Here is a 136,131-nt window from a genome sequence, read left to right as displayed (position 1 = left end):
AATATTTTTGGTTTTGATCTGATGATGGAATCCGTGAGGAATTAAGGGAACTCCTGAATTTTTAAAGGCACGTGTATGGTAATTTCGGTGTTTTCTAAAGTAACTCGAGCATTTCCTCCCCAAAACCACCAATTTGATGTAGTGCAACTGTAGCCTAATCACGAGTTTGACACTAAATATTCTTCGTAACTTACTTTGTACACTAATATGCCAGTACGAGCGAGATGCATAAACAGTAAGTTACGCACACGATAGCGAATATATCAATGTCAAACTCGTGGTAAGGCTACTGATAACTTCCCTCCTCCTCCTCCTCCTTCCTGATGTGTATTATGATTTTTGATGTAGGTAGTGTTGAAAACAACCAAAGAGACTGAGAGGTGAAGGTAGAGGGTATTAGTGTTTGGGGGGTTGAGGGGAGGTGAGTTGATGGGTCGGGGACTGAGGGGTTGGGGGTTAGGAGTTAAGGGGTCGGGGAATGGTGGTTTAGGGTCCAGGGGTTGATGTGCTGTGCGGGACGGAGAATGGATTTAGTGACAGGAATGATTTCGCAGACGGACTCGAGGAAAATTCTGATTTATTTAATAAAGTTTACGAATAATAAATACCAAATTTATCTTTATTTAATAATTTTATGTCATAAACCTTAAAATTCCATAAGAAACGTTAGATTTTTTATAATGATGTTAAATATAATTCTGAACGCACAAGTTGAGTCGATGCAATTTCAAAACGCATCGTTGACATTTCATACGTCAGAACAGAAATGTCTACATTGTCAACAAAATTTTTACTGTTCTTCTCACCGGCTCACGTAAAAATCAGAATTTCTAGTGTTTTCTGTTATAATATCGTAAAAAAATTAGTGATTCCAGTGATGAAGATGATCTAACGCCTGTGGATGTTGCACTTTCCTCGCTATAGTGAGGGGAAAAGTTTTGTGTTACACACGGGTGCAAATGTATTTTACTTCTCGTGTGTTGAAACACTCGCTACGCTCAGGATTCTATTTTAGAACCACTCGCTTCGCTCATGGTTCAACTATAAAATCCTTTCGCTTGCTCGTGTTTCAATTCCACACTCGCGGTTAAAATACAACTTTGCACCAATAACTGCACTATAACAAATAACTATTGTAGGTACATGACACCCTGTTAGGGCACTGCAACATTCTTAAATCTAGGTACATTTTTACATTTCTAGTACTTATCTTAACATGTACGTAATTAAAATAATATCATTAATACATAAATTGAATAAAAATCGAATTATTAAATAAGCGTTAAAATATTGGCTTACAATCTTTATTGTTCATAAAGGATTCAAATTAATTAGAATTATACTTTAAAATTATGGTGTTTTTGTTGTGTAGGCTGCATCCTACACCGCCGCATGTACACACCATTTTTTTTGTCCATCTGGATCTGGACAGGCTAAAATGCTCAACTACTGCCTTCATTGGTCCTGTGCTCCTGTGTGGACGGTTGAGCGTTCGTTGGCGACCGCCAATGGAACGTGGCGGCAACATAGGGATCATATTATATTTTTTGATAGGGATGCTATCATTCTGACAGTTTGCCGAAAGCACGGAATAAAAAAACCGGCCAAGTGCGAGTCGGACTCGCCCACGAAGGGTTCCGTACCATTACGGAAAAAAACAGCAAAAAAATCACGTTTGTTGTATGGGAGCCCCATTTAAATATTTATATTATTCTGTTTTTAGTATTTGTTGTTATAGCGGCAACAGAAATACATCATCTGTGAAAATTTCAACTGTCTAGCTATCACGGTTCATGAGATACAGCCTGGTGACATACAGACAGACAGACGGACAGCGGAGTCTTAGTAATAGGGTCCCGTTTTTACCCTTTGGGTACGGAACCCTAAAAAGAGCGCGCCGCGTGGCCAAAAGCCAAAGAAAAAAACTCAGTTTTGTAAAAATAGATAATTATGATTATCCACCATCTTTGCTTTCGTTTAAATTTTATTTTCCTTGCTAATGCTAACTCTTATGGTGTATCAAAACTAGCAAATAGCAATAATAATAGGGTTGGCAACTGTCAAAAGTTTTTATAGATGGCGCCAGTATAGGTTTTACCTGTCTCTAGTTTTGTTCTAAGAGATTTGGCTTAAACGGCATCCAAGTAAGTAAAATGAAATTCTAAGAAAAATCAAGAATTTAACACTTAGTAGGTTGTTATTTTAGCTCGTGGTACATTCGGTCGGCGGTGGAATTTCTACGCGCTGATGCATAATAGTACATTATGATACAAGTGTGCTAAGTCATCATACACGAGGCGATATTGTGCGTGCGAGCTGTAAGCGAGCGCGCAATAAGAAAGCCGATGTGTGTAATAATGACCAATGCACACGCGTTTCATACGACGTTTTTCAACACACTTGCAAAAAAAAAGAAACTCATATTAATCAAATTTTAATAGTTAAAACAGTTAGTATTGTGTGTTGCATCTGTCATACTGCCGGCCGCCCCTCGCCGTGGCCGCGGGCGGCGCGGCGGGCGGGCCGGCCGGGCCGCGCACCGCGCAGGCCAGTCTGACCAATTAAAGAAGGCTCCCATTCCATGCATATTATTAGCAATCAGTTACCGTCTTAACTCAGTCGGATAATATAATGAAAAAGCACGAGTGGAATAATACACTGAAAGAGCACGCGTGTTTAATATCTAGGATTATGAGCCAAAAATCGGTGGAATAAAAACGTCGTTTTGAGCAAGTGTGTTGAAAAATAATTAACATATTGATATGAATTTGTAAATAGCGCCATCTGCCAGCGACTAGAATAACTAGGAACCATAAACAATATCATTTTTACATGATTTTTACGTTCCTTTTTTTTAAAGTGTTTACGGCACAGGACCGCGACCTTAGTCCGGTGAGGCCATAGACCTAGCATTACATAGACCAGCTATACGCGTGCGCCCGTAAGGGATAGACATAGATGACGTCATAAACGTGGGGATACCATATTGGTAAAAATTACCCCAATATTTGATATCACGTTGGGGCGATTACCCTGGAGGCAAAGTTAGCTTGTTTGACGGTATTAAAAAATTGTTAAATAAAATGTCAATGGGCCGTTCTTTTTAGGCGTATAAACAATGAAATACCTCCTATAATTCGCGCAGGTGGTACAAAACTAAACATGTTTAGTAAATAAAACGTAAAATAAAATGTATTATGGGTTTTAATTTAAAGAAATCACAAATCGCAATCACACCAATTAATGTACACCACATTTAATCTTCACAACATTGTTTATTTATTTATTGGAATTAGAAGTAAGAAAAAACTTCGAGGTCAAAATTACCCATAAAATTATGATATTTTCATCTGGTATCCCTAACATGATTGTTATGCAGCTAAATTAAGAAGAAGTTTAAAAATGGCTGACCTCAGACTCTTACCTACCTACGTAATTTGGGCGGATAATTTTACAAATAATGTTTTGTTAATTTGCGTAAATAATTGTGATATTTTTATTGAAATCGTTTGATTCTACATTGCTTTGAGTGTAACGTAATTTTACGATGTTATTCTCACATATTGCGTTAAGGGAAAGGTGTAAAATACCGTACTTACGTGTGAAAGGTTATGATCTCATATTTTTGCTCATAGCGGCTATTACAGCCATATTTTATCAAAGTTCAAGCATTCAAAACGCTAACCATCACTATATTTCATAAGAGAAAGCACAATTTCATACAAAACAACGATAATTAAACAAGCAACGAACAAACATGACATGTCACGTACTTATTTGTTTGCCACAACCTCGGTTGTGGCAGCGGTGGAAAAGTGAAACTATGACAAGGACAAACAATAACAGCGCTTTCTCTGCTACTCCTACTGAAAGATACATAAGACTATCCCGTTCGGTCATTTTCCCCCACTCCTCATGACCGATCCAGTTATACTAGATTCATGGGTGAGGCGCACGTTCTATAATGAGATTAATGGGTAATAGTGTCTTCAAACGGCCGCACGCACCGGGCCTTGGAGTGGTCCGGCGCACGTTCGATCGTAATGAGGGCTACTGCGGTTAATTTCGCCGCTAGGGGCGCTAGTGTAGATGGGGTCTTTCAAAATGTCAAATGCATAGAAGTTTGGGGGGTTTCAAGCATTTTTATCGGGATTTTTCACTCCTTATTCATAATTGTGGTAATTATTTGTCCAACTTCTATTAATCATGGTAAACAATAGATATAGCTCAATAAATGTTAGTGGTTTAAAAAAAGTGCCAACTAAAGTATATGCAAAATTAAACAGGTTGAAAAATGACACATTTAGACGTTAAAATACATTTGTGTATATTAGAACGTAATATACAGTGGCGCCAACTGGTGAGCACAAAAACGGTAGCTCTCATAATTATTATTATCGTCGTGTTCCTTCATCATTACATTTACATTACTCTGTTACTCATGTGTTTATTTTAAAGAATATCTGAAGCGAACTGTCTACGGAGCTACTGAGCGAGGCGAGAAATTACCGATCACTGTACCTCTGGAAATTCTTGAAATTAAGTCCAGTTGGATGTTAAGGTCAAAAAAGGAACGCTCAATTGAGAAACTTGAGAATCAGGCAAGGCAGCATAACTGACTTGCACATGAAAGAGTTCTAGGTCAGACTGAGACACAAGTTACAAAAGACGGGTCAAATGCAGCATGCAGCTTTGTATACAAAGATGAACAAAGTTAAAAAGAAGAACAATTCCAAAGAGAATCAGAAGCTGCAAGTTTTTACACCTAGTCTTTTACTATTTTGTATACCTACTAAATTGAAAACAATAAACATACTTGCTTTACTATAAAGTACAGTGTATTAAGCTTAATAGCATCGATCGCAGACGTTTCTGCTTGTTAAAAATTAATTAAGTACAGTGTATGTTTATTTATTTATTTAGATTTCATTTTTTTAAATTTTTTCTACACAATATTAGGTCTACTTGTGTACTTTTGTACGTCGTAATTGTGTAATTTCGTTATACATAATAATATTAGGTCTATTTGGGCGGCTTACAAGTCAATATTTTTTTTGATATCTTGTAAACAAAACACTATACTCATATAATAAGTAAGTTACAAGACATCAAACAAAAAATTACTTGTTAACCGCCCAAGTAGACCTAATATTTTGTAGGTCGAAAGTACACTTACTTGTGCATGTATAGATGTGACAAACACACATACATAGTTAGATCGGATGCAAATCAGAGATGACGCTTTCAAATGAGTTTCTATAAAATGCTTCAAGAGGGCTCTCTTTTCCTGATAGGCTGATATACTTTCTTTGCTCCAAGGGTAGTGAGATATCACTCATATCTTAATCTGACACGCTCGAGTAACTACAAAAAGCCCATGTGGAGCTCCCCTACCTTGAGATTGGTGCCAATTAATTTCGGACCAAATTGTCAATTTGATTGTCCCGCCTGTACGCTCCCTAACCATGAATCTAGTATAACTGGATCGGTCATGAGGAGTGGGGGAAAATGACCGAACGGTATAGTCTTATGTATCTTTCAGTAGGAGTAGCAGAGAAAGCGCTGTTATTGTTTGTCCTTGTCATAGTTTCACTTTTCCACCGCTGCCACAACCGAGGTTGTGGCAAACAAATAAGTACGTGACATGTCATGTTTGTTCGTTGCTTGTTTAATTATCGTTGTTTTGTATGAAATTGTGCTTTCTCTTATGAAATATAGTGATGGTTAGCGTTTTGAATGCTTGAACTTTGATAAAATACTGGTGAATTGTTCTGTAATCGGCTGTAATAGCCGCTCTGAGCAAAAATATGAGATCATAACCTTTCACACGTAAGTACGGTATTTTACACCTTCCTCTTAACGCAATATGTGAGAATAACATCGTAAAATTACGTTACACTCAAAGCAATGTAGAATCAAACGATTTCAATAAAAATATCACAATTATTTACGCAAATTAACAAAACATTATTTGTAAAATTATCCGCCCAAATTACGTAGGTAGGTAGGAGTCTGTGGTCAGCCATTTTTAAACTTCTTCTTAATTTAGCTGCATAACAATCATGTTAGGGATACCAGATGAAAATATCATAATTTTATGGGTAATATTGACCTCGAAGTTTTTTCGTACTTCTAATTCCAAAAAATAAATAAACAAATGTTGTGAAGATTAAATGTGGTGTACATTAATTGGTGTGATTGCGATTTGTGATTTCTTTAAATTAAAACCCATAATACATTTTATTTTACGTTTTATTTACTAAACATGTTTAGTTTTGCACCACCTGCGCGAATTATAGGAGGTATTTCATTGTTTATACGCCTAAAAAGAACGGCCCATTGACATTTTATTTAACAATTATTTAATACCGTCAAACAAGCTAACTTTGCCTCCAGGGTAATCGCCCCAACGTGATATCAAATATTGGGGTAATTTTTACCAATATGGTATCCCCACGTTTATGACGTCATCTATGTCTATCCCTTACGGGCGCACGCGTATAGTAGAGATGGGCGAAATGTGTCAGTAAAAAGAAAAGAGTGATATATATCTTTCTCTCACTGGGATATATATCACTCTTTTATATCTTTATATCCGTATGCGTCACTGCTCCCGCTCGCAACTGTATCGGGCCGATACAGTTACTATCGATACTATCGGCACTTGCTCACTTTACGTCATGTTATGAGTGAGAGAGAGGACACTAGAGTAGTTATTATACCGTGGCGAGATTGTTTCTTTCATTTTGTATATTGGATGTCTTGGATGATTGTATCATGATGGATATTGGATATAGATTGATTCATTCACGAAGGCGCTTGCTTTGGTTCGTATTGTCATGCTCATGCTATTACTTTAGGTTTGACAAATCTGCGCGTCGTAAATTGCGCTATTTATAACCTTGACCTTGCATTTAAAAATGAATGTATTGACGTTATTGAATTTTAATATTTTTGCGTAATAAAATACCTTATTGCGGTTTGTTTACATTTTATTAAATACCTAAAGGAATACACTCAAGTCCGGTCGAAACGAACGAGGTCAAAGCAAAGCGAACGATTTGCAAAATTTTGGAAATCGCAAATACGTTTGGTGTAAATCCTTAAACTTATCAAAATATGACCTAAATTAGTTTGCATATGCATAGTTCAATTCTAACTTTGTAGGAACAAAACGCAGCTAGTGTATAATAACAACGAAAAAATTCATGCTACAAACAAACAACTTTAAGCTTTAAAACTTTAAGCAATAGAACTCAATTTGACTCATCACATCATAGCATTGTACTTCGGTTGACCGACGGCGTCGACGCGCGGCCGAGACAAAGAGACAATAGACATCGCTTATCTTATCTATCTATTCACTTTAGTAAATCCTTGCCGGGGGTGCGACGGTGCGAGTGTACGGATATATTGGGATATACTGATATATTCGGATTCGTAAAGACAAGAAGAGTGATTCATGAAAAGAGAAAGATATATATCCTTTATATCTATATCCCCTGAGCTACCCATCTCTAGCGTATAGCTGGTCTATCTCAGAATAATGACCATTATTCTGAGATCGAGTTGTACTGACCACAGATACTTAACGACTAAACTACAAGTAGGCCAGACGTTTGTCTGATACGTAGATATTCTTTGATACGTAGTATCTTCTTAGTAGTTTGTGGTCTTAGCATGAATCTAGTATAACTGGATCGGTCATGAGGAGTGGGGGATAATGACCGAACGGGATAGTCTTATGTATCTTTCAGTAGGAGTAGCAGAGAAAGCGCTGTTATTGTTTGTCCTTGTCATAGTTTCACTTTTCCACCGCTGCCACAACCGAGGTTGTGGCAAACAAATTAGTACGTGACATGTCATGTTTGTTCGTTGCTTGTTTAATTATCGTTGTTTTGTATGAAATTGTGCTTTCTCTTATGAAATATAGTGATGGTTAGCGTTTTGAATGCTTGAACTTTGATAAAATACTGGTGAATTGTTCTGTAATCGGCTGTAATAGCCGCTCTGAGCAAAAATATGAGATCATAACCTTTCACACGTAAGTACGGTATTTTACACCTTCCTCTTAACGCAATATGTGAGAATAACATCGTAAAATTACGTTACACTCAAAGCAATGTAGAATCAAACGATTTCAATAAAAATATCACAATTATTTACGCAAATTAACAAAACATTATTTGTAAAATTATCCGCCCAAATTACGTAGGTAGGTAAGAGTCTGAGGTCAGCCATTTTTAAAACTTCTTCTTAATTTAGCTGCATAACAATCATGTTAGGGATACCAGATGAAAATATCATAATTTTATGGGTAATTTTGACCTCGAAGTTTTTTCGTACTTCTAATTCCAAAAAATAAATATACAAATGTTGTGAAGATTAAATGTGGTGTACATTAATTGGTGTGATTGCGATTTGTGATTTCTTTAAATTAAAACCCATAATACATTTTATTTTACGTTTTATTTACTAAACATGTTTAGTTTTGTACCACCTGCGCGAATTATAGGAGGTATTTCATTGTTTATACGCCTAAAAAGAACGGCCCATTGACATTTTATTTAACAATTTTTTAATACCGTCAAACAAGCTAACTTTGCCTCCAGGGTAATCGCCCCAACGTGATATCAAATATTGTGGTAATTTTTACCAATATGGTATCCCCACGTTTATGACGTCATCTATGTCTATCCCTTACGGGCGCACGCGTATAGCTGGTCTATGTAATGCTAGGTCTATGGGTCTTAGCCTATCTAGAAGGATGAATACAAAAAAAAATGTCTATGGATAGCTGCACTTTGCGCCTGACAACACAAACATGTCCGACTTGTGCATAATACAGAAGGTATAAATTAAATACAAAACACAAACGATATGATATCGTTTTTTTCCAAACTCTCTTTAAATAACACACAGAAACCACCAGTGGAGCTTGCTAAACCAGCTTATATGGACAAAAGTGCAAGTTTACAAGAGCTCGGATACAATGACGAGAATGACTTGAGAGAGACAATTTATGGTTTGTTTTTATGAAGTATATGAGGATATTAGATTGTTTGTTATTCCACGTCATATTTTAACTGACCTGTGGTGTTTTAGACTTTTTGCGGACCATACGAGACCCCGAGAAGCCAAATACGCTTGAAGACTTGAAGGTTGTTTACGAAGAAGGGATTTTTGTGAAGGACCCAACGGAAGACAAAGTGCCTGTTATTCGCGTTGAATACAATCCGACAGTGCCTCATTGTTCTTTGGCGACCCTCATAGGATTGTGTATAAGGATTAAAATCCAGCGGTCGCTGCACCATCCTGTGAAACTGGATATTTATATCAAAAAAGGCGCACATACAACTGAAGATGAAAGTAAGTAAGATCTTCGTGTTAAATCGCTCATTGCAATATATTTATTCCCTGTGGCACTTTTAAAACTAATTTTTAGACTAGATTTTCATTCATATCTCGCAATCCAAACATTCTAATATCTAATATTAATCAAAATAATGTCTGAACAGATTTTACAAACCATAAAATTTTATATAACTATTTTTGTTGCCATTACCTGTATGTTGATATTATTAAGTGCTATACTCCACTAAGTAAATGATGAAAGTTATCACTATTTTGCAATGTTTTCTTAAATTGTGTTTATCAGCAGTAAATGTTTGATATACAGGTCAAGTCATGATAATTAACAAGATAACATAAGATGTTATTTATAGTCTTCTAACATTTTAAAGTAACAACATTGTATACTGTATAGGTCTATGCCAATTTTGGCACCTTTATAATTACAAAACTATAAGATGTAGAAAAAGACCCACAAGATGATCCAACAATCTGGTTAAGGTCCGGGAAGCCGATGGATGAGAGCGGCGCAAGACCGGTCGTTGTGGAGAGTCCTGGGAGAGGCCTATGTCCAGCAGTGGATGTCTTTCGGCTGATATGATGAAGTTGTAGAAACATAAAGTAGTGCTTTTACATATAGACAGCTTGCTGTTATACTAACTCACACATGTTAGCTTGAGAATAAGTGTAATTGAACATGATCATCTTCATATCAGCTGGAAAACGTATTCTGCTTGACAAAGGCTAAGGCAGATTAGAGATTGATTTTTACTTAAAGTTTTTTGCACATAAAAATGAAATGTCTTATAATATTGTGTGACATAGATTTTAAACTGTCTAAAATACAAGTTTTACCACCATGACCTTCAAACCTCTAACAATGATAACAATATCTGCTTCAATATCTTGCTGCGGAGCTGCCATTCTGCTGCCAACTGTAGGATTTTTTTCAGCAATAGAAACTAGTTTATTATAATGATCAAACATTTTAAAATCTTTGTTTTTCTTACTATTGCAGGTTCTTGCAGCTCTAGATTTATCTATTTTCTTTGTTATTTAAACTTTATTTCACAAAAGAAAATCTGTTTTATGTATAGGTATCAAAGCATATAGATGCCCTAGTTGTAGAAAGTTTTAAATAATTTTGAAAAATTCTCAAAAATGTCAAGAAGTGAAGGAAACTTTAATTTTGGATATGAAAAGTTTTGATTCCCATACAAATATATGAGAAGTATTAAAATATCTATGATATCTTAACTTTGGTAAATTTCCGATGGCACATCAGCATCCTAGGTACTGAAATGACCCAGGTGACGAATGTGTTCCAATAGCGTGATGTGCTCAATCAAACTCATTTTCGTATGTGGGTATATTGGGTATCAAAACAGAGTTTACAAAGGCAGACTTAATGCCAATTGCCATGGCATGGCATGACATACAAAACAGGTTTGGTTAAGGAGGTTGTAACATTGCAAACAGAGTAATACATTGATTTTGCTTTTGTCTGTAAGAAGGGCAGTGTCATCATTGGCTGACTTTCTCTGTTATGTTATTCATTTATTACTCTTACCACTTAGATACCACTGATTATAAGACTTCCTAAGATTAAACCATCTTAGGATTTTCCGAGTATTAATCCAAATGTGCCCAAGGTCCTTTGGCAACTTAGTTCCTAGAATTGGTGCGGGCACTAGTCTTTTGCGAAAATAACTACCATCTGACTCAAAGAAGAAACTAGGCTTTATTGGGATTGTACCCTTAATTAACAAGAAAAAATATCTTTGTTTCAGTCAATAAACAGATCAACGATAAGGAGCGTATTGCGGCTGCAATGGAGAATCCTAATTTAAGGAACCTTGTTGAGAACTGTATTGCAGACGAAGAATAGAAGTTGACTAGAAAAACTTTAGAGTAGTTACCATGGCACCGGATGCAGCATTCTCGAACCTCAGTGACAAGAACGAATTTACTAAGTTCACTAGATTCCTCGCCTATAAAGGCGTTCAGGTCATAGTAGAATCTAGGAAAGGAGTAAAAATTGAGCTGAGCTGTAAGCCACTAACTTCTGACTCTGATTGGTTCAATCTCCAAATACCAGACTCGCCGGAAGTCAACCAAGCTACCAAAAACGCTCTGCCATCAGACAGAGTACTGGAAACTATACGATCACAGTTGCATGTTGAAATATCAGTGCAAACTGAAGATGGTGATGAAATGGTACTGGAACTGTGGACTTTGGGACTTGATGAGACACAATTTGATACTTCTCTCAAAGCAATGAACACTGTTTATTTCCGAATGGGCATACTTTTAAAGTCCTTGATAACTATCACAAGGATAACGCCAGCATATCATTTATCACGAAAACAACAAATGGAATCTTTCACTATATTCTACAGGGTATATAATGGAGAACCTAAAGTTAAATCATTAGGAGATTCTGTCAAAAACATCCAAGCTGGAACTCTTAAAACTCCTCTAGGAGGCCTATGTTTTTCCGTTGCTTACAGAACCAACTTCTCAATATCACCTAATCGAACAGATAAGAGTAAGACCTTACTTTTAAAGAGTGATCACTTTGAATTGAGTCCTAAGCACGTAATATTTGAGTGCAAAAAGAAAAAAGAACAGAAAGACAAAGAATACAAACCATTAAAACAAGTGGATCTGAATAAACCATTACGGCTAGCTGCTTTTGTTGATGAAGAAGTCATTCAGAGAGCTATAGAGGAATTCTTTAAAAAGATACCTATCCCCAGGTGTAGGCAGAGGGAGATGCCCAGAGTCAAAACGCCCCTTAAAGAATACCCCGTAGAATCAAAGAGCACACAGGATTTGGACACAACTATTCTCTCAAAGAGTCCAACATCTTTTGAGATGCCTCCTAGAAAATTTGCCGGTTTTAGAAGCGAAACTGAACCCCCATTGAAATTGCTTCAATTTCCTTTCGCTGACAACCACCCTATTAGAGATTTAGCGGAATTTTACAAAGATTTCTTTAATGCTCCTCACTTGAAGTTAGCTGACGAATTGGCCTTTATTAAGAGCTCTGAGTCAGTTAAGGAAAATATTGAAAACAATGATGATTTATCTAAAGACTTGGAACTGTATGAGAGTTCCGTGCAAGAGTTTGACGATCTTTTAGCTGAGATGTGTCGTTCGGCAGAATGGAGTGGAAACTAGGGAACATTGGTGATGGGACTGACGGGAAAAGACTGATAAAGAATGGTTACTATAAAGGTTTTAATGTTAAGCCATGTATAACTTACTTGTTGTGAATAACAAGGTAGCAAAAATAATGAGTGTGTAACAGTTGCAGGCTGCTGTAAAAGTTTTATTAAAAGTAATTTCAATTCAAGAACTGCATTTGTTTGTTACGACATGAAATAGAAAAAAGTTCGAATATGTCTAGTGTTTTTAGGGTTCCGTACCCAAAGAGTAAAAACGGGACCCTATTACTAAGACTGCTGTCCATCTGTCTGTCACCAGGCTGTATAGCTGTCTGTCACCAGGTGATAGCTAGACAGTTGAAATTTTCACAGATGAAGTATTTCTGTTGCCGCTATAACAACAAATACTAAAAAGTACGGAACCCTCGGTGGGAGAGGTTTTTTTTGCTAATTTTAATTCACTTAATAAATATGGGCAAACTGACCGGCTGTTACACTCTTATGTTTTAGACACCTTCGAATTTCATATAATGTAGTATACTGGTAACTTTTTATGTAAATAATGAATTATATACTGGTTTACTGCTACAGTTAAAAGTTATTATTATATCAATATGTAAATTAGATTGCAGTCATTTTGTAGTAAATACTTGTTGTCCTATTTTAATTGCTGGCCATTGTAATTCCAACAAATGTTATTTTTATACCTAGCACTTTTTCTAGCAAAAACAAGGGATTGACAACGGAAGATAAATAAATATAAGAAAATGATAATGAGTTACCCAAGTTATACCTAAGTACCTAACACACAAAAAGGTTTTGATATTTCATTTTATCAATTGCTCTTTGTTTGCTAGAAAAAGTTCTATAAGTATAGTTATTTTATAATGAAACCATTTTTATAATACTTAGTCGTCCGCTATATACCATTTGCTTCGTGTACAGTACATAAATGAGGGCTACCGTTTTTGTGCTCACCAGTTGGCGCCACTGTAGATTTAGGTTCAGAAAAACATCTCAAAATTCTTCTATGCTTATTTTTATAAAATCAATACGTTCTAATATACACAAATGTATTTTAACGTCTAAATATGTTATTTTTCAACCTGTTTAATTTTGCATATATTTTAGTTGACACTTTTTTTAAACCACTAACATTTATTGAACCATATCTATTGTTTACTATAATTAATCAAAGATGGACAAAGATTTACCACTATTATGAATAAGGAGTGAAAATTCCCGATAAAAAAGTTTGAAACCCCCCAAACTTCTATGCATTTGGCATTTTGAAAGACCTCCATCTACACTAGCGCCCCTAGCGGCGATATTAAACGCGGTAGCCCTCATTAGAGAAATTTTGACCTTGAAAATCGCACCATTTAATCGTGGTGAACCTTAAGTAAAATGTATGCGGTTTTTAGTAATAAAAAATGCTTTTACCGGTGTTATTACAACTTATTTTTCTTTACTTAAAACTTACCATGTAAGATATTCATAAGTTTTGCAACACAAACCTACTTGGATAGTTGCCCAATCATTCATAAGCTTTTTTGTGATCCACCTTGAGCTTTGGTGACCAACAATAGAATCACATAACAAAAATTGCGGTAAGGTGGATCTTTCCTGATCTTTATAAATATACAATATCAATTAAAAATGAGATGTGGGTCTGTAATGTAATTCTATTACTTGACTTTCTTTCGTTTTGGTGTAATTTTTAATACATGTACCTACAGTGAGCTGCGAAATTGCATGCAGAAATTATGAATGAATTAATTGATGTCGCCAAGCACTTTTGCGGCTGATTGTACATACCATACATGAAATAAACCAATGCTATGTGAAATGTAATTAGTTTTGCAAGTACAAATAGTTGATTACAATATTAACAGGTAAGTTATTTTAATTTTGATTTCGTTCATAGAAAATATAAACATTTGGCTCTTATGCCTTAATAATAAAATTCTATTGAAATTATCATCTCTATTTGATTTTAATTGTAAAAGGACTGTCTCTGAGACAGTGTCTCATTTCAAACACAAAAAGTATGGATGGTATAGAAAGGATCGCAATCTCTTATGGCAGAATTGTTGTAAAAGTGACCGCGTTAAGCTTTAAATAATAGTTCCTAATCTCTCCGGTGGCGCTAGTTAGGCTCTGGGACATGAGTATAACATGAACCATATAAGGCAACAAATAACCCGACCAAATTACGTAGGTTGTTTTTGGTAGTATTTCGGTGTATGGTGGCGCCGCCTAATTACTGTTTTTTGATGGACACTTTTCATACATAGAGATTTGGCTCCTTTATACAGTCTCCATGCATATAAGGCAACAAATAACCCGACCAAATTACGTAGGTTGTTTTTGGTAGTATTTCGGTGTATGGTGGCGCCGCCTAATTACTGTTTTTTGATGGACACTTTTCATACATAGAGATTTGGCTCCTTTATACAGTCTCCATGACAAAAAGAATCATACTCCGGCTCCGCTCAGTGATGCGCGACTTTGAATGATACTAATTCGATTATTATAATCATTCGACTAATTTGAAAATCATTGGAATATTATATTAGTATATACTAATCGAGTCGACGCCCGCGCGAGTCGAGTTGACGTTAGTTGAATGACTACTAAAATTCAACTAACGTCAACTGTACTCACGCGGGCGTCGACTCGATTAGTATATACTAATATACTAACTCCCGGCCGAGTCGAATAACCCAAAGCCGAAGTCGACACGACGAATCGCGAGCGAACTATGAGCGAAACTCTTCCTTCTTAGTAAATTATACGGCGACACAGTCACGCTTACGATAGTCATTCGTTCGTGCTTCGTTGACGTTTTCCCGCATTCGGAGCTAAGGAACGAATGACCAGCATTAGCATAACTCTCTTGACCATATACTTGTCTATGACAGGGGAGCTCAGCTTCTAGTAATTTATTTAATGAATGACCACTGTAAATAAGACTTAGTCGTCTTACAATTTACTATGATGAGATTGTTATGATTACACTGGTTAGTGCAATAGATATAATATTTTAATTTAAAAAGCAGTTATAATTTTGTGTATTTAATTTAGAGGTCGGTCTTTTGGGTCTGACAAGCGGTTTTAGCTTTATGCAAGTTTTTATTTGATTTTATTTCGTATTGAGTCAAATCATGCAGCTCATTTTTTGATCAACTTCCCGAAAGTCCAGTCGAGTCGAAATTCTCTACACTGTGTAGGTAAGTCGAATGACAATGCAATATTATGGTACCATAGAGCTAGTCTGATGGAGACGGAAGGCGGCCGTAGGAACTCCTTAATTCGGTCGTCGAAAAAAAGCTTCTAGGTACCTACAGACTTTTTGTCAGAAACTTATACGAGCTTTATATTAACTTGCACTGCTCATCAAAGTTAAACTACATATAACAAAAGTTTCATTGAAAAATAGTTATTTGTTATTATACAAGAGTGCAAAGTTGTATTTTAACCGCGAGTGTGGAATTAGACCGCGGGCCAGGAACAGATTTCCACGACCAATCGCCTCCCGGGTGAAAACTCGTATAGAAATACAATATAAATAACACGAATTGGCAGGAAATCGTATGTACAGTCGGCAAAACTATTAGTTAACTATGAAAAAATATGTAGAGTATGCAAGGGAGCTAAACCACAGAAACGGCGGAGTCGGCGGATTCGGAACAACCGCCGGTACGGGTACTTGCACAATGTGGGTGTCGCGACAGACGCGAATTTATAACGCCCAAGACGAATTTCCTTGCGGCAACACCTAACAGCGCCCTCTAGGTGGAATTGTGGTAAGTTAATCCGATGTGAAGGTTAAAGCAGTAAAAGACAATATGGCGCGTGTGAATGAGCAAGGCGCGCGAGTTCTCGAAAGTGATATAAAGTGAGGAAGTCTACAGCTGTCCAGAATCATCTAAAGCTAAGTATTTTATCTGCTTAGTGGCTCGCAGTGGTGGTATGGTTTCTCTATACGATTATCTCCTTATTTGTTTCGGCTTGCCACGGTCTCCGCCGTGGAAGCAATAAGTTTGTGTGAGTACAACTTGCTACGGTCTCCGCCGTGGAAGTTGTGTGGAGCCCATCTTAGGTAAGGCGGACTAGGTAATTTATAGATTATGTAGGAGAGGGGTGATGATGTGTCTCCCCCTACAGGAGAGGAAGTAGTGAAGGCCATCCGATCACTGAAGAACGGGAAAGCCCCAGGAGTCGACTTCATCACAGCGGAAATGCTGAAAGCTGACGTCTCTACCGCTGCGAACGCGCTGACGCCCCTACTACGGAACATCTGGTCAGCCGAGGAGTTACCCGACGACTGGAACAAAGGGCTTCTTATCACCGTGCCCAAAAAGGGAGACCTCAGTGAATGTGGCAATTGGAGAGGCATCACTTTGCTCTCGATTCCTTCTAAGGTGCTCTGCAAGATCATCCTGGACAGGTTGTCGAGGGCCGTCGAACCTCTTCTTCGCAAAGAGCAGGCTGGATTCCGACCCAACCGATCGTGTACGGACCAGATCAACACCTTGCGCATAATACTCGAACAAGCATCAGAATGGCAGAGGGAAATGTACTTGACCTTTGTGGATTTCGAAAAAGCCTTCGACACGCTGCGATGGAGCTGTATCTGGGACCGGCTGCGTGAAATTGGAGTCCCCGAGAAGATCACGAACATGATTAAGGCCATCTACAGGAAGTATTCTTGTAGGGTGACTCACGACGGCCTCGTCTCGGAGGACATACCGGTCCATGCGGGTGTTCGTCAGGGGTGTCTCCTTTCACCTCTCCTATTCCTTGTCGTCCTCGATGGCATCATGAATAACACCACCAACAGCAAGCGCCGCGGCATAGAGTGGGGACTGTCCAACGTCTTGGAAGATTTGGACTATGCCGATGACCTATGCCTATTGAGCCACACGCGCGCCGACATGCAAGCCAAACTGGACGACCTACGGCGAGACGCTTTGGAGGTGGGACTAAAGATTAACATCCGGAAGACCCAGGAAATGAGGTGCGGAGCGACAAGCTCGTTGCCGTTGCTCATCGGCACAGAGGGAGTGGAGAAGGTCCACAAGTTTACGTACCTCGGTAGTGTAGTGTCGGAAACAGGAGGGACCGAAGAGGACATCGCTTCGAGAATCGCCAAGGGGAAAGCAACCTTCGCACAGCTCCGTCCGGTATGGCAATCGCGGAAACTGACTAGGAGAGTTAAGCTCAAGATATTCCGGTCCAACGTGAGAACCGTATTGCTGTACGGATGTGAGACGTGGAAGGTCACTAACAACATCTCGCGTCAGCTCCAAGTCTTCATCAACCGCTGTCTTCGCCGTATCCTCGGTGTATACTGGCCCGAGAGAATATCCAACGTAGATCTGTGGGAACGTTGCGGTGAGACTCCGATCGACCAGCAGATCAAACGCCGCAAGTGGAACTGGATCGGCCACACGCTCCGAAGGGACCCGGATCACATCCCGAGGCAAGCCCTAGACTGGAATCCCCAAGGAAAGCGGAAACGTGGTCGCCCTAAGCAATCCTGGCGGCGGACGATCATCGCAGAGGCGGCGACCATTGGCAAGACGTGGAGCGAAATGAAGCGCGAAGCTCAAGACCGAACGGGATGGCGGAGCACTGTGGATGCCCTCTGCCCCATCTAGGGGATATAGGACCATAAGTCAAGTAAGTCAAGGAGAGGGGTGGCTTCGGCTGCTGACGTCTCCTTTATCAATATGTAAGAGTGACCACAACGGTGGCCGACTCTAGGAGTTCTGTGGCCTTGGCTGCTAGGTTCTCCTTTATCCTGTGCAGGAGTGCAGAGATAACTACGGTCGCTTGGTATTCCATTATCAGCACGTATTATGCATGTACTGAGCACACACTTTGCGAAGGGCGGCTACATTGGTAGCTGATATATCCTACATCCGGCCGGGTAAGATGTGGCTCGCTAGTAAAGATGTTATATTTATGTGTGGGGTTAATTGTTAGGAGAATACCATGTTCATAGAGCAATTTCACCCACAGATCTCGGTGCGATAATACAGCCGCCATAAATTAAGCGAAGCAGAGACTGAGGCTCCTCTGGCCCTGGAGTAGAGCAGAGGTCCAGAGAGAGCGAGGATGAAGAAACCTTCATAGTATATGAAAGTATGTATGCTAAGCATTCTATAACTTTTACACCCATAGTAACATTATATTTGTTGCCGCCTTTCCCCTTTTTACGGTCTCATTTATATACCGTAGGCGGCTAGGGGAGAGGCGGCCACAGTGGGTGCAAGTATAATATGCGGGCAGTAGCCTTCAGGTATCTGATAAATAGGATACCTGAAGATTCCTTAGAGGAATTTTGGGAAGATGTGGTTTAGGTTGTAAATAAATATAACTAAACTATGGACTTACATTTTATTAATTACCACTTAATTTTCATTCCTTTCATAATAGCCATTTTTATTTTTATACACAAATTCTTAGGTACTCAAGTAGTTTTAGTTCATAATAGATGCAGATGATTGTGCCCATAGTTCTTACTTATGAATACATATATTCATTCTAGAAATCTATAATATCAAATCATACATGTGTAAGGACCATTTTTACTAAGAATAGCAGAGAACACAAAGCAAGTCGGCACAATGATGTTTAATTCGTTACGAACGCGAACCAGTGTAACTGGAACTAACCATTCATACCTGAAAAGTATGTAGAGAGAGTCAGACTTACGCTGGTTAATGCTCGGTACTCGTAGAGGAGATTAGTTACTACTAATTAGTAGTCATTTCTAATTCGAATACAGAGATTAGTAATCGCCACAAACTACTAAGAAGATACTACGTATGTAATCGCTAATCATTCGAATAGACAAATCATTCGATGTCGCGCATCACTAGCTCCGCTCTTGGCTCGCACGCGAATGTAAACCGGACTTATGCTTTTGCATTAGTCTCAGAGTAAAGTAATGGCGTACCACATCATCGCACCGCACCAAGGTCATTGTGCGACGCACCCATAAGTAAGAGCGAGAAAGAGATATCGCTTTCTCGCTCTTACTTATGGATGCGTCGCACAATGACCTTGGTGCGGTGCGACGGTGTGTTACAGCCTTAAGTATAGTTTGTCAAACTAGTACCAAAAAAAGGATGAGTATGGTTTTTTTGGTTCTTATTTACTGCCAATTTGGTTTGAACAAATATAGTTGGTCAAGCAAATCTTGTCAGTAAATAAAAACACAAAAAAACTATACACATCCTTTCCTTTCGGGTGCTACTACTAGTGTAAGACAAAGATAGTATGATTATCTTTGTCTATGGTTGAAACGATATATAAGATATAATAGATCAGTCTGGTAAAAATATGTTGCTTTTTTTTCTGGCAACATTTATATGTAACTGTCATGCCATCAAAGGTGTTGCCAGGCGTACGATAATTATTGTACATGTACGATAATCTGGGGCCCGGTACGATGCACGTTCCAAAGAGCATTATCGTACGCAAAAGTACGATAATTGCAGCAGCAGACAATGTCACCCAAAACGTCTGGTATTTAAAGCAAAATATGATACTTTCCCTCAGAAATAGGCTACAATTAGCACCTTTTGGGGGTTCGGCGGCTCCTTAGTGTAAGTCAAAAATGTCGAAATCTCCTGTAAACCGTTTGGATCTATTACAAATTTAACACAAATACAAAACTGATTATACATTGGACATGTAAGCTTATTTTGCAAGAAATTTTTATATTCTTTGGGTTAGACGTACTAGAATTTTTGACAGGCGTACGATATTTTTTACATCGGTACGATAATTTTAACACTCAAATACGATAATTCTCTTCCGCTCACCTGGCAACACTGATAAATGGAAGAAGGACGAAGTGTAGTGTAGAGCCAAGTGATTATATGCTCTTTGGTGTAGGGCTAGAGAGCGTCTACACTACAAATAGTACAAATTCAAAACAAAATGCAGTGCTAGTTCTTTACGTATAAGTTAATAAATATTATGTGGAGTATAAAGTGTCTATCAGATATTAAAGTAGCTTTTATCCGTTAATTGAAATGTTTATTTAAGTGCACACAGTGATATTTTCCAAACATAACCTATAACGAGACTACAGCAAAAATGTTTTCCATTTGCCGACAAACACATCCTGCCACAGGGATAGAACATGCCGTCAGCTGTTGTTTCTTCAACAATGACGAGACCTGCTTGGTTACGGCGGGCGCTAACATTATCAAAGTCTTCAGGTTGCTACCAGAAGGACCTAGTAGGGAGGTTAACGCCGGTAATTTTTTTACGTTTCGTGGTATTTTTTTTACGAATATTGCATTTTGTGCTCGATATTTAATTAAGTATCATCGTCGCTTAGGTCTGCTAGCGTTAATTCAGATTCAAGCAAACCTCTGCTTTTCTACTAGAGCTTGCTAATCGAACACCTAGAAGAGTGTACTCTATACCAGGGATCACCAATTCGGTTTTTAGGGGTCCGGCTTTTAAAATAAAATGACCATCGCGGTCCGTTTCTACTTGAGTTTATTAAATAAGAAAATGGAATGTATAGATTGGTGGTCCGGATCCGGACCGCGGTCCACCCCTGTGGTGACCCAGTGCTCTATACAGTTATACTATCTTAGGCTTTTTTTACATTCAGCAAATTGTTTGTTTTCGTCAATCTGAGATTGGTTTAATAAACTGGTTAAGTACTTCTTAATTTGCAAACTTCTATATCTATAGTGTCTAGTCATTGTTACATCCAGAACATTTTCGTAATTTAGTTTTAAAAAAAAGTTAACTTTTAGTTGGTGCTGTATCACATATCTTAGATTATAGATGCAGGCTAATAGTTCATCAATGGTTCTTGAAGATCTGATACCTCTAAACCGGACCTAAAAACCGGACAAGTGCGAGACGGAGTCGCCCACCGAGGATTCCGTACTTTTTAGTATTTGTTGTTATAGCGGCAACAGAAATACGTCATCTGTGAAAATTTCGACTTCCTAGCTGTCACGGTTCATGAGATACAGTGATTGGTGACGGACAGTGAAGTCTTAGTAATAGGGTCCCATTTTTACCCTTTGGGTATGGAACCGTAATAAAATGTCCAGCCTACATAAGACTTAAATTTCATTCCATTTTTACAGCTGGCCAGCCAATACCCCCAAAAATGAAGCTAGAATGTCTTGCAACATACACACTGTGGGGAAATGTGATGTCTTTGGCTTCAGTGAAAAGCCCCAGCTCTGGACGAGACTTACTGCTTGTATCTTTCAGGGAGGCTAAGCTATCGGTTTTGCAGTATGATCCTCAGACTAATAACTTGATTACTCTGAGCATGCACTATTTTGAGGAAGAAGATATGAAGGTAGGCCATGTTTGCTTACATGTGATAACATTGACACATTCATATTTGAATAAATAAGTAGGTATATTAAATCCCTAAGGGTCTTACTGTACAAATAAATATTCAATTCAATTCAATAAAAAATGCAGAATGGTTGGACCACTCACCCTCACATCCCCTGGATCCGAGTAGATCCAGAGGGCCGATGCGCTGTCATGCTGCTCTATGGCAAAAAGCTGGCAGTACTGCCATTTCGGAAGGATGTCACTTCGGAAGAAGGAGACCCTTTGGAAGCCAAGCCACTTGCTGACTTGAAGAAGAATGTAAGTTGTCTATCTACCCATCTATCTATGACTTTTGTAAAGTGCTATAGGTAGGCCCAAGAGACGGAAAAAGGGATGATGGAAGACAAAAAATGAGATGGGAAGACGAGTTCAGGCAGGTGGCTGGAGCCTTCTGGAGAAGACAGGCTCTGGACAGGGACTCGTGGAGGAATATGGGAGAGGCCTATGCCAAGGGCAACCAGACAAGACGTCTGCGGAGAAAGGCTAGCAGTTAGCAGTAAGTAAGTATAGGTAGGCCAGCTCAACACTTTGCTGCTTTTATGCTATTTTATTAACCGCTACTACACAACAAAGACATGGAAAAATACTCAAAAGCTTTTGGTATATAAAAAACCAGCCAAGTGCGACTCGGACTCGCGCACCGAGGGTTCCGTACTTTTTAGTATTTGTTGTTATAGCGGCAACAGAAATACATCATCTGTGAAAATTTCAACTGTCTAGGTATCACGGTTCATGACTTTCATGAGATACAGCCTGGTGACAGACAGACAGACGGACAGCAGAGTCTTATTAATAGGGTCGTTTTTACCCTTTGGGTACGGATTTACGGAACCCTAAAAACCAGCGGCGGCTGGTGATTCTATATTATGGGTGTTCACTATCACAGTAAAAAACTACACATTCAATTAACCGACACAAAATACGGTCATTGAACTCTCTTATAGAATTTCGCTATTACGAATATCTTGACGACCGATAGACGCTAACTGCAGTTCATTTTACAAATGGATTCTAGGTTGTGAATGTTGTTTTAAAATTTTATGGAAATATGTGCTAAATTGTTAACACATCGGTTTCGGTCCAAGCAAACTCACCGCACAGCCGTCGCCCGGCCCGCCCGCGCCCGCTCCAAACAAGACATATGTACTTAGGTAGGTAACACGATAAACTAAAACACCTAGTTACTTTTATCACAGCGACATAACACAACCACGGTGTTTTTGCATATTGATCTTATTTAATGACATATAAGTTTTTGTTTTTGACGAACATTGTTACGAAAGTTCAAGGTTTTCCTTTTATATTGAACTCGAGTCGATTTTGTAAACTTTTTTCACATTCTCCCGTTAAATTCATTCATTTTAAATACCTCACAACAAACAAATTATGTGCACTTACTGCTTAAACTCTTGGTTAATTATTTATAATAAAAAAATGCCAAAATTCCATTCACGCGCGTACTTTAAAATTGACTACTAACTAAGGTCTGTTTACAAACAAGTGACAAAATGGCGCGCACAATGCGCGCGCATTCGACGAGAGGGCGCAAGGTCAAACGGGCTACGGAGCGCCGCTCCAATTTTACCTCTTTCTTCATAGAAAATCTTCTGTTTCACGTGCGGAACTGTAGCGAAACTTCTCTTTCGCTCTCATTGAATTTCCTATTGATTTTATGTACTAAATCTTTTTCATAGGAGCGCAATCCAAAGCGCTCCGCTTCGCGCGTTACCTATGATTCCTATGAAATTATAGGAGTAGGCCGAGTAGTATAGGCCGTCTATAAACTTATAATGAATAAAGGTAATTATTTAATTGGTATTTTACTTTTGTACGATAGATCTTAAAGAGTAATATATTAATTAGGCACTATAATTTCATTATGATTATTTATGGGAGTGCACTGCACAAGCGCTCCTTAGAGGAAGCCGCGCCTGCTAAAAACCATGACCTTAAATCAAAGATAGATATAACTCCGTAATAGATGGATACAGTCTAAGGAAAAAACGTGCCTCGAAAATCAAGAAAATTTGATTCTCGTTCAGAGGGCGCTACTAGCTTTGGCTTACTGTCATATAGATGGCGTTGACGGTTTCGTTTGTTATTTAACAATTTTAATGCATATCAGTGAAAGAACATGGGTCAAAATCATAAAAATAATTAATGCAAATAAATAATTCATTTATCCATATTTAAATACATTTTATCGTATTTTTATAAATATTTATTTTTAGTTTTAAAGTGTGTTGACAGATGGCAGTGAATTTACTGAGGTTACAAAATTTACTATGACAGTACCGCTCTAGTATAAGTTACTCTATGCCTTAAATGTAGTTATATTATGTATCTACATTTTGATGTTATGTGAAAGAAACTCTGGTCTGTTTATTGAACCAATTTCTATGAAATTCGAGGTTAACGTTTGTTGGAATATAAGATTAATTGTTTTAAAACCATACCCTGAGGGAAGGAACTAAAAGTGAACAGACCAAATGCCATGCAGACAGAGCTGTAGTGTTAATTAATGTTTTCATGTCGCAGGCACCAACAATCCCAGTAGTCCGGGCACCAACGCTAGCGTCCTATGTAATAGTCCTCAAAGACTTGGACGAGAAGATAGACAACATATTGGACATCCAGTTCTTACATGGTTACTATGAACCTACACTACTGTTGTTGTATGAACCTGTGAGGACGTTTGCTGGGTAAGTACATTTTATGTAATTTTGTAAATTTTGCAGTATGGTATGGTTTTCGGATAATGGTTAAAAAGTAATTGTAGATACAATAAAGTTAACGAAAGCAAAGATGCTTGCAATGCAATGTGCAACTGAAGGGACTACGCTCTTTTCTACACTCTTTGCTTTGCTTAATCTTCTAGAGGCAGAGGGTTAGAGCCGGCGTAGCTTTATTTGACGTTCATAAGCGCATTGTAAAATGCCTAACTGAATAATAAACTATCTTTATTTTTGTAAGGCGTTTGTCGTCTAGTGTTAAACGCAGTTCATAACTGAAGCACCACGAAGCACAATGTACCAATATGTGAACTTCGGAAAACTTCAGTTGTATTTAACACCCTATGTGAACTTCCACAGCCGTACAGCAGTGCGCAACGACACCTGCGCTATGGCGGGGGTGAGTTTGAACATGAGCGCGCGCGTGCACCCCGTGATTTGGGCGACGTCCGGGCTGCCCTTTGACTGTCTGCGCGCCGTGCCCATCCAGCGCCCACTGGGTAAGTCTATTAAATGCCTGGTTTTGACGGCCTTTATGTAAGGCCTTTCAGCACGCACGACGCTTCACACGTCTCTTGAAAGCCTCGGTCTTCGGGTGCACGTAAGGCATTAGGTGTCACGCTGACTTTTTTCCTATCGACTTCGCCAATTCGGCGCGGCGTCAACAAATGAGTTCACATCCTATATATAAGATGATGATGATTACGAAAAGACAGTTTTCTATATTAATTGTATGAGAAGAGACAACACAGAACTAGGTACACTTCGAGTCGTGTATAGACATTTAACTGTTTGCATGCCAGTCGTTTGAAATGTCTAAGTCTTATCTCCATACTTGTTTTTCTTCTGTGTGTAACTATTCATCAAATCATCATTCATTCCCTTTGCCCCATTACTTTTTGTGGAATTTTTTTTCGACTTTCAGGTGGTTGTTTGATAATGGCTGTGAACTCCCTGATCTACCTCAACCAATCAGTTCCGCCGTATGGTGTGTCTCTCAACAGTGTTGCCACGCACACAACGAACTTTCCTCTCAGTAAGTATCCATCCTCTCTAAGAAAAATATTCTTTAAAAATATTATCCTTGACTGTACTCTTCTTTCCACAGGCAACTAATACTCATCGAGACAATTCTAACAACCGCAGAGTTCCCATGGCCTTCTGTCTCCATCATCAGATCAGCTCCATATCATCATAATATTGCATTGTCATCCTATTTACATATGTATGCAAAATTTCAGCTCAATCGGAAAGTGGATCAAATTTAGCTTCCAAGATTTGACCCACACTAACAAAATAACATACATACATACATACTAACAGGGCAAGTCAAATAAAAGCTTGTAAAAATCAACTTGGGTTTACCACAAAGACGGAATGTCCAGATATCTTTCAAATAATATCATAATATGATCAGAATCTGGGTTTTTATTGCATTGCAGGCTTTTTATGTGCTGTTTCGATCAAGAATGATCTATTATGACGGTCCTTCAACGCTAATTACTAAGTCTAATTTGATCTAAGGAATTCCAGATTTTTGGGGGCAATATTGTGTCATTGTCATACCTCAGTAGGCACTCCTTTGTATTTCAACTATTATTAGTGTAAACAAGTTTGGAAACAAATCAAATTATTTTATTAAATATTTTGATTTGTGTTTTTTTTTTCGGCCTTCACCACTGGAGGGTTTCGTCACTTTTTCTTTAATATATGACATCTATTACAGTTTTTAATATTATTAGTGTATTTATTTTATAGGAATTCAAGAAGGCGTGTGTATCACGCTAGACGGGGCCTGCGTGGCCCCGCTAGGAGAGGGCCGGTTGGCGCTGTCGCTGAAGGGCGGGCAACTGTACGTGCTCACACTGCTGGCGGACTCCGTGCGCAGCGTGCGCAGCGCGCATCTCGACCGTGCCGCGGCCTCCGTGCTTACTACCACTGTGCGTATATAGGCGCCTCGCGAGCAATTTGCCGCGCGAAGCAGCTCAGCCTGTGTAGACGTGCCTCGGCCGCATCGCCTCGGGCAAGGCATGTCTCCATTGACCGAGCTGCTTCCGGCGGAAATTTACTCGTTCTGTGTGTAGGTACCCGCCTTATAAGTTACGAAAAGAAGACCGGGTGTCTGATTGTTATTTCATTTCGTATTTGATCGTTCTGAAGTGATAGTATCATCGGCAAGATCATCGTGCAAGCATCCACATGATCGCCGGTACAACCCAACCACCCGGCGATTCCCTTTGATGCGTGCCCAAAAAACCGACAACTCACGGGTCGCAGGCGATGATAGATGATGATTGGCGGCGACTGCCGAGTATGGCCTCTACACTATCGTGCCCGCCAGTCATCGTCTATCATCGCCGATAGTGTAGAGGAGCCATGACGATTGCAATGGCAATTACTTTGTCACATTAGAGTTGCTGCAGATTTAGCTTAGATAATACCCACGTTTGCGGAAGCCAGCATACAGTTTTTAATGATTCCAGATGTGTGTAATAGAGGAAGACTTCCTGTTTCTCGGCTCACGTCTCGGAAATTCGCTGTTATTGAGAGTGACAGAGAGAGAGAATCGAATGTTGTTCTCCGTGGACAAACCCTTGGAAGCCACCGTCGATCTGACTATTGAGAATGGTATGTGAATCATCTGTATTGCAAACGCAATGATACTTCTGAGAAAGAAAATAATAGGTAGCGAATAATCCTTTACCATCGTGTTTTTACGGAAACCCACGAAGGTGTTGTGCTATTTCAGTCAGTCTCAGTACAAAAAGTACTGAGGTTGACTGAAGTAGCATGACAAATACCAACGTTTCCAAGAAAATACGATGGCAAAAGATTGTTCACTACATCTGTACCCAAAATTTGTCATCAAAATGATCAGGTAATGTGTAAATGTATTTTTTAAATTATATTACAGAGCAAGAATACGCAAATCAAACCCAACAAAAAGATAAAGACGCTGACCCCGCGGCGAAAAAACGTCGCCTGGATTCTCTGTCTGACTGCATTGCCACTAATGTCATCGAAATTAGCGACAAAGATGAGTTGGAAGTGTACGGAAGCGACATTAGGACGTCCACTCAGCTGACCAGCTATGTGTTTGAGGTACGTTAACGTGAAATGTGATTGGTCATAATAGAAGGCCTATGCAATTTTGACTTGCTTTATGTTAAAAATTAAATTCGTTCGTGGTCCTAATATAATAGGGGATATTACTGCGATGTTCTGCCACCAGAGTGCAGCACTAGCCTTTTTAGTAAACCATAGAGTAACTTATACATACTTTACCTTTAACAGGTTTTTGACAAGTTTTCAAAGATAATAAAATATGACATTGATGCATCAAGGCCATAAGGCGGTGTGTTTACAGAGGACCTACCGGGAAACGCGAATCCGAAATTTCGCTATCTGCCTCTTTATCGCTCGAATATGCAAGAGTGACAGAGACGTTAGATAATGAAATTTCGATTTTCTTGTTTCGCGATAGACCCTCATATTGTGGTAGTGGCGCCCCCTACGCAGTTTCGCGAAATATTGCCTATTAGGAACAAGATCTTTTCCTATACAAACATGGCTTAACTTAGTGTAAGCAAAGTACTGTAGTTTTAAATTAGATAAATGCCTTAAGAAACACACTTGATGAATTCATACAACATTGTAAATTTTGGAAAGTCATATAGGTATTCTTCTTCTACCTAGCGTTATCCCGGCCTTTGCCAGGGTCGGCTTTCCTACTTGCCTTTCTCCACTTTGCTCGATCCTGGGCGTCCTCTAGCATCAAGGGCTAGGTTAAGGCATATGTTTCCCACGTAGTCAGCTGGCCTGCGACAAACGTGGATGAACCACCGAAGGCGACATTCTTGGCGCTTCTCCGCTACGTCACGGACTGCGAGGCTGCCACGGATGTACTCGTTACGGATGCGGTCAGCGCTCGTCGCCGCACATCCACCGCAGCATCTTCATCTCTGTAACGCGAAGCTCTTGAACGTGCCTTCCAAGCCGGCCAAGTCATATAATTATTGTACAATACAATACAAATAATCTTTATTGCACACCTCAATAAAAGATCACAATACAAAAGAAAACAGAAACACAACCAAAGGTAAACAACAGGCGGTCTTATCGCTAAAAAGCAATCTCTTTCCGAAACCACAGACAGACCCCTACGACCTACTAATTGACACCTTTTGCTTCAAAATAATATTTTTTATGTCGGTTGCACCGAACCGCCTGTTGCCGTTAAATCGTTCGCAAAATTTTATGTATTAGAATTTTTCATTGTTCACTTGCTGATTGCCGTAGATCAGTCCGTTAATTACAGTTGGTGCAATTCTGGGCCTTAAGCTCTGACGTTGGTGGTTGACGGTGTGTTATTATGACGCCGTGGAACTTTCCACATGTCGTCACCGTAAAGAGGGCCGTCTTTTTGCGTCCGTTACATGAAGGCCGCTTTATGACGGCACCGCTTTCCTAGGAAACCAAAGATTTAGTCTCTCTCTCTGGTATGGAAAGTTTCAACATTTCTAATATAAGGATCGTGACCTAATGTTATATTATGAACGAATGATTTCCAGGTTTGCGACTCCCTGCTCAACATCTGTCCAATCGGCGACGTGTCCATGGGCGAGCCACAACTACTCTCCGAGGAGTACAGTCGGACGGCGGAGATGCCCGCGGTGGAGCTGGTCGCCTGCAGCGGTCGCGGCAAGAACGGCGCGCTGACTGTACTGCAGCGCAGCGTGCGCCCGCAGCTCATCACTGCTTTTAACTTACCGGGTAATGTATTTATCATATGGGTTAAACCAAATTGTCAGTAAATAGAAACAAAAACACCGGCCAAGTGCGAGTCGATGAGTCGCACGATGGGTTCCGTACCATTACGCAAAAAAGTGCAAAAAAATCACGTTTGTTGTATGGGAGCCCTATATTTATTTTATTCTGTTTTTAGTATTTGTTGTTATAGCGGCAACAGAAATACATCATTTGTGTAAATTTAAGATACAGCCTGGTGACAGACGGACGGACGGACAGCAGAGTTAGTTATAGGGTCCCGTTTTTACTCTTTGGGTACGGAACCCTAAAAAACTATACTTATCCTTTTCTTTTGTGTGCTAGTATTAGTGTAAGACAAAGATAGTATGATGCTCTCTGTCTATGTTTGAAAAGAGACTGTCTTTTGACAAATTATACAAACAGGTAAAGTTAAAAAAACTTGAACCATCAAGATCCATAGGTGTTTGATTAGCACCGCGCCAAGTCCGCAATGCGGAATGGGGAATGTTCCGAAGAACTTTTTGATTTGGTGCCATCGTCTCGTTTTTATCACCGCACCTCCCGCCAAAGGAGCAAAGCTCACCCTCACTTCTTATATTCATGGCACACCAAGAATAAGCGGGCATCTCGCTCGTTTCTTTTAAGAACGTGCAGAATGTGGAATGAGTTGCCTCCTGAGGTATTTACTTTGCGCTACGACATGGCATTCTTCAAGAAGCGGGTATTTAGAGTTCTCAAGGGTCGGCAACGCTTAAGTGGCTCCTGTGATGTTGTTTATGTCCATGGGCGACGATGACCGCTTCCCATCAGGCGGCTCGTCGACTCGTTTGCTGACTATCACATTTAAAAAAAGTCGCGCGCCCGCGACTGTTCGAGGTTTTGGTGCTTTCATTATACTAGATGACTACTAGAGTAAATACTGTATACACAACTACTTAAAAAATTTCACTAAGATGACGCCTTAGAATTACGTACAAAGAAAATTCCATCTTGTTGATAATGGCTTTTTCTTAATAATTTCGGCATCAGACGCATTATATAGCGACGTACATAGTTTTAAAGTTCTTGCCCCAGCTATGTACGGCGAGCTGCAAAATTGTATGGACACATTATGAATGGATTCTCATTTATAAAGTGGCCGTGTAATTTTGCGGCAGGGTGTACCTGCTTGGGATCAGTCAAGCAGGACAGATTCGAGTCGAGGACTACTTGACAGACAAACATGCATGGTCCAAACCAGAAACTGTAATAAAAACAAGTAACAATTAATAGTACATTTCGATGCTAGTGCGGAAAGTATGTCATTACTTCACGAGTACCGAGATATCTTGCCACGAGCAGCAGGCGAGTGGCAAGACTCGGGACGAGTGAAGAATGATATTTCAGCACGTGTATCGAACGACGTTTTTTAATACAGGCGAAAAAATAAGAAAAACAACAAGTAAGGAATTCGAAACTTTTATATTATTAATTCTGTGACATCACTGACATTGACATTATGAAGAGGTGTTTTTTTAGCTGGGTGTTATTATTATTGAACCCACTTCAATAAAAGTTTTTTTTTTAATGCATGATCTATAAGACAGAAACAATTGTAAATATAAAACATTGTACTAATATTACCCAAATAATCGTTGATTACGATTATTTGTGTATCGTACATTTATAAAAACAATATCGAATGTTGCCTTTGGAAACTTAAAGCAAAAAGAAAAACGCCTCTTCTTTTACAGGCGTTCCGTTCCATTCAGACAACTTATTAAGAACGATTTTTCAATATTCAATATAAAAAAAATAGACGTGTTATAATGATGAAGAGGTAAGTAATAAAATTTGAAATATGTAAATTTTTCGTATTCTTACATTAACAGTAGGTTTTTATGTTGATTACGACGTTTAAAGGAAACTAATATTAACACTCATCAATAAGTAGTCATAAATTGGAACAAGAATAAATTAAAAAAAATTGGAAAAGTAAAAAGCACTAGTTCGCGAAAACCAACTTTCCGCACGCTAAACAGCTACGTAAAGTAGCACTTATTGAGCAACTGTATTAAAAAATAATTATATTATGGGTATTAGAGTTATAGGTGACACAGCTCAATAAGAAAGCACATGAAATATTTTATGTAGGTTTTTCATAACAATCAGTCAGATTTATATATATGTATATTCTCAGTTCTTTTCTTAATTTTATTTTCTTGTACATTTTTAATAATTTTATATGTTTTCTGAAAGTATTTGTATGATTTGATGTACATATATATTTTTAAATCAAATTTCTATAAAGAATACTGCCTACTGTATGTAAATTCATGAATTCTATAGTAATTTAAATTGTATTTTTCCTTATTTACTCGTAATGCATGTTAATTATAAGATGCATTGTTTTGAAAACATGTGTCCCGCCGAGTTTGTTGCCGGTCCCATATTGGGATATTTGGGATACCCTTCTCCAGTTGAGGGGGGATTTAAATTTTCTCGGGGCAGAGGTGTAGAGGGTTAGAGCCGGCGTAGCTTTATTTGACGTTCATAAGCGCATCGTAATATGCCTACTTGAATAATAAACTTTCTTTATCTTTATCAAACCTTTCGTATGCGCATGTCAAAAAATTGCCATATAAATAGCAATCGTGACAACTTCATGTTTAAGTTGAATATATATGAAGCAGATCTGCTCCTAAGCATACGAAAGGCTGATCCACCAGCCACCACCCTATCTTTAAAATCGAAACCCAACTGTTCCAGGCTGCATAGACATGTGGACGGTGATGGGCGAGCCGGCCGAGGCGAGCCGCGACGCTCACCGGGACATGGAGGGCTCGCACGCTTACATGATACTCACGCAAGAGGACTCCAGCATGGTGAGATACCATTAACTACAACATTTTCCATTTATAATACTTTTGCAAGGATACTTTTGCACTCAATACTATTTTTTTACCCTGCGAAAGCGAAGGTTTAGTTTTTGAAGGTTTGGTTTAGAAGGTTTTAGTTTGGATTGCGGTCGCATTTCTCAACCGATTCTTGTGAAATTTTGTGAGCAGGCTTTTTCAAAATGGTGGAGCCTTGGGGGTTCGCAAGTCTACAACGCACTAGTTTGTTACAATGACCTAAGACTGGATGGGTTCGCGTTCGCGTTATATCCCACAACTTTTATAGCTACTTTCTAGCTCCATCGGGCCAGTTTAGTGACATAATTTTTGCATTATCATTTTATTTCGAAGCAATCACTGAGAAATTGGTGAAAACTACAAATTTAACTACAAATAATTAATGATTGACTTGATTGCTGTGCATGGATGTGAAATGTGAAATCCATGGATGTCACCAGCATGGATTCAATCGCTCTTTCTTATTTTACCAAATGAAAATCCAAATGTTATCATGAGATTACAGATAAGGAGGTATTACATTTACAGAAATGGAAATATAATGATTCTATCTAGAAATAATCTATGGCTTAGAATGAATAAATTAAAACAAATGGAAATCATATTAAAGCGTATTAATATCGTCTATGTATCGTGTTCAGATCCTACAAACCGGACAGGAGATAAACGAGGTGGACAACAGCGGGTTCATGACGGGCGCGCCGACCGTGTTCGCCGGCAACCTCGGCAACAACAAGTTCATGGTGCAGGTCACCACCACGGCCATCCGCCTCATCAAGAGTGAGTACACGGTGCCTTCAGACCACATACACATTACCTGGCTTCTCACATGTTTGTCACATGGGAATTTTAAGCTGGGCTCATTAATATCTGGGAAACATAATAAAACTCAAAAATGCGCGTTTACCCAGAGATAAGACCTAGCTAGATCGATTTTTGAATTTGAATTTGAAATCATTTATTTCATGTAACCGTGACACATACATTTTGTTAGTAAAAAAACAGTTTCAATAGGGTTAGTACCTAAGCCTAATAACAATTATACCTATACCTAAACCTACACACTTAACCTACAAGTTACCACTGTATGGAGCCCATTGGGGAATGTAGCCCCGCACAGTGTAACATTAGCGGACAATCCGGCTTATCCGCTATCATTCTTAAGATGATGTTGGCCCCCGTGATGATGTTGGCCCATGTTTCGCCCCCGAAAACCTCCATATAGCAAATTTCATTAAAATCGTTAGAGCCGTTTCATATATATGTATATGTATACAAGAATTGCTCGTTTAAGGGTATGGTATACGTATTTGTCATTTTATTTTATATAATACTTACTTGTGGCTGTATGTAATTTGTTTTCTATGCCTCACGTCAAAAACTAACAAAATTAATCTCTCGTATAAAACTTTCTCGCGAGTGAAGCGCGGACTGGGATCCGATAGACTTCGTCATTTTGCGTCACTTTCGTTCAAGGAAAGAGCAACCCAGATGCTTGAGCAAACACGGTCATGTTTGCTGGCGTTATTTATTAATTATTGGCTTTGGGAGCATCCTAAGTACGCTGGCGCAGCGTTGGGACTCGCCCCTAGTCAAGCGGTACATACAGCTACACGCACCTGTTGCTGCTCCGCCGCGAAAGTTGTAAATGAAATGTTGTGTTATGTAATGTTTCGTTCTGTTTGTTTTGTCTAATTATTTGTAATACTAACTCTAGATTAAGTTTTTGTATGACCTAACCCTATGGACGTCAAGTTCGAAATAAAGATATTTCAATTATAATGAAATGTTCTCGCTGAATATTTGCAGACGGCGTCCAACTGCAGTCGTTCCAGTTAGAGTGGACGGCGCAGTACGCGGCCACGGCCGACCCCTACGTGTGCGTCGTGTCCACCTGCGGCCGCGCGCTAGTGCTCGCGCTACGAGAGCTCCGCACCAACCAGGCCATGGTTAACTTCTATTTCATCACTTTCTAACAGCATTTATTGTAATAACTGGTTCCGAATCTGCGTTCTTGACGTCAGACTAATAATTTACAACGCAAGACCAACGCAACGTAAGGAAGTCAGATGCAGAGAGAGGTGACCCCCCCCTGGATACAATCAGGCCATGCAGGGGGCATTTCATGAGGCCGTTGAGAGGGAACCCACTTACTGGCGATACAAGTAGGAACCTACTTAGCACAAAAGCGTGATAGTGGTGTCGCTGCTCTACACATTGTAAGTGCTCAACGGCTGAGGGCCCGTAACAATTCAACTTCTAAAACTATCTTTATATTGAATACGAGAATAGCCAGGTCCACACAGAGCGAGCATACGCGCGAGGCAATTTCCTCGCGCACAAAACGGCCACTGTAGACGTGCGTCGCGCATATGCTCGCTCTGGGTGGACCCGGCTACACTTAAAACGTGAGACCTCAGGCCAAAGAGGATATAATAAGATAGAGCGGTACTGTCATAGTAGATTTTGTAACCAATGTAAATTCACTGCCATCTATCGACACACTTTAAAACAAAAAATGAAGATTTATAAAAATACGATAAAATGTATAAAAATATGGATAAAGATTTTTTTTTATTTGCATTAATTATTTTTATTATTTTGACCCATTCTTTCACTGATATGCGTTAAAATTGTTAAATAACAAACGAAACCGTCAACGCCATCTATACGACAGTAGGCCAAAGCTAGTAGCGCCCTCTGATCGAGAATCAAATTTTCTTTATTTTCGAGGCACGTTTTTTCCTTAGACTGTATCCATCTATTACGGAGTTATATCTATCTTTGCCTCAGGCCGAGCCCACACCTAACTGTCCAGTGAGGTTATTTGTCCCAGGCCCAAGAAAGAGCGACATACACTGTTTTATGCGTAAAGTTTTAAGTATGCAACGGCAGGACATGTCAACGATGTTCAAGGAGGGATCCTTCACGTATTCACTCAATCTAACACAAATGTTGTCACATGAAATGAATGTTGTGTTTTCTGTGCGTTAAGGAAATGTTGATTGTTGGCAGTCCGCCCGCCTGGCGCCGACCCGACAGCCGGTGCCGCACCGGCCCGCGCTCGTCAAGGCGGTCCCGTACCGGGATCTCAGCGGGCTGTTCACGTCCGCGGACTTAGATAGCGTTCAGGTGAGAGTGGCTCAAATATCTCAACTGGCTAACATATTCGTCATATGCAAACCCGGAGTAAAAATAGGTATAAACTGTAAAAACAGAAATTATTTTAAAAATTTTAAGCACATTTGGAGTTTACTACCTACTTTTAATTCATAGTGGCAGAATATCATAACGAACCAAAAAGCATATATTGCTTACAGTATTTTTTAAATGTCTGAATGCCATGATGCTGTGTAACAATACATGTGAAATGGAAATAAAAAAGAGCTACTTCCCGCCTAGGCCTGCAATTTTGTATGAAATTTCATTAAATACCTCTCTTCTAGCTGCGCCCGAAACGTGATACTTCCCAGCCTAATATGAAGAATATAATATCAATATTTCATTGCATGTTTGAGAAAACATAGTTATAAATAAACGAAGTCATTCCCGCACCCAAAAATCCCGGGGTATGGTTATAATATGCCGAAGTATTTAAAATAAGTTTAATCTCATCTTGATCTCAACAAAATAAACTAAGGTATCGTATTATTATTATGGCCTTAAACTTAAAAATAATAAATAAAACAATAATTCACAATTCCTTAAATTTAATATGATCAAAGTTTAAATACGATGTCATTTTTAGGGTTCCGTGCCCAAAGGGTAAAAACAGGACCCTATTACTAAGACTCGTCTGTCTGTCCGTCTGTCTGTCACCACTCACCAGGCTGTATCTCATGAGCCGTGATGAAATTTTCACAGATTTATATTATTTCTGTTGCCGCTATAACAACAAATACTAAAAAGTACGGAGTCCGACTCGCACTTAACAATAAACAAAATAATATACAAAATGTTATACTTAATAGCGCCTTTGTTATGAAGCGGATAGATACCGCAACTCGCCGTATTTACCTTGCTAGCTCTACACTTGTTTAGAGTGTGCATCAAAAGATGGCGCCACAAGCGACGCGTACGACGTGTTTCTCAGTTTTCTCAAATATCTTCTAAAATATCGCAAATTGTGGCCCAAAAATTACATTATTATTAATTGATCAGGTTTATTCGTAATTTTAAATGCTTTTTGTCACTATAGTTTTTATTTTGTTTGCATTTTTCATACAAAATTTCACTCGTGTTCTACAACGCGCTTTAGAAGTTTCTTCGATCTCTGAGTATATATACTGTGGCGGTGCAATATCTGTCGGAGGTGTGTTCTTTAGTGTGATGCCACTACTGTCCGTATAGATCGCTACTAGTTAGAAGATCTACAACAGCTCGTGACGTCACGCGCTCGTTGCCTGGCTTCGCTCCTTGTAACGTGCGCTGCGGACGGTCGCCCGCGCGGCTGCGACGTCTTAGCGGCGCATGTTCCTCGGGCGGCCTTAAGTCACGCGGTATTAGTTACACGTTAGCTTAGCTCCGGTTAAATTTCGAGCACTTCCATAACTATGGCGGCGAGGATACTCGATTGCCAGCTTTTTGCCAAATTCCTCGGTTGCACCAAACTGTGTCATGCGCTTAATTTAATTGTATGGAGTTTCATAATAAACCGCCGCGGTGCGCCGGGTGACGTTGATCAGTCTGTCAAGTGCGGATGGTGCAACTGGCCTTACACTATTACGATTGATCACAGACTATTTGGTGCAACCTTAGTTTTGTTTTATTTAATTTGATTTTTCCTTAAAAAAAATTATGAAGCAGAAACGGCTGTGAGCGCACCCTCCCTCCCTCCTCCCTCCATGGCTCAGTTGGCAGAAGCGATTGGACCGGTGTTCCAACGGTTGCAGGTTCGAGTCCTGCCGGAGGTGTAAATTTTTCAATTTTTCCTTTAATTTAAAAATTTGATTTTACTTGTCATTAAAGTGACCATTAACCGTCAGATATTTGTAATATAAAAACTAGGTTACATTGTCTTTTATAATTCAATATAAGTGCTCGCTTGTAATTTGGGTTGTTAGGCGGGCCTTGCCGCCCCTGCCCGTGTCGAGCAGAAAGAATTTAATTTTTAATTGTTCAAAATTCAAAAACGTCATTGTGAATTTTTGTTTTGATGTATAATTTGATAATATTTATATTGAGCGTGCTGACACATCCATGGCACGGCCGGGCCAGTCATGATACGGGCTCACACAAGACATCCCGGTCCATGGTGAGCAAATAAAGGCAACCTGTAAAGTCCGTGCTTCATGGTGAACGGCCAAGCTTCCGACGGTCGAAGGTCATCCTGACTTCCAATTTGACAGCAAACCACCGTTTACGCGGTTGGAAACTAGGCAGCCGTTAAGGCTACGCAATCACTCCCAGCGCGAGCTATGCGCTACGCTTTTACCCGATAACGTGTATTTTCCGCTTTGTAGTGAAAAGCGTCTAAAAACAATCCGCCGAGTGGATCGCTGGCAGTGAATGTATGTGTTAACATTAAGATTTAGATCGACATCTTTTTATTCTGTATGTTTATTCTGATAATGATAATGTAATGTATATGCATTATCATTATCAATATAGGTAGGACTGTATTCTAGACAAGCTTTCTTCCGTACCTTCGTCTGCATGGAACTTAGAGAATATAACCAAACGGAGATGCCTTGTCTGTAATTTTCTGTACAAAAAAGCCTGCCGATTTTTGCGGGGGCGGAACGTTAAATGGATACGTAACGTAAAAATAGCCAAGTCAGATACACGTCAGTCCATACATTGTGTATGACCATTGGCCGACTATTTTCGACAGAGAGAAATGCCTGTTAATGGCTACTCCGTTTGGTTGTGGTTTGGTTATATCCTCTAAGGCGTGGAACGATGACGATGATTGATGAAAACTATCCTATGCTATGCTATGCCCTACGCCGAGCCTCAAACTTTCTCGGTTCAGCAGTTTAAACGTGAAGAGCTAACAAGACAGACAGACAGTTACTTTCGCATTTGTAATTTACATTTTTGTACCTCTTAGAAAAAAAATTGTAGGGACAAAGATAGATGTTCGAATAACCCGGTAGATGGCGCTGTGAGCAAGTTACATCTCGCTAACGTTAGTTCATCGTAAAAAGTACTTGGTATTTCAGGGTTACTGCGAATTTTCGACAGACGGACGGAAAGGGTTCCGTACTTTAATTATAGCATTTTTTTGGGTAGTTCTTCCACACGATGGATAGGACTTCAAATATTTGATCACATTACTTCGGAACGGTGTCAATGCTGATACCATAAATGAATTCAGCACCCCCGATTTATACGAAAACGTTACCAAACCCGGCCTAGCAGCTTCACTGATGTAGATCAAGATAAAAATGAGATCCCTAAATAAACCTTCAAGAGCGGATATCTCAAAAACTATACAAGATATCGAAAAAGTTGACTTATTAAGCCTTGTAACAAATTAAATGTCGTTCAGACGCAAAGTTTCCGAGACAACGAAAAACCGAAACCTGGAACCTTCAAATCCCACTCCACCAAGGTTACGGCCGGGGACTTTCCTCCTAACTAGTCCAAATAAATAAAAGCTTAAAAATTGTGTTCCTATAAGCATTTCCCTCTATACCTTATTATTGCTTCGCCTAATTTGCCTTGATCAAATATTTGAAGTCCTGTCCATCGTGTGGAAGGACTACCCAAAAAAATGCTATAACAAAAGTAATGTACGGAACCCTTTCCGTCTGTCTGTCAAAAATCCACAGTAACCCTGAAATACCAAGTACTTTCCACGATGAACTAACGTTAGCGAGATGTAACTTGCTCACAGCGCCATCTACCGGGTTATTCGAACATCTATCTTTATCCCTACAAATTTTTTCTAAGCGAGGAAAAAAAAAGTTACTTAATTACAAATGCGAAAGTAACTGTCTGTCTGTCTTGTTACCTCTTCACGTTTAAACTGCTGAACCGAGATAGTTTGAGGCTCGGGGAAGGGCATAGGATAGTTTTCATCAATCATCGTCATCGTTCCACGCCTTAGAGGATGTAACCAAACCACAACCAAACGGAGTAGCCATTAACAGGCGTTCCCCTTTGTCGAAAATAGTCGGCCAATGGTCATACACAATGTATGGACTGACGTTTATCTGACATGGCTATTTTTACGTTACGTATACATTGGACGTTCCCCTCCCCCGCAAAAATCGGCACTTTTTGTACATAAAATTCCAGACAAGGCATCTCCGTTTGGTTATATTCTCTAAGTTCCACGCAGACGAAGTTGCGGAAAAAGCTTGTCTAAAATGCAGTCCTACCTATATTGATAATGATAATGCATATACGTTTAAACAGTTACATTTTTTACATACGCCGTTAATAAAAAAAAACAATTATATGGAGTGGTTATAAAATACCTGTAGTTAAGTGTCAGTTGTTTCTGGAATCTTTAAAAAATATACTTTTTTGGACTCATTTTCTTCATATTACAATACAAAAAAAGGAACAGTGCATAAACTCCTAGTAATTACATGCACAATTGCAGTTGAAGGAATAAAAAGATACAGTCTGCGATAAAAAAACTTACATCAAAAATGGAGATTTATACAAAAAATATTTCAAGAACAAGTAACTTATCTACTCTTGAACGCTCATCCAATACCTAATCTGCACAACCGAACCGTCATTTTAGGACAAAACTAATTGGATAATCGATCTGTTATTTTGGTATCTAGCTACAAAATTAATGTTTGACATACTTATACATAGTTAAAGTTCATGTTTTCTTTATGCATTATATAATATTGTCTTCGGTTACCGCGATAGTTACTCATGAAATAAAACTATGAAAACGGATTATATCGCGTATATTGAATTTATAATACATCCAGACGTTTCGAACCCTTTACAGCGTTCGTGGTCAACGGGTGACTGAGGAAAAATTACGTGCAAAAATACCCACATACTAAAATAATGAACAATCATAAACTTTAAGGCAGGTTGTACATGCAAAATCGGTTCATAAGGCTAGTTATACACTACAATTATTTTCAAGTAAAGATATATATATATATATATATATATATATATATATATACACGCGATAAAAACGACGCCGGCTCCAACCCTACACCACGGACCCGAGAAGATTTAGGAAGCTAAATTGTAGGAGGGTATCCCAATATGGGACCGGCAACAAACTCGGCGGGACACATCTTTTCAAAACATATTATGCTCAGAATGTCCAAAATCATCCAACACTAAGGTCTCACAGTCTATGTCTCGCTTGCTCCTTTATCAGATGGACTACAGGATCCCAAGCTGGTGGTATAGAAAACGTCGGGATGTTATAAATTCAATATACGCGATATAATCCGTTTTCATAGTTTTATTTTATGCATTATAGTTATAACTTACTATGTACTTACGAGCAGAGAGAAGTTAATTTTTAATTGTTCAAAATTCAAAGACGTCATTGTAAATTATTGTTTTGATGTATAATTTGATAATATTTATATTGAGCGTGCTGACACGTCCATGGCACGGCCGGGCCAGTCATGATACGGGCTCACACAAGACATCCCGGTCCATGGTGAGCCAATAAGGGCAACCTGTAAAGTCCGTGCTTCACGGTGAACGGCCAAGCTTCCGACGGTCGAAGGTCACCCTGACTTCCAATTTGACAGCAAACCACCGTTTACAATCTTATTTGCCTTAATCAAACATTTGAAGTCCTATCCAACGTGTGGAAGGAAGGACTACCCAAAAATGTGCTATAATTAAAAGTAATGTACGGAACCCTTTCCGTCCGTCTGTCAAAAGCTCACAGTAACTCTGAAATACCAAGTACTTTCCACGATGAACTAACGTTAGCGAGATGTAACTTGCTCACAGCGCCATCTACCGGGTTATTCGAACATTTATTTATTTATTTATTTAATCTTTATTGCACAAAAGAAAATACAATCGTACAAAAGGCGGACTTAATGCTATGAGGCATCACATCAACATCTATCTTTATCTCTACTATTTTTTTTCTAAGTGGGGTAAAAAAATGTAAATTACAAATGAGAAAATAACTGTCTGTCTGTTACCTCTTCACGTTTAAACTGCTGAACCGAGATAGTTTGAGGGCCGGGGAAGGGCATGATAGTTTTCATCAATCACCGTCATCGTTCCACGCAGATGAAGTTGCGGAAAAAAGCTTTGGTTAGAATACATTACTACCTATATGTATTGATAATGATAATGCATATACATTTAAACAGTTATTTTTTTTACATACGGAGCGTTAATAAAATAAAACAATTATATAGAGTGGTAATAAAATATGTCAGTTGTTTCTGAAATCTTTAAAAAATAAACTTTTTTTAATATGGACTCGTTTTCTTCAAATTACAATACAAAAAAAGGGACAGTGAATAAACTTCTAGTAATTACATGCAAAATTCCAGTTTAAGAAATAAAAAGATACAGTCGGCGATAAAGAACTTACATCAAAAATTGAGATTTATACAAAAAAATATTCCAAGAACAAGTAACTTATCTACACTTAAACGCGCATCTGCACAATATTACCTAATCTGCACAACCGAACTGTCATTTTAGGACAAAACCAATTGGATAATCGATCTGTTATTGTTATTTTGGTAATTTGACTTACTCACGTTACACGTTTGACTTACTGACATAGTTAAAGTGTAGTTTTTCTTTATGAATTATAGTTATGGCTTACTATGTATAAACTAAAACTTGATTTGATCGCTATTTTAAACAAATTTCTATCAAGCAGAAACGTCTGCGAGCGACACTACTCGTAAAAAGGCGAATGTATAAAGGAAGGAATGAAAAATTTCGCACGCTTCTGGTAAGCTTCCGTAGCTCTGGTGGTATAGTCTTCATTTTCTCAAATGACTGTAATGTGTAATGTAATCTGTTAAACAAAAGCCATTGTCTCTTTTGCGCGAGCTGTCAGCCTTTGTGTGCCACTGTGTGTTGGCGCGTGCCACGGCGCGTGCGGCGCTCACACACAATGGCACACAATGACCGACCGCTCGCACAAAAGACATTTCAGAAAATGAAGACTATAGTAGTGATCGGATCGATGTTCCGAAAGGTCGCAAGTTCAAGTCTTGCCGGAAGCGGTGAACTTTTCCATTAATCCTTAATATAAAGATTTGATCGCTTTTTATTTTCCAGGTGAAAGGCGAATTCACGGGCAAGATGAAAGGCAAGAAGAATGTGAAGGCCGAGGGCTTCCAGCCGGACACTGTGTACGAGCTGAACGACGAGGATGAGCTGCTGTACGGCGGCGACCAGACGCCCGCTTCCATGGCTAGCGTAAGTTTGCTTTACTTTACATTTTACCTATTTACAAGCTTTCCTTTTGTTTCATTAGTCCCGTCCCGCCAACTTCACATACGTAGGTAAGTTGGGTGACAATGTAATATTATGGTATCATCGAGTCAGTTATTATTGTGGTGGATATTGGTGGTGGAATTCTTTGATATCAACGCTTGTGATGGGTTTGTTAGAACTGTCTCGATGAGTTAAGTTGACTGTTGAAAGTAAATTACACCCAGCGATAAAAGCTTGTATGAAAAAAAGATCTTTTTGTCTTATTTTCACGAATTTTAATTCCGTCAACACAGCGCAAGTAAATGTCTAGCTTATAAAAAAAAAAACAAATTATTAATTGTATCCAAGTGAATGTTATTAATGATAACTAATTTGTTGTTATTCCGAGCTTGGGTAGCGACACAGTGAAAAGGCGGCAACTTTTATGATATTCGGTATTTTACCAAAATTCGCTTTATCCTATACCTGCCTCGACTCTTAAGTTTATAATTTCATATTATATAATAAACGGTATCGCCACTGGGCCTAATAAACGGTATCGCCACTGGGCCTCGGAGCCCCGTTCTTAGCACGTGTGTCTTCACGACGTTAGATCTCAAGTGTGTTAACTAAAAATGATTAATTTGTAGGACGCCATCGCCACTGTACTGTATCTGTCCATATACCGATTACAGATAATGTTGGCGGAGCAGTCCAAGAACCCGGGCGTGCCGCGGCGCGTGTCGCGCTGGTGGAAGCGCCACCTGGCGGAGCTGAAGCCCACCTACTGGCTGTTCGTGGTGCGCAACAACGGCAACCTCGAGATATACTCGCTGCCCGAGATGCGGCTCAGCTTCTTGGTGCGCGACGTGTGCGCGGGCGAGAGGGTGAGCTCATACATACTATACTATTGTTCCGCCTTTCTAGGCTATCTGTACTTGGGCGCGCTCAATTAAATAACATTGTAATGAGGTTAAAAACTAGAGATGCACCGAATATTCGGTTACTACCCGGCGTCCGGCCTATCCGGCCCTCATTTTAATATCCGGCTGAATACCGGATAGTGACGCATTATCCGGCCGGATACCGGATAGTAACTTTGCTTGATTTTGGGGTAAACAAATTGAATCTAAAAACAGTCACGGTCATAATCGAAATCATTGATTATAATTTAAAATTTCACATGTAACATTTGCGTAACACATCCAACGTATGTAACAAAATACGCGAGCGCACGTGTTCTATAAATGAAGTTACTCCGTAATAATATGATAAATATGGTATCTTTTCGAACCTAGAAATGAGTCCGCGCGAACATTCACTACGCTTGTTTTAATCAATCAAATGTGCATGGCAACTTTATTACGGGAAAGCATTCATTAAGTGGGTATGCACTTTTACAGCTCGCTGTACAAATTATCAGATATCTTTATAGCCGTGAGCTACGAACTTCATTTAACACGACATTTTTACGACTGCGGCGACATCTGAACTTAGTTTTGCGCGTTTATTTTCATCGGTAATAATTGAAAATAATGAGTGTGGTTTATCCGGTAATAATTGAAAATAATGAGTGTGGTTTATCCCCAGATACTAGCCGACAGCCTGGAGTCCGTCCCGCAGCCTTCCCAAACCGAGGAGGACGAGATGACCGTCCCTCCGAACACCGAAGTGGACAAGCTCAAGGAGATGCTGGTGGTGGGCGTCGGGCACAAGGGCTCGCGCGTCCTGCTGCTCATGCGCTGCGACGGAGACACCCTCATGATATACCAGGTAAGCTTATACACAGTGGCTAAAAAATAAGTGCATTTCCGTTGCCAGGGAGGTTTTGGGACTATACTAAGCAACTTTTACTACGGGACCAACCCCAAACTCGCAAACAAAAATTTGGCTGTTTCATACATTCTGGCCGGTCCATTTCCTATGGGAGGGTAAAATTTTTTTTGCGATCTCGTGGTTGGTCCCAAGTAAAAGTCGCTCAGTATAATCCCAAAACCTCCCTGGCAACGGGAATGCACTTATTTTTTAGCCACCCTGTATAAATAACACATTTATATAGCTAAGGGCGCTCTCTTTACATTTTATTCTATTGAAATAAAAAATAAAACATCATAATTAAGTCACCGTACAGACGAAACTTTAAGGTAATTTTTGTCTGTGAGCGTTTCTAATAGAAATAAAATGTATATTTTGCCTATATACTATATTATATTTATGGTCGCCAAGCTTATTATTGGAATTTGATTTTACTCTCCAAACAATCTTTTGATCATAGAATCAAATGGAGAAAAAGGCATCAAAATAATGTTTTGTCTAAACTAGCGTTTTTCTTGCTCACAATGCTAACTGAATTGTAATTAGATGTTATTTATAATTACAGGCTTATAAATACCCTCGTGGCAACCTCAAGCTCCGCTTCTCGCGGATCAACGTGGCGTTCCCGTTCGGTTACCAGAGCGCCACGGTCACATCCAGCGAAGACAGCTACGAGGCATCTATCCTACGCGAAAATGTCCGACAGATGAGGTACTTCGGTACGTAGACATGTTTTTTTACTTACGCTCCTCTAAAAGAGCTGATAAAATGTAAAACCCCTCTTAATAAGGTTGCACAAGAATACCGACTTTACAAAACAATTTAAATATATGTCTTAATTTTATGGCTTATAATATTTGAAGTTTCCTCGATTTTTGCAGATCCCATCATCTTCAATCTGATGACAATGGAGACTTTTTTTTTAATAATCCGTGTAGTCATATTCTACTAGTTGGAGACGTACATAAAAAGCAAAACAAAAAACCAGATTCCAACGAATAGAAAACGTTATCGTTATTGAAGTGAGTCGGCATGTGGTTTTCGTTGGCAGGCAACGTGGGCGGCTACAACGGCGTGTTCGTGTGCGGGCGCACGCCGCACCTGCTGGTGCTGACGGCGCGCGGCGAGCTGCGCGCGCACCCGCTGTGCCCCGAGGAGGCGCCCGTCTCCACCTTCGCACCCTTCAACAACACCAACTGCCCGCAGGGCCTGCTCTACTTCAACGCCAAGGTAATATTCCATGGTTAGCTCGCGCTAGGAACGATTACAAGATACGAAAATGAAACGCATCATTTTGCACTACACTATGTGTGAGTGGGAGCTCTATTGTAAATTAGACGGTCGGCAAGCAGTAAAACACAGTATTCATGACCGCTCTCAGTCTGCGCGGGAAGCGAGTAGCGTGCCATGATTACTACATGAATTTCGCCAAACTACGAAACAGTTTGTTGACAAATGAAATATACGCGTACGTCGGATCTATCTTTGGTCGGATGCATCGCGATCCTACTTCCGTGTACATATGATCGTTATTTGACGAATTTAGATTTTAAGCTATACATATAAAAGGAAACAAACGTGTTTTGAGTTTTGTACTGACTGAACCGATTTTTTTTCATCGAAAATTACCCCGACCGATTGAAGCCGTCAACTATTAAAAAAAATTGAAACAATGTATTTTGTTTGGTCCAGTCCGAGCTCCGCATCTGCGCGTTACCGACTCACTTGTCATACGACGCGCCGTGGCCGGTGCGAAAAGTCCCAATCAGAATGTCGCCACACTTCGTCACCTACCACATGGAGTCCAAGACCTACTGTCTGGTGGCCAGCACTGCTCAATCCACCCAGACGTATTACAAGTTCAATGGGGAGGATAAGGAGCAATCTCAGGAGAATAAGGGAGACAGGTAATTTTATTATTAATTGGAAGGCAATCTAATTTCAGTGTTGTTTCCATATTTTTTTATGTTTGCAGGTAGTTTCTCCGATTTGTACGCTAGATGTCGCTAGTAGTAAGTAGTAGACTCCAGTTTTCTTTAGGTTCACGTACCTAATGCTAAATTGTATCGTTTATAACTCGACTCTCTGTTTATTTTATTTATAATTTCACTTGCATATTCCATATCCAATTTCTTTCATCTTTGTCCAATGTGTATTGCGTCTCACATTTTGCTTAATAAGAGAGTGAGACGCAATGACATTGGACAGGTGGATGAGGAGGAATATCACCCTGAGACGCAATACACATTGGACGAAAAAATTGGATCCTTCCTTATAAAAAAAGTTGGTCTGTGTAGTTGATCTATTCGCCACAAGATGTCGCTAGTAGTCACCGTTAACTGAATGTTACAGGTTCCCGTATCCGATGTTGGAGCGATTCAGCGTTTGTCTGTTCTCGCCGGTGTCGTGGGAGATCATCCCCAACACCAACATAGAGCTGGACGAGTGGGAGCATGTAACCTGTCTCAAGAATGTCGCGCTGTCTTACGAAGGAACTAGGTACACAGATCAGTTATGAACAAAAAAAGCTATTTCTATGAAATAATAAACATAATTATTATCATCATCTTCCTCGCGTTATCCCGGCATTTTGCCACGGCTCATGGGAGCCTGGGGTCCGCTTGACAACTAATCCTATGAATTGACGTAGGCACTAGTTTTTACGAAAGCGACTGCTATCTGACCTTCCAACCCAGAGGGGGAACTAGGCCTTGTTAGGTTTAGTCCGGTTTCCTCACGATGAATAAACATAATTATTATGTTTATATTTATTATTTCATAAGCGCCACTTGCACCATCCCACTAACCCGGTGTTAACCGGTTAAACCGTTAACCCAGTGTCAAATTGTACTAGCCACCATGGTAACTCCAGGTTTAACCGATTAACCCTGGGTTAGTGATTGGTGCAAGTGGCTTTTATAATAAGTAAGTAAATATAGTTAGTTGTGCACCATACAGTTAAAAATTGCCACAACCGAATACAGAACCTCCTCCTTCTATGAAATTGAAGTCGGTTAAAATACACAGAAAATGAAATACAATTAAAAGCTGGGTAACAACTGGCATTATTATTGCTATGAAATAATATTATAATGTATATAGAATTTATACGTCTCCAGTGTAGTTCACCTATCCGCCACCGGATGGCGTTAGTTGTTCCTTAGTAGTTTGACTGGATTTAATTTTTTATCATTAATTATTGTCACAAAATTATACTACGTGGTGATGTTATACATTCGATCTTAGTAATTTGGCAATAAGGGTTGTATATTTATGCTAAATTCGTTGCAAGTAGAAAACTGTAAATTATTTGTATATATAATGTCAGCTCGCTGACTAGATGGCGCTAGTAGTGTCTTTCATTTAGTACCCTTACAAGGTGTTGATTTGTTGAATTCGTATTTTTTATTAACGTTTATATAATTTTAGGTCGGGATTGCGTGGGTACATAGCAATAGGAACAAATTACAACTACAGCGAAGATATTACGTCACGAGGGAGGGTAAGTTCATCTATTATAGGATATAACATTTTTATTCTTGTTTTTGTGTTGAGTATAGCTCAACAGTGCTCAATATATTTTAATCTACATTTAAAGCTCTGGCTTTTGTCATTGCCGCCACGACGGGAATTGTTTAGCCAGGATACAAATAAAGATTACTACCAGAATTAAAATGTAGAGATACTCTATCTTAGATCCCGTGTTAAACATAGTTACAAGAAAAAATAATATCTGATTGTAGTTGTTATATCTATCGGAAACCAAAAAATGTGCTAGGGCACATTGTAACAACAATTTGCGGCGAAAAACAATGATTAAATGTTTACTTCAGAAAATAAACTAAATGTAGGGCCAACACGTGATTTATAATAATAATAACAATAGTCTTTGCACCTGGCGGGGACCATCTCCGGGTGTATATCACATTGTGCTTTCGGGGATGGTGTCCGCCACGTGTATCCCTTGCTTTTAGATTAAAGTGTCTTAAAGGGCCTCTGCGCTGTTGGCTTCGGCCCCACGTACGCCTCCCAAAGGTCCGGGACCACATGGTCCCGTGATATAGTAAAGACATACAAATAATAATAATAATAAAATACTTTATTGTGCACTACAAAGAAAAATACATGTTACATACAAAGACAAGACATAAGCGAGTAGGAGTGATTACCTGGCATTCGATGGCCACGTCGCTGCCGCAAACCCGCAACCGTCTATTGTTTTTAGCGAGTTGAGTAAATTCAAGTTAGCAACCGAATTAATTCTATTTCAGTTTTCCGAGTTTAACTCCTTACTTCGTTTTGATGGATCTATTTTGTAACGTTACATGTAATACTAAAGGAAACGAATCAAATATTCAGAATATAATATGTATAATAACATTGATGGTAACTGATTTGTCAAACGTCTGCTTTTGACAACCAGCGATGTTTAAACTTCAGCTAATCAGGCCGCGTAGCCAACATGCTAATCGCTTACGCTCCGTAGCGATCGAAACGCAACTGTCACTGTCGCACTAATATGGAAGAGTGATAGAGAGACACAAAGCGTTTCGTTGTCGTAGCGATAGCGATTGACACCTTGGCTAGGCCGGCAGCTGTGTCAAGCTTTTTTTTGGACAGTCCTAATATGCACTATCCCACTAATCCGGTTAAACCGTTAACCCAGTGTCAAATTGTACTGGTAACCATGGTAACTCCAGGTTTAACCGGTTAACCCCGGGTACTGAAGGGTGCAAGTGGCCCTAAGACTAAATAAATATATATTAGATATTTATAAATATTAGAAGTCCAGGTATATTAGGACTGTCCAAAAAAAGAAAGTAAATACGGAATCCTAGTTCCGTCTGTCTCAAAATGAAGCGATGTAATTAACACTAGTGGTACTTTCGGTAATGACAAACGTTAACGGCATGTATCTTGTTCCCAGCGTCATCTACCGGGTTTTTGGAAAAACTTTGATCTATAGCGGGACTTTGCGTGCTTGTTTCTTCTACTGGAGTGGAACCAGGCGTCCATGTCCAACTGTCCATACTATTTTTTTTATTGTGTTATATATATATCATTAAATTTGTCCTTTATTTAATAGATCCAAGGACTTAAAATTGTGTGGGAAAATTTTATGTTTCATGGGACAACATCTTCATACTATCTGGTAGATATGTCAACTGTCAGATAGTAATTTGTCTCTAAGGATGGCATTTCACCTGTCCAATGTCGTTGCGTCTCACTCTCTCATTAAGCAAAATGTGAGACGGAATAGTACCATCCATAGCCATACAGAGCGAATATTATCGTAATACTCCGAGCAAACGACTGGAACTGTAAACATGCCTTAAGTCAGTATACATATAAATGCTTCGTTACATAGATTTTAAATAGGTACCTACAATACGTACATTTCCTGATTGTTTCAGATAATAATCTACGATATTATCGACGTGGTGCCCGAGCCGGGGCAGCCGCTGACCAAGAATCGTTTCAAGGAGCTGTACGCCAAAGAACAGAAGGGCCCCGTGACAGCCCTCACACAAGTGCTGGGTTACCTCATATCTGCCGTTGGACAAAAGGTAATACGAAAAAGGGATAATATTTGTTCTTGTTTCTTGAGCTCATAAATGAAATGAAATCAGTTACACCTGTTTAATATGCTTCTTGTTTTCCGTCCTTCTGTCCGGTGACATAACAGTTACAAGTTGTTTTATTTCGGACCGTAAACTCTCTCTTTTTAGGGTTCCGTACCCTAAAGGGTAAAAACGGGACCCTATTACTAAGACTCCACTGTCTGTCTGTCTGACAGTTGAAATTTGAAATTTTCACAGCTGATGTATTTCTGTTGCCGCTATAACAACAAATACTAAAAAGAACGGAACCCTCGGTGGGCGAGTCCGGTTTTTATATACTTTTTTTTCTTCTTTTTTTTGTGCAAATAAATGATTATGATTAAATCTCCCCCACCCAGTTATTCACCGTCTTCCCAGCACGCTCTGGGCGTTTGTCGCGTTTTCCATGTAAATATCACACTTGCTACTTTTGTAAGCAAGGAAAATTGTAACGAAATTTGAATTATGAACAAAATAACGCAGTTATCTTGTTTATCCTTGCAAGGATGTAAAAGACGGTTATGTTTTGACAGATTTACATCTGGCAACTAAAAGACAACGACCTAGTGGGCGTGGCGTTCATCGACACGCAGATATACGTGCACCGCATGTTGGCCGTGAAGAACCTGGTGCTGGTGGCGGACGTGTACAAGTCCGTCTCGCTGCTGCGGTACCAGGCGCAGCATCGGACGCTCAGCTTAGTTTCCAGAGATCTTAGGACTGCTCAGGTACCTACGTGAGAACACGTTACACCAGCCAAATTACACTGACATTCTACTATGCTACTAGCTTTGTGACCACGCGAAACCTGACTGAACCTAAAAAATACATATAATAGTACATTGTGCAACATGGGGCGTAATTATTACTCCCCGAGTTACACATAATGTTTTTCATCACACTTGCGATACAAAAATGAAGTATAAAGACAAAAAACTGTTAATTATAATACTAGAAACTTCATAACTCCCTAGGGTAAACGTTTTTTCTATAGTTCCCGCTAGGCCTGCGTTCCACATTTACTGAACGAGTGTGATGAAAAATATATAAAAATCGCTCCTGCTTACAAAATTAAATGAGGTTGAGAAATGCGACCTGTAGACAACAGTCGGACCGCTGGACAGATATACTAAAGCATTTTTGCCCAAGCTGAAACGAAGACGCTTTTCACACTCGCTTGGTCAATTTTCTATTATCATGGCACAATAATTACCAGGCTTCGGAGTTTTTGTATTACGGTAAATTCAAGATACTAGTGTGGAAGAGTGATAGAAAGATATGACTACGATACGATACGCTACTTGGCCTGGTTTATTTTGTGTAGTTTTGCCACTCACCGCTAGGTGGCGGGAGTAGGTGTGCAAACAGCTGTTTGTTCTGAATTATAAAGTTAACAAATTACTAAAAATAGCACAAGTGTTGATGGACTAAAATAACAGTCTGAAGTCATAATTTTATGCGTCTTTTATGTCCCCATTAGTTTGTTTAGTTACCGAACGTTATACAGAGTGAAATTTTAATCACCGGCCATACTCTGCGTAGTGACTTTATAGGTCATACTGAACAGCTTTTATTTTAGGACCAATGACGAAATCGCAATAGTATTTTATACAATCGTGATATAATAGAGAGCTTTTCAGTCGAGTGTGTGACCGTGTTTAAGCAACGAAGCTTGCTGAGTTGCTTAAGTTAAGGTACGAGATTGAAAAGCTTGATTATATCACTATTGTATTCAATACTTTTTCTACGAGACAATAGTTATTTACGATACAAGTGCGGAAAAGAGGAAATTCGAAACGAGTGGCGATAAATTAAAACACGACCACAGGGAGTGTTTTAAATCGACACGAGTTGCGAATTACCTATTCGCACGTGTATCGTACAACGTTTTACAGTACATATGGCCCTTTAAAGTTTCGACATATGCACGAAAAGTGCTATTTGCCGCACTAGTGCGAGAAAGTAGCACCTTATGTACTGTAAAAAAATAATACTTTCAACTAGTAGAATTATATAGGTAAACAAACCAAAAGTATACAGCTAAGATACGCGAGCTGCCGCAACCCGCGATACCTTCATACTCGTACGCGCCCCGGCCGCAGCCGCCGCCGGGCCCGGCCTCCCCGGCGGGTTGGTCGATGACACCGCCTCGTAACTCATGAGGCCCTGGTACCTGCTCCTTGCTAAATTCAATTTTAAGACAGTTTTTTTTCTTGATTTTGGCCACTGTAGCCTATGGAGACTAACATGCAACGCTAAGCGGTTTTCGTAGGGTATGGATGTTGCTATATGAAGGGTGTCACATGCGCGTTTCTGACTTTTTGCAATTGTTTTCACTACAACATAAAATAAAATGTTTTTGTTGGCCAACCAATCACAATGCAGATGCGGCGCAGCAGCGTGTTTAAGTAGCCTAATTTGCATTAAGTCTAGTCTCCTTAAACAAGAAATATTTTATCGAAATGTATAAATTCTATTTTCAATTTTTTTATAATTGAGTAAACCGTATCGATAAAATTCTTATGCTTGAGTCGGAAGTGCCATAGACTATTCAACGTTGAAAAGAGTAAGGTTGTAGTGTTGCATATGAAGTCGTAATACACAGATTATACTCGACGAGTAGAAAAAACAACTTTGCTGTCGCATAGAAATCACATCAGCCGGAATGTATGAAACAGCCAATTTTTTTTTGCGATTTCGGCTTCGGTCCCATAATAAAAGTTGTTCACTATGACATATAAAGTCACTACTCAGAGTATGGCTGGTGATTAAAATTTCACTCTGTAGTTAAGAGTTCCCGGCAAACTCGGCCGAATTGCACCTTCCCATATAAAAGTAGTTCCGCTCTCATTTTAAAACTACGTGTTGGATTGTAATGAAACTTTGCACATACAATGACATGAGGTATATCTAGATCTGTAATTAGTTTATATAGCTCCAGTTTATAAAACAAACGAAATATAGCAAAAACAAGTTTTAAATAGAAAAATTTAAATTCGCTGTATTTTTTTTTACTTTATATCTGAAGCTACATAAACTAATTCCAGGCATAGATATACCTTATCCTATTGTTAGTACAAAGTTTCAGAGCAATCTAGCTAGTCGTTTTATAATGAGAGAGTAACTACGTTTGTATGGAGAACCGAGCTTGCCGGAGACCCTTAAGTTCCCATTTTGTCCTTTCTGTTGAAATATCTATACAACGCTTTTTATTGGTTTCAGATTTATGACATGGAGTTTATGGTGGACAACACTAACCTGGGTTTCCTCGTGTCCGAAGCGGAGGGCAATTTCGTCATCTTCATGTACCAGCCGCAAGCCCGAGAGAGCTACGGAGGTACTAAATGACAAAGTTATTAACCGTAAGATAAAACATTTAACAAATAAAAATAGAGCAAACATTTTAGGATAACCGCTGAAAGAAACATTTGAAAACATACAGAATATTACTAGAGTTAGACCAAGAAAGTCTGCAGAGATTTTGACAGCACACGCAGTGCCAGTGTTATTTATACGTCATCATTTCATACAAGTTTGACGTTTAAAATAACACCCGCACTGCGTGTGCTGTCAAAATCTCTGTAGACAATTTTTATGGTTTAACTCTCTTTCACTTAAAAATACGGAAACAATGCAAATCATGTTGACGAAACGTTTTTGACATTTCGAAAAGTAACCTATTTGAGGTCAAAACTTTGGGACAGCTATTTTGTTGACATAGAGAATAGAAATATAGTCACAAGAATAATTACTGTATTATTCCTGCATTCCTGCAGAAACAGTTTCTGGTTTCCGATAGATAAAATAATACAGTAATTTTTCTTGTGACTATATTTCTATTCTCTAGAAACTGTGCTAGGGCACATTGTAACAACATTTTGTGGCCACAAATATCTTAGATTTACTTCAGAAAAAAAATGAAAATTCAAAACGCGAAAGTTTTAGATGTTATAAGGTAAATATTAGATTTTTGAAGTCCTGGTATATTAGGACTGTCCAAAAAAAGAAAGTAATGTACGGAACCCTAGTTCCGTCTGTCTGTCAAAGTGAAGCGATGTAATTAAAACTAGTGGTACTTTCGGCGAGGACAAACGTTAGCGGCATGTATCTTGTTCCCAGCGCCATCTACCGGGTTTTTGGAATAACTTTGATCTAGAGCGGGATTTTGCGTGCTTGGCTTTTCTACTGGAGTAGAACCAGGGGCCCATGTCAAACCTGTCGACACTATTTGTTTTTACAGGCTTTTTATTAACTTGCAATGTACCTATGTATGTACAGATCAAATCATGTAAGTTAAATTTGACCCACTTCACGACTTCTAATGAAGCTGAAAATCTGCATACATGTGTAAGTTGGATGACAATGCAATATTATGGTACCATCGAGCTGATCAGACAGGAGGTGACCATAGGAACTCTGTGATAAAACAACGAAACTTTTTAGAATCGTCTCGATGAGTATTAGTTACCTGTGGAAATAAAAGTACAGTCAGCGATAAAAGCTTGTACCAAAGATGAAATTTTTGCCAACAACTTATTATTGTGTTATATTATTAAATTTGTCCTTTATTTAATAGATCCAATGACTTAAAACTGTGTGGGAATTTTTTTTATGTTTCATGGGACAACATCTTCATACTATCTGGCAGATATGTTAACTGTCAGATAGTAATTTGTCTCTAAGGGTGGTATTCCACCTGTCCAATGTCATTGCGTCTCACTCTCTCATTAAGCAAACTGTGAGACAAAATATACATTGGACAAACGAATTGGATAGGTGTAATACCATCCATAGCCATACAGAGCGAATATATATGTGGCTTTCCATCAGATAAGGGTACTTAATAACATAGAGTAACTTATACTAGAGCGGTACTGTCATAGTAAATTTTGTTACCCCAGTAAATTCACTGCCATCTGTCGACCCACTTTAAAACTAAAAATAAATATTTATAAAAATACGATAAAATGTATTTAAATATGGATAAATGATATTTTTTATTTGCATTAATTATTTTTATGATTTTGACCCATGCTCTTTCACTGATATGCCTTAAAATTGTTAAATAACAAACGAAACCGTCAACGCCATCTATACGACAGTAAGCCAAAGCTAGTAGCGCCCTCTGAACGAGAATCAAATTTTCTTGATTTTCGAGGCACGTTTTTTCCTTATACTGTATACATCTATTACGGAGTTATATCTATCTTTGTTAATAAGGACCTTTTTATCAGAATTTCTGTTGTAATTTCCGATAGAAAGGACCTTATTGCACTTGAAGCATAAGGACCCTTCTGTGATAGAAAGCCACATATTATCGTAATACCCCGAGCAAACTGCTGGAACTGCCTCAAATCAGTATACGTACATATAAATGCTTGTATATATTTGTAGGTCAGCGGCTGATCAGGAAATGCGACTACCACCTCGGGCAGCAAGTGCACGCCATGTTCCGGATCAACGCGCGCTCCATCCCCAACAGCGTGCATCGCCGACACGTCACCATGTACAGTCAGTATTTCAACTAGAGTACTTTTTAGGGTTCCGTACCTAAAGGGTAAAAACGGGACCCTATTACTAAGAATCCTCTGTCCGTCTGTCCTCCGTCTGTCCGTCTGTCTGTCTGTCACCAGGCTGTATCTCATGAACCGTGATAGCTAGACAGTTGAAATTTTCACAGATGATGTACTTCTGTTGCCGCTATAACAACGAATACTAAAAAGTATGGAACCCTCGGTGCGCGAGTCCGACTCGCACTTGGCCGGTTTTTTTTTACGTGGAGTAATGCATTTAGGCATTCCGCCTGGCCGGGGAACTAGGACGGATATATCGGACTCGTGGCCAAGGGACCAAATACCGACTTAACCCTCCACGGTATGCCCGTCTCTCAGCAATGGTGACGGTGAACACGGGATCGCAACCGCGAATAACGCCTGCTGCCGACAGCTGAGGCTGTCCCCTCCTTGGACCCGAAGGCCCTGGAGCCGAAGCTCCCCCTCTCGAAGGTAGTGTGCAAGGCGACACCATACACTGGTCCCTCATGACAACCTCCACGTCGGGAGGAGATAGAAAAACCCCGGGTTCCACCCCATCAGGTTGCCTTAGCGATTTATTATAGAGGTGGTCACCCTCGTGGCCACCACGCCGGCGCCAGCCAGCAGTGGCAACCCCCCCGGCCGTCATCATAGGTTCTCTACCTTCCCTAGACAGTTACAGGGACCGCAGTTTTAAACAGGTCAGCGGCATTTGAAGGAAACCAGAGTAGACCTAAGCTAACTCTGCCCCGATTATGATGTGACAAAGTGTGAATAAACGTCATGTGTTCATAGAAATTTGACGTTTTCGATGACTCCTCCGCACTTGGTTCTAAAAATCTGTGCAGAGTTTGCTTTGTCCGACTCCAGTTGCTGTCGTATATCAGGGGCAAGAAAATTACCATGACTATTAATCTCCTTACGACGTCGCGTGCGACATCGTTTCTGTAGAAAGCGCCATTTGTTTAATTGCGTTTTAGCTTTGTGCGTATGGAAACTCATTTTACTATTAAAACGTAACAATTTGAACTAGCCAAGTGGCCGTACCGCTTTTACAGCCAGAAAACTACAATTAGATTACAATAAAGATTTATAGGCTTTTGTATCTCTGAGGTTTAACTTTTGGTTAAAAGAAGATGGCGATCACATGCATTATAATAAGCTTGCATCTACAACTGGCATTTTGTTTTTGTTTCTAAAAACTCTGATCCCTGGTTCCTTGTTCCTTGTAGTTGTGTGTTGTTGTGTTGTGTTGTATTGTTGGATATTTGATATTTCCACAGTTTGTTATGATGACATAATGTGTATTTGCGTCTCACATTTAGCTTAATGAGAGAGTGATACGCAATGCACATTGGACCAAGGGCCTGACCTGACACTCTTTGATTGAGAAACTATCTTATTGCGATTCCTATAAGAGGAAAGAGAAAATAGTGCCATGCTTTGTCCTTATAACCGACCGGGTTTTTTTTCATGGTCGGGTTATGGCAGCATAGGTAGGAGGCGATGGCGAAATACTGAAATTTATAAGAGTGAAAGAGAAAAAGGATTATGCTACCATACATTAACCTGTCAATACATGAATATGTCTTTCTCTTACCCCTGGTCGCTCGGTTTCATGTTTATAACTACTATACTATGTCTATGACATTGGACCAAGAAATTAGACAGATGGAATAGTAACGTTACACCTTTTATTTATTTACCCACAGCCACACTAGATGGCGGCGTCGGATATGTGCTGCCGCTGTCGGAGAAAATGTACAGACGGCTTCTCATGTTGCAAAACGTTATGAACAACTACTGCTGCCATCTGGCGGGGCTCAACCCGCGCGCTTTCAGGTAAGAATATATATTAACAAAGATAGATATAACTCCGTAATAGATGTATATATATTCCCAGTCCACTATAACTTGGATCTTTTTAAATCAAGAGTGAATAGACATCTTTTAGGTAAGCATGATCCATCCTAGACTGCATCGGCACTTACCATCAGGTGAGATTGCGGTCAAGTGCTTGCCTTTTTGTAATAAAAAAAAAAAAAATACAGTCTAAGGAAAAAACGTGCCTCGAAAATCGAGAAAATTTGATTCTCGATCAGAGGGCGCTACTAGCTTTGGCTTACTGTCGTATAGATGGCGTTGACGGTTTCGTTTGTTATTTAACAATTTTAACGCATATCAGTGAAAGAACATGGGTCAAAATCATAAAAATAATTAATGCAAATAAAAAAAATCATTTATCCATATTTAAATACATTTTATCGTATTTTTATAAATATTTATTTTTAGTTTTACAGTGTGTCGACAGATGGCAGTGAATTTACTGGGGTTACAAAATTTACTATGACCATAGAGTAACTTATACTAGAGCGGTACTGTCATAGTAAATTTTGTAACCCCAGTAAATTCACTGCCATCTGTCAACACACTTTTCAAACTAAAAATAAATATTTATAAAAATACGATAAAATGTATTTAAATATGGATAAATATTTTTTTTTATTTGCATTAATTATTTTTATGATTTTGACCCATGTTCTTTCACTGATATGCGTTAAAATTGTTAAATAACAAACGAAACCGTCAACGCCATCTATATGACAGTAAGCCAAAGCTAGTAGCGCCCTCTGAACGAGAATCAAATTTTCTTGATTTTCGAGGCACGTTTTTTCCTTAGACTGTATCCATCTATTACGGAGTTATATCTATCTTTGCTATGACAGTACCGCTCTAGTATAAGTTACTCTATGATATTAACTAGAGTTGTTTTGTGTACGATCGTAGCTATAGTTTGGCAAGAGTCGCCTTGCAGTGGAGCATAGGAAAAGAGACTCATACAGTATTTTTCTTATGCTAGTATTGTAACCCCAAGAAGGATGAAATAGTGAGAAAGCTTGCTTGGCAGACTACAGAATACTGTAATAAAATACAGGAAGGTTACAGGTTACCGCTGAAGAAAAATAAATGACACGTGCAGTATTTTTGCGAATTTTGTTTATGGCTTGCTGTTTGACGTGTAATTTGTGTTGTTTATTTTTAAATAGTATTTTCAAATTAATCTGCACAGATTGTGACGTGGAATAAATGTATTTTCTTTCTTTCAATATAGTTGACCGAAGCGTAGCGCAGGTCTACGTTTTGACTAGGGCATTTTGCTTTCGTATGTCCGGATGTTCTCCTCTACAGGTCGCAATTCTCAACCAGTAGGGAGTATTACTGCAATCTTCTGCCGCCAGAGTGCAGCACTAGTGCACATACAACCATAGAGTAACTTATTCATACTAAGCCCCCCACACTAGTGCGCGAATCGCGGCGCGAAGCCGCTAACGCGAGTGTGGAGTCGATTTCGCAGATCTGCGACGCCCGCTCCACACTCGCGTGCGCGGCTTCGCGCCGTGATTCGCGCACGAGGGTGGAGCGGGCTCTAGACCACATACCTGTCATTTTTATGCTTGTGCTCTAGACCTTAAACAGTTTTTTGACAAGTTTTCACTATGAATTACAGACATAGATATACCTTATCCTATTGTAAGTACAAAGTTACAGAGCAATAGCTAGCTAGTCGTTTTAAAATGAGAGCGGAACTACGTTTGTATGGAGAACCGAGCTTGCGTGGACCCTTAATCGTTAACATTTTTTTTTTCTCACATCAATTTAAACTGTTTTGTAAGATAATCGCTTGGAAATGCAAATATCACCTATGACAAGGCCGGCAATCGTGAACAACAGCAGTAGAATTTCTACTGTAGAAATGACCAGTTTTAGGACGCTTGAAGAGCCGTAAATGTTGATTTTAGAGGTCCTCTCACTCTCAAGTGTCCATATTTTTGGTTTGAACCTCCAAAGAGCCGCATGCGGCTCGCGAGCTGCGGATTGCCGTCCCCTGGCCCCCTATAATGCTAATAATGCTATACGATTTTGGGCCTACACACAATTAGACGTTATGACGACGTGCCGTGGTACGTTGCGGCGTCGTGTAACGTTGCGACGTCGTGACGTGCAAATCTACGGCGTGTAAAAAATCACGTCACGGCGTCGTGCCGTGGCACGTTGCCGCAACGTGCGACGTCACGATGTCGATGCCCTTTATGCCCCAAATTATATCATCTGGGTGTACTGTGTATCGTATAGCGTGGATGTGTCGTTGTAATAGATTCTCGCTTCTGTTATTGCATGTGATGTGTGTGTGTGTGTGTGTGTATACAGGACGTACAAGTCGGCGCGCAAGCCGGCAGGCGGCGGCGCGGCGCGCGGCGTGCTGGACGGCGACCTGGTGGCGCTGTACACCGGCCTGCCGCAGGCCGACAAGCACGACGTGAGTACACAAAATAATACATATAATGTAAAGCCTGACCAGGAATAAATGATCATTGTCAAGAGGGCGCTATTATTCTCATTTATATGGCAACAGTTCAGTATAGTCTGAACAATGTGGATTGGCAACTCGTTTAACTTACATCTACTTTTATTCACCGTAATCAAAATCAGAACCCATTTATTTGGCCTAAACTATCTCTATGGCCGAAAGCAACGGGTTAAACTGGGCGAATGTGTCAGCGAGGATGAGGACGTCCAATATGGCGTACCGCAGGGAAGCGTTCTGGGTCCGACTTTTTTTTTAGTTTATATCAACGATCTCTGCGATATGACCATTCCTAGCGCAAAAATATTCTCTTATGCTGACGATACAGCTGTCATTTTTAGCGGAAAATCATGGGGAGAGGTAAGGGTCGCAGCTGAACTCGGAATGGCACACATATCAAAGTGGTTAAAGATGAATCTACTAACATTAAATACCAATAAGACAAAATATGTTTGTTTCAGCATCTCACAACCGACTTCTGAAATAGATCTAAAAATTCACTCTTGTCACCAATCTAACTGTTCTACCTGTAACTGTCCTACTAATGAAAAAGTCTCAGAAACTAAGTATTTGGGTGTACAACTGGATGAGCATTTAAATTGGTACTCTCACCTTGACCAAGTAATCGGTAGAGTCAGAAAACTGGTCTGGATCTTTAAGTCGCTAAGGCACTTTGCACCAGGTAAAACAAATCTTACAAAGTCTCGCAACATCTTAAACGAAATCTATATCTCCCTGGTGCAATCTGTCTTATTATACTGCATATCGGTCTGGGGAGGTGCAGCAAAAAGTCGCTTCATCTATCTTGAAAGGGCTCAACGTGCACTCATAAAAGTGATGTACTTCAAAAAAATTAGATATCCTACTGAAATGCTTTATCAAACTCTATCGGTAAGAAAATAATATGTTCTGCAAACAATAATGAAAAAACACAAACTAATACCCTACAACCCTAATTATAAAAACAAAAGAAATATCGTCAATGTAGCTAAATCTTTACGTACGGGAACTAACTTTGCAAGATCACAGTTTAATTCAAAGTCGTCCTACCTCTATAATAAAATCAACAGAGAATTAGACTTTCACTCAAAACCATACCACGAATGTAAATTACATCTCACTAAATGGCTTAAAACTAAAACTTATGAGGAAACGGAGAAGCTGCTAAGATCGGAGTACTAGAATACATTACACACACCCACCCACCCGTCTCAGTCGATATTCACACCTTAAATCAAACAAGTAAAAACAATACACTCTTTCTTTTTGGGCAGGCGTGTAAAAATAAACAGAAACAGTGTACCTGTGTTAATCTGTTAATGCATGTCTTAGAATTAAGTTAAATATCTATTAACTAGTAATTCTGTATAATTACACTCGCTTATACTCACTTTACTTACTTATACTTGTGCTTTGTATGTACTCTTGACGATCATAATATTAATTCTTATATCTATATTGACATAATAATTTATAATGTAATGTAATATTATGAAATAAATAAATATCATATCATATCATATCATATATCATATTACCTATATCTGTATGTATAATATTTTTTCCTCACTTATATATATAAAAATAATAATAATAATGTAATACTTATAAACCTAGGGAAGAGCGGTGCCTCCCAACACAAGCATTGTTTGCTTACCGGGCGGCTCCATCTCCTGTATCACAAAAAATGTACATTTTTATGAAATAAAGAATTTTGTATTTTTTTTTTGTATTTTGAAACTGTAAAACATCAAACAAAATCAAATCAAATCCAAATGAAGGTTATTAAATATTTATCATTCAAATTCATCATTTAAAAGTCAATTCTACCAGCCAACATTAGGAAACAACTCAAAATTTGCATCAAATTACTTTGCCACACATGTGAATAAAATGCATCAGTTTTTGAACAATCAAGAGAGCCTTTACCAGTTGGTGTGGTGAAAAAAGCGTTTACTGGCTTATGACCATATAAACATTTCTACTAGATGCCGATGCCGCGGCGTGGCAACCGAATCACCGATCATTCCTGAGGGTCATAATTTCCCTAATTAATTTATCGTAGATATCGGAGATTCTGTGTCTGTCTTTAGCGTCAGCGTCGTGGTCAGGAATTTAAAGCTTCTATTAGAGTAGTTACGTTCCATGTAAGCAACTTTATAATTTATAATCGCTAGGTTTTACAATCGATATGCCGTTGCCTTATAACTACAAACATCAACAGAGAAATGTCAAATGAAATGAATTGGAAAGAAAAAACGAAACAGAACAAATGACAAATATTTAGTACAAAAAACGCATAACCCACGAAAATTCGAGAGGTCTGCGACTGCGTAATGCGAAATAGTATATTATATTTTGGAAACCTTTTATGTAATTATTAATTAATTATTTGTTCCAGATTGCGAAGAAAATCGGTACCAAAGTTGAAGAGATAATGTCCGACCTCTTTGAGATTGATAGACTGACGGCTCACTTCTAACATAGCTTTAGCAATAAACTAGTATTATTAATTATTTCCCATCCGTTGGTTTAATTTTCGAACAACTCCTCCTCCTCTTATTTTTTTTTATTTTAAGTCTGTTCAGCAACCCAAAATGAAGTTGACGATGATTTAATTGTATATTATACACCGTGTGTTTTTCAAACTCCGATAACTTAGGGTGCATTACTGAGCTTTAATTAAGTAACTTTCTCAAAGACACCGGGATTCTAATTAACTCTATTTCGGAGATAATTATAAATCATAATTAATTATTTTCTCCTAAGGGCCCTGCCCCTACGAGCGTCTTTTTCACTTGCCTTAGGGCCTGTTTACATATTGATTAGTGTTTAGTATGAGTTACTACATTTGCTACTAAACGGATGTACTAGTACTACCTCAGACGATCGATGTTCGAAATGATATTATGAAGTATTAATTATATGGTTGATTTAACACTATATACAACACTTTTTAGGGTTCCGTAGCCAAATGGCAAAAAACGGAACCCTTATAGATTCGTCATGTCTGTCTGTCCGTCCGTATGTCACAGCCACTTTTCTCTGAAACTATAAGAACTATACTGTTGAAACTTGGTAAGTAGATGTATTCTGTGAACCGCATTAAGATTTTCACACAAAAATAGAAAAAAAAACAATAAATTTTGGGGGTTCCCCATACTTGGAATTGAAACTCAAAGAAATTTCTTTCATCAAACCCATACGTGTGGGGTATCTATGGATAGGTCTTCAAAAATGATATTGAGGTTTCTAATATCATTTTTTTCTAAACTGAATAGTTTGCACGAGAGACACTTCCAAAGTGGTAAAATGTGTGTCCCCCCCTGTAACTTCTAAAATAAGAGAATGATAAAACTGAAAAAAATATATGATGTACATTACCATGCAAACTTACACCAAAAATTGGTTTGAACGAGATCTGGTAAGTAGTTTTTTTTTATACGTCATAAATCGTAAACCGCAATTTACCTTTCACTCACGTTTCACATAAAAAATACATTGTTGAAATTATGTAATGTACGGAACCCTCGCGTCCGACTCGCATCCTACTCCGTGTGCGAGTCGGACGCGAGCACGGAGTAGGATGGAGATGGCAAGTGGGCGTTCCCGTCTATCCGACAGTTAGTAGCGACCGACTCACTTTATGCACAGACTATGCTCAGTTGTTGTGTAAACTTCATGCTCGAATGACATTCACGTAGTACGTACGCTCGTCTAACAAAAATTGATAATTAAATTTAAAATGCCGTATTGTGCAGTATTAAGCTGCAGAAATCACAGCGGTTTAAAAAATCTTTCACGTGGAGGTATTTCCTATCACCGGTGGTTATTTATTTAAATATAATCTAATAAATACGAAAAATCTGTTTATTTTGCATTATTTAGGAATGTTCGTTAAGTAAATCTATATTTTATCAGTTAGAACTTAGAGTTCACAATCCTTTGTCACTATTCTTTACGTTTATCTGGAATATTCGCTATCCTAAATGTCAAATAACTTCGCTACTCAGATGCTGCGCAATGTCGATATTTATATCGATAAAGTTAAAGTTACGATATTTCAAGTTTGATGTTTGGTTCGGTAATAAATTATTATTTTAGACACGTTTCTAATTATTATTTGGGATAATCAATGTCTTAGTAAATATGGCAGCTCTGGTCATCAAGCACTAAGTTAAGTCGGGGTCATTTCATGGCAACCTTTCAAACCTTCGTATTCCTTTACATACGTTTTTGTTTTTTATACCCATCATATTTTCATCGTTAATATAATTAGACTAGGTACTTAATGCACTTATGCGTACAATGCATGCAATGTGCCACGAATAAACGTTTTATATTTTCTATTTCTTTATTATTAATTATTGTAGGTTACCACAAGATGCCGATATTAAAAATAAATGGATCAATGCTACTGGGCAAGAAAATTAGTTTCCGCAAAAATATAGCACCATTTGCTAGGAGCATTTCTTAGAGAAAGATTTCTGGGGATAAATTTGCCATACATCTCATCTAGCGTCCACACGCAACTTAGTTACTAATTTAGTAATTATTAGTGACATTCGGGCTCACTAAATTAATAAAAAGTGTTCCGTACCACGCAAACTAGCGTCAAATATTGGAATTTTGTCGCCCCCCTTCCTGATTTGATAGGTCACAATCTTACAATCAAATCAAGTGGGATCGATGAGCCAGTTTCATGTATGCTTTCACACCATACAATTAATTTGACAATTTAATCAGGTTGTCCCGTCTAGATTAGCCTTAAATGCTGCTACAAGTAAATATATTGTTAAAGACGAATACTTACCTATGTAAGTAATTGCAGATTTGTGATTACAAAATAACAGCAATACCGAGTTAATAGACCTTTAAAGAACTATGATTTTATCTGTTTGACTTTAAGATATATTTAATGTTCACATTAACAACCTAGTTAGTCAATTAATAAGAAACAAATTTCTAGTTAGATATTTGTTGTACTGTACTACATATTATTTTTCATACAATCACGATTATCACTACCTATATTATAATCATAAATAAAGTATCATCTAAATGTGTTAAAACATACGGTAATGAAATATCAATACCTAACTGAACACACAAATATCGATAAAACACTCCGATTACACTGTCCCCTCCCTATATCGTCGAATGGAAAGAAGTTCCAACGGTTAGCTACTCGCAGGCGTGTAGAGATCTCGAACGCACCAGTGTAACGTGACCGTGAGATCCGTAACAAACCATGCGTAATTAGACCTTACTTATAATGGTTTTTTAGCCCTTTTCTCGCCTGTAATAAGTAAGTGATTTTAAAATTATATAAAATAACGCCATCTGGTGTTGAGTAGTTGTATTAGGTGAACGTTGAGCGAGCTTTTGTGAGATGAATGAGATAATGAAAGAGTCGTATGTCATATAGCTTTGACATTATATTTTAAACCGTCACTCATGTAGCCTACAGTTGATATTCGTTCGAGAAATGTCCACCGGTAATAACCTTTTGGTATGGAAAGTTGCTACGAATCAGAGCAATTTTGTAAGTGTGTGACATATTTTAACGTCTATGAATGTGTGAGTTTAGCGACACTGGTTTTCATACTAAATAGGAGTCATTTCACACCCACTAGTTTATTAATTCGTGGACTCGCACTTGGCCGGTTTTTTTTTAAATTAACTATGCCATTTAGTTTCTTTAAATATACTTCGCTATACCCCGAAGTTAAAGAAGTTAAAAAAAAACAGTGTATGGATCGAATTTGAATTCAATTAGACATTCTTTATTTGAGAATGGGTTTGTATGTAGATCTTTGTACTGCAACATCGTACGTGTAGTCAATGAGGATATAATAAGATAGAGCGGTACTGTCATAGTAAATTTTGTAACCACTTTAAATTCACTGCCATCTATCGACATACTTTAAAACTCAAAATGAAGATTTAGAAAACTACGTTAAAATGTATTTGAATATGGATAAATGATTTTTTTTATTTGCATTAATTATTTTTATTATTTTGACCCATGTTCTTTCACTGGTATGCGTTAAAATTATAAATAACAAACGAAACAGTCAACGCCCTCTATACGAGAGTAGGCCAAAACTAGTGGCGCCATCTGATCGAGAATCAAATTTTCGTGATTTTCGAGGCACGTTTTTTCCTTAGACTGTATCCATCTATTACGGAGTTATATCTATCTTTGGTGTAGTTTACTTGTTTAAGCGAATACCGAATATTTCAGGTTATCGGGGGTGGTTCCGAAAATGGATTCGACAATAATTATGATAAAATTGTAGATGATTTTTGGAATTATCCGACATTCTGAAGTACATATTTGGATTTACCTAAAAACACCACCCGCCCACAGAGCAGGCTCTTTAGCGTCTGGCGGTGCGAAGAGGCAACGCCGCCAGCATCAGCATCCTTGGCACCATTCCAGAGGCAGGAAACTTTGGTGAGGTTTTTTTATATTTCATTCGTAGTTTAGTTTAGTTAGTAGTTATTTTAGTAGATTCGTAGTTAGTTTAGTACTATAAATAATAAACATATGTGCCTAAATGTACGTACGAGTTCAACATGTATTTATTTGTTTTCACCAAATTTTTACAAATCAGAAGCAGCAATACAGTATCTCTGTCATAGATGAAGGCATTTCAGACCACAAAAGTGTAGTTTATACTTTCAAACTCGGCAAAACCTTCCCTGAACGACGCGTATTTACCACAAAAAGGCATTGATCATTAAAAAGATTATAATTTTGATTATGTTTTTTATGAGAATATCATTCCAGCTAGTATTTTGCAATGCCAACCTAAATTTCTCTATATTCTTGTCATTAAATAGCCTTTTTGTGGTAAATACGCGTCGTTTAGGGGAGGTTTTGCAGTTTGAACGTAAAAACGTATATTTTTTTTGTAGATTTTATGTAGATTACTTATGGGACTCCGGCAAGCTTGGTTCTCGACTAGCTAGATTGCTCTGAATCTTTCTACTTACAATAGGATAATTGATAAAGGTATATCTATGTACAGACATAGTAATTAGTTTATGTAGCTTCAGATACCATAGTTAAAAAAATACAGCGAATTTAAGTTTCCCATACAAAACTTGTTTTTGCTCTATTTCGTTTGTTTTATAAACTCGAGCTATTTAAACTAATTTCAGACCTAGATATACCTCATGTCATTGTATGTGCAAAGTTTCATTACAATCCAATACGTAGTTTTAAAATGAGAGCGGAACTAAGTTTGTATGGGAAGGTGCAATTCGGCCCAGCTTGCTGGGGACTCTTATGTAGTAGAACATTTTTTGCTACGGGCCACCGTTGAGTTATTTACGAAAAACTATAAAAAGGGACCCTAAACCCCCCACCCCCCACCCTTTAGCTTCACCCCCACCCTCCGGTACTTTTAGTATGTTATTTAACCATTTCCTACAACTATGCCAAAATTGACTTATACACTGTATTTCCTTCGTTTGGTGGCCTAAAACGTATTCTCAGCCGACGATATGTCTAATTGTGAGATGGCATGAAACTCTCGGGGCGCAAGTCCGACTCCGACTCGTGCTTGGCCGGTTTTGTTTCATTTGTTTCCGCTTTGTTTCAATACGATAATACTGCCTATTGTCTTGACACACAATTAATTAGTTAGCACTACACTTAGGCTTGTATTCGACGGTAGCTCATTGAATGGAACGGGCCATGAATACCTATAGTAAGGTAGGTATTGTGGATAGGGATCTGTCGGGGCGGGCACAGGCATACTATAATCAACTATAATGAAATCTGCCTCTATTCATAACTCTTGTTTTCTGTAGACACATTGACGTAGAATAAGATAAGCGAGAATGCCGGTAGGTTAGCGTGTAGGCGTCTCAGATGTGGCAATAAAATATATTACCTATTAGACATACTCGTCTAGGTAAATCTTTAACTGATTTTATTTCTACATTATGTATATAAATATAAAGCTATTGTAAGCATTAAGAGGATAGTGGACGACCGCTTCTCTATACAAACGTCCTCATTTTCCTCTCCGGATATTGACATTGCAGAAAATATTTTCGATCGATTGATTGTTTGTTTAATTAAAAAAAAACTATGAAAGCGGATTATAACGCGTATATTGAATTTATAATACATCCCGACGTTTCGAACCCTTTACAGCGTTCGTGGTCAACGGCTGACTGAGGAAAACTACAAAGTGCAAAAATATATACCCATTACCCACATACAAGAAATAATGAACCATAACTATATATACTATATATAGTTATGGACTATAAACTAAGGCTGGTAGTACATGCAAAATCGGTTCATAAGGCTAGTTATACACTACAACTATTTTCAAGTAAAGATATAAATATACGCGTTAAAGCTACGCCGGCTCCAACCCTACACCTCGGACCCCAGAAGTTTTAATTCCCTCCTAAATTTTATTGTAGGAGGGTATCCCAATATGGGACCGGCAACAAACTCGGCGGGACACATCTTTTTAAAACATAAAGGGTGATTTCTTTAAAGGTATACAAATTCAAAATAAAATAAAAACGTAAAAATAAATTTTATTATCATGGTATTGGTTTTATTTAAAAAATATTCGTATGCCATTAGGTCAAAAAAAATATTTAGGGAATATGGGCGCCACGGCTGGCTCGAATGAAGCGTAATTGGGAAGTCCAATTTTCGACCACTTTTTCGAGCATCTGGGGCCGTATATTGGCAATAACGTGGCGAATTCTGGCTTCCAAGTGGTCGAACGTCAGTGGTTTATCTGCGTAGACCTGTGACTTCACATATCCCCAAAGAAAGTAATCCATAGGTGTGAGATCACACGATCGTGGAGATCAGTTCACAAGGCCATTTAATTACGGGAAATTTTCGTTATCTAACATTGTCACTCTTGCATAGGTATTCGAGCGATAAAGAGGCAGATAGCTACATTACGGATTCGCGTTTTCCGGTAGGTTCTCTGTAAACAAACCGCCTTGTTGCATCAGTGTCATATTTGAAAATCGTATCTGAAAATTTGTCAAAAACCTGTTAAAGGTACAGTATGTATAAGTTACTCTATGGTTTACTAAGCGGGCTAGTGCTGCACTCTGGTGGCAGAACATTGCAGTAATACCCCCTATTGCCACCTTTGTTGTTAGAAATAATATAAATGTGCTGAATGCAGCTAGAGGTTTAATTATAGATGTATGTAAAGTCTGCGATCTAAATCGACCACATACCTACATGCCTAAATTATTAAATACTCAGCAGGGGCCCCCGAACTTTAAAATTTATTATTAATACTAATGTTAAGTTCGAATGGCACTTATTTATAACAAAAGGCGATTTTATATTAAAATATGAAACTTTATTTAATAAAAATCTGTAAGTAGGTACAAAACTCTGACCATAAAACTATAATTAGTATTACATACACAGGTGACATTAACAAAATTATTTTGAATACGCTTCTTGAATGCTAACAGTCCACTTAACGTCAACTAAGTAACGCTATTGAAAATTTTACCATAAAATTCCTGAAGAGAAAACGTAGCGAAACGCGAATGCGCGAGTAATTTTTCACTCAAAAGCAATTCAACGTAACGCAATGCATTCAAATTATACCGGATTTCAGAATTCAAAGTGTTTCGCTGAAACACCATCATTCCAATTCCAGGATATTATATATACAATAGTTTACTATATGTATATACTTTAAACGATTTTGACGTTAGGTTGAATGAAAGTTCTAGCTAGTTCTAGATTTATCTACATTCTAAATAATTCATATTCGAAATAACGATCCATTTTAGGTAATTGTACTCTGCATAAACGTGTGTTGTTTATGTATAATCGATAGCAATGAAAATGGGTCATTTTAATGGACATTTAATGCTCTTGATTATTACGAATACGTCATATGTTCCAATAAAATTTATTTGCCGTAGCTTAAAATAAACATAGCTGTCGATATTTATACTTACCAATAGAATAGCTATTACTAGCTATTAAGAAATATTATACGTCACTATTTACAACTATCTAAAATCACAGGATAGACGAGTATATGCCTTAACAATACATTGAGCAAATCTAAATTGATCTATGTACACGTTTTCGTTACACAAAACAATATTAAAGTAATACAAGATGTATTTAATGTGTAATTTCTAGTTAGTTTTAGTGTTTTTGTTTAGTTATGTACGTGTTTGTTTCAGATTTTAATATTTGATAATAAAATTTTTTTAATGTGTATGTTTTTAAATCCTCTTTTTGTATCGTCGCATCATTGGTCTAACTATAGGTAAACGTCAAACAAGAAGTACAAACGTCGAGTGATTACGCAGCGTACTACGTAGGCGAACAACACGCGAACGCGAAGCGAAGTAATGCGCTGCGGGGTGAATCAATCCTTTGATACCTGTAGAAGTGTCGTACGTGGGCGATCTCGTTGCGAACGCGAACGCCGTGGGCCCGCCGCGCCGCTTGCTTCGCGTTCTTGAGTTGTTCGCTTACGTAGGACGCAGCGTTAGACCATTTCATGAAAGCTCACATTTTATAAATCATCTCTATTTGTAAAATAACAACATTTAAAATCTGTTAACTTTGTAATGATTCACGTGGTGTAATTAGAATATTATTAACGTACTTTTATTTCATTTATATAAACTGTAAAAATCTTAATTTTACCCAATAAAATCTACTCAGACTTAAATATGCGTGGACACAGTGGACACGGACACAGTGGACTGTCCGAGCTTCACCTGGCCGTTGCCGTTGGCTTCTTGCTCCTTGCTGGGTCTCCTCTTGGGGCCCAGAAGGAACTTCTGCAAGGCGCAGGCGGGCGCCTCCACGAACAGGTACAGGGGGAGGGACCAGAGGTACGTGGTGGTCACGATGCCGGCGTATAACATGATCTGATGGCGTCACAAGAGCGTTACATTATGAAAGTTAAACATGCTGAAACTTTGCTGAAGTTAAAATAAAAGTGTGCCTACCTATTGTTCGTGTTGAAGGGAGAAACAATTAAATTAATGGTAATCAGAATTTGGTTGAATTCAGGCTTTAATTTTGATTAGCAACGAGATATTATTAGACCGCAATGAAAACGGGATTCGAAAGTACCGTCAGCACAAGAGTAATTAAAATTATCCATGACGTTTTCATTAATGTTCATTAGTCAGTCATAATTATTTCAAGCGCCGATACTTATAGTCGGGCTATTTTTATTTGCATTTATGTATGTCATTTTTACTCACAATCATAACTCCTAAGCTCTTTCGATCGCAATAGGAGAAAAAAAACCGGCCAAGTGCGAGTCGGACTCGCGCACGAAGGGTTCCGTACCATTACGCAAAAACCGGCAAAAAATCACGTTTATTGTATGGGAGTCCCCCTTAAATATTTATTTTATGCTGTTTTTAGTATTTGTTGTTATAGCGGCAACAGAAATACATCATCTGTGAAAATTTCAACTGTCTAGTATATCACGGTTCATGAGATACAGCCTGGTGACAGACGGACAGACTGACAGACAGACAGCGAAGTCTTAGTAATAGGGACCCATTGTTACCCTTAGGGTACGGAACCCTAAAAAAGTGTTCCAGGAATACGATGGTGTTTCGAGCAATTGATTTTCCGTAGTGTCCTGTTATTTTTTTTCAAAACGTATCTGGAGACCTTTTTTCAATTATTTGCATACTCTACCATGGCAATGTCGTTTAATGTAATTGTTCAATTTCAACTTTAGTTTGGGTTAATGTTTTAATTGTAGATGATTATTGTGTATGCAAAAAACGTAAGCTATCTGTGCGAACGTACTAATAGTTATGATGTTGCTTACTTGTAATAAGCATTAGTGGTATTATGATATTACCCATGCCAATGTAATAAACACTGAGTTGTTAAAAAGTTTATAATGAGCGCCTACAGCTCACTAAACTGTATTAAATTATTGTTATTACTGTCTAGGATGCCAAATGTACACTAGATTAAGTAATTACCTTGTAATATATTGTTAAATAAAGAACTTATAAAAAAAAAAAAAAAAAATGTAATTGTTCATTATCAATATATGTGCTAAATCCCATTCTAAACGCGGTTTAATAATAGATACTCATTTATGAGAGCCTATCATATCACTGAGGTATGATTTCTATTTGAGATAAATTCGTGGCACTTGGGATTTTTGTTCCCGTGGAAAATTTTTCAAGGGGACCTATAATTATGTAGGGACATAATTATAGGAGGGGAGGGGACAAATATGTCCACTAATATGAATAAGTTTTGAGTACACTATTATCAACAACACCAGATGAGAATGGCCCGCGTAGAATGGCCGGTGGGATACTTACGGCGGTATAGTCAGTGGCGTAGAAGGAGCGTCTCATCTGACCGCCGTAGGTCCGCAGCACGGTGGCGTGCAGCAACATCGCGCAGTAGGACATGCGGCCGAGCGGCTGCAGCGGGCCCCATTCCACGGCACCGACGTACAGCTCTGTAAACAACCGTGCATGTCAAAACAAGTGCTTTTTGAAACTTGAAGTCCGAGATAGGCACCCACGAAAAAAAGATCCATAAAAATCCAAAAACACTCGGTAGTTACTGTTAGGTACTAGGTACACTTGTAAGAAGCATTCAATCATGAAGATGCACAATGTAAGAGAAAAAAAAGTTGAAGTCCAGCCTCGTGGTGGTGCAGGGTCATGATTAAAGAATAGAATCAACACAATACTCACTGTTACATCTATAAAAGCAACCGATGACGAAAATACACAGGGCAAAAGCGAAGAAGTTCTGGTTTAACGCGTTGAAGACAGCGGCCTCGAAGGCGGAGGCCTCGCGGTGGTGCAGGTCCCAGCCCATGAGCACGGCGCCACACGCCACAGGGATCGACACCAGCATCATCAGGCGCAGGAGCTGTAACAATTAAAAGTTGATACGTTTTTTCATTTCTTTTAATTTATCCGCTAAGATATTAAACAACGAGGGATAGCAACATTCGCAACCTGCGTCCTTAATAGGCAATAGGGGATATTACTGCAATGTTCTGCCACCAGAGTGCAGGACTAGCCTTTTTAGTAAACCATAGAGTAACTTATACAAACTGTACCTTTAACAGGTTTTTCTACTCGTCGAGTATAATCTGTGTATTACAACGTCGCATGCAACACTACAACCTTACTCTTTTCAACGTTGGATAGTCTATGGCACTTCCGACTCACGCATAAGAATTTTATCGATACGGTTTAGTCAATTATAAAAATTTTGATAATAGAACTTCATACATTTCGATAAAATATTTCTTGTTTAAGGAGACTCGATTCAATGCAAATTAGCCTACTTAAACACGCTGCTGCGTCGCATCCGCTTTGTAATTGGTTGGCCAACAAAAACATTTTATTTTATGTTGCAGTAGAAACAATTGCTTCATACGTGAGAAACGCGCATGTGACACCCTTCATATAGCCACATCCATACCCTACGAAAACCGCTTAGCGTTGCTTGTTAGTCTCTATAGGCTAGGGTGGCCAAAATCGAGAAAAAAAAACTGTCTTAAAATTTAATTTAGCAAGGAGCAGGCACCAGGGCCTCATGAGTTACGATGAGGTGTCGTTGACTAACTCGCCGGGGGCACCGGGCCCGGCGGCCGGGGCACGTACGAGTATGATGGTATCGCGGGCTGCGGCAGCTCGCGTATCTTAGCTGTATACTTTTGGTTTGTTTACCTATATGATTCTACTAGTTGAAAGTATTTTTTTTGTCTTGTAGAAAAAGTATTGTATACAATAGTGATATCATCAAGCTTTTCAATCTCGTACCTTAACTTAAGCAACTCAGCAAGCTTCGTTGCTTAAACACGGTACTCGACTGAAAAGCTCTCTATTATGTCACGATTGTATAAAATACTATTTTGACAAGTTTTCAGAGATAATAAAATATGACATTGATGTATGTATCAAGGCGGTTTGCTTACAGAGGATCTACCGGGAAACGCGAATCCGAAAATTCGCTATCTGCCTCTTTATCGCTCGAATATGCAAGAGTGACAGAGATGTTAGATAAATAAATTTTCTTGTTTTACGATAGACCCTCAGATTGTGGTAGTGGCGCCCTGGCGCCCCCTACGCAGAGTTTCGCGTAATATTCCCTAATACGCGACACCAGCTACATACAATACTTACAGAAAAAGTACGGTTCTAACTTATGTAAGTACTTGCTTAGTACTATCATTATGACAGGATTATATTTGTGAAAAGATTTTCACTTATAGGTTTGCGGTGAAATTTTTCTTTTAAGCAATATTATGTACTATGTAGTATGTACTCATAAAATATAAATGGGGCGAAATATATTCTGAATAAGCTTCTCATTCGTGCTGGCAGGTACAGAAACCTCTAAATCACACGTACGCATATGTCTCAAATATCAGGTAGGCTATAATTCTAAAACAATTTATCAATTCAAAGGCTGGCGTCTAGTTCAGCGTTCTTTATACTCCTAGAAAGTGGAAAACAGAACGGGCTAATCCTTCCGTCCAAGCGCTTTTCTTATATTAAAGTCTGAAATCCCGAATCTCAAGCAGGAATCTTGAGTATTTCGAAATGAGATCGTCAGGACTATAGGAGGACTTGAAATTGCAAATTGGTACAGTTTCTTTAATAAGACGGGGGCCGGGGCGATTAGAATTAAGCGCAAAATGTTAACTGCCAGGAACTTGAGAAATTGGGGCTATTAAATGTATTGTCGTTTAACTAAAAGTGAAGCTCGTGATTCAATACTTAAATTAAATACTTACCCCTTTATTCATACAACTTTACAAGCCTTATTTAGTAAATTTATGTTTTATCCCTTTCTCACAAATGATTAATAGCTAATTGAGGCTTGTAGCGCTTTTATGAATTAACACAGCTAGGGTAAACCCTCCAGTGAATGAACACCCCCCAGTGAATGAACAAATTCACGTTTTTTGTCTAAAATAAGAAATATAGCAATTTCTACCACTTGTCGTATTTTTTTTCCTATAAACAACTTTATTTCCTATGCAATGGCAACCCGTGATAAATTTATTTTCGACCAGTTTGAATGTGACTGGCGTTTGAAGTTGACCTGTTTTTGGTTTTGAAGTATTGTATGGAAAAATTAGATCCCAGATAAGAACAGTGTACGTTTGGAGCAACTGTACAAAATTTAGTTATTTGGATATATTAAGTTAAACTTTCTATAAATGCACACTTTGTCGGCGTATTATGCGATTAAGTCTTTATTTTTTATAGTTCCATTACTGGCTTATCAAATGTTCTAAAACCAGTAAATGAACGGTGTGTTCATTTACTGGTGTCGTCTAGATTTAATTTTTTTTCTAAATTTATATGTAAACGAAATGGTATTGAACTTGATTTTTGTGATTCTGCATAGAAAATTATTCTGATTCATTCAGCCAGTATTGGAACAAACCAAATTTCTATAGTCCATTTACTTGATTTTTCATGCCTATGTATGAACAGTACAAAATTTGCCTTGCTCATTCATTAGGTTTCTACTAATTCTATGTATGAACAATGTAACCACAAACAACGCAATGAAAAGTCTATTATTTTAAGCATTATTTGCTGAGCCTGACCTTTTTTCATCAAAATATGCACGTTGTTTCTTATTTTAAAGATTTATTATCTTTTTCTTATTAATATGTAACGGATTCCTGTGTTATTGGTGAATAACCATCATTTTATTACATTCTTATATATTTATAATCAATATGGATGGGGATAAAAAGATATGAACGCTTTCGCTATACCTACTAAAATAGAGCTGGAAACGGGTTTTGTGTTAAAAATGTATTTGTTTACCATAGATTCCCTGAGATTCCACTTCTCAGTCTGCGCGCGGTGGTAGAAGTAGGCGGTGATGACTCCGAGGTGGTAGCCGGCCCAGTTTCCTTGCGCCGAGACGTACGCGTGGTAGAACGTGTCGTTGTACCCGAATATGTCTCTTATTGATCTAAAAATAAAGTATAACGTTAATTTAAAAATAATAGGATTTTTGAAGATAATGTAGTAGATATTTCTTTATAGGCAGAAGGCAGAAAAAGAGCAACAATACAAACAGACAACAATGGCGGGTGCGTGGTATCAGCGGCACGACCAAGGTCACCAGAAACATTTGATACTCACTCAGGGAACAAGCTGACTCTGATAGGCATCAGCTTCATGAAGTAGCTCTGCAGGAAGGGGATGAGCAGTGACACGAACATGACGACGGACAGCACGGGCACGCCGGAGCGCGGCCACCGCCAGATTATCAGCATGACCACTAGCGTCACGAGGAAGAGCTGCGTGTCAGTACCCAGATACCTGAAACGCGATAGTGACGATTATTTTTGTCTTGATTGAGGTGTCTTTTGAAGAATGAGGGCAGTTTTGGGCACCTAGACGCTTTTGCTTCTTAGCTGGTAACAGCGTTATGTTATATGGAAATATAGCTGTACGGTCGTCTTGCTACAAAACATTTATTAGACGCGGGCCCCTTAAGAATATGCATACGTCAGTTACGCCAGGTTATTTTAGTTTAGTGAAATATGTGACCAGTTGTTGATTCTGTCCAGCCCGCGGCCATTTCAACCTGCTAGCTTTGACTGCTACGTTGGCCATAGTTCTCTGATTGCTTCATTTTGGGATTCAATCCTTAGCATATTATAAATAAAAATCGATTTACAGCGGGCTGCGTTCATCAGCAGCCGTATTAAGGATGACTCACGCTAGACCGGGCCGGGGCCGGGGTCGGGCCGGAGCTTCCGGCGCTTCCTTTTCTATGGAACCACCTGATTACCGATCAACCGTCATAAATGACATGTCGGACGCCTCGGCCCGGGCACGGCTCGGTCTAGCGTGAGTCATCCTTAAATGGTACGTCAAATAAGAGCCGCCGAATAACAAGGGCCACTGTTAAAAATACACACTTCCAATTGTCGTATTACATTCGGCTTACGTGCAAACTTGAAGGACAAATAGGAAAGTTCACGGCCGCGTCGTCGCGCGGTCCACCATTTTGTCAGTAGGCACGAATTCATTCAGAGCAACAGTCTGCGTCTATCCAGAGTAAAATTTTGGTCCACAAAACTACAAAATTGTGAGTGAAATTTGCTTTTTTGTGAAAACTTGCTGACGTATTGCAGAATCTTATTGAGTTATAAACGCTCAGTTTGAAAATATAAAAATTGTGTTTGTGTTAAATCAGTAAGTACCTTTTTTAAGCAATTTTACTAAGGTCCATTACTACTGTTTTTTCTTGTTAATAAAAATTAGTCGAAAATGTGATTCAATCCCAAGCGATTATTAAACTTAAAAAAGAACTTGAAAACTTGATGTTTATGTTGATTAATGTCTTAGAATTTGAAATAAGCTGTGGTCCTTATAAAACTACCTAATTTTAATAAGGGCCAGTAAGAGGGTTTTAGTCATTCAAAAAGACTTATTATTCAAGTGAATTTAAAAATAAACCTAAATAATTGTACTCTTTCAGACGGTCAATAAAGTGAATATTACTATAATAACCTACGTTTTAATCTTGTTCTTCATTTCTACAAAATATTGAGATTTGAATTAAGGTGGCCTTTGTTTGACCCAGGTACCTTATTAAATATTTTGTGGAAAGACGCAATGTATACTCACCACGCCTGCGGCAGGCACAGATGCTCGAAGGGGAACAGATTGGGGCTCAGGATGACGAGCTGCCACCAGTTGGCACGGCACATGTCTCGCTCGCGCTTGACCACGGCATCCCACATAGGGCCGGACCCCAGGTGGGGGACCCAGGTCATTGCCAAACCCATCACTACGAGCACGGCCGGCATTAATCTGAAAACGGGTCATTTATTTATAGCAATGATTTAATAACAGTTATAAAAACAATTACGTGAGCACTTATGCGATTTATGTATATGTCGCAGCCAATTGGTTAAATTAGCCAGCTATTTAGATAACATTACCCTAGGCCGTTCATTAAACGCCGGCATCTAATTAAATGACTCAAGAATAACCAGCCAAGTCATTGCGTGTTAGTTAAACCAGATGGCTGGACGTCGTGTAGTCATTTAGTTAAATTGGATATTAACGAATTCATGATGTTAGGTTAGGTTATTGTATTTATTTTATGATTTTAATTTTTTCAGGTTAAATTTGAATCAGTTGGGTGAGTGAATCTGTGAATTTTAAAGAACTGTTAAACGTTACTAAATTCAATTAAATTAACTATCGGCCTAGGCATCAAATTGAATAATGCCTAGGCGTCTTATTAGCTGGCTAATTTAACCAAATGACTGCGACATGTGTAATATTATGTCTATTAGCAAGTAATAACGCAAAGATAGCGAATAATATATAGGCTTGGGACTACTCTTGGATGCTCCCCGTGGTTCTAGAAACCACGAAGTCGCTATTATATTAAAATATTTTTTTCCAAGTCAAAGTCAAAGTGGATAAGTACATATTAACTTATATGTATTTAGTTATACTAAAAACACTACTATTAGTAAACAAAATAAATTAAAATAAATACTTTAAGTAACAATAACAAAAATGTCTTCTTCAATATAATATTATTCGGCACTTCTAAATCTCTGATGAGGTACTGGCCTTTGGAATCAGTGTATCATAATCATCATCTATTACAATTTCATGTTCATCATTAAAATGGTAGGAAGAATGGATCTTTTTTTTTTCTATATTTTGCGGGGTTAAACGAGTTCTGGACTTATTAAAAGCTATTTTGTGTGTTGAGAACGATCTCTCCACGTCCACTGCAGTAAAAGTTGTATTTTCGAGAATTTTTGCTTGAATGGGATAAACTTTTAACATGGTTAACAATAAAAAAAATATTTTATGCTTTGAAATATACATCAGCATCACATAAAGACTTTTCTTCATCATATTTTAACTCCTTATACGGCTCTAACCCGGACTCAATTTCGCAAGTCGTAAAACTATTCATTTTAAAGTCTATCAGAAATTGCTTAAACCGTCTTTAATCAAGAATGACAATTTATTACCAGTGTTTTTTTTATTTTTTTTATTTGTAAAATAGTCGTAGTCTGTCCCAATCTCCCAACCAACACAAGTATCAAAGAGAATGCTTAATTAAGTAAATCATATTTATGCATATCGCGTCACCTGTGAACTGTGACTTATGTGTGTAATAGGTTTATGATAAAATTGATTGCAGTCATAACATCGTGTTTATTACCGATATAACAGCATAAATCATGACATCTAATATAATGTTTTATTTTTACACTTTAACTTTGACTTCTAGAAAAATATTTTAACATAATGGCGACTCCATGGATTCTCGGACCACGGCGAGCATCCAAAAGTCCCAAGCCTTAACATATCAACTCTAATCTGAGTGGATTCAATAATTAAGACGAAAGTGGACGACGTTACGTGACTACTTCGCCAGCAATAGTCCCCATTTTCCTCTCCGGATATCATATTTATAGAAAACATTTTGACAAAATCAGATGTATATATTAACCACAGCTATATCCCTTCGTTTGAAAAGAAAAGAAAAGCCCCAGTAAGAAAAGTATTATTACCTAGCTGCTATGTTTTTTTTTTCATGTTAATTGTATTAATTGTTATAGAATCTTAATACCTCTCCAATTAGCTGACCAAGGGCGGATTTAAATCCAGCATGCTATACCCGCACCTTTCTCATTACATAATCTAACCCTTACTTATTTATACCTAAAAACAACTTTACTGTAAAAAGTAATGAAATAAACGCATTTGTATTTGTATTTTGAAATTTAAGGTTAGGAGCATTAAAAATATTGTATGGAATTTGTGTTTTCGCTCCTAACTTTTATAATAATCAAATAATCGAAAAAATTCAAACGAAGGGCCATAGCTATGGTTAATATACATCAAATTGTGTAGAAATATTTTACATAATGTCAAGATCCAGAGAGAATAAGATGGATTACTTTTGTATTTATGGAAAAGCGGTCGCCTATTATCCTCTTAAATCAAATCATTTCAACGGATAATAAAATAAGTACCTACATGGTTGGATTGATTACTGGTTGGGTTGAATTATAATATTAATAATGTACTAGCATACTTATTGGCCATATTACGAGTATGCACAGTAAGTACCTAGTAGGGTAGTATAATAACTACCCCCGTAAATACACATTTATTAAGCCACAAAAGCGTAAAGCTTTTCCTTCGAGACCTATAAAATAAAATGCTCAATTGCTATAAAATAAGGAAGCCGTTGGGAATCGATGAAATTATAAATATTTCGACACGCCTTTACCTGATGAATATCGTTTATTTTTGTAATTAGTAAGTGCTCTAGGGGTTATGGTGTGTCAGCTGGGAATGCTGAAGACCCTGATTCGAATACAGCCTCGGAGGCCTTGGTATCTATAGTATAGCTTATTATAAAAGCTACCTAAACCATCTGTTGACGAGAGCCATAGGGATAGTCTTAAGCGAGAAGGGGTGCGTCTCCGCGTAGATCAGCATCTTGTAGGCCATCAGGAACCCGCCCATCAAGAAGAAGATCTGCACGATCACGCGCGCGTTGAACAGCAGGGCTTTGAAGAAGTCGCTGTATGACTGCAAAGAACAAACACAATTTTAAAGGTTTTACTTACTTGATTGATACTTACACTGCCAAATACAGCGTCGGAACATTACCGGTACCTACATAAACCAAAATATAGTAATCGAATTTAAACTATCGTCGGTCGTCGTCGATCGAATTTAAACATGTCGCGCGAGCGCGAGTTTCTAAAAACACGTGAGTGAAACCGTAGAATTAGCTCAAAATATAGTAGTTGGTAAAGAAAATAGGTACGTAAAATACGACATATAATTACTATATACTTACCAAACGACATACTTAGGCGGAATATTTCCGATTTGGCGAACTTTAGCGCGCAACTACATTAACATCTGACATCAAGTGCCCTGAACGGCCCTTTATAAAAAATACCGTATGATGTACTTTGCTACATATGATGATGATGATGACATATAAATTTAGAAAAAAAACAAAAATTATGTTTTTTTACCAAAGAACGAATAACATGATTAAAGCAATAGTTTGTCAAAGGAATGTCTCATTTCAAACATGCTATCTTTGTCTTACACTAGTACTAGCACCCAAAAGAAAAGGATGAGTATAGTTTATTTGTTCTTATTTACTGACAATTTGGTTTTGACCAACTGTATGTTTAGCCGTATTAAGTCTATTTCACGATCTGCTGGGAAAAGTTTACAGTTTCTAAAAGAGGCTTCTGGAAAAATTCGGCGAAGAACCAAATTGGAAGTTACGAGTATGAAACTATGCCTTTAAAAGTTTTCGCGTTGTCTTGGCGGCCCACGCAACATGAAATCATATAAGTAAGTATATATATATATATATATATATATGATAGACATTACTACATACTTACGATGGTTATGATACGAGTATGTTGTAAACTTTCGTTCCAGAACAGGTAGTTCGTGTAGTATCGTGTATCAATCTACATAATATTTTATACTTTTAGGTTTAGGTACCTACCTCATTAAATGTAATATTATGTAGGTACACGTGTGCGACCCACACTACTTATGTTTAAATATAAGTATGAATTTATAAGAGCGGTCCTGTACACTAATAACATCCGTATAGCCTACTTGAACTGAATTATATAATCTGTGACTGAACTTCTTCTGAATATAATATAATTGCTTCCTAAGATAATTATTATTTGTAATATTAAAATATTATTATGTGCAAATTTAGTAGGTACAGCATGTATACTTCCACAGGCATAATTGTTTTAAATCGTTAATGCGTGTCCGCCGTGAGGAAATGTGCAACCGCCGCCGCCGCCGCGCCTCGGGTTGCCCAACGCAACGCGGCCGATATTTGTTCTATGCGCCGAGTTTACCTACTCGTACAAACCCTGAATGGCAGACGTCTAAGGAAACACTATCCAAAATCATTTAATCATATTTTTATGCAAGAAATTAACTTTTTGCACCGTACAAAAAATTATAATTGTTTTAGAATCTTCAACTCAAGCTTAGGTACGTTACTTAGTAACTAGACTAGACTTTTGGCTAGAAATTTTGGCCCCCATCTCCCCTATTGGACATTTAAAAAAAAACTTTAGCCTCTAGGTTAGCCTTGTTTACAACTATTCCAAATTTCAAATCGATAGCGTAGGTAGGTAATTCCCAAGATATTTAGTTATGTGACTGACAGAAATAAAGACGGACAGACTCGCACCATACGGGTTTCCTTTTACCATTTTCGTACTTACGAACCACGGTTTTTGGTTTTGTTTAGGCATACTGTAAACCCATGGTTTGGTTTCGTGTGCAGATGATTAGAAATCGTTTCTCTTAAATTAACTCAGTCATGAGAATGACCTTCGCAGGGACGTGTTGCAACAACATACCCATGTTTAGTCAGTCACCAGTCAGTCAGTTTGACAACTTACTCTATTCGACAGATGGTTGTTATTTTATTTGCTATTGACCTTAAAACCTGATGTGATGTTGGAAGATACTTTAAGAGGGTTCCGTTGATGATCAATCAATTGTATAAAGAACATATATGGCTGTAATATGTATCTATTAGTAAATCACTAATTTTTATATCCTGAGGAATAAAAAAAGTTAAGACGAAATAATCAGAGACAAACAACAAAAACAACAAAAAGGTAAAAATATATGTACATACATTGTACATATATATTTTTAATCCAAATCCTTCTAAAACTGATCGGTTTACCAAAGGTTTACCAATACACGATTGAAAATACCTAAGTAAATAATTTTATAAATCATAAATCATATATTTATTTAAAAATGAAATGACAAAGTAGTAGAATCTGGGTTGCATCTTTATTGCAAAGTATTTTGTTGCCGAAACCACGAGATAAACTAAAATTATTCGCTAAAACCTAGATAATTTTGTAGAGGTCGTCTGCGGTCGTGAGATTGATATTGCAAAATATTACGCCGAAACCCTTGTTTTTATTTTTAATTTTTTTTTACCATTCTCGGAGAAAGACAGGCTAAAGTTGACGTGAGCATCATCTCATCTAGCTGCGCGAGTAACTGTCTTGTTTATCAACTTGAGCGTTTTGCACATCCCTTATCAGTCGGGATACTCTGGATTAAGTCCCGTTAATGTAAATAATAATGTGTGAAATCGTCAGTCGTGAATGTTTCGATCAGAAATTTTAGATGATTTTAACATCGACCATATAAATCTGAAATCCGTGATAATTTTCTAATAACAAAATTAATCGTTATGTACCAAATATGTGCAAAATGGTCTTCTGCACCTCAGAACCCCAAATAACGTAGTCATCGGCCGTGCATTGCGGTCAAGGACGCCATTATATTCTTAATAACGGGCTCCAGTGGTTTCGACATCACGATTTTGTGTGCATGATTCCGTTTGGTAGTTTATAGCCATAAAGCTAAAGACCTATGGTGACCGAAAGCGTGAACTTAGAAACAATACCTAACATACAAATACTTGTTAATGCATATCGCAAAGGAAAAGAGTAATCAGTCGCCGAAATTAAAAAAATTATAAATCTCAAGCGACTGATTGCTGTTTGACCTTTATGTATAATGGTGTTAGTATTCTAAGTATGAAACCTACTTAATAAAAAACATTTCTACAGAACGACTTAAGAGAAATAATAAAGGTCTATTTACATAGGTTACATTAAATAAGTAGAGTTAAACCAAGTCTGCAGATATTTTGACAGCACACGCAGTGCAGGTGTTATTTTAAACGTCAAACTTCTATGAAATTATGACGTATAAATAACACTGGCACTGCGTGTGCTGTCAAAGTCTCCGCAGACTTTTCTTGGTTTAACTCAAGGGCGTGACACTCTTTGATATAGAAAGATAGTCTTATTGCGATTCCTATAAGAGGAAAGACAAAATAGTGCCATGCTTTGTCCTTATATCACCGACCGGGTGGCATCATAGGTAGGAGGCGATGGCGAAATACCGAAATTTATAAGAGTGAAAGAGAAAAAATCCTATGCTGCCCAAATTTTATACGAATATTCTTTGTCTTACCCCGGTCCAATCAGTGGCGCGTCTATAACTACTTGTATACTACGTCTATGGTTTAACTCTAATAAAATAATTGTGTCGAAGTCAATGTCAGTCCCAAAGTTAAAAGGCCATTTAAACTAGATTATCAAGGGACAAATAGTTTTCCTTGTGGAATGTTTTTGTTACTTTTAACAGAAAATATTGCGTGTTTTATTGTTTGTTAGTCATATTTAAAAATTGCGTTGAAGTTGTAGAAGCAATAAAAATATGTTAATTACAAAGTTTGGAGTAGCAGGAAGTTCGCGGCGCGGGCACTGTAGGCGAGCAATTTGTTCCACAGACCATTATCAGGCTGCCGCAATATTTTTACAAACAGTACCTGTATTTGACGACGGTCATTTTAATCAGGGGACTCTCGGACTATAACTCGTGAGCCCAGCCAGGCGCGGGCGGAGCCCTTTCAATCCACTCAGCAGAAGGACAGCAAGAGCCTAGCCAAGTGACAATCGTTGATACAGCGCCAATCGAAAGTGAAATAATGTATGGAATGATTACGTGACATTTCATTGCATTTGTCAGATTGTCATCTTGGCTAGGCCCCCTGGTTCGACAGGCGGCTAAAACAGCCAAAGCAGGAATTTATTGGCGCTCGAGCCAAAACGTTTGGCAACATTTGCATTAAATAACAGAACGCAAAGGTATCTACCTAAGTAATAAGCATTATTAAGATATAAATTAAGGCAGTTAAATGTGTTTTCCATCCTAAATTAAGATAATCTTAAAATAAAAGACAGCCGTGTAATTTTATTTAAAAATTGTTGTTAGAAATGTTGTTATTTAAATAACCATCTTGTCACACCCTTTTTTGATTGACGATTCAATTACGATAGTATCACGCATGGTCTAAATAGGTATATAAATTTAGAAAGGATACTTTCCCGAAATCCGGAATTACGCAACATTTTGTGAAGTATTGTATATTTAGACTAGCGAACCGCCCCGGCTTTGCACGGGTAGTTTAACTAATTTACACAAAACCTTTACCTATAATTATATATATATAAACATTTATAAACCTTACTCTTGAATCACACTATCTATTTAAAAAACCGCATCAAAATCCGTCGCGTAGTTTTAAAGATCTAAGCAATAAGCATACATAGGGACAGACGGACGAACAGACAGCGAGAAGCGACTTTGTATTATACTATGTAGTGATAGGTATTTGTAATTTAGATATCTTCTTCCTCCTTCTCACTTCTAAAATACAAGTAAAAATTGCATTATGATTTAAAAAAAAGTAAGTAAGTAATCTAGCGGCATTAACTAAAAGAAATCGGCCAAGTGAAGAGTTTGCCTGTCGAGTGCCGTAGCCCGTATAGTAAAGAAGGCCGAGCGGCGCGGCGCGGCGAGCGCAAGCGAGCATGACCGTGTTTTTGACTGCAATAATAAACGATAGGTAGGTATTATGATACTTGTGCAATAAACCAACCATTGCCTAAATACTACCAAGTCCGTCAAGTAGCGGAATTTATCAGTACTGCTAGTTGACAACTGATTTATGGAGTTACCACTCTTTCTTTACTTATATTTCTCTATGCCTAAAGTGAAGAATACATTGAGCAATTCAAATAGGATAGTGAGGAAGAATTTGAAACCGTATGTTGTCACGAGCAGTGACACACACAGGGTTGGTACTTGTTACTGGGTCAAATCAGGCGAAAGTCTGATTTCGTTTTTGACGTAAATTTAGTTGTAAATAATAATACAATTAACAAAAGTACAAAGTATGTAGGTACGTATAATGTTTCATTATAATTTTAGTTTTTGTTTACGAACTAAATAACAATATGCTACTGGGTCATCAATTTGTTTACGAATAGGTAATATGTTACTCAGTCAATAATATTATCTACTTACAATTACAAGTAACATAGAGTAACTTATACTAGAGCGGTACTGTCATAGTAAATTTTGTAACCCCAGTAAATTCACTGCCATCTGTCGACACACTTTAAAACTAAAAATGAAGATTTATAAAAATACGATAGAATGTATTTAAATATAGATAAATGTTTATTTTATTTGCGTTAATTATTTTTATGATTTTGACCCATGTTCGTTCACTGATATGCGTTAAAATTGTTAAATAACAAACGAAACCGTCAACGCCATCTATACGACTGTAGGCCAAAACTAGTAGCGCCCTCTGAACGAGAATCAAATTTTCTTGATTTTCGAGGCACGTTTTTTTCTTAGACTGTATCCATCTATTACTGTATCTATCTTTGCAAGTAAAGTGGGTAACTAAGTAGTTTGTTCATCATAAATTAAATTTGTAGTTTATTCATCATAAACGAAAACTCACTAGGAATGGAGAGGCAGAAAATCGTCAATGATTACGAAAATGAAGTGATGTAAATGGCATTTCGTTTCGTCCACAGTGTCCACATCGATTAGCGCGTCGGGCCTCGGGCCACAACGACAGCGACTAGGTAATACTTTTCTTGGTTAGGTGCGAAGTGTGTGGTGAAAATACAAGCGAAGATATAACACACAGCGTGGGAAAAATGTGAACTATCATAGGACGACATCTTTATACTATTCGACAACTGTCAACTGTCCCAAACTTAGCGGACCTACTTATTTCAATTATAATGCTCTTATACAATTGGCTAGAATAGGGATTTTCCACATGTTGAATTTTATAACTAAATCTAGTTAAATAGATAGAAAATGAGCAATTTAACACAATAGAAAATATATGGGTTTAATAAATATATACATCAAAGTAAAAAATTTATTTTTTTAACTTCCAAATACGTAAAAAATAATGGTACCATTATTGGTACGATTCCTTACATTATATAAAAAAAATTGTATGGCAACAATATACATAAACTCAATATTTCACCGACAAAATCGCAATTTCCTTGTTTTACACGGCTTCTAACTTCTAAGCGATAGCGATGTTACGTTACATTTTGTATGAAGCGTTTCGTCAGTAAAGTGCGGATGCCAGACTTTGACCATTATTTGTGACTTTTGTATTGCTGCCAGACAATGGGTCCCATATAGACATTTGATTCTCAAAACAAACCTGATCGACTGATACTCATTTATGACTATTTATATATTTGGATGGTAAGTTCTTGAATTACGTGTTTGAAAGTTCCTGAAACTTTAAGTGGACAGTATGGCTAATGTCAATATTACGGCCTTACAAAATAAGCGTAACATTTAAACTTAGTGCGCTCATATCAACTCGATTTAGAGCGAGCGGCGCGTATTGATACTATTTAAAAATTAAATGGTATTTACCAACAACATATTTAATAATTTTCGTTTCTAAATAGGTACCTACCTATATCAAGTAGGAAGTAGGCCCGCGGAGCAGACCGCTCGCTGCGGGGCCGCAAGGGCAGTATGTCGCTAACCGGTCCAGTGCCCGAGCCGAGCGCCCACTGCGCTCTTACGCCATTTCACTTGCCTTTTCCTTCCACTTGCTGCGCCATTGCCCAGGGATTGTACCTCATTAACTACATTTTAAAACTGTCTATAGACAATATGTATTTAGATAATTTGCGTCTAGTAGTAGTGTAGTAGTGTGTAGTTGCAACTGAAACATGTCACACTGTGAAACGGACGAGTCAAATATTGTATAATCGGATATTTGGGCACATATGGGATAATAACCTTATGGATAATAACTAATAACCCTCTTGTTTTCTACTTATACGTCAATAATGCCAGGAGCGCTATATTATGCCTATATGCTGGTACATTTTACTAATTAAATTAGCCTCTCATCTCGTAGGTAATTAAATAAAAACATAATAACGGTACGGGGTTATTGCTCTTAAATAAGTTAAATATAATGAATAGGCATCGGATTCAATGGGGCAGAATTTATTGATAGGTAGGGAGTTCCCATATCGATAAACTCAATTATCGATGCTTCTCTCATGAACTGGTGATCGCTCCAAGTTTTGTTTGTAAAAATAAAATTGTATTAAAAGTATCAACATCAAACAAAATAATAACTAAATTCCCTTCTACTTTATTTTAAAGGGATTCGTGAAACTTCACTCATCGTCATTTTTTGCGTAAACTTTATCATCGACCCCGAAATAATACTTACAAATAATATAAGTACAGTTACAAACGAAACTGGGGGCGATCATTAGTATGTATTAGGGAAAAGTATCAATAATGAAATTTATCGATATAGGAACTCTACCTGTCAATAAATTCTGTCCCATAGAATCCAATGTCTGATAATGAATGCTAATATTAGAGGTTTATACAATCAGCCTAACAAATATTGTATCCCAATTGCTGTGATTTCGTTTGTCTCTTCCTAATGAAGTAATGGCGTTAAGAGTAAAACCGCGCGGAACTTGCGAGTGCGACTGAAGATTTGGCGATCGCGCACGTTTTTAGTCAATTCCCTCGGCTATATCAATAACTATTTTATACAAAGATTTTATTGCTGTTGTATGCAGTACGTAACATTTATAGAACAGAAAATAAATGAAAAATATACATGTTTCGTGATTCTTTTCTATAGAGCCAACTTTGACTTTTTACGCTTTTGATTAAAGTTGTTCTAGACAATATAGTCTAATTTTTCAATATCAAATTATTTTTCAATTATGAATAATTTGCCCTTGATTAAAACGAGTAAAATTTCTATATAAAAACCACAATTTTGCGTTAATGTGACTTTGCAATCTTAAGGTGACTTGCTGTGAACATTGGCATATACTTATTGTCACAGATTATTTATTATTATTTATTTAGACGTGCCATTTCCATTTTCGTAGTTAGTAATATGGTTTTATTATTTAAATTTTCCTTGGTATCGTTAACTTCTTACTCTCAGTTGATATGCAGGTTTACATCAATTGGCCCACCGCACTGCGGACGCGAGCGTTATCTACAGGTGACTGTAGATAACGCTCGCGTCCATTTGTAACTGCCGCTGCACTGCAGTTGCGACGTTACGCGGTGCCGCACTACTGTAGCAGCACGACTGCGGCTGTTGCGGCGTGCAGTCGCGACAGCGTTCGTTGATGGCTTGTCAATGTCAAGTCATATAATGTCAGACGTACAAATAAAATACTAATTTACTTTTGTATTTTTTACGTGAAGAAGCGAGTGACGATAATGCTACATGCTACATGAAAAAGAAGACCAGTTTGCCTTTCTACAATAGTCAAGAGTCCGACGAAGGCAGCTACGCAATATTAATAAAAAATCTGATATTTAATGGTGATCCTTTATTCAGATAATATTGCCGATTAAATGAAAAGCAATTCAACATTGAATGAGACTTAATAATTGACGAAATACAATCAAATTACTCAAATATAATTAATGCAGAGGAAAATTTATTCTTAACATTAAGGTAAGTTCACAATGTGAAATTTTCTTCCCCATCCTCTTGCCTAAATGCGTGACCACCAGGTGACCACCGCACACAACAATCCGATGCGATGAATAAAATTATTTGTAAGAGCTATAAGTAATTGCGCAATTTACACTTCATATTGTCAAGTTTCCTATTTGAAACTGAAACACAAATTAAAATCCCTCTTGTGTTGCAGGTGTCCATGGGCGGCACGGCACTCTTTATGATATGACCGTGCATCCATATAAAACTTGACGGGCGAGACAAGAAATCCTTTATGAAGAAAGCTATTGCCCTCATCTTGGCCGATAGAAAGAACTTCAAATAAATTAATTTGAATAATAAATGGTTTCCTCGTGTTGGTGTGAAGAAAAATTGCGTGTTGCATTGTAACAAAGTTTGTTTAACCCTCATGCCTTAAGACCCCCGCAACTGTCAATATTCTAAATTTTAAACCATTCGCTTCTCTCGTGGTTCAATTTTGTATCCTTTCGTATGTTTGGATATCAATATATTACCAGGAGGTATTAAACGACATCTTTGCTCCTTGTAATAAAAATTAATGATTGCTTCGTTTATTTAGCTCAGGAATGGCTTTGCAAATTTTGCAATGACAAAATTAGAAAGTGTCGCCATAAACGACATTATATAATATGATATTACGACTAGAGTTGCCAGGAATATTCGGCAACTATTCGGCCTATTCGGCCACTTTGCCGATTATTCGGTATTCTATTTGCCTCTCTATCGCTCGTGCCCTGTCGAGCTTATAGCTATCCTCGCAAAACTACGAAAAAATAAAAAAACTGTTTATTTAATGAATTTATCATGAAATGATAAAAAAAATCACGTAGGAAAATATAGCTTGGCCAGGATTAGGGAATATTACGCGAAACTGCGTAGGGGGCGCCAGGGCGCCACTAACACAATCTGAGGGTCTATCGCAAACCAAAATGAAAATCGAAATTTCGTTATCTAACATCTCTGTCACTCTTGCATATTCGAGCGATAAAGAGGCAGATAGCGAAATTTCGGATTCGCGTTTTCCGGTAGGTCCTCTGTAAATAAACCACCTTGATGCATCAATGTCATATTTTGTTATCTCTGAAAACTTGTCAAAAACCTATTAAAGGTACAGTATGTATACGTTGCTCTATGGTTTACTAAAAAGGCTAGTCCTGCACTCTGGTGGCAGAACATTGCAGTAATATCCCCTTTTGTCTTAGGCTAGTATACTAGTACCTAAAGGAAATGGATGAGTAGATTTTTGTTTGTTCTTATTTACTGACAAATTAGGACACTATTTCCCCTCTGCCGAGGTACAAGATCAATTGTGCATGCATACAACTAGCGCGGTGCGTGTTGTACACAATTATTGTGTACAACACACACGTTTCCTAACCGGCTCGGTGATATGTCTCAATATAGATTAGCAAAAAAGTTTACAGTAGGGACAGTCGCCATCAGATATATCGGAGCGACCGAGGTGCTAAAAATATCTGAGCGCCTTGACAATAAAGGCGTGTTCAGATATTTGTGAGCTCCTGGGCCGACCCGATATATCTGCGATATATGGCGACTGTACCATCGGGGTTGTATATCCTTGGGTGTAATAAGCTCCTTATTAGAACGTAGTGGTTATATCCTCTTTGCTTAGAACTACTCATATCTGTGACCCAAAGACATTTCAGTGCAGGTGACAGATTTGACGTGCGGTCTGCAGCCGCAGTTGCAATAATACACTAAATACGCAAAAATGGCCATGCTACGTGCAGTCGGCCTTGTCATTAATTTTACTATGGAAATTGACAATAACACCGACGTGTCGGAGCAGTAGTGCAGCTGCGGTTGGGAAAACGTTAAAATCACCATATTACGTGCAGTCGATATCGTCATTCATTTTACTATGGAAATTGACAATAACACCGACGCGTTCAGGCCGCTGCAGTAGTGTCGGAGCAGTAACGCAGCTGCGGTTGGAAATGGACAGTCACCTTAACGCGCTAGAAGTGGATCGCGCAGATATCTTAAATCGGGAACATATATTTCGAGGGTGTACGGCCGGTAGCTACAAAGCTGGCCTACACCCGACACAGACGCCAGCCTAAACTGCTGGTCGCCTTCACAGCGGCCCTGAAACCTGGCCCCGCTCAAACGGGCTAACCAGGGCCAACTATAGGGGTCGTGGGGTCGGATAACGGCTGGTAGCGATAAAGCTGGCCAACACCAGACGCACAGCCCCGAAACGGTCTCCTCAGCAGGGATGCGGAAGAGTTGCTTTTGCCTTTTTCGAGGGTGTGGCGTATCTGCGTTTATATAATCTGCAATACTGCTGACCGGCGTTAAACCAAAACAGCGCAGCAATTATCATGTGAACACGCTGCATCGAGAGGAAGCTCCATGATTAATTGTTAGCAATTTCCAATCGTTTCCTGGATTTCCGGGAGCGTCGGGCAATTTATGGCTTTTTCAAGCGAACGTTTGTATTTTATTGTATCTGTGTTTAGCAGTACACTTTGCCATAGACACCCGAAGCGTTATTACTCGCTGTTTTATTTTCAAACTGTATGCGCATTTATTCTCTTCTGGTTTTTAGTACACAAGTGATACGACGGGTATGATTAGGTATGTTTGCATGTTCAGTTAAAATGTCAAAGCTTATTTTGAGCTGATTGCCGGCTAGGGCTTGCAATGTTGCAATAATGAACGGTTTCCAATTCTGGAACTGATTTTCGATATTAGGTCCCAATTCCGATCATTTTTTTATTAGATTTTTTTAATAAAAAACAACAAAAAATATGAAATTCTGATACTTTACGTTTAAGAAAAAAATGTTTTAGAGGAATTTAATTAGAAGTATTATTATTTAATCGAGAAATATCAATAAATTGAGTAGTGCCGTTATTTGCACCTCTTATTTTAGCAACTTATTACTATGATCACTTTTAATCACTTCAATCATACGGCGTATTTATTACGACGTTAAGGTTGTTTTCTATGCAATAAAATATTCAGTTATGCCTATTACCTTTATGCATTGCCGAGTAGCGCCAAAAAACCCAAGCCTTATTGATATTAAACAAAATGGGCTAAATGATTAAAATTATCTTATTAGTGCTTCATTACAGATGAGAAAAAGAAGCGTCAAGTAAATTCCCTGATTGTTTTTTCTAATGAAGTGTAAAATAATAAATAACAGTAATCTCTCATTGACTTAATACAAAACAGTGCTTTATATTCTTAAACGTAACGCTTTTCAAGTTTGGTTTTTAGGGTTCCGTACCCAAAGGGTAAAAACAGGACCCTATTACATATTACTAAGACTCCACTGTCCGTCTGTCCGTCCGTCTGTCTGTCCGTCTGTCTGTCCGTCTGTCTGTATCTCATGAACCGTGATAGCTAGACGATTGAAATTGCTGTATGAAACAGCAATAAAGATGATGTATTTCTGTTGCCGCTATAACAACCAATACTAAAAACAGAATAAATAAATATTTAAGTTAAAAAAATTCAAAATTCAAAAAAATCGTTTATTTTTTAACAAGGTTTATCCTGGGTGTCGAAGTGGGGCTCCCATACAACAAACGCAACAACTATAGCAAGTATCAAAAGTAAAGAAATCGATGGTTACGTTAACGATGCATGTTAATGCTTGCTGCTAGACTTCAGACTTTTATCAGTGACAGCTACTAACACGCAGTGTTGTTTCTTGAAAATTTTCAATAATAAGCCAATTCCGAAATTTTCGATATTCAGTGATCTCAATTCCGGAATTGTAATATCGGAAAATTCGTCCGAGATTCCGGAATTTCGAAATTCCGGAATTCCGGAATGCAAGCCCTAACCACATTACAATTTTTTTTAGTTCGCGTTCATAAATCAACTGCCTACTCCTCAAAAATCGATGGTCAAAGTTACACCACCAATCAAAGTAACCCAAGTTTACGGTAGCAATATCTAAATGGATAAAACATCCAAATGAAACTTACTTGTTCAATGAACTCCGGGTTCGCGGTGTAGCCGTACCCGATGAAGATCATGGAGTGCAGCCCCAAAATCATCACCATCGTGTAGAATCTGAGACAAAACCGTTTAATTAAATCCCACAATGCAATATCACAGTTAATAAATATTTCATTGCTACATCGATTCAAAATTAAACTATAATTCTAACTTAAACTAGAGTTGGGGGCCTAGCCAAGATGCCAATCTTTTGCGCCGTAGCAAAGGAAACGCTAATGATTGTACACATACATTCCATTTTGTTTTAATAATTAATAATAAAAATTCGAACAAATCAAACAAAGGGGCATAGTTACTTAGTTGTGAAATCATGAAATTGTGTCAAAATATTTTCAATAATGTTAATATCCAGAGAGGAAAATGAGGAGCACGTTTATATGGAAAAGCATTTCCGCGCGGTCGTCCACTTTCGTCTTAATGAAAAGTACAACCAAACTCACCTCATCGCCTGGAAGCACTTGAACACGCCGCCGTCGGCGTTGCCTCCTTTTTTCAGCGCTTTCCAGTTCTTCTGCACGCAGAATGCCATTACGAATTTGTTATCTAGTAAAAGAAATCCATAATTAGCCCGATATCCATTCAAATACTTTATAATTGTATGACTGAGCTTTTACGCTATTTTTCCTACTTGTGTACACGTTGCTGTAGTCTGGAAGGACAAAAAACATATTTCCTAAATTTAGATATCTTATTTAAATACTTCATCACTACATAGTATAAAACGAAGTCACTTTCCGCTGTCTGTCCGTCTGTCTGTCGTCCCTATGTATGCTTAGATCTTTAAAACTACGAGGCTAGAGTGATTCAAGAGGAAGGTTTATATGTATAATTTGTAAAGGTTTTGTGTAAATTAGTTGAACTACCCGTGCAAAGCCGGGGCGGGTCGCTAGTTTAAATCATAAATAGTTAGCCCATCGTAAGAGATAATGTTTTTTGAGCATAAGTTTTTTTTCTGTTTAAAAGTTCAAATCGTTAATTAATACCACAAGTTATTTAATTTTCATTTCTTAGCTTAGCAGTACTGACTGTAGAACCGTACAAATCAAATCCAAATGAACGCTATTAAATATTTATTATTCAAAATCATCTAAAAGTCAATTATTTTAGCCAACATGAGGAAACAACTCAAAATTTGCATCAACCTTGCTTTGCCGCTCTTGTGGATAAAATGCAATTTTCTTATGAGTTTTTGAAGAATAAAGAAAGCCTTAAAATCTGGTGTGTAACGAAAATCTTTATAAATTGAGACAATTTTTTTTAAGCTGGATATTTGGTAAGACTTGCATAAATGAAAAACCTTTTGGATTTACACAAAATTGCCGGTCGGTCGGTACCTAAGTAGCGACCTTGAGATTTAAATAAAACAAGTTTAAATGTATAGGGTATTTGACTGTATTAATGTAATAAAATATTTTACACCATGCATGAAATAAAGCACCAGAAGATGAACAGAATGGAGTAACGTAGACAGCAGTTATTTTTAGACACAATTTCTATTTTAAAACCCGTATAAAACTATAAAGATCTTATTATTTGTACCATGTAATTTTTAATGTGTATATTTGTACTATAAAGAGTTTACTACTACTACTACTACTACTAAAGAGTAGGTAATTTGACTGTTACGTCACATGCTAGTGTTTCATATAAATTCCATACTAGCAAAATCGTTTTGACAGTTCGAAAAAAGAAACTGATTTGACTAGTAGTCAAAATCCCTATTGCAATGTTCTCCTATTGCAATGTTCTCAATACTCACTTTCGAGTTGCTCGCTAGGCCAAAGGAAGTACCACGCGGTGCAGGCCAGGTTGGTCAGGAGGACGACCAGCAGAATGGCGCCGACCACCCAGTCCAGCACGTCGATGGGCAAGCTGTCGGATCGCGTCTTGCAGTAACGCACGGACAGGGTTTCCACCTGAGATTTAAAAACTTTTTCTTAGCTAATTTTTAGTTTTTTACAGATTAAATTCAAAAGCATTATTAACTCTGCAAATGCAGTAGCATTATTAACTCTTTGTTATATTGAATAGGTAGTTACGTAGGGAAAAAAATGATTTGTTAGATATAGGTACTTGTATTTTGTATGTTTATATTTTTTTTTTTTTGCTAAATTATCGCATTGGGTTCATCCCGTAATGATAATTGTATGTGTGAAAACAAAAAACAGATCATGTTGCGTTGCGGACGACAGAAACGTACGTTTTAGTTACATATTTATAAGCTGCCTAATTTTTTATTTGCCTTCGGTCCATAACCCCGATGTAATGATGGGTTTAGGCAGTCCCTGAGACAAGAAGCTCTACCACTCTAGCAAGTGCTTGTTAGCGCAGGCCTACCTGCAGACCGTAGCCACGGTGTATGGAGGCGTTAAGACAGTCCCTCAGGGCCATTTCGGTGGAGTGTCCTCCCGCGGCATGCGTGAGGTTGAGTCCGCAGTGCTGGTTCGCGCAGACTCCGCGGTGGAGCTTCGAGTGCTTGTAATGCTTCGCAATTTTCATTGAGAAGTTCTAGGTAAAAAGAAAAGCTTATTTTAGGATTTTTTTTTATTTTACGACAAATTCTTAGGGAACATTGTTAAGCACTTGAAAAGCTAAGCATGAACTCTAATAATCATGTACGTAATCAGCAAATTATGGCACTTCTCAATAGCACCTTTTTTAGCAGCTCCGCAATAAAACACGTATATTGTAAGGTACCTTGATGAACTGATAAAGCGGTGTCTCATCCTCCATCAGCTCCATGTCGACGATACAGTACACCGCCTCAGGGTTCCGCAGGCAGAGGTCGAAGTCATCCAGCTCGGAGAGCACGGGCATGGAGTAGTAATCGAATTCGTGGGCGCCATCTGGTGAAAGCAACGTACGTTAATTTAATACAGGTAATTGTAGTTAAGCAGCGTGCAGCGTGAAGTTGCTATTCGCAGGAACTAGGCAGAACCGCAGAACTATTAGCCATCGTCTTAATTCTTTGGTGTAGGTTAAAAACGCTATGACGGAAAAACTTTGAAACGCTTTTTATGTTTACTTCCATTTGATGTCAAACTAATTATTTCTTATTTTTTACCTTGCAATAAAGATTAATTAGCCTGATAAACCCGTGTATACAATGTTTTCAAGCATGAGTGGAAATGTCATTATCGGCGAAAAATGCAAACATTTGTTTGACGTCGACTGTACTATAAAGTAGTACCCAGAGATGGCATCAGAATCCGTAGGAATGTGGGGCAGTCTTTTTATTTACTAAACAGTATTTAATGAGCGTAATCTTAATGACGCCGGTGTTATTCAATATATGTAATTCCGTATAAGATAAGTAAAGTCTAAGAAAAAAACTTACCTCGGAAAATCAAGAAAAATTTATGCTCGAATAGATGGTGCCATATCTTTGGCTTATACTCGTGTTAACTGTAAATGGCGATACCGTTTGATATTTATCAATTTTAACACATATCAGTGAAAGAACATCGGTCAAAGTCACATGGCGTTCTAAAATAATAAAAAATTAAAATAAAATAAAAACATATATAGATATTTTTATTCATTTTCATTTTTAGTGTTAATCCTGTCGAAAGATGGCAGTAAATTTTCTGTGATTACAAAATTTATTATGACAATAAGCCTCTATACACTCTAATCTCTTTGGTTTAGATATTATTATAATAAATTAGGAGAAATACAATGATCTCTGTTAAACTGTTTATCCACCCGTTTACATATCACAATCAATCCTGTTCCAATCGGCACTCTTTATTTTATTTGCACACTTGAGTATGATATAAGCAAGTTAAACTGAGTCTACTGCGTAAGGTATTTTTGTACTTTCAACAGCGTTGTAAGTAAACCTGCCATTCGAAACGCGTTTCGACACATCCTAAGTAAGCCTAATGCTTACCTACTTAGTTGCCTCATACTCCTCATCAATATCCAAAAGGAAAAAATACAATGCATAATTACAGACAAATTCGTGTAACGTTTGTAATATTTGGGTAGGACTAATACTGAAAGTGTCTTATATCACAAGTAACATTTTAGTCCTATAATTTTGGTTTATATCGCTATAAACTTGTATAGACGTCGTATTAAGGTTTTAGAGGTGACCGACCGAATGTCGTATACAAGTGCTCGGCAACACCTTTTTGCACTATTAGCTTATACAGCTAATATGTTTTATTAGCAATTGATGTAAATGTTTACTTCACCATTTTATACAACCGTTATAGGCGTGTACAGGTTTAAATATAACCGTTATATGATATGATATGATATGATATGATATGATTTATTTATCTCACAATATACAATTGCACTTAAAATTACACATGGTAAATTCTTAGGAATTTATATTGTGATTGTCGGGTTTTTACATTATGAATAATTGAATATAAAAAATAACAGTGACAATCAATAGTTATTTACAATACAAGTGCGGAAAAGAGGAAATTCGAAACGAGTGTTTTAAATCGACACGAGTTGCGAATTACCTATTCGCACGTGTATCGTACAACGTTTTACAGTAAATATGGCCCTTTAAACTTTCGACATATGCACGAAAAGTGCTATTTGACGCACTAGTGCGAGAAAGTAGCACCATATGTACTGTAAAATTACATTCAAAATTATTAAATTACAATAGTATGTCAGCAGTTTCGATAAATTCAAATAGAACAATATTACTGTATAACAGTATTGGGAATCACTATTATGCAACTAATTTGCGCTATTAAGGTTCCCTGCAAGCCGCTATAGTTGTTGTGTTTTAACAAAGACAAAACCCAATAGTTACTATACAACGATTTTCGGATATAGTGGTTTTAGAGATCACTGCTATAGTACATAATAATTTAGTAGTCATATGAACACTGTTATAAAACTGTTTTGCTCTATAGTAGTGTTTTTGGGACATATTTATAGCGTTAAAAAGCGCTTTAGTAGTTTTTCAAAATCCTATTATATATCGTCGATGTTCACGTCACAATGACTCTTTTATATTACAGAACTGTTGTATAATGGTTTTGGTTTTTCTTTTAAAACACAACAGCGTTATAGCTAAGATTTTATGTCGTTTATAATGCAATGCAAGCAACCATGCAAGTTAGATGCATCAAGGTAGAAAGCTACTACTGTTGAATGATAATTTAGGCCTGTAATGGCTTCGTATATCTTGCTTATATTACTTCAGGCCAAACCCACATAATGCGGTTCCGTACAAAATATTTTTTATATTAACGAAGTGACAAAAATGATCCCAGTGATATTAGTGATTGTAGTTCAGATTTATCAAGCAATGATTAATCGGCATCCATTATTAGCGCAATTAGTTTTACCAATCACATTGAAAAAGAAAACAACAGTAGATAATGACACTAATGACTACATAAAAAACCTTACCTGTCTTTCTAAAGAGTTTGTAGTTGTAACTGGGTCACAGCTAAATTCTTTTGGAACCCTAATTTTATCCATGATGGCGGTGAATACTTCGTCATAAGTTCTATAGTTAGCCTATAAAAGCGTCGGAATTACTTCTTGGCTGTACAGTATTATGGTGAATATCATATTATTTTATTAAATTACGAGTATTTCATTAAAAACATGAATAAATCGAGGGCGCATTTAAAATTCCTCATTAACCTTATACTATTTTAACGGTAAAACTTAATATACTTTCTGCACTAAGAACCGAATTATTCGACATCTAACTGACGCATATTAAGGGGATCCCATGCCCCAATGACCTTCGATTTGAATCCCTTAGTTTTCTAATGTTTTTTGTAGCTTATCATATTAACAGCAACGGATTTTAGCAATATAGTATCCCATATTTACTTCAAAGTTCATTGTTTTCGATATATTTGGCATCAAAGTTTTAGGCCAAAAAACTGGTTTTCTGGCCATAACTTTTGTGTTAATTAGTTTAAAATTAAAACTTTAGACAAATTTTTAGAGACGTCTAAGACAAACCCAAATATGTAGATTTCGTATAAGTAAGATCTTTCACAGCAATCGAGATACGAAAAAAGTGTTTTTTTAGACAATGTTTAAAACAATCATAAATAAATAAGTATTCATTTTTTTCACAATCCGGTAGACAAAAAATGGAGATAAAAGATTGAAGATTATTATTTACAACGACGGGACTTAATCGCGTAAAATAAGTATTTAATTTATTTAAAAGATTGAAGAACCGATAGCCCGACCGATCCCATGCCCCAATGACCTTCGATTTGAATCCCTTAGTTTTCTAATGTTTTTGTAGCTTATCATATTAACAGCAACGGATTTTAGCAATATAGTATCCCATATTTACTTCAAAGTTCATTGTTTTCGATATATTTGGCATCAAAGTTTTAGGCCAAAAAACTGGTTTTCTGGCCATAACTTTTGTGTTAATTAGTTTAAAATTAAAACCTTAGACAAATTTTTAGAGACGTCTAAGACAAACCCAAATATGTAGATTTCGTATAAGTAAGATCTTTCACAGCAATCGAGATACGAAAAAAGTGTTTTTTTAGACAATGTTTAAAACAATCATAAATAAATAAGTATTCATTTTTTTCACAATCCGGTAGACAAAAAATGGAGATAAAAGATTGAAGATTATTATTTACAACGACGGGACTTAATCGCGTAAAATAAGTATTTAATTTATTTAAAAGATTGAAGAACCGATAGCCGCTTGTCTTATAATTCTATATGTAGTGCAAAAGTAGGAGATACGATTCAAAACTTGTCAAAAATCGATGAAAACCTCAGGTAGCCCCTTAATATAAAGTCTTTACTTATCACCATTTTATGAAACACACACACAACAAAACCACTCACAACACTTCATGGAAAACTTGAATACTCCGTGATAGCTAGACAGTTGAAATTTTCACAGATGATGTATTTCTGTTGCCGCTATAACAACAAACACTAAAAACAGAATAAAATTAATATGTAAGTGGGGCCCCCATACAACAAACGTGATTTTGTTGCCGTTTTTTGCGTAATGGTACGGAATCCTTCGTTCGTGAGCCCGACTCGCACTTGGCCGGTTTTTTTATAAATTTTCATCATTGGCAGATACTGTTGTTATTAAAGTTTAATTGATAATAGTTATAATTCGTAGCATTATTAAATGAATGGGAATGCAGTGTTGCAAGCCGCGGCGGTCCGCGACGGCGCTTTCGCAAGGACCACATCTGGCATTTACGCAAGTGCAATTTTGCCGGCCTTGGCCGTGGTTTAAAATGTGATAATTTAGTAGGTGATAATATCTTCGGTGATTTTCAATAAATACAATACAACATTGAGCTAATCATAAACAACTGCATGTACCTAAATAACATAACATTTAACGCATCAATATACTTACGTTTTAGAAAAATGTTCTGGCAGATGTAAAATTGGTAAGTGTTGGTGGCCGAGTGGATCTGCAGGTTCAAATTCTGGCTAGTTCCAATGAGTTTTTCGGAACTTATGAACGGAATATATATCATTTGATATTGATCACTAGCTTTTCGGTAAACGTAAATCGTGAGGAAACCTGCATACATCCGCCAAGAAATTGAAAGGCGTATGAAGTCCCTAACCTGCATTGGGCCAGCAGCGTTGGGATTGGGACTATATATATATTATGCTCTTGCGCTCACCCAGTGCCCATCAGTGGGACGTATATAGGCTGATTTATTAATTTACTTGTTTATGAATTATGTATATACCTACTTAATAATTTACTTGTAGATCTGTTTATAAGTAAGAAAAAAAAACAATTATGCATTTTATTTAAATGCCATATCCATGTAAACATTGTACGTGACCTGTATTAATTTTTAGGGTTTCATTCTCGAAGGGTGATAATCGGAACTAAAGCTCTCTGTGTTCGTCCGTCCGTTTGTCTGTAAGTATGTCTGCAGGCTCTATCTCTAATACCGTTATAGGTAGCTTATTGAAACTTTATTGGAGAGTGTATTTCTATTGTTGCTATAACAACAAATGATAAAATTAAATTAAAAATGACGACGTATTTCTGTAACGGTTGAATATAGTAAGCAAATCTCTGTATTATTATGAAGAAAAATACAGTGCATAACAACAAATAATAATAATAACTGACCAAGCCCGAGTCGATTTTAAGGAAAAATTATAATATAATAATAATATATTATACAATGTTTTCATATTTTACTTGTATATTCATATTATAAATAACCTAACCCAAGATATAAAAGGAATAAATGAAATAATATATTAAAAGCCTAGCCTAAGACTGAACATAAATAAAGGAATAATATATTGTAAAAAACCGGCCAAGTGCGAGTCGGACTCGCGCACCGAGGGTTCCGTCCTTTTTAGTATTTGTTGTAGCGGCAACATAAATACATCATGTGTGAAAATTTCAACTGTCTAGCTATCACGGTTCATGAGATACAGCCTGGTGACAAACAGACGGACAGACGGACAGCGGAGTCTTAGTAATAGGGTCCAGTTTTTACCCTTTGGGTACGCAACCCTAAAAAAATATGAAGTTATGGAACTCTCGGGGCTCGAGTCCTACTCGCATTTAAGGATGACTCACGTTAGACCGGGCCGTGTCCGGGCCGGAGCTTCCGGCACTTACTTTTCTATGACATGACAGGTGATCACGTGATGCTTTCCATAGAAAACGAAGCGCCGGAAGCTCCGGCCCGGACACGGCCCGGTCTAACGTGAGTCATTCTTTAACCGGCATTTTTATTAATTTTGTACTTAACTACTAAGTAAGACACTGATTAAATATTTGGAGAAAAATACGAGTAGTCTGGCTCAGTTGTCACCAACGACCACAACATGATGGTAACAATATTAACACCCATTTTCTGCTCGTAGGTATAGTAGCTTTTTTTGAACTGCAGCCGGGCTAGCACATGATTGGCGCCTTGGCGCGACAGTATAAGTCGCCGCGAGAAAGATTACCCTTCCCTCTTTAATTAATATAGTGAGAAAAAGACGGATAGTCTATCTCGCGGCGACATACTGTCGCGCCAATCATGTGCTAGGCCTACTGCATGGTGCTGTAATTTCTCTTTTTTTCCTCAGGATTCCCTTCCGGGAATCACACAACGAGAAGCTTCACCTTGTTCGTTTATCTCATATAATTATATTAATAAGTGCGGTGAATGTTGCACGTTCAACATCGAGGACGCGTCGAGCAAGTTCGGACAAGGTTATTATTTTTGGAACATTCGTCAATATTGAATGTCGTTACGAAACCCATACATGAAAATTGTAGGTTTCTATAATTTCCGATGGGGTAATCTAGCGGGAATATTATAGAAGAAAGAGCACTGCGGCGCACGCGCATGAACTGGCAATTTCATAAGATAGGTTCTAACTATTATAGGCACTAAATTTCATCCTAATATTTTAATACTTACTTATACAATTGTAATGGACCTATGCTGGATGCGTGTACATTTTTATGATGATATATATACCGAGGCAGGTACTGTATATTGATGATACGAAAATAGCATTTAATTTACTGTCAACATATATTATTACTGTATTGTCATGGGTTACAATATGAATCTTGAAGAATGACATTACATACAAATAAATAGTTTTAGTACGTGATTGGTTATTAATTACTGACCTCTGTTCACCTAAGCTGCCTAAGCATTAAGCACGCCTTGAAGTGTAGAACTCATTAGAGTACCTACGCATACCGGCAGTGAAGATGATCCTAAGCTACAGTAAATTTAGCTAAGTACCTAATTTTATACGTAATTATAGGTAAGTGTAATAACAATGCTTGATCGGTAGAATCGTTTAGTGATATCCTGATGACAAATGCTGGTATTCGATTTCTTTAATGCTAATAGTGATGGGCACTGTTGTGATGGCGATGCCACAAGAGAGCTGTCAATTTTAAACTGTTCGAAATGTATTAGGTATGTATGTTATAAAAAGCCTATTGGATGTTAAAATAATATAGTTGCTGAAGCATATCTTGTCAGTAGAAAAAGGCGGCAAACTTAAAAAATGTAGGCACGAAGGGATATCGTCCCATAGAAAATTTGAATTTCGCGCCTTTTTCTACTGACAAGATTTGCTTGACCAACTATATAAACAAAATAAAACACGTTTGTTATTCGGTCAATTAGGTTCAACATTTTGTATCTATGGAACTATATGATTGGTCGAGCGTCGAATGACCGAGTCACGTGATTTGTTTATTTACATTGTTTTCAAGCTCGAATGGAACAGACTAGATGTTTATATTCCGTAGTTTGGCCGCCATGTCAATATTTTTTATGATTTTTTGTGCAGTCAAAATATAATATAGATTTGTGCTGTTTTACTTTATAATTTGATTGGTAGCCACAGCCCGGCGTTTAATTGGGTTAAACCTTAGTGGCAGGATGCCGGGGAACGATTGATTGACTTAATCAATTCTGAAGGACATTGACAGATACGAAATTGACGGCGGCAACAACAGTAATGCAGCTGCAGTTGACATGTAAACGTCACCTTTATAATCGATTATATTAAACTAACACGATTTTCACTCCGGATTTCTCGCCAATCTGCCTTCGCCTACGAATGTAATGCCATGTTCCAAACGTTAGGCAAAAAAAATAAGGTATGTAGTTATGACTGACATCTTGTTTTCTGCTAAATTGTATTGCCAAGTTATCGATTGCCATGTCATTATAATTATTACAAATAGAAATACGTAATATTGATAACGTCACTGTAACATGTTGTTAGTCGTCTCCTACTCGTAATTCAGTAACAATTTATATTTCTTCCTCAATTTACAATCTTAAAAATAATATATATATTTTACTGAGATGCGTGAGATGGCAGCTACCACCTGACTAGGTACTCAAGCTATATGAAATATATAACAATTGCCATGTTTTTAGTTATTGAACCTAACAGTCTCCACGCCAATCAATATTAAAAACTGACAAAAATACGAAAGGACAAACGTTTTCACGTCAAAAAAGTAATCATACTGACGTATTTTTAATCATCAATTATCTAGTTAAATGAGCGAATGCTCATTATTTAAGATTATAATTTGTGATAATTTATGTATTCTCTTCCAAAGAAGACACTATGATTGACGCTTCGCAAAAACAATAGGTTAGTAGCAAAATAATGCGCCGCAAAATAATAAATAAATAATCGCCGCCAATGATAAAGATTAGTTTTTGTCTTTTTACTACAGATTAAAGTCCTATAGTTATTTGTTCTACTAAGAGGCAAAGTGGTTATTTAACCCCTCGTGCTGTTGATACCCAAGCGGAAGATTCCAAAATTAAACGTAGCGTGTGGTTCGAAAAGTGGAATCTTGAGCATTGCGAGGGTTACAAGGCACGTGGGCCAAACAAACTTTGGTACCAAGTGAAACACAATTATTTTTTTCACCACACAAACGCGAGGAAATCACTAACTGCAAAACATTACAAATCAGTCCAAATATCATTTAAAATAATCATTTTAAAGTCATTTCCATCAGCCAATATGAGCAAACAACTCAAATTTTTCATCAAATTACTTTGCCTTCCTGAATGTTTCCTTTAAGTAAAATGAGCGAACTTGAGTTTAAGGCACTTTCCCTCCAGGACCCATATGTTTTTTCCACACTGTATATGTAACAGACCAATAATAGCTTGTTAAACTGCGAATGCTGCTTCTGCATCATTTTACTTTCAGGATTTCAAGAGTGCCGCGCAAAGCGCTGATGCAAAAATATTACACGAATGTAAACTTTTCCTTTGTTTGCTTTGCTTGTTTTTAAAGTATATATAGGTAGTATATTTTTAGGGTTCCGTACCAAAAAGGTACAAAAGGAACCCTTATGGTGCGACTGCCCGTCTGTCTGTCTGTCTGTCTGTCACATTGCTAAATATCTCGAGAACTACTTAAGCTATCGATTTGAAATTTGGAATAGTCATGAAGAACGCTAACCCAAACATACAATTATGGCTGCAATGCACTTCGCAACCCCGCAGTGTCAGGGAGCCGGCCGCGGAACCGCCGGAACTTGACACTCTTCGGCCAAAACTTCTCCTTGGTGAAGGTCCATAATGTACCATTAGGGGTGCTATCCGTCCGGACCCCGGCATTTATAAAGCTAATAGATCAGCAGCATAAGCCTGGTCTGCGATTGCTAGTAGATGTTGGCAATTTTGGGATCAAGTTATAGGAGGAGCTCACAGTTGATATATATTTTGTTAACAGGTACACGGATTTGTCCTCGTTTACCAGAGCCGGGTACGTCCGGGTGTTAAATAAAAATAAATACAAAAGTACCTTGGATCTTGATAGTAAAAAAATGAGAATGTTAAATGACTAAATTAGACCACAATTTTGTTGACGGATAGATGAGTTCTAAATTGTGTCGGTCTCAAATACATGGTATTTCTTAGATCGATCTGTAATTACAAAATCTACATTATCGATAATATTTATCTAAGAAATTCCCTTCAACACCTCATCGAGAGTGCAATTTTATTAATATACGTACTCATATTGTAACCGATATATAAGAGTTGCCATGAAACGGGTCACTTGGGTGATTATGGGAAGCTAGGTATAGAATATTAAGTAATAGGTAGTTTATCAGTTTCGCTTATAATATGTGAGTAAAACAACTGTTAAATTCTAATTCGGCGAACGGGAAGCTAATTGGCAACTTTCAATTGCTATATTGACTGGTTTAACTTGCAGCAAAGGCCAGCAAACGACGTGCAAATAACGCTTGAACAAAATGGCAAATTCAATAAAAGCACTTAAAAAGCTCGTTTGAATGAGCTAGCAATTTATTTTATTCCAGAATCAGTATCAAACTTTACACCTCGCGCTTAGAAATGACAGAAAACTTTTAATTGATGTCTTGGTCAGATGATCGTCCAGTCAATTAAATAAGTTTTTGGCAAAAAATTAATTTTGGTACAAGCTTTTATCGCTGACTGTACTTTTCTTTCCGCAGGCAACTAATACTCATCTAAAAACCCAAAACACAATTAGGTTGCGTTGTTTTATCACAGAGTTCCTATGTCCTGTCTCCATCATCAGATCAGCTCGATGGTACCATACTATTACATTGTCACCCGACTTACATATGTATGCAAATTTTCAGCTTCATTGGAAAGTGGGTCAAATTTAACTTGCAAGATACACCCCCCTAACAAACATACATATATAGGTACATTGCAAGTTAATAAAAAGCTTGTAAAAATAAGGCTTACCCTCATTAGTAATATTCTGGCCAACGACGAGATTCACTGAACAAAACACTGCTATGAACCACCGCATTTTGGCAAACTATCGACCGCCCGCGCTCGAAGCGACTGGCTGGCCGCGCGGCCTAGAGTCAGTCAGCGAAACGTTAGTAGGGTGGTGGAAACTTACACATTTCCGAAACTTTACAAGGTCAAATGTCAATCTCTCATATGGACTGTAAACAATCAGGTGTATTATTAGGCTCGCGATTATAGCGCATGACAAGACCATGATACCTATACTTTTTGATATCACGTGTGTTATGCGGTCCTGCAGACACTTTTAGTCATGATATCAACTAAAATTGTGATTTTAGGCCTTTAGTTTAAAACATAATATATAGTAGATTATTAACCAAGGGTTGAAAGGCACCCATTTCAAATGGAAATGGTGCCTTTCACCCGAGTTAAACACTCTACTTTTCCTATCGAATGCGAGGAAACAAGGCAATTTTGCAAAATCAGTAATTAAAGTTACCTTAGAGATCTACGGCCATGAGTTTTTTCCTAAGGATTACTTGCAATCGGAGACTTTTCATGTGTGAAGATAAATATAACCCCTAGCGGTAAACATTTAGATTGCAATATTTACGAAAACACATATATTTTAACAAACTGCAGTAATTTTAAAACGATTTGTTCATTATAACTATTATAAGTATAGTATTTATCAAAATCAGCGGGATTGCCTTACTTTTTAATTTTTTACTTTTTCGTTGTAAAACTCCCAACATAATAAAAGTAGGTATTAAAAAAAAAAAAAACAATTTAATGAATAAAATAAGCAATTTTTATTTTATATGTTATTTTATTTTCATGAATATAGTAAATAACTTGAAAAACCCATTTAATATCGCACAAACGTTTAACTTTGGCTGTATAAGATTCTGCCTTTGCTCATTTAGGCGTGTAAGGTTTATTATTTTATTAAGAAATATATTTTTGGTGTATTCCTTTTGGTTCCCGCCTTATTAAATTAAATACATACAATTACATACAATTCAACCTTATTAAATACAATTCAACCAAAGAAATCAAGAATAATTTATTTTAACAATTTATTTACATCATTTTTGATAAAAAAACGATTCAATGTGGGATTAGTAAAATAAAAGCGTATCAAAATTAGATATCTTTAATTTTTAGGGTTCCGTACCTCAAAAGGAAAAAACGGAACCCTTATAGGATCACTCGTGCGTCTGTCTGTCTGTCTGTCCGTCGGTCACAGCCTATTTTCTCCGAAACTACTGGACCAATTAAGTTGAAATTTGGTACACATACGTAAGTTTGTGACCCAAAGACGGACATGTAACGTAAACAAATGAATTATAAACACGGGGGCCACTTTGGGGGGGTAAATGAGAAAATTAAAAAATAAAGTTTTTCAAACTATATCGTGTTAATTATCAAATGAAAGAGCTCATTATGAGAATCTCAAATATATTTTTCTTATAATTTTAGGATAAACACTAGAAGTTATTCAAGAAAATAGGCAAAAATGACCATAAAATAGATCTTTACCTATAGATCACAGGAAAACCTATTAGAAATGTGCAGTCAAGCGTGAGTCGGACTTAACTACTTAGTTTTTGATCCGACCGCTACGGGTTTAGTAAAGACATTTCACTCACGTTTCACATAAAAAATACATTGTTTAAATTGTGTAATGTACAGAGCCCTTGGAACGCGAGTCCGACTCGCACTTGGCCGGTTTTTTTAATACATATAATAACTTGGCAATCGTACATAATGCTTTACTCGTACCGTACTCGTAATTAGGTATGTGTAATGCTCAAACTGCATGTGATTAGCTAGCACTATAGCGTTATGTTTAACTAAAGTTATTTTTAATAGTTGACGATGATCCTTATGTCATTACATTATGCAGCCGTGCGATGACCAAGTCATTATACGTATTAAAAATTAAAGATATCTAATATTGTCCCCTGGCACTGACTAAAATAACCGACTTGGTTTCACATTTACATCACAAAAGTTTTTTTTAGAAGAATTGCGTTGCGAGACTTGCATCTTTTTACATGTAATGTTTTTGATGGGATTCATAATTTATTTAAAATAAATGTTGAAGAAAGCAATAATAAATGCACACCCCCTTATGTTAACTTTATCTATGGCAGCTTGTCTCTGCCAAACATGGCGTCCGTGTACCTTGAGATAGTTGAGATTCAGTGTCTTATTAATAAAAGAAACTATATTAATTAATTTGCGTTTCAATAATTAAGACATTACAAAGAGATCGTAAAGTTTATTCTGAAATGGCTATACGATATACTTAATTTAATTATTAAGTCGATTTCATGTTTCAAAGTTTGGTTATTGTCAGCTTCTATTATATTGCTTTTAAGTTAACTCAAACAATTAAGAACACTTTGAACAGTAATTATAAAACCTTTTGTGGCTTTTGGCCTTCGAAACATTTGACTTTCAGTAACAATATAATAACATTGGTATTAAAGCAAGACAATGTGCGATTTATTAGCGTTCTATAGTAGTGTATTTCTTTTAATTAATTTTCTTTAAATTTAATTTGTATTTTTGACTCATCATCATTAACTTAAGAGTTATTCTCTTGTCGGTGGAGTATCTTCCAACTTTCCCTATTCTGCGCCAGCTCTTTGACTTTTTGATACGACACGACCCCTACTTTTTCTTTCACTTGATCTAAAAAGCTGCGTCTGGGTTTTCCTCTACCCCGCCCCTGCAGGATAGTTTTAATGAAGTAGTCGTGTCGTATTAAGTGTCCAATTATTTTCCCGTGTCTAAATAGTGCAAATGCAATAGTGTTCAGAATAGCTCTTCTTTCACTCACTCTTCTTAGCACTTCCTCATTCGTTATCCTGTCTCTCCAACTAATGCCTTCCATTCACCTCCAGCACCACATTTCAAATGCTTCCATTCTCTTTCTATCTCTTAGGGTCATTGTCCACGTTTCACTTCCATAAAGGGCTATACTGAAAATGTCATATATGAATGAAAAAGTGACCAAGGCCTCCAGTGCCCTGGATCGAACCAGCGTTCTCAGCAATTCCAGCTTTTGGCACTGGAAGCTTTGTTCACTTTTTCTTTCATATTTACTTATCTCAGTTTTGTAATTTATATATTAGTAGTGTTTCTACTTAAAATAACACAAGTTAAAATATTTAATTTGTGTCCTCAGTATAGTTTCACATTTTTATTTTTTTAAATCCGTAGTCAACTGGGAACCCTTAACTTTTTGTCCGGCCGTCCGTGGCGTAGTTCGGTAGTCGTTGGTACAATGTTGGTAACGTACTAGAAACTTGCAATTTGCAGACGACCGGTCTGGCCTAGTGACCCTGCCTGTGAAGCCGATGGTCCTGGGTTCGAATCCCGGTAAGGGCATTTATTTGTGTGATGAACACAAATATTTGTTCCTGAGTCATAGGTATTTTCTACGTATATAAGTTACGTATTTATCTATATAAGTATCTATATGATAAAGCTCACAATTGTAAAATTAATTGACATATTTGTACCTACACTACCCAAAACTGTAAAATAATGTAATCTGTCTCATGTAATTAAATTTTTTTGACGTGTAATATGTAATAATATTATTAATAAATGAGTATGAGTATATCGTTGCCTAGCACCCATAGTAGGTACAAGCTTTACTTAGTTTGGGGCTAGGTTCATCTGTGTAAGATGTCCATGTCACCTAATATTTATTTATTAATTGGCATGTATGTCAAACACGTCGAAAAAGTGGTAATAAACTTTGAAAAAACAGTGGGGTTTTAGTGTCTGTGTAAAAATAATACTGTGACTATTCATTAGTATATTTTTATATAATGAGGAATGGCGGGAGAAAAAATGGTAATAAAAATAGTACAAAATTTTAGTATATTAGTGTTATAATAAAATATATTTGTGTTGTGTTCCTGCGGGTGAGTAAGGTTGCTAGAGCTCAACGAGGGAGAGGAGTGTTAGGGTCGACAACGCGCATGTAACTCCTTTGGAGTTGCAGGCGTACATAGGCTACGGAGACCGCTTAACATCAGGCGGGCCGTAAGCTTGTTTGCCACCGACGTAGTATAAAAAAAAATTCAGCAATTTGTGCGACACTCCTCCCTTCAAAAATTTACATTTAAAATTTGATTACCTCTCCCTCCCCTTCTTAAATCAATGAAGTCAGACCAACTCTGCGAAAAGAAATACCATCATCATCATTTGCCGTATTTATGACGTCCTGCCGACATATGCTGTTCTGCCTGCCATACGGCACAGTAGATTTGAATATTTTATTTATTTATTTATTACATACACACAACCATCAATTACAGGACATCCTAATTTGACAGTATGAAAATTGACACAAAAATAGGTACAATACATTAACTTACAGATTACAGTAGCACAATACGTATAGTAAGCCCTTGTGAATTCGTTCAGAGAACAAGAGAACAATTGCGCGCGTAAAGGGGGGGGGGGATATAAATAGACAAATATCACAAAACACGTAAAAAACCTTTTTGTTGTGCTCAAGTTGAACACAAAAGTCTAGAGAGCTTGTAAACTTAGAGGATTTAACAAAAATCTTTAGTTTAAATACGTCGAGCGCACGTAGAGCATCATCAACTCAAAGGAGACGCCTAGTGTTGTAGAATTTTCCCTATTGGAGCAAAAGCCTTTAAATTAAGGAGCATAAATATTAAAAAATAACAATAATATAGGTACCTATTAGTGCTGTGTTGTTTTCTTGGTCCAGTAACAATAAAAACTGTAATAAGGTTGTTTTGAATTTCTTGTGAAATTTTTTTTTTTTTTTATCATGTTTTGTCCGATTGGAATAACAAATGGTCTGCTAAAATAGAAAACTAAGTTTATTCCTCATTATTTTATTTAAATTGTGTTTAATTCAATACAAGCAGTACGAGATGAGTAAATCTGAAAAAAGTACCTAAGATAAAGGTAAAAGTATTTTATATTGTACAATTTTGCGCACACGGGAAATTGTGAGCATTGTCAAGGTTGTTGAAATTACTACTCGCCTTAAGTAGGTCCAGGTTCAAGTGACGGCATTACCTCAAAATTACGGTTCATCCATTTACCTTCAACTAAGCTAATAAACCGAAGTAGGTAAAAGTTGCGCAGTGTCAGGCAGCCCGCACCTCGTTTTTAGCAAGCTTATTAGTGACACAGTTTTTAAGAAAACATCTTTCCGACCTTGCCCTTCTAAACAGCTGGTTTTTTCGCAAGCGACTATATTTGAACTTTCAATTTATTCACATGTTATCGTGTAGTATACTGGCTTAAATATTTTTTGGCATACCTACTACAAAAAGTATTAAATTTCCGACTATATTAGACCAAACTGGGGTCAAACCTAAAAAGCGTGATTTTTTTGGTGGTTTTTACGATATGTTTGTCAGCTTGCTCTACTACTACTAAATAGTTATTTGTTATACAAGGGTGCAAAGTTGTATTTTACCCGCGAGTGTAGAATTGAAACACGAGCAAGCGAAAGGATCCTATAGGTGAACCACTCGCTTCGCTCGTGGTTCTAAAATAGAATCCTGGGCGTAGCGAGTGTTTCAACACACGAGAAGTAAAATACATTTGCGCCCGTGTGTAACACAAAACTTTTCACCTCACTATAGAGAGGAAAGTGCAACATCCACAGGCGTTAGATCATCTTCATCACTGGAATCACTCATTTCTTTACGATATTATAACAGAAAACTCTGGAAGTTGTGTATTTTTACGCGAGTCGGTGAGAAAAGGTTTTGAGTAAAAAAATTGTTGACAATGTTGACATTTCTGATGTATGAAATGTCAACGATGCGTTTTGAAATTGCATCGATTCAACTTGTGCGTTCAGAATTATATTTAACATCATTATAAAAAAACAAACGTTTCTTATGGAATTTTAAGGTTTATGACTTAAAATTATTAAATAAAGCTAAATTTGGTATTTTTTATTAGATTCTTAAACCATTTATTTAATGATAATTAATATCGAACGAACCATTATTATGAGCGTTTTACGTTTTGTTATCTGTCAAGCTACTTAAACATGCTCCATTCAAGGTCAAATTACTTTCCCCACTAGTGGATAAAATGCGTTTTTCCCCGCTTGTTTTAAAGGATAAAAGACGGCTTTCCGAGCTAGTGAGGGGAAAAATATATTCCTATTTCTGTCGTCGCTATCATAAAACTAAAATTAAAAAGTAAGAGGCATACTCGTATAACATATTTTTCAAAATTTTGTATTTCTACTACGGTTAAATATATAAACATCAAATTCTGGTCAAGCGTTAGTGAGTAAAAAAATCAAATTAAGTGTAAAGCTTGATGATACAGAACCCTTGGCTTGGGACTCTAGTCCGACTCGCATTTGGCTGGTTATTTTAAATACATTGGTTTTTCAAATGAGAAATCTGCACGTACAGTCGCCATCAGATATATCGGAGCGGCCAAGGTGCTCACAAATATCTGAACACGTCTCTATTATCAAGGCGTTAGAGTGCGTGTTCAGATATTTTTGAGCACCTCGGCCGCTCCGATATATCTGATGGCGACTGTACCTATTTAATTAATTATTATTACCTAGTAAATATTAAATCGATTAGCTTAATGTAATTAATTATTATATTGTGTTTAATTGTATTTGTTACAATGTTTAATTATTGTAGTGTATTTCATACTCGTAAATCTTTTAATTTAATTTTATGCACAGTTATAACGCTTCATTAATTTTATCCGCATTAACTGGAGGATTTGACTGCAGACAATTAATTCAGACGACACGACAGGCGCTGTTTGGTTAAAATAATCAGAAGTTTTGTCCAGGGCCTTTCAAATAACTGTCTTTTTGTTGAGGAGCGAAATATTGACAGAGCGTTTTTTTTTAAGTAGCCGTGAATACGCGTTAAGGCCTTAGCGCCACTTGCACCATCCTACTAACCCGGGGTTAACCTGAAATCTGCTCAATAGTTTAGGCGCTAGAAGTAAAAATATGATTTAATATTCGGCGTCCTCTCAAGGCGGCTGTATTGATTTTTCTTTAATAAAACAAGCGTAAACAGGTTGCGAAGGGTAAGAGGAATCTACCGATACGTCATTTAAAAAAAATCCGTCCAGTATCCTGAGCTACAGGGTGTACTGATTATCAGTATTTAACCCATAACCCTACTTTCTGTTTAAGTCGCAGTCGAGTAAAATGTTGATATTGGGGTATAACGTGTACAAATGTATAGACAAAAGTGGAATTCATATTCCTACAAGATTCAGCAATTATTTTCTATAACAAGATGTACTTTTTCCGCAAAGATATCTAGGACGTTTTTGTGTAGAATTTTATAAGCTTTAATGTTGCCTTAGACCATATTTTCACAGAGAACGTATGTAGATTTAGAGTAAAAAGCAAATTTCTCCAGGATGGTACACATTTTCCAAGATGGCTGCGATTCATCGAGGTCCCCAAATGTCAAATAGTGTGGACATGAAAAAGAGACCTTTAATTTACATACATACCAAATTTCATAACTTTGAAAGAGATTTCTAGGTTAGTCCTAATCCGGTTGTGCTATTTTATTTAAATATGTAATGAAAGAGCTCGTTGTGAAAATCTTAATTTTTTTTTTGTAATTTTAAAATAAATAGTTTAGAAGTTATTTAAGAAAATAGCCAAAAAATGACCATTCCCCCCTTTATCTCCGAAATTACTGGGTCTAAAATATAAAAAAAAAAATACACAAATAAGTTCTTTAGCTTTACCTGTACATGACAGGAAAATCTATTAGAAATGTGCAGTCAAGCGTGAGTCGGACTTAATTACTTATGTTTTGATCCGACCCTACGGATTTTTTAAAAACATTTCACTAACGTTTCACATAAAAAATACATTATTAAAAATTGTGTGATATACGGAACCCTTGGAACGCGAGTCCGACTCGCACTTGACCAGTTTTTTTAATATATGGTCTCTTAATCTCCTGTTATATTAAACAATCTTTGTGACATATTTACCTTAAGGGTCCACGGCAAGCTCGGTTCTCCATACAAACGTATTTCCGCTCTCATTTTAAAACGACTAGCTAGATTGCTCTGAAACTTTGTATTTACAATAGGATAAGGTATATCAATGCCTCTAATTAGTTTATGCAGCTTAAGATACCATAGTAAAAAAAATACAGTAAATATAAGTTTTTTATACAAAACTTGTTTTTGCTCTATTTCGTTTGTTTTTTAAACTGGAGCTGTATAAACTATTTAAAGACCTAGATATACCTCATGTCATTGTACGTGAAAATTTTCATTACAATCTAACACGTAGTTTTAAAATGAGAGCGGAACTACGTTTGTATGAAAAGGTGCAATTCGGCCGAGCTTGCCGGGGACATTCTGTCCATTGTGCTCTAATACATATCCATATAGGACTTATATATATAAGTATATACAGGAATGGAAAATGTGTTTAAATGCTGCGCCGTTGGCACATTAAAAGTTAGCGTGGAGCGTGGGCTAGAATTAAAAACAAAGTTGTTTGTTGTTAAAACTACACAGGAGACACAGACAAAGTCCAATTGCGTTGAAAATTAAACCATGCGACCGTCGCTTTTAGATTCATTTATGGCAAGCTAGCTTAACTCTGCTATATGCGCTACATTAGAAAATGCTTTTCGATGGTAGTTTTCAACGTTTGTTCCTTTTCTGACGACTGTGAGATCATGACGGTCGCATCGCATTTCATAGCATTTTTGCATATCGGTCATCACCACTTTGGATTAGTTATTCTCGCTCTTATATAATTGTCAGAAGGTGTGTTATTTTCCTTCTCCTCCAATACAATCCATATCTACATATCTTTAATTTTGGTAGGTTTGTTTATGAAATTGTTCTAGTCTCCCACCTGGGCTTCCGGACCCCCTACGTTTACTACATTTTAATAATTAATATTTAGACGGCTTAAACATTCCTCCAAGGGTTCAACAAGACAATTAGGAGTTAAGTGTAGGTATCAGCAGTTTTTCCCTGTTTGCTTGCCTGTTTACACTTTAGAAGGAATTGATTAAAAATTCAATACTATTATTATACGAGTTGACAATAGGTAAATACGCAATAGGCAAATGAAAAGAAAAACAGAAGCTGTGAATAATAATAATAAATTTTAAAGAGGAGATTATTGAAAGATGCCATATGCAAAAAACCACAATAACTATGCATTGGACATTGACAAGTGATCTCCATGTCGCACGAAATTAGTTTGTGTGTGACGAGAACCAATAAGAGTCAAGGCTAAGGGAAACAAACGACAACAAAGAAGTTATTAAACATCTACTCGGCGACGTGGCAAGTAATTTCTTTTCCATGAATATTAACGTGAAGCTCCAATTACTATGTACGCTGCCGTTGCCGCTACAGGCCGATAATAACAGTAATACAATGACATTTTTATGTGTTTCAAATCTGATATAGATATCAAATAGTTTTCATACAATTTTTTATACTCCAGCATTTCAATTTGGCCAGTAAATGACTGACAGTGACATCTAAATCAACTTCATTTGCGTGGTGGTACCAGGTACCACAGAACTAGGATGACATAAATTTTAGGTCTGTGGGTGGTACTGAAGTCTAATTTAGGGGGTCCCTATGTTTGACATATTTATTGAAAGTCATAATGTAATGATTGTCAGATTACCATTAGTTATAATTCTGAAACCGTTCTTTTCAGGATTTTCGTAAGGTTATCCTATAGATAGGGTTAGGTTAGGTTTGTTTAATGGCAATTCTGAGAAAAACCAACTTATGAGTAACGAAAATGTGGACAAACATAACATTATGACTTAAAACTTTATGGGAAACAATAGAAACCCCTAATTTATCTACAGATTCATAAGACAACGGTTTGCAGTCATTTTATGAATATAGGCAGTAGTCTATATAGGTATACAAAAAATTTAATTTCTGACCTATTTCGTACCTTTTCACAGTGACAATCAATATGAAAGTCGCTAGAGACCTCATACTATTCTCACTGTGACAAAGGACTGTACAACTATTGTATTTTTTTAAAGGGCTCAACTAGGCAAAATGTCCGTAAAAGGTTAGTTTTAGTTTTCAAAATCAATCACCTTTTCAAATTAAGTTATACTTGGGTATATCTTTAGAGTCAAAGTGGAATAAAAATAACTAGCGTATTTTAATTATATTAATATTTAAAAGAAATGTAAAATCAATATTTTATTTATAGTTTGGCCCAGGACTGTCTCATTTCAAGCATTGACAGAGAGAATTCTTTGTCTTACGCTAGTACTAGCACCCAAAAGAAAGGAATGACTATAATTATACTGGTTCTTGCTGACTGACAAGTTGTTTGCCAGACTACATAATTTTTATTTTGACATTTAGGTCAAATTGAACGCTATCGTACCCTTTTGCAATTGAGAATCGGCTAAATAAGTAAAATACTGCTTATGAACTTTAAAACGTTTATATTTTACAAAAGAGCATCACAAAAATTTGTAAGTGCCAATTGCATCATTCCACTAACCCGGGGTTAACCGGTTAAACTTGGAGTTACCATGGTTAACAGTACAATTTGACACTGAGTTAACGGTTTAACCGCTTAACCTCGGGTCAGTGGGATGGTGCAAGTGGCCCTACGTAGTTCTGTATTATGTACCTACATACCTACCTCTACTGTATACCTCTCTGTTCGTTATCGCTTTTCGCTACAAAGAGGAAAATGCGTGTTATCGGCTATGCTCGTAGCGCGCAACTCGCGCTGGCATTTTCAGTAAATATGTTACATTATAACTCCGATCCGAATGCGTCCGATCGTGCGAAGTGGAGAGAAAAGACAAGAAAAGTAGACCCCACAATCAGATGGGAATAATAATGCTAAGGAGAGAGAGAGAGAGATGTTACATTATAAGTTGTAAATTAAAATCATGAATATAAGTGACGCAGAGACTTTATAATCTAATTCCGAGGTTTTTGGCCCAAAGAGTAAGTGTAATTTGCTACCGGAAATGTATAAAAACAAAATTGAGTTATTTTTGTGTACTTCGATTTTATTTGTTATTTTAGGTGTTTGCTGCTGTCCGCTGCGTCTTACGTAAGCGAACAACTCGCGAACGCGAAGCGAAGAGGCGCGGCGCGGCGCGCGGCGGGCCCACGGCGCGGCGTTTGCATTCGCATCGAAATCGCCCACGCGGCCCACGTAGGACACTTCTAATAGGTATCAAAGGACTGATTCACCCCGCGCCGCATCGCTTCGCTTCGCGTTCGCGTGTTGTTCACCTACGTAGTACGCTGCGTTATTTTTTTTTGATACACTAGCAGCTCTTGGAGTTGATGCGTGTGTATCGAAGCACTTGTATTTTATTTTGCACTTTTTAAAGTTCTAAAATGTGTATACATTGGGTAACAGGGTAGGTACTGTAATAAGTTCCCGAACGATCTTGCGTCTTTTCATACAATACGCAATAATAAAGTGAACAAAATATCACAGCTGGATATTGTTATCGGTATTAATTAAGGCCATTTGCAGGAATATGCCCGCGGGAAATATTGGCAACGGCGCTTTAATATCACTATTATATTTTATTATTCTCGTACTATTGCTGCGAGTGCAAGTCGAACTCGCCCACCGAGGGTTCCGTACTTTTTAGTATTTGTTGTTATAGCGGCAACAGAAATACATTATCTGTGTACCTACCTACAAGGAAACACCTCAAAATATTTTAAAATGATGTTAGGAGTATTATTTTGAGTAGAAATTGATGAGAATGCAATGCTTATTCGCATACGCTTTAAGTTAATCACCAGTGACGTGAGTGGTTCTCGTACGTGAACACTTTTCTTACCGCTGCTACCGGACTGTGGAAAATTGTGTTAATATTTATGGGAAAATTTGTCTCTCTGGCATGCGATGCTTTGGAGTGGCATTCGAGCTTCACGTTTGATCTCATTTTGGTGTCACCTGAGTCACCTCATATTTAATATGAATTATTATAGTTTTTATCAAGGGCAATTTCTAATTGCAACCGACAATAAGTTAGTTCGCAGTTCTAACCTAAAGTAACCTAACGAGGTTGTTCTAGCACTAACTTACATAACATACTTGCACTTTGCTTGAATGTAATAACCATGTAATAAGCGCTGTTCTTGTAAAATAATGTAAACAATCTTCTTTTATCACTGGGACCAGAGCCTTATATAATTTTCGTGAAAGACACTGCATTTAAATCATGTGATTTCAGATGCTTAAATTAAGCTACGATGAATCAAAACTATTTCAGTAATAATGTAAGTGTTTCATATAAATTGTTTTATTAGCACACTGATGACTGCTAATTTAATGGAGCAATGCACAAGTTTCCCGAACTATTAAACTCCGTTGGGAGTAGTGATGTTGTAGTCTAAGCCAAGTTAACTTAACTCAGTGAGGGTGCGTTCACTACTTTTGTACCTACGGATCAACTAAGAACTAAAATCTAACATAGCCCAAAATGAATATGCTAGTTATTATTTAGAGGTACAACGAAACAAACTTTTAAAAGTCAAGGAAGGAAGTTGTAAACTAAGTAGATACTGAACATAAATTTTTAATACAGTTGCTCAAAAAGTGCTACTTTTCGTGGCTGTTTAGCGTGCGGAAAGTTGGTTTTCGCGAACTAGTGCTTTTTACTATTCCAATTTTTTAAAATTTTTACTTGTTCTAATTCATGACTACTTATTGATGAGTGTTAATATTAGTTTCCTTTAAACGTCGTAATCAACATAAAAACCTACTGTTAATGTAAGAATACGAAAAATATGCATATTTAATATTTTATTACTTACCTCTTCATCATTATAAGTATTATAACACGTTTATTTTTTAATGTTGAAAAACCGTTCTTAACAAGTTGTCTGAATGGAACGAAACGCCTGTCAAAGAAGAGGCGTATTTTCTTACTGCAGGAATGTTTTAAGTTTTCAAAGGCAACATTCGATATTGTTTTTATAAATATACGATACACAAATAATCGTAAATAACGATATTTAGGTAATAATAGTACAATGTTTTAATATTTACAATTGTTTCTGTCTTATAGAACATGCATTTGAAAAAAAAAACTTTCATTGAAGTGGGTTCAATAATAATAACAAAATCTATTCTAGTCGAATAAAAGCTAGAAAAACACCTCTTCATAATGTCAATGTCAATGATGTCAGTGTCACAGAATTAATAATATAAAAGTTTCGAATTCCATTCCTTACTTGTTGCTTTTCTTATTTTTTCGCAACTGTATTAAAAAACGTCGTATTAAAAAATGTACTATTGTCTGTGTATCTTGGCTGTATGATTTTTTTTCTGGTACCTATCGATGCCATGTCATAAATTGTGCCAAAACATGTTGTGTCGATGCATATCAATATTGTTCACACTGTACTGGTCTATATACGCGACGCCATGCCAAATGAAATGGTACCCGAAATTGATATTATTACACGTTTTCTTAAAAATCATTACCTAAAATATTGAATGATCTGCCAGAAGTTGTTTGTGCTAAATATTTAAATGGTAAACATATAAAAAATGTCGTTAAAATGCACTTATTAAAAACTAACGACACAAGCTATGTATACTAAGAATCATATTTATGATAAGATATAGGATATAATATTGTTTTTCTTTATGTTATTCTCGAACTCCCCATCGGCACACAAACCTCCATAAGGTTTTGCCTACGATGGGTCTTGTAATGATCTAAAAAAACTGTAATTTGCTTCCTTATTCAATAAATTAAAAAAAAAAAAAAAACAGATTTATCAAAGAAATGTCAGTATAACAATAAAATACAATTCAATAATCAAAATAGATTTTGTTAATTTTAATAATCCGTTGAAAAAAAAAAACAATATCATAAGTTCGCCGCATAGATTGTCACACGTGTACGAGTAAAATGTATTATTACAGTAGCCGTAATCAATTGTTTCGTAAAACATTAATTTAACCTTCATTACCTACGTCTACTCGTATTTTATTCGTAAAATGGTTATAATATATAAGTAATTATGTACCTATGCCTCAAAACTGTTTCTTTTCTCGTCTCAAAATGTCTCGACAAGGACTAAATTGCCATCTAAGTTCCATATGGATGAATGTCATTTTGAAACTAATGGCGTCATGGCTGAAATTTGTATTCGAGGCAGTAGAGGGTAACAAACAAACTTAATAGTAGGTAGATATTGCCAAATTATGTAGGTACCTTTATTACTGAAAATATAGGTAGGTGATGATGCAATCGCATCCAATTCTTTTTTTAAACAAATTAAGTATTAGGTGTGTTTTAAAAAGCCTTCCGTAAAAAATACGTTAAATTTTTATGTAACAGGAGCCAAACGAGCAGACGAAAAGACGAATAGATTACCATCACTCATAGACACCCGCAACACCAGAGGGGTTGTAAATGCGTTGCCGGCTTTAAATCTTACAACTCCTATCTAGGAGTACGCTCTTTTCTTGAAGGTTTGAAGGTCGTATCTTAACGTTTCCTAACTGATTGCCTTTACTCGACACAATGTTTCTTATTATTATTATCTTACTAAGCGTAAGCGGACCAATAAATAGACGCAACATACTCGTATAAACAAAATAACAAAACAGATGCTAGGAGTAAGAAATAATAACCAGAAGGAAAACTCTTTTCGTTTTCCCAAATAAATCTCAGAAGCCTGTTACCTGCGGTAACTTAAGGACATAATCATGTTTCGGCTCAGTAATTTAATCACCATCGAGGATGTCACGAATTAGGTACAAGTTTTGATGTAATAAATAAAACGTAATTAATATTTGTACTTTGCCTATCAATCAATTGTCAAGTTATTTTACATATTATCATTTACCAAATGCTCAGTTATGTGCAAACATCAGCTCAAATTAAATGAAAAATCCATGTTCCGTGAATGAGATCTCTAGTTACCCCGTGGGAAAAGTTAAACATACCTATAACGTACGAGGGTGAACCAGAAATCTTTTAGAAATGGGGTTAAATAGTTATTTGTTATACAAGGGTGCAAAGTTGTATTTTACCCGCGAGTGTGGAATTGAAACACGAGCAAGCGAAAGGATTCTATAGTTGAACCACGAGCGAAGCGAGTGGTTCTAAAATGGAATCCTGAGCTTAGCTAGTGTTTTAACACACGAGAAGTAAAATACATTTGCACCCGTGTGTAACACAAAACTTTTCCCCTCACTATAGCGAGGAAAGTGCAACATCCACAGGCGTCAGATCATCTTCATCAATGGAATCACTCATTTTTTTACGATATTATAACAAAAACTCTGGAAATTCTGTATTTTTACGTAAGTTGTTAAGTAAAAATTTTGTTGACATTTCTGACGTATGAAATGTCAATGATGCGTTTTGAAATTGCATCGACTCAACTTGTGCGTACAGAATTATATTTAACATCATTATTAAAAAACAAACGTTTCTTATGGAACTTTAAGGTTTGACATAAAATCATTAAATAAAGCTAAATTTGGTATTTTTTATTAGATTCTCAAACCATTTGTTTAATGATAATTAATATCAAACGAACCATTATTATGAGCGTTTTACGTTTTGTTATCTGTCAAGCTACTTAAGCACGATCCATCCAAGGTGAAATTACTTTCCCCACTAGTGGATTGGATAAAATGCGTTTTTCCCCGCTTGTTTTAAAGGATAAAAGACAACTTTCCGAGCTAGTGAGGGGAAAACAATTTTACAGTACATATGGTGCTACTTTCTCGCACTAGTGCTTCAAATAGCACTTTTCGTGCATATGTCGAAAGTTTAAAGGGCCATGTGTACTGTAAAACGTTGTACGATACACGTGCGAATAGGTAATTCGCAACTCGTGTCGATTTAAAACACTCCCTGCGGTCGTGTTTTAATTTATCGCCACTCGTTTCGAATTTCCTCTTTTCCGCACTTGTATCGTAAATAACTATTTTCTTGTCTCGAAAAACTTCTCCACAGTATTTAAAGTCACCAGATTTAGTTCGACGAACGTGCTCCTTTAATTTTGGATATAAGTGGAAATTACTAAAATCTAAGTCTGGCGAGTAGGGATAGCAGATAAAGTGTCCAGATCACGCTCGATAATTGAGTCTGCTTTGACATCACCAAATGCAAGTTTTTGTTAACCATGTACGTACAGATCCATTTTTCTGATCTGTTTTAAATCTCAAAAGATCTGTTAAGTTTGATTACACAATATCAAATGAAATCTCTATGCTAGAAATAGTAGATATTTAATACTAATTCGGTCGCCTTCTAAAACTATAAAAAAAAATTACGTTTTGTTAGTTATGTGAGGTCGTCCGGGGCCTTCCGGGTGAAGTAGAGGTCGTCTTTACAGCTAGATCGGCCTCTTTTAAATCCAGTAACTCAGTAAGCGGCCGTAGCATAGAATAAAACATCAGTCCTAATAAAAAAATTGTAGACCTTTTTTCTCAAACACTTAGGTACTTTTCCACGGCACGTAACTATTTTTTTTTGCATAATTGGACTTATTAACCTACTTGTTGCACAATATTATTAATAACAGTGAAATGGCGGGAGTTCGATTAAAAATCATTGTCAAATATTACGTCGTAATGTTTAACAGCTTAGAGTAAAAAAGGTTACACTAACACAGTAGGTTAATAAAGAGATAGGGAGAGATAGGGAGGTTTTGTAATATTTATTTACAACAGTTCAAATAACTTTCTGATTCACCTTCGTACTAAGTGAAGGTACGACGTAAAAGTCACATATCAACGAGCCTCCCCATCGGAAGTCGAGGAACGGAAACAGGATGCTGGCTTATCTGCCTTTCGCTCTAACGCTGGGACAAGTCACGAGAGAGAGCCGGATGGACTATTTAACACCTGCTACTACTACTATAAAATGTAAAAAACTAAATGTATGTATGAGTAATGTATAATACTATTAAGTGAATAATTGCTGAGAACATTTTTTTCGTATCAAACATTTTTTACATCAACGGGTCATTTCAGTTTTAGATTCGCTGTGTCTAACTGCCTGGCCCTCAGTGAACGATGCGAATAACTGCTCATATTTATGAGCTATTCGACTCCCTGAGCATCTGCGAAACTTAGCGTAAATACTTCAACTTTCTGGCGGGTGGATAACAAATGCAACGAAATACCCGTGGAGATCCTAACTGATAGACTTAGGTACTGCAACTGAACAAACGATGCGGCATAAAACCATTTCCATCAAGCTCTTCACTTCTACAAAATGGTACCTTCCGGTAAAGTCCCTGTCTTAGGCCAAACTTAACAATGTTGCGTCTACACGTTCTTATTTCCAACTTCAGTTAGATTTTATAATACAATTATTTACTCACCGTTGTATTTTGAACTACTAAAATTACACATTTTCACAAATTACCGCGCGTAGGAGTAGTAGACGCGTATTAGGAGGGGTTGGATTAATTAGTTAGAAGTGTTAGAACTATGCAATTTTAATCTCTTGTGGACCGATAACCGAAAAGATACCGATTTTTTTAATTTACTTTTTAACTCCGCACATATTACCGTAAACTACTATTACCTAGCGCCATGTTATTGCGCTCTCACGATTTTACAGGCTTACGGTATACAAATCGGAGACTTGACAGCGATATTCCGAGTTAAAATAATCCTAAATTCATGTTTTTTGGCTTCGGCTTTTTATATAGGAGCCTGGGCACCGCTTGGCAACTAATCCCGAGAATTGGCGTAGGCAGTAATTTTTAAGAAAGCGACTGCCATCTGACCTTCCAACCCAGAGGGTAAACTAGGCCTTGTTGGGATTAGTCCGGTTTCCTCAAGATGTTTTCCTTCACCGAAAAGCGACTAGTAAATATCAAATGATATTTCGTTCATAAGTTTCAAAAAACTCATTGGTACGAGCCGGGGTTTGAACCCGCGACTTCCGGATTGAAAGTCGCACGCTCTTACCGCTAGGCCACCAGCGCTTTTTTCCTTAATTATTCATAAGTAACGTCATAAGAGCTTCATGTTTGCTACAACAAAAACCGACCAAGTGCAAGTCAGACTTACGAATCGAGGAACATTACATTCTATGAATCAATTTTCTGCTAAACAAGGTACAACCCTCACAACTAGATAACAGCATAATATTATGTACCTATATAATTTAAGCTTATTTGCATTTTGGTATTTGAGTGAAATATGCAATATAAATGGAAAGTTTCAATTGCGTTGTCTTAGAAATTGTTTTTTTTACAGACTATGTAGATCACATAATTATAGGTATAGGCAAACTTATGTCTATAACAGTTTTGAATGATTTCTTTCTTCCTTGAGTCGGGTACAAATCACTGGATCGAGTTGCATAGTCCCAAGGTCATTTCGACAGAACGCCACTATATACCAATATTGGTAAGAGAAGTCGTTGAAATTTACAAATACAAAAGTTTCAATCGTGATGATGGGTTTAAACTGTCAAATGTGTGGAATCCTGTGATTTGTTTGTGTAAAAAACAGTGATATCCGAATTCAACATGCGTAGTGACACTGTGAGTGTATTGTGCTTGGTTGGACAGACCAACGAGTGTGAACGCGACCGGTGTGGGAATCTGGTAATGCGCGCACGCATGAGGGTAGACCGAGCGCGGTCTATACAACTTTGACACCCACACGCTATCTTCAGTTACCCGTGAACGAGATGCATGTAATTGTGTCGAAATATCAGGAGCTCGAAAACAATACGGTAATCACGGTTTATATCCCGGTCGATATAAGTTTATGTGGATATGAAGCAAGTTTAACTACGATCATTCGGATCATTCTCACTTTTGAAATTTATACTACAAACACTTCATATATTATGCTAAAGAAGATTACCAGTTTCCTCTATTTATTTGCAAGTAAAATTACAGTGATATGTAGGACGGACGGACTGATGGCGCGAACTCTTACACAGATTGACTAAGTCCCACGGTAAGACCAAGAAGCCTTGTGTTATGGGTACTCAGACAACGATATAAATATAATATATAAGTACTTAAATACATAGAAAACACCCATGACTCAGCAACAAATGTCTGTGCTCATCACACAAATAAATGCCCTTACCGGAATTCGAACCCAGGAACATCGGCTTCACAGGCAGGGTCACTTTCCACTAGGCCGGACCGGTCGTCGAACATATGTAGACATACATTTGCAATATTATTGTTATTAAGCCACCAAAAAAGTGTCTCTCTGGCGCTGCACCATAAACGCCTGCATTAGACGAAAGGACTAATGATTATGCATGTGATCTACAATTGTTTGCATTGAATTAGTGATGAGTGATGACCTAATTGCAATCCAGTTTCACGGTCGTTGATTTCTACTAATCAGCGAGAAAACCGCAAATCAAACCGGATATCCTAATCAGCGTCAGTCATGTGTGTCTATCAGTCTGGTGGCACAGATTTCATAACACATGATACATACATGTATATGTATATGATATGCCAAAAGAAAAGACCATATCTCAAACTTGCTCTAGTCCTTTCGGTTCACCCCGAAATTCAGTAAAATGCTACAAGTGCCGTTAAAACTATGAAAATCGGCACGATTGATCTTTAGTCCATATAAATCAATTTGACCCGAAGCATCAAAAATAAAATAATAAATCGGTTAAGGCATTTAGAAGTTATAGTGAAATAAAGAAACTCACATACATATATACATACAAACATTGTTTTTTTTTTACAATATACCACAAATGATACGTGGTACCCTCATATCTAACCCCAAGACAGCAATTTTTAAAATAATTTCATTAAGTACCTTTTATTTTATTTTTCAATATTACAAAGTAACACAGTTCTACTTCAGTACCTATTTTACGAGACTTATGGAACTTCTGCAGCAGATACGGTACATGTTTATCATATTTATTATTTAATTTATTTACCTTTAACTGCGCGTTTTCATCAGTTTTTCACACAAAATATCAAGTTAATTATCCTTCAGATAAGATATACCTAGCTGATTTTTTGTACAATATACCATAAAGGATACGTAGTATTTTCATATTTAATCCCAAGAAACCATTTTGAAAATTATTTCATTTAGTATTTTTTGAAATATTTCTTATGTGTATAATTTTTCAATATTTTGAAAAATAAAAAGAAAACTGAATTAAATTATTTTCAAAATTAATTTCTTGGAATTAAATATGTATTAGGAGGTTTTAATGTATTAGGTATTATTTGTGGTATACTTTACAAAAAATAATTCAACGGTATCGTATCTGAAGGATATCGAATCCCAAACTTGGTATGTTTTGAAAATTATTTTAATTTTAATTTAAAACACTTGCTAGAAATGTAATGATGTGATATTTTTAGAACCGCTTTAGAATGCCCTTTCATTTAATACCACACACGATAGGTTTCTGAACAAAAATATATTATTTTCTATACAAAAAAAGATGACGTCATAACTCCTCTCCTTTTTATTAAATTTTTGGTGCTTCGGGTCAAATTGATTTATATGGACTAAATATCAATCGTGCGGATTTTCTAGCTTTAACACCATTTGCAGCGTTTTTGGCAAACCGCTATCACTACTCAGAAATGGTCGCATTTTGTTCGTAAATCCAAGACGCTAAGTTTTTTTTATAAATGTGGTCAGACTGCAAAAACTGCCAGGCTAAGGTGAGGCCGACCAAGACATATATAAACAGGTTTAACTTAGCTATTACTAGTGGCTCTGTGAGCTATAGACCTCGCGAGCATAGCTTAAGATGGATGTGTCTAGGATGGTTTAAATAAGAGGGTAGAATAGCTATAGACAATAGGTACTTTTTTCATACAATTTCCATTTCGGGAGAAAACGGTTTCGACTAACTAAATCTTAACAAATCACTTTGATTTTGATGTTGATCGCTTCAGCATAATATTTTCTAGGTTTATAAATTTCGCTTTGAAAATTATTGTGGCTTTTTAGTAGGTACATTACCATTAGTTGAACCCTATGAAACTATTGATACTGGATAGGAATGGAATCGATTGGCATAAAAAATAGCATGTGAAAAATAAAAGTTTTCATTTCATACAATTTGTATAGGAAAAGTTTTCCTCGATTTGTGGCTTTCCTAGGCGAAGTTTTTTATGTTCCCATACAAGCTTTTGATCGTGGATAGGAATGGGATCGATTGACATCAAAAAAACATGGGAAAAGGCTATTAGGGAGTCTAGGGACACAGCCGCAGTGGTTGACGTGAAACGTGGCGTGGAAAAGTTATTGCGAAGACTGCATAGGGCCGCTTAGGGACCTCATAGCGTAAAGCAGGCACCCTGTATGTAAGACTTGAATGTTGAGCTTTGCCCTACCCTACAGTGAAAAGCTTGTAGGTAAGAGAAAAAGGGCGCCGCAGGCATTTGTCAAAAATGATCCTTTTCTTGCATCCTGTAGGTACCTATGTTTTTTCCAAAATCGGTAAACCCCAATCTTCATTAATTTGAAATTGAGGGAAGGTTTTCTAAGACCATTTTCACGTAGCAGCACGGAATCTGGTAGTTGCCCTCACTGACCCAAACCACCCTGTATACCTGGCTGATTTTTGAATTTCTAAAAGTATTTAAATGCTTAGTAGTGGAGATATATTGAAGGGAGCCACACGAAATAAAGCGCTCGAAACTCTAAAAACCGCACAAGTGCGGGTCGGACTCGCCCACCGAGGGTTCCTTACGTTTTAGTATTTGTTTCGACCCGTTTCGACCTCACGATGTCACCACATATCGAGCAAATTAGGCACTACTTAGCTAGGTCACCTGTGTTAAAGTGACATCTTTGTTAGTTATTATTAAACTTAACTTCACCATCTTGTTTAACATGGATGATCACTCACATGGACAGGCGTTGGGCAAAATTTTCTCAATTTTTATTTAATTTTTCAATAATATTATTGAATAATTGGCTCCATAAACCGGCTCAGACAAACGAATCTATACTACCTAAACCTCAAAGTTTATAGTGCAAAAAATCTACGTATTTTAAGAGAAATACTGTAAATAAAATTATATGAAATTCGGAATAACTCAGAACCACTTAAATTTAAATAAATGTATGGCTCCGCGGTTAAGAACACTAGAAAATTAAAATAAAAAAACATATGTTTTAGGTCTAGTTAAATAAAAGCTTGTAAAAATGAAACGAATACGCTTAGCCCGCGCTTGATCAATCAATAATATTATTTTCATTTTTTGAAAATAGAAAAATATAAAATAAATAAATAAACAATACGAAATTTAAGTGAAAAAAAATACAAAAAGTTATGCAGCAGCATACAATTACCGGGGATCGAACCAGGGACCACCCGTTGCAAACGAAAAAAGCAACTGTTTGCAAAACACGCCACGCTAGTTCTTATATTAGCTGACGAAATACAGCTACTCTTTCTCGAGTAAAAAACTAAGCATCTAAATACCGCCAAAACCAGCAATACAAAATTTCTGCATTTTTTGCCGTTTAATCTGTAAACATATCTCTATAGGAAAATACTGTTATGATATCCATACGACTATTGTTTGGGCGCGAGCTATCACGACTCCGCCATTTTGAAAAATTTCCAAAAACCGGGTCGACAAAAAAATTCTATTTAATCATAGAATTTGGTCACAAAATTTCACGAGAATCGGTTGAGAATTGCGACCTGTAGAGGAGAACATCCGGACATACAAAAGCAAAATGCGCGAGTCAAACCGTAGACCTCCGCTACGCTTCGGTCAATAATCCGTTTTTTTCATCCTATTTTTCGATGAGGTAAATTGGTTCCCTATTGTGTTGCAGAAAGTTTTTGACATATTTTTGTATTGCATAATGGTACTTGGCAGGAATGTCGTTTGGCAGAATTACCTTTCGCATATATATATATATATAGTATTATTTAGCAGTTTTAAAATCCCGAACCATGTTTTGGCATACTCTTGATGACAATAATAGTCTTTTGAGCGAATATTAATTTCGCATAATAATAACGTGGCATAAAGTTATCAAGACAAATTAAAGTTAAGCAGATAAATTACTTCAATCGTTCCGGGTGTAATGTAGCAAAGGCTAATCAGGACTTAGAAATAAAAAAATCGTCGGTGTGATGTCAAATTGACACTACTTTTTTATAATTGTATCTCCCACAATACGTCAAAATAAGCAAAATTTACTTGAAAAACTTTTTTCAAAAATTTAAAAATACCGAGATATTGCTCCAAAATTTGAAGATTTTGAAGGACTTGAAAAAAAACCTTGTTGCGAAGTCATACTGACACTACATTTTAATGATTGTATCGTTTAGAGTACGTTAAAATAAGCATGCACGAAAATCTCAAGGTCACCAGAATTTCAAGATCACCAAAATCTCGGTATCCAAAATGTCAAGGTCACCTAAAACCGAATCAGAGCACCCCACTATCCACGTGGTCTTGTCTGTCCTACCCCTAGAGAGCAGTTCCAAACACGCCCTCGCCCGCCGTGACGCCGGAGCTACCCAGATCCAACAGCTTCACAACAGCCCCCCCACCCCCCTCCAGGCTCCGCGCCCTTGGTTAATTTGCACTTTTCGTTGAAAATTTTTCCTTTACCCTTTGGTACACTACACTCTGACCCTTCAATCACTTGCATTATTGTGTGACACATATAGCGGAAGCCGCTCGACCCCAATTTTAAAGGAATACCGCAAATCGATGACAGGTTAGCCGTTTGGCACACACATACTAGAGGCCAAAACAAAATTTTTGACCCGCAGTTCCTAAAAAATTTCGCTGCGGGGGGAGTGGTAAAACTATTTTTTTTTTGTATGGAAAAAAATAATAATTCCAAAACCTATTGAATGTGGTATCATACGAAAGGGCTTTTTGAGGCGATTCTAAAAATATATCACATCATTACATTTCGGGATTTTTTTTAAATTAAAACAAAAAGAATTTTCGAAACATACCAAGTTTGGGCTCCTCCAGACACGATATGGCAAATTTTTTTAGTACAATATACCACAAATGATACGTGATATCCTCATGTGGGGTTAGACATTCTCATCTGAAGGATACAATCTTGATATTTTGTGTCAAAAACTAAACAAACTATACCAATTGATGAAAGGCGCAGTTAAAGGGTTAAAGAGGTATTTCCCGTTCGATATATGGATATTACGTATCATTTTATGATTAATATGTACCGTATCTGCAGTATAGTTCCATAAGTCTCGTGAAATAGGTATTGAAGTACAACTGTGTCACTTTGTAAAATTGAAAAATTAATAAAAAAATTGTTAATGATATTATTTTCAAAATTACTTTCTTGGAGTTAGACATGAGGATATCACGTATCATTTGTGGTATATTGAACAAAAAAAAATCAGCCATATCGTGTCTGGAGGAGCCCAAACTTGGTATGTTTCGAAAATTCTTTTTGTTTTAATTAAAAAAAAATGCCTGAAATGTAATGATGTGATATATTTTTAGAATCGCCTCAAAAAGCCCTTTCGTATGATACCACATACCATAGGTTTTGGAAAAAAAATTTTTTTCCATACAAAAAAAATCATGTTCTACCACACCCCCCCGCAGCGAATTTTTTTTAGGAACTGGGTCAAAAATTTTGTTTTGGCCTCTAGTATGTGTGTGCCAAACGGCTAACCTGTACATCGATTTGCGGTATTTTTATACGAACGGGTTAGACTAATACATGGGATAGCATGATTGCTTAGAATTTTTTGTAGGCGCTGTAAAACTAGCCTGATAATAAATGTGAAGGTACTCCAACAAATTAAATTGCTGATTGCAAGATTTTATCTTTTAGAATTTTTAGATGGTACATTTAAAACTGCATCAACAATTTTCAGCCAACTATACGCAATTCATAGTTCAAAGCATCAAAATCAAAGGTTCCCAATGGTTAAATTATTGCGCTACTTACACACAAAAACAAAAGTAGTTACGACATGTTTTTTGAAATGCTACATGAATGTTGTGAATCAGTTGAAGTTATGTCCACGGTACTGTATCATGGACTTTTGAAAAAGCGTCCCGAAAGTGTACGATTTTTTTTGATAATAATCATAATTAAGGGATGTAATTTCCACTTCGGCCAAATTAAATATAAAAAAACGATTATCAAATTATTGTTACAGATGTAAAGGGTCTCCAGGACTTGATTTCTTATATAAGTCATTAAAAGACAAGAAACTAAACCAGACAAAGAGACAAGAACCGATTAAAGTGAGACACTTTAATCGCTAACGCCACTCAAAAGTAAAGTTACATATTTATAACATAACATGTAGACCGGTCTCCACACAGCTATATGCTTCAAGTGCAATAAGGATTTTTCCATCTGAAATTCTAATATAAATTCTTATAAAATCTTACATTTCTCATCTTAACCACCGACGTCATCTCCCGTTCGTTCTGATCTGAAGATTGATTGACAGCATAACTTCAATTTGTTCTGGATATCATTTGTTTTGATAGCGCACTCTATGACGCCTTGGCGGAACTGCGTTGAACGCCACTCAGGTGTAAATTGTACTGACGTAATACCCTAGTTTGCTCTATTTGTCAAAGATTGCGTGATTGCGTGATAAAACGCCTGTCAAAGGCGATAAATGGCACAATTCAGCCGTTTTCCGACATATATATATTCCTGAATTTGGATAGCAAAATTTTTTTAAGTAGTAAGTAGGTAAGTATTTATATTATTTTGTGTTCATATAAGTAGTTTGTTCCTTACAGTTTGATGTTGGCTGTACCTATTCAGAACAATATCATATTATTTACGGTATAAGGTTTTCAGTAGTTATTGTTACACGGTACACGGTGTATTTAAAAATATAGGAAGTCAGGAAAACATCGTTAGCCGTATTAGCTTAACGGGACGTTAGAGATATTTCGCGCGTATTGAATAGAATAGAAATAATTTATTCGTTAGCACACACAAATAGAAAGGTATACAGAACAGAGAAACATAAATAAAAGAAAAAATGCCACGAAATGGTCTCACCTCAGCATGTTGCTGGCGACTTCCAGCGCTGATCTTCCGGTGAGACCATCCGGTGAAACAATTACGACAGGTAATAAGAAAAACAACAAAATTAATATATAATATAACATACAAAAGACAGAGACAAGTTAAAAATACTTATTACAATAGACACTATTATTACGTACAGCTGTTATATCCGGCCGAACTCAGCTTGGCCGTATATTATGCCTAAGATTATAACTAGCGCCATGCGGCAGATACGCAAACTAAAATAAAATGACAGCTAAGACAGGTCGATTTTATCAGAACTTCTCTATTGCTAATACAATTACACCAGGCGTTTGATTAAATTAAGTGTTGGATTCATTAACCTTCAACAATAAAGCCTGTAGCTGGAGCTCCATCGATCGGATAACCAAATGAACATAATAATTTGGCAAACCATTCTAAACTAGGTCAACTTACGAAATTGGCGTGAATGAATACTTAAAATGTGTGAATCAAAGGGTTTAAATCTGTAAATACATATTTGTTATAAGAATGATACATTTTTGATTTATTTTATTGTATTATTTTTGTACTTTAGTACAATAAATCATTTTTCATTTCTTAATCCATCCAGCACTAATTCGCTTCTACGAAGCACTTTCGCTACATACCGGAAAACACATGTTTTCGGCTACCATTGTGGTTTAGCTGCGATTGAGTAGATTGTTTAAAACGTTTATGTCATAATACTAGGGAATTGGACTGTCAGATTAAAATGGCTAGTTTATATAAAGCTTAATTTAGCTTATTTTTTTAAAGAAAAAATATTAGAAATGGTTCATTGAGGATTATTATTATAGTTAATTATCTATTTTATATTGATTTACTAAAGGTGTACACTACCTACATCTAGTACAGTGCTTGTGAAGGCGACCTGGATTTATCTTCTCTCCAAGGTGCAAAAGGTAGTATTCATCTATATAGGTAGCTCCGATATATCGATCTATAAGTACAGAGTGATTAGGGTGGCTTACGGACCTCTAAAAAGCAAAGAAAACACGCTGTCCGAATTCTCTCAATCGGGACACTGCCGGCGCTAGGGTGTCCTTAAAATCGGATTAAATCGAAGTCGAATAAACGGCAAATTTCCCCAGGGCACAATTAGGAGACGTGTCCCCGGCGAAACGGGCTCGTGGTCAGCCTACAGCGATAGTTTTAAGATAAAGTTGAATTGAAATTGGGCTTTTGATCAATTACATTGTAGTAGCTCCAATCTGTATTTTTTTAAATGTTTTTATAAGCAGGCTTTAAAAATAGAGGGATCTGTCTTGGTCCCCAAACGCAGGTCCAGCGGTCTTAGAAAAATCGGCAAACATACATTAAAAAATTATCCCGACGAATTACGAACCAGTCAAAAGTCCACTTTGAAGTCAGTTAATAATAGTTAATATAAGATGAGATGGGGTAAGACGAATACCGGGACAAGAAGAACACTATGAAACCATCACAATGTTCAGTTTGCCCCCAGCAAAATAAACTATGTTCTTCTCACCTTATGTACTTACTTCACACGTTATTATTTTATTAAGGACTAATAAATTTAGCTAACTTTGCGGTTTCACTCACGTATTTTTAGTCACTCGCGCGACATGTTTCGGTGAACCTAGGTCTTCATTTTCAAGCACTAACAGTGCCTGTTGGGTGCAGACACAAGATCTTCAATCTCGACGTTTTTTCGGAGTCTAAAACTGCCATCTTCCCTTCTCACAGGACCCAGGATTAGGATAGGCGAGAAAAAGCTCACCGTCTCCGCTGGTTCGGCCACGTTTTGAGAATGGAGGAGGATCGCGGCGTTAAAAGGGCATACTCGTACCTGGGACGCCAGGTGGGGCGGAGGCCGATCGGACGTCCCAGGTATCGCTGGGGCGATGCTGTTGGAGTAGACTTGAGCGATCTCCATGCCGATAACTGGCGGGAGATGGCACAGGATCGAGACGACCGGCGTATACTTGTGTCGGAGGCCAAGACTCATTTTGGGTCGCTGCGCCATTAAGTAAGTAAGGTAAGGTAACAGTGCCTGAGTGACCTAGGCTAGTGAAATGGAGACCTAGGCTCTCCGAAACATGTCGCGCGAGTTACTAAAAATACGTGAGTGAAACCGCTAAGTTAGCTAAGTTAATATGTCTCACGATAGTTTTAATTCGACTGATAAATTATTTATTTTAAGTATTTTTCATACAGTTTTAGAGTCCATTTTGTGTCGTTTTCGTTTCTGTCTGATCTTCCGAGTAATTCCGAATCACAAACCTTGGATACTCACTGTACCTTAGTACATTGGAAGTCTCAGTTATTCATTTTAAAAACCAAAGATAAACCCAACGCTGTTCTTCTCGGGAAACTACTTCAAACTTGTTCAGATTACATCAGATATTTATAAGAGGAATGGCAGATAAAGCAAGTTTGCTGTAGGACAACACAAAGCGATGCGATCCGTCTGCTTCTGTCTTCGCAGAGAGTTCACATCCTGCGTTAGTCACTCAACAAATTGCTAAGAATTATAATAAATTAAATAAGGTATTGCACAGAGTGGGAGCCCGAAAACTCAAATCGGGGACTTGACAGACCCCGCCGGCGATGGCGGGATGAACTAGACTCCTTTTTGAAGGAGTGGCCAGACACAGCATTGGACAGAGATTTGTGGAGAAATTGGAGCGGCCTTTGCCCAGCAGTGGGACACGTAAGGCTCCAAATAATAAGAATAATAAGGTATTACAAAAAAATACAGTTTCGTAACAAGCCTCACATTCTCACTGTATTTGTCCACGAACGAGGCTTTTACGCAGACTGCGCTATTAGTACGGGCGGAGACCGTATGATCTGCTACGTCATCTGATACCCTGAAAAGCTCCATGGCACACGTTCATAAAAGTGAAGCTAAGTTTCGACAAAATAGTAAAAAAATGATAAATGTTTTATTAGTGTTTTCGCATTGTTCTATAGATAAATTACTTGGCTATCGGCATGGTATTTGCGGATTCCTCAATTCGACCCCACTTTTATTTTACACGCGGTGAAACATATTGCGGCGTCGATTTTGGCTTCCTTTGTGTGACTTAGTGTGACGTAACACAAAAAATCACACAGTTTCATTATTTAGGCTAATAAAAATATGTTAGTTATGGCAATAATAACGTTTAGGACTAATGAGTTTAAGGACAATCGTCCCATTATGGCGAATTAGTGTTATGACTACTGAGCATTAGGGCTGTTATCCTTTAGGACAAAACGGTTAGGACAAGTGATTTTAGGACAAAAGTTATTCGGGATTGCGAGGGAGACCCTTTTCTTTCGTCTCCGTGATTGTAC

At 37.4% G+C, this 136,131-nt stretch overlaps 4 protein-coding genes across 4 annotated transcripts; 3 read left to right on the top strand and 1 right to left on the bottom strand.

Moving 5' to 3' along the window:
* Window positions 1–8,789: 8,789 nt before the first annotated feature.
* LOC134752773 (MIP18 family protein galla-1) lies at window positions 8,790–11,390 on the top strand. The gene is made up of 3 exons (XM_063688474.1): window positions 8,790–9,025; window positions 9,106–9,369; window positions 11,142–11,390. The coding sequence occupies exons 1-3, from the start codon at window positions 8,881–8,883 to the stop codon at window positions 11,237–11,239; spliced, it is 507 nt and encodes a 168-aa protein (XP_063544544.1). The 5' UTR covers window positions 8,790–8,880; the 3' UTR covers window positions 11,240–11,390.
* LOC134752765 (autophagy-related protein 13 homolog) lies at window positions 11,272–14,498 on the top strand. Its single transcript, XM_063688462.1, has one exon. It carries the CDS (start codon window positions 11,272–11,274, stop codon window positions 12,532–12,534), a length of 1,263 nt encoding a protein of 420 aa, XP_063544532.1. The 3' UTR covers window positions 12,535–14,498.
* A 5,923-nt stretch (window positions 14,499–20,421) lies between these two features.
* Window positions 20,422–62,504, top strand: LOC134752908 (cleavage and polyadenylation specificity factor subunit 1). Its single transcript, XM_063688692.1, has 29 exons — window positions 20,422–20,802; window positions 21,659–21,879; window positions 22,008–22,181; window positions 24,462–24,625; window positions 25,016–25,155; window positions 25,581–25,691; window positions 26,414–26,595; window positions 27,139–27,283; window positions 27,570–27,757; window positions 29,227–29,428; window positions 32,174–32,289; window positions 32,961–33,099; window positions 34,129–34,268; window positions 35,335–35,451; window positions 42,529–42,669; window positions 43,362–43,553; window positions 44,257–44,439; window positions 45,047–45,200; window positions 45,533–45,711; window positions 46,174–46,388; window positions 46,834–46,980; window positions 47,911–47,983; window positions 49,896–50,048; window positions 50,615–50,809; window positions 53,304–53,418; window positions 55,476–55,592; window positions 57,328–57,457; window positions 59,825–59,933; window positions 62,383–62,504. The coding sequence occupies exons 1-29, from the start codon at window positions 20,640–20,642 to the stop codon at window positions 62,461–62,463; spliced, it is 4,386 nt and encodes a 1,461-aa protein (XP_063544762.1). The 5' UTR covers window positions 20,422–20,639; the 3' UTR covers window positions 62,464–62,504.
* An 8,095-nt stretch (window positions 62,505–70,599) lies between these two features.
* On the bottom strand, window positions 70,600–106,841 carry LOC134753046 (O-acyltransferase like protein-like). Its single transcript, XM_063688810.1, has 13 exons — window positions 106,731–106,841; window positions 96,205–96,353; window positions 95,845–96,015; window positions 95,267–95,423; window positions 93,948–94,050; window positions 93,474–93,561; window positions 80,437–80,603; window positions 77,652–77,837; window positions 76,155–76,334; window positions 75,831–75,981; window positions 72,720–72,900; window positions 72,336–72,478; window positions 70,600–70,898 (listed from the first exon to the last, which is right to left on the bottom strand). The coding sequence occupies exons 1-13, from the start codon at window positions 106,795–106,797 to the stop codon at window positions 70,692–70,694; spliced, it is 1,950 nt and encodes a 649-aa protein (XP_063544880.1). The 5' UTR covers window positions 106,798–106,841; the 3' UTR covers window positions 70,600–70,691.
* Window positions 106,842–136,131: the final 29,290 nt, after the last annotated feature.

Source organism: Cydia strobilella, chromosome 2, assembly GCF_947568885.1.
Source record: "Cydia strobilella chromosome 2, ilCydStro3.1, whole genome shotgun sequence".
In the NCBI taxonomy this organism is placed as follows: Eukaryota; Metazoa; Arthropoda; class Insecta; order Lepidoptera; family Tortricidae; genus Cydia; species Cydia strobilella.
Note: the sequence above shows the minus strand (reverse complement) of the source record. Positions and strands in the feature narration are given on the sequence as shown.

Excerpts from the sequence above, each read along its gene's own strand:
- LOC134752908 (XM_063688692.1), top strand. The coding sequence starts at position 20,640 with ATGTTTTCCATTTGCCGACAAACACATCCTGCCACAGGGATAGAACAT. Across the intron at positions 20,803-21,658 it reads TAGTAGGGAGGTTAACGCCG|CTGGCCAGCCAATACCCCCA; the intron begins GTAATTTTTTTA and ends CCATTTTTACAG. Across the intron at positions 26,596-27,138 it reads CCTCCGTGCTTACTACCACT|ATGTGTGTAATAGAGGAAGA; the intron begins GTGCGTATATAG and ends TAATGATTCCAG.
- LOC134752765 (XM_063688462.1), top strand. The coding sequence starts at position 11,272 with ATGGCACCGGATGCAGCATTCTCGAACCTCAGTGACAAGAACGAATTT.
- LOC134752773 (XM_063688474.1), top strand. The coding sequence starts at position 8,881 with ATGATATCGTTTTTTTCCAAACTCTCTTTAAATAACACACAGAAACCA. Across the intron at positions 9,026-9,105 it reads CTTGAGAGAGACAATTTATG|ACTTTTTGCGGACCATACGA; the intron begins GTTTGTTTTTAT and ends GTGGTGTTTTAG. Across the intron at positions 9,370-11,141 it reads ACATACAACTGAAGATGAAA|TCAATAAACAGATCAACGAT; the intron begins GTAAGTAAGATC and ends TCTTTGTTTCAG.
- LOC134753046 (XM_063688810.1), bottom strand. The coding sequence starts at position 106,797 with ATGCGGTGGTTCATAGCAGTGTTTTGTTCAGTGAATCTCGTCGTTGGC. Across the intron at positions 94,051-95,266 it reads GCCTAGCGAGCAACTCGAAA|ATAACAAATTCGTAATGGCA; the intron begins GTGAGTATTGAG and ends TTCTTTTACTAG. Across the intron at positions 76,335-77,651 it reads CTGTGCCTGCCGCAGGCGTG|GTATCTGGGTACTGACACGC; the intron begins GTGAGTATACAT and ends ATCGCGTTTCAG.